Source organism: Schistocerca nitens, chromosome 6 (genome assembly GCF_023898315.1).
Source record: "Schistocerca nitens isolate TAMUIC-IGC-003100 chromosome 6, iqSchNite1.1, whole genome shotgun sequence".
Lineage (NCBI taxonomy): Eukaryota > Metazoa > Arthropoda > Insecta > Orthoptera > Acrididae > Schistocerca > Schistocerca nitens.
Genome location: NC_064619.1, coordinates 630095113 through 630214091, shown reverse-complemented (window position 1 = coordinate 630214091; position 118979 = coordinate 630095113). Strand labels below are relative to the sequence as shown.

The 118979-nt window shown below is 43.5% G+C and overlaps 1 protein-coding gene across 2 annotated transcripts; it reads right to left on the bottom strand.

Annotated features, from left to right (window-relative positions):
• Nucleotides 1–1355: 1355 nt before the first annotated feature.
• LOC126262783 (probable cytochrome P450 6a14) lies at nt 1356–72671 on the bottom strand. Of its 2 annotated transcripts, XM_049959603.1 has the most exons (8): nt 72641–72671; nt 55614–55843; nt 49430–49668; nt 39150–39412; nt 31169–31359; nt 20859–21080; nt 9740–9991; nt 1356–1597 (listed from the first exon to the last, which is right to left on the bottom strand). In XM_049959603.1, exons 2-8 carry the CDS (start codon nt 55831–55833, stop codon nt 1425–1427), a joined length of 1560 nt encoding a protein of 519 aa, XP_049815560.1. In that variant the 5' UTR covers nt 55834–55843; nt 72641–72671; the 3' UTR covers nt 1356–1424. The 2 variants fall into 2 exon arrangements, with proteins under 2 accessions (XP_049815560.1, XP_049815561.1); XM_049959604.1 differs by lacking the exon at nt 20859–21080.
• Nucleotides 72672–118979: the final 46308 nt, after the last annotated feature.

Genomic DNA, 118979 nt, shown 5'->3' with positions numbered 1-118979 from the left:
TTCACAAATCACTTACCTCACAAAAATCTTCGTTACTCGAACTACTGCAATACAGCGAGCGACAATACTGCTAGCTAAATAAAAGATTCAAACTACTGAAGGCACTAACTACTGATTGGCATAGTTAGCAAATGAAAGATTTTGATAGAGAACAAACAATGTATTTACCTTAGAAGTGTTCAAAAGTCATAATATATATAGCAGTTCATGACATCCATTCTTACAAATGTACTGTTTCTGATAGACACACGTCCAGACCATCCGCTCTCAAAATTCCGCCATTTCTCTCCCCACATCCACCACCGCTGGCAGCTCACCTCCAACTGCGCAACGCTACGAGCTGTTAAAAGCCAACTGCCCAACACTACAATGGCAGACAACAATGCAAACTAGCCACAGACTGCACACAGCACAGCCAGTGATTTTCATACAAAGCGCTACGTGGCGTTGCCAATATAAGAACCTAAACAGCCTACTTACAATGTACATGTTCTGAGGATATCAACGTCCCATCTCTGGTCGTTCAAAGTGTTCTGTTTTTTTTTCTGAACATGAGTGTACATACATCCACTTCTATAGCATGTATGGATTTGTAAAAAGAGTCGCACTACATCGAACACAATAAAGCCATAAAAAGACTCAGAAGAAGATGCCTTATGTAAAAGAAAGTAATGAGCAAAAAGGAAAAACAGTTATGTATTGATAATATAAACAGACATGTCTATCACAGATTGACAACTGAATGGATTACAATACTTGTTGTAAATAAATAAATGTCGTGTGACTAGGGCCTCCTGTCGGCTATACAGTTCGCCGGAGCAGGTCTTTTCGATTTGAAGCCACTTCGGTGACTTGCGCGTCGATGAGGATGAAAATGATGATGATTAGGACTACAAAACAGCCAGTCCCTGAGGCGAAAAAATCTTCGACCCAGCCGGCAATCGAACCCAGGTCCTTAGGATTGACATTCTATTGCGCTGACCACTTTTTTTTTTTTAGTTGATCTCGTTTTGTTCGTAACTGATCGTTGTATTTGTTCGGGGCGGATGTCCCATGACACTTGTTCCAGCGTTGATCCTCTCACTCAGTTTCTTTATTACAGAGGTCAGCTAACTCTCTGACCGAACACGCTGAACTACCGTGTCGGTTGTCCACTCAGCTGCCGGAGGCGGAAATTGTGAAGCTAATATCTTTCGAATATCATTCTCAGGTTTAGTATTACAAGCTTGACACGAGGGGTACGTCAGGTGTGAATGTCATTGTGATTACTCGAGAGGCTAGAGGTTTCACGACAATCTCTTTATTAAAAACAATTAGTCAGCATTCAGTAACGAAATAATACAGTATTATATACACGATGTACAGTTTTGGGAATCTCTGGGTGGCAGACTTTTACAGAGGAAGTGGTGTCTTGTGACTTAACGCTACGCTGTAGACCTCTTGCTGAGCCTCAGATGTATCCCGCCCTTGGGTGTCATCAGAAAAGTCCTCGGTTCCAGGGACAAGTGGCGAACGCTCTTCTCGCTGGGTTCAACCCTGTACCTCGACAGTATGTTTATAAGGCCCACCTTTGTTTGCACCAGACCAAACCGCATGCCTGAAACAAGAAACATTTACTGGAGTACAAAAATACCCTCTCACATTTTGTAACAAGAGGCAGGTGTTGTCTCGCGAAATGAGAAGTCTGTAATATCTGAACTTGATGAATCATGAAAAAAATGTGATCAGAAACAGTCCAAGTCGGTTTTTATTTAAATGTGGTCAACTTTGTTCTGGCCGATGAAAATCTTTTAAATGTTCCAAAAACCCGTGTACGTTCGAGAGCTATAATTTTACGTACAGTTTAGATAAAAAGAGACTATAACTGTTTGAAGATCAGCTGTTAACATACAGTGACCAACATCGAGCGTTACCAAATCTTCCGATATGCGAAAGTCACGTTCGTGTTATTTTTCTACACACGCTCATATACTCATCGTAACAACCCCCTGGTGTATTATACAACCCAACAAGTGAAGCACTCGCGAGAGAGGAAAATCGAAATACTTTTATGCATCTATAACATGCCATTCCGGCCTTTACCTTAATGTGACTGACAGACTGGTGAAAGAAGCGATCACCATGTACAGTCAGGAGCACAACAACATCGAGAACTCAGGTTTAATAATTCAGTTCAAGAATGCGTTAAGAAACGCAAGGAGCCGTGAAAGGAAAATACCTAGCATTACTACACTGACGGAAACGAAAATCGCAGCATCAAGAACGAGATGTGCGACATAAACGAAAGTTGGCAGGCGTGTTTTTTCATCTGAAAGATGAAGTCTATTCAGTTTTCGTGCCAATCGCATACGAGTGGCGGTAGTACCGCCAGTATGAGGATGCAAATCAGGTTTGCTTTAATACACGCTGGAACGGTCGTGAGAGTTAGTAAGCTTTGAGATTGGACGTGGTGTACATATAGTAGTCAAGAATTCCTTAAAGACGAGAAAGACGCTATTTTCAGCACCACACTGAGGTTGAACGACGTCATGTAATGGGGCTACGAGAAGCTACATGTTCGTCCTGCGATATTAGACTTGACGGGAATGTAGCCACTATACATGGCTGTTGACAGAGATGATCACGAGAATGTACGGGTTCCGCACGGCCACATGTCATTACCGAGAGGGAAGACCGTCGTGTTCGACGTATGGCTCTGGCCCATCGTACTGCATCTGCAGCAACAATTTGGGCAGCAGTTGGCACCACAGTGAAACAACGAGCTGTTACAAATTGGATACTTTAAGGACAACTCCGAGACATTCCACTGACCCCAAACCACCGCCGTTTGCGGTTTCAGTGTTGTCAAGCGAGAGCTCATTGGAGGGCAGGGTGGATCTGTTGTGTTTTCTGATGAAAGCTTATTCTGTCTCGAAGCCCATGGTGGCCGTGTATTGGTTAGAGGGAAGCCAGTTCTTTGTCTGAAACCAACCTGTCTGCGTGCTAGCCACACTGGTCCTACTCCCAGAGTAATGATCTGGAGTGCGATTTTGCATGACAAAAGAAGCACCCTCGTGTTTATCCCACGCACCCTGACTCTTATTTGTACATCAATCTGGTGACTCCACCCGTTGGGACGCATTCTGGGGGTGTTTTCCAATAGGATAACACTCGCCCACGTACCGCTGTTATAACTCAACATGCCCTACAGAGTGTCGACTTGTTGCCTTAGCGTGCTCGGTGACCTGATCTGTCTCCAGTCGACCACGTATGGGACATCATCGGAATAAGTCCAGCGTCATCCACGAACAGCGTTAACAATCCATGTATTGATCGACCAAGTGCAACAGGCAGGGAACTCCGTCCCACAAACTGACATCCGGCTCCTGTGGAACACAATCGATGCACGTTTGCAGGCTTACATGAAACATTCTGTTGGCTACATCGGTTATTAATGTACCAGCATCTCAGATTTGGAATGGCTTATCTCGTGCTTACATTGACCTGTGATCTTGGAATATTTGTCGTTTACGAATGTCAGCCAGACAATCGCATTCCGAAATTTCATTACTTTACATTAATTATTTTGTGCTGCGTTTTCTTTTCTCGTCAGTGTACAGGATATCGTTGTAGTTAAGTATATCCATGTACATTAGCATTCCATTGCTATACTAAACGACGTGTACGATCAGGATTTTACCTAACTGTGACTCGCCTCTAGCTTAAATATGGATACGATAAAAAACCACACCGAACTGGGAGAGCGGGCTCGCCACATTGAGGGCGCCAAGAAACGAGAATGTGTCGAGGTAAGAAAATCGAGTTTTAAATAATATTTATAAAAACATACATAAAGAAAGACGATTAACACTTATAATGTGTGTGTGTGTGTGCGTGTGTATGAGCATGTATGTAGCAAAGAGTGTGTTCAAATGGTTCTGAGCACTATGGGACTTAACATCTGAGGTCATCAGTCCCCTAGACTTACAACTACTTAAACCTAACTAACCTGAGGACATCACACACATCCATGCCCGAGGCAGGATTGGAACCTGCGACCGTAGCAGTAGCACGGTTCCGAACTGAAGCGCCAAGAACCACATCAGTCAGTCACGTGATTCCTCAAGAGGGGCAGCAGCTTTGGGGGCAACAGTCTGTGTGAGCGATTGACCGTGTAACACTGCCCAACTGCTTTGTCGATACTACAAACTATTGAAAGCAAGGGAAACTACAGACATTATTTATCCTAAGGGCAGGAAGCACTACTGCATAGCTTAATGATGATGGCATCCGCTTGGGTAAAATATTCCGGTGATAAAATAGTCCCCCTTTCAGATTTCGGATCTCGTGATGTCCCATGAGCCACCATCAGTTAAGTGAGGAAGTTGGAAACGTGTCGCAGCTCTCTGGATGTCGCTCCCACTGAAACTAGTAAGAAAATCAGAATAACTGTAGTGATCAGAGGAGCGTGGAGCAGCCACTCTTCCGGCATTCCACCCACGACTGGAACGGAAGAAAACACTATTGTGTGGAAGAACCCATCGCCGTGTACTTTACGGTGACTTCCAAAATATGAATGTTCGTGTAAATGTAATAATGATACATAAGTAATGAGAAATCAACACATTAAGATGGAATCGCACAAATTAACAATACGATCCTATGGCCAACTAATGGCCTGTTGTAATTGGGGATGTTGAAGACAATGACTGGAGGTAGAATGAAAGAAATAAAAGATTATAAATGCTCTGTAATGTATTGACAAATTAAACATAGGTTTCAAAACTAACATTCCCATGTGTCTAGTAAGAACTTTCTACGATCAGTCACTGTGTACTGATAAAAGGCAGAAACAGTTGAATTTTTCACGAGAAAATCATTTTAAAAACTGAGGACTACTTGACGAACAATGTAGACAAGCACGTGTGGAATCTCTAGGGAGGAGAGGGCGGAAAGGAGACAAATGGATCACGGGATGGTCTCGAGCAGCAAACCAAATTACAATCATACTGACGATGAATCAGAGATAGGCGTGACATGTAACCAGCTGGCTGTATGAAAGGTGAACCAGCGAAGTTACCTGTGTGTTTCGAAGAGGTAAGAACATAATGGAGCACCGAACTGACGGAATATGGGCTAATGACACAAGAAAACATTTTAGAGATTCGTAATGCAGAAATAAGTCTCGTGTGGACCTCTGTCCGAAAAAGGACGTCACAATGTTTAAAATATAACAATTCACAGGATAAGTACATTTTAGATATTTTTCCCTGCTTGTGACTGAATTCAATCCGTGCGTCCTTTTAATTTCCTATATAAGTCCTTCCTTAACTTGAAGTAATAACAACGTTAAACGGAAGAAATTGTGGGGGATGTGAAGTCAGTTGATAGATACTTGAAAATACGTGAAGAAACCCATTTACAAACACATGTAGATGTAACTTTTGTGTGAAACGAAACAAGAACACAGTTGAAAATTGTAATGCTGTAGAACTAGCAAGAGAGAGGTGAATGAGCTTGACTGCCAGAAGAGTGGGACCCTGTGGATCAGCAGCAATGAACTGTCTTGCTCGTTCTGATAGTTCGTATGAAGCAATAAGAAGTGCAAGTTTCGTTCGACTCGATGGAGGCAGGATGACCAGCTTCACGGGAAACTTTCTTTACAGACAAACTAAAATATATTCAAGTCTTCAGCATAGAATATAAAAAACGAAGAATGACTAATTGTACCAGGGTCATTCAATACTTAAAGAGACAAATTGGTCTGGGGAAAAACCTGTTAGTTGCGCAAGTTTGGCACTTTTATGGCTTTATTAAGTCGACATCACCGGGATGAGCCCTAATCAGCTGATGTACCAACAATGTTTTGTTTATAACCTTCAAAATACATTTCTAGATTGCGAGTCCGCCTGGAACGTCCACTTTAGCTACACAACGTTCTGTTATTCGATTTTTACTTGCTCAAGGCGAGAAATCAGTGAATATATACTGTAGAATATCTAAAGTTTATGGTGAAGGTTGTATGAATCGTGCATATTTTTACAAGTGAGCAGACCAGTTCAAAAATGGTCGCGACTCAGTGACTGACGGACACCTTCTGGCCGACCATTTGCAATTTTAACTCCCTCACTTGAAAGTCGATGCGATGACATTATTCGTGCCGACCACCGTGTGACTTTGGAAATGATAGCTGATAACGTTCAAGTTAGTACTGGTACAGTTCATAACATTATCTGTAACAAGCTGAAGTACCGCCAAACATGTGCAAGATGGGTCCCAAAGGAGTCGATGCGCCTACACAGGGAAATAAGGTTGAGAGTGTGCAGAGAGCTAAAAGAACATTATGAAAGAGAAGGTGAGCACTTCCTCAACAAAATTTTAACTTGTGATGAAACTTGGGTTCAATACTATGAGCCAGGATCAAAAAGACAAATCATGGAGTGAAAGCACACCAACTCACCTGTCAATACTTCTAGTATTTGCTTTTAAACAAGGTGAAGCCAGCCATGAGAGAGAGACGTCATGGATCTCAGAGGAGAGGTGTGATTCTCCATCAAGGCAACGCACGTCCTCATGTTGCTCAACTAACACGTGAAAACATCGACAAAATGGGCAGGGAAGTACTGCCACATCAACCTTACTGTCCTGATTTAGCACCAAGTGATTTGCATTTTTTTAATGCACTGAAGGAGGGAACACCTGGGAAGCGACCGCACTCCGTAGCTGAGTGGCGCCGGCACGGTAGCTCAGCGTGTTTGGTCAGAGGGTTAGCAGCCCTCTGTAATAAAAAAACTGAGCTAATCGATCAACAACGAACTTAAATGGATGTCTTACGACGTCCGCCCCGAGCAGATGCAACAAACCAAAGCGAACAAAAATGAGATTAAAAAAACAAAAAGTGGTCAGCGCGACAGAATGTCAATCTTAAGGGCCCGTGTTCGATTCCCAGCTGGGTCGGAGATTTTCTCCGCTCAGGGACTGGGTGTTGTGTTGTCCTCATCATCATCATTTCATCCCCATCGACGCGCAAGTCGCCAAAGTGGCGTCAAATCGAAAGACTTGTACCAGGCGAACGGTCTACCCGACGGGAGGCCCTAGTCACACGACATTGACATTTACCTGGGAAGAGGTTCCAGGACAATGAGAACGTGAAAACATTTGTGAGAAATTGGTTCAAACATCAAGATAAAGAGTTCTTTGCAGCCGGAATAGAAATATTGTAGCCCGTTGGAACAAGTGCATATACGTACATGGTGATTATATTGAAAATTTGAAGAAGTATTGTTTCGCAAAAATAAACTCTTTTTTCTCCAGACCAATTTGTCTCTTTAATTATTGAATGGCGCTGATAGCTTTAAGGGAGAAAAATTACAGTTTTAGAGAAGGAATAACAAGAATTTTAATTACGAGAAAGTATACGTTTTAGGATCGAAAAACGAGAATTTGCGTTGTAAAGAACGAAGACTTCGTAGTTGTGAAGATGGCAGGAATTTAGTGTTTAATGCTATAAACTTTAATCTTAAGAATAAGATGTAACTGGCACATGATAAAAAAAAGACCGTCTACAGGCCACAAGTGGCCCATCGAGACCGCCGGGTCATCCTCAGAGGAGGATGCGGATAGGAGGGGCGTGGGGTCAGTACACCGTTCTCCCCGTCGTTATGATGGTATTCTTGACTGAAGCCGCTACTATTTGGTCGAGTAGCTCCTCAGTTGGCATCACGAGTCTGAGAGCACCCCGAAAAATGGCAACAGCGAATGGCGGCCTGGATGGTCACTCATCCAAGTGCAGACCACGCCCAACAGCGCTTAACTTCGGTGATCTCACGGGAACCGGTGTATCAACTGTGGCAAGGCCGTTGCCTGGTACTTACACATGCAAGAAGAAAAATATTGCCATTTCTGAAATAAAAGAGTCATATTGTGTTCTGAAGTACTGACTGCCAGAAAGGTAAATGTGGATGTAGAGAGAGCTTTTCCGTTTGATTTGTGATCTGAAGATGCGTTTTTCGCACTGTACATATAGTAGCAAGTAATGCTATAATGATAATGTGTAGTTCATTGTTCAATGTTACGAAATTCTGTGTGTACTGTAGAAAAGATGGTGATATTTAATAAAGCGACTACGTTCACATATCAGAATCATCGTAAAAGTCCTTGAATGTGTGGGTAAAAATGTTTGACCCTAAAACCTTGGAACGTGAAACCGTTAAATTTCAACAAAAATGGCGCGAATTAGAAAAAATTTTATTGAAATGTCATTATTTACAAACAGAAAGGTAGAACATAATACAGTACGGAAAAGGTGTAAAATAAATGTAAGTTTTCAAGCTGATTCCAACGATCTTTGTAATGGTGAAAGTTATTCGTATGAAAGTGTAAATGACGTAAGGCAGGATCCGTGAGAGACCATTTCTGTGGGCACTGGTTGACAACCGACTACATGTTCCGTCCTGCGGTTTTATAAAATAAATGGAAGTTAAAAGCACAAAGTTATTTATGTGGGGAAGAACTTGGACCAGTTTATCTTGTACGAAAATTGAGTAATTTGTAATTTTATAGCTTAACATTTCCGCCCCCATCGCCGGTTTGTACTGTTGTGATATACGTGTAGTAACTCATAGCAACAGGCCAGGAGGGTTTTGGGAACAAAGAATACATTTCAATGAGAGTTCCGACCTGCGCAGTTCAGAAAATCTGGTGTTGGTGGGAAGGATCCAGATGGTACAGGCTGCGAAGCAGTCATTGAAATGAAGAATGTCGTGTTGGGCCCTTGGGCAAGACCAGATATCAGATCTAATTCTCTGACAGAACGGTCACAGTTCGTAGTAATTGACAGAAAGTCATCGAGTAAAATATTGTATTGATGTTTTAATTATTATTTTCGTTCATCAGGCTGGGTGAGAATGTTAGGGGAACATTTTAACTTCTCGAAGTCAAGAGTTGTCTCTTTAGCTCTGATTCCGAGAGAAAACCAAATTTAGTATGAAGAACGGATAAAGAATTATTCGCGAGAGGATGACGCTGGGGCCACTAATGGCAGGTGCAGATCACCTAAGAGACTCTGCTTTTGGAGGTGGAGCAAATGAAGACGTAAGGCAGGACCCGTGAGAGACCGTTTCTGTGGGCAATGGTTGACAGACCGACTACATGTTCCGACCTGTGCTTCTATAAAATAATGGTAAGTTAAACTTAAAAGCACAAGGAAGGGAAGGTGGAACACAATTTCGGAATCCAAACATTGTGGAAAGAGACTCGGACGAAAGGGGCGGTCAGGCGCCAAAGGAAAAAGGAGTGACCGAGTGCCAGTCTGATAACACATTAGTGCGGGTCGTGGATTGGTCCCAGGACATTTTTTGGTCGTTTACCGCTTCTTTATACTCTGATAATGACCCGATAAATGTTGCACAGTAGATGGGAGTCCACCTTAGACTACAAGTCCCTGTATAACTGGCTGTTTAAGTCGATTCTAGGGTCGAACGAAGGCGAAAGCATAGCACCTGCAATAGGACCGTGCCCCTTAAAGCACTGTGATTTTGAAACCAACCTTCACGCCGAGGAAAGGTTTACCCTTTTTGTAATCTGGAATTTCAAGAAAATCTTAAGCACTGCTCATGGGGGGAGTGTGTACTCTGGATGTTTGTTCTAGCCTGAACATGTTATTTGCGTGTGAGGTGATTATGACGGAAACTGACATTTGCGAAGTTTGGGCGGTGTTGTCGTGAGGCTGAAGGGCAGCTGGTACCGCTGCAGGACTCACCTATGCAGATGCGAGGCCCCTCTCCGAACGGCAGGTAGACGTAGGGGTGCCTCTGGGCCTTCTGCTCCTCAGAGAACCTCTCGGGGTCGAAGCGCTCAGGGTCCGGGAAGATGTCGGGGTCGTGGTGCAGGCCGTACACCGGAATTATGATGGGGGTGCCCTTGTCGAGCACGACGTCGCTGTCGGGAATCCGGTACTCGGCGTTGCTCTCTCTGTTGAGTACCATCACCGGCGGGTACTTCCGCAGCGTCTCTGCAACAGGCGTCGTACTCGGTAAGCCTAGTCCCTGTCATCTGACAGTCACGACAGCATTCCCAAGCTGGACACTAGTAGCTGATTACCATTTAGATATGAATAACTACACTACTGGCCATTAAAATTGCTACACCACGAAGATGACGTGCTACAGACGCGAAATTTAACCGACAGGAGATAGATGCTGTGATATGCAAATAACTAGCTTTTCAGAGCATTCACGCAAGGGTGGCTCCGGTGGCGACACCTACAGCTTGCTGACATGAGGAAAGTTTCCAAGCGATTTCTCATACACAAACAGCAGTTGACCGGCGTTTCCTGGTGAAACATTGTTGTGATGCCTCGTGTAAGGAGGAGAAATGCGTACCATCACATTTCCGACTTTGATAAAGGTCGGATTGTAGCCTATCGCGATTGCGCTTTATCGTATCGCGACATTCCTGCTCGTGTTGGTCGAGTTCGAACGACTATTAGCAGAATATGGAATCGGTGAGTTCAGGAGAGTAATACGGAACGCCGTGCTGGATCCCAACGGGCTCGTATCACTAACAGTCGAGATGACAGGCATCTTATCCGCGTGGCTGTAACGGATCGTGCAGCCACGTCTCGATCCCTGAGTCAACAGATGGGGACGTTTGCAAGACAACAACCATCTGCACGAACAGTTCGACGACGTTTACAGCAGCATGGACTATCAGCTCGGATACCATGGCTGCTGTTACCCTTGACACTGCTTCACAGACAGTAGCGCCTGCGATGGTGTACTCAACGACGATCCTGGTTGCACGAATGGCAAAACGTCATTTTTTCGGATGAATCCAGGTTCTGTTTACAGTATCCTGATGCTCGCATCCGTGTTTGGCGACATCGCGGTGAACGCACATTGGAAGCGTGTATTCGTCATCGCCATACTGGCGTGTCACCCGGCGTCTTGGTATGGTGTGCCATTGGTTACACGTCTCGGTCACCTCTTGTTCTCATTGACTACACTTTGAACAGTGGACGTTACATTTCGGATGTGTTACGACCCGTGGCGCTACCCTTCATGCGATCCTTGCGAAACTTTACATTTCAGCAGGACAGTGGACGACCGCGTGTTACAGGTCCTGCACGGGCCTTTCTGGATACAGAAAATGTTCGACTGTTGCCCTGACCATCACATTCTTCAGACCTCTCACCAGCTGAAAACGTCTGGTCAATGGTGGCCGAGCAACTGGCTCGTCACAATACGCCAGTCACTACTCTTGATGAACTGTGGTATCGTGTTGAAGCTGCATGGGCAGCTGTACCTGTACACGCCATCCAAGCTCTGTTTGACTCAATGCCCAGGCGTATCAAGGCCGTTATTAGGGCCAGAGGTGGTTGTTCTGGGTACTGATTTCTCAGGATCTATGCACCCAAATTGCGTGAAAATGTAATCACATGTCAGTTCTAGTGTAATATATTTGTCCAATGAATACCCGTTTGTCATCTGCATTTCTTCTCGGTGTAGCAATTTTAATGGCCAGGAGTGTATTCTACTACTCGTATTTCGCCACATAACTTTACACTGGTATCCACAACTAAAGTAACAAACCGCTATTTCCCCGTGTTCTGTCCAAACCACGGTATAACCATACAAAATGTCAACAAATTTCCTCAATCGTGTTTTTCGTGGAGTATGGCACTCCGGTCCATGGACGACCACGTTATCGATGACGTCAGGGCACCTATCAAACGGGGTACTGTTTGCCGTTTAGTCCCATATCCTCAATCGGTGTGTACACAGTCACAGACTCTGCAGTATTGCACAGAGAAGACGCCTACAGAACCTTGCTGTGGAGGACCATGAGAAGAATGGAAGCAGAACAGACGCAAACTGATGTTGCCGGAAGGCCTATTGTGAACCGTTTTGTTGTTTCTCGGATGTGGTGACAATTCATAGACACCAAAACAGTATCCCGAAAACCAGGGCAGGGCCGACCACGTGTGATATGAAAAGGAGAGGACCGTTATTTGGCCGTAAGGTCCTACGGTATCGCCTTAGTACCGCGCGGCAACTCGCATCTGACTTTGTAGCATCCACTGGAGGCGTTGTATCGAGACAAACAGTGCACAGAAGGCTTCGGAAGAGCAGCTTTTATTTTCGGAGACCTTCTGTATGTGTATCTCTGGTGCGTGTTCACAGAAGGGAAAATCTAGAGAGAAGTCTTCAACATGCCACCTGGACGTAGAACAGTGGGCCAATGTGCTTTTCGCAGATGAGTCCCTATTTGATTCTCGACGCATTTGCATCTGGACGGAACGTGGGACACAACTTCGGAATTCAAACATTGTGGAAAGAGACCGATATCGAGGAGGATGCTTAATGGTGTGTTGATCACTCGAACACCTCTTCATGAAACTGTACGGGTGAATCAGCAGGGTTTAACTGCTGTCAGATATCGTGAGGGGATCTTGGGACCTCAACTGCGGTTGTTGCGAGGTGCTGTTGGTCCAGACTTGAACTGATGCACGATAATGCTCGACATCATAGAACACGGGTGGTTGATGTTTTCTTGGAAACGGAAGATATTGCATGCATGGCGTGGCCAGCTCGCTCTCCTGATTTGACTCCCATAGAGCATGTCTGGGATGCACTAGGGAGACAGGCTGCATCACGTCAGCATCCACCAATCAGTGTCCAAGACTTACGAGCAGCTCTGCGGGAAGACTGGGTGCTATGGCCTCAACGTGAGAATGGATGACATCACTCAAAGCATGTCCCGTCGTTTTCAGGCTTGTATTGCAGCCAGACGTGGTAACATCCCACGCTCAGCACATTAACCAGTTCCACAGGTTACCTTCCATTCGGAAAGTGGGTGCTATCAGTGACTGTCATGTGACTTATAAATTATAGAGTGCAGCAATCAGTCGACCTTTTTTAGATTTTACTACACAATTCCACATTTCGGCTAGTAGTTACTCATTCTCAATGCACTATTTTCTATTCTCAATGCATGTAAGTCCCTGTTGTTCGGATGTCAGTCACAGTTCTTTGAATACTCAAAGAATATTCAAAGAACTGTGACTGACGCCCGAACAACAGAGACGTACATGCATTGAGAATAGAAAATAGTGTATTGAGAATGGGTAGCTACTAGCCGAAATCTGGATTTGCATAATAAAGTCTAAAAAAGGACGACTGATTGCTGCACTCTATAAAACACGTTAACTAGTTGTTGGAATGTGGGTGCAAATCAGTTAAGTTGGATAAAATGAAGAACATTTTTGTCTACCGTTATGCGTATTGCCGTTGTTGAGGTTCTGTATTCTTTACATTGTTTCTACTTTACTATCACCTGTTTATACTGTTTTGTGGCAAAATAAACCCAACCTTGAAAATTTTCTATTTGTTCCTTTAATTTTGGAGACCAGTGTATTTCATTTTTTAGTCAAACTTCCTTCTTCTTCCTATCAACAAACGTAAACATGGTCCGCAGTAGGCTGTAATGTGAGGTTTATTTAATCGTGCGATTATCTTATTTCGACTTTACGTCATTGTCAGTCAAATTTCTAACATCTGTATTTCATATCATTTTCAAATCACTCTTAATTACAAGTAAAAAGTAGCCATATTCCGCCATTTTGCGGAAGGATCCACACTACAGTGACAACTTTTATCACCGTATTCTAACCTCTGTTCTATGTACAATATTCTTCTAATTGCATTACTCATTTTCAGTGGTCTGTAAAAGAAGTCGCAGTTATTCTGTGGTGTCACCGCCAGACACAACACTTGCTAGGTGGTAGCCTTTAAATCGGCCGCGGGCCGTTAGTATATGTCGGACCCGCGTGTCGCCACTATCAGTGATTGCAGACCGAGCGCCGCCACACGGCAGGTCTAGTCTAGAGAGACTCCCTAGCACTCGCCCCAGTTGTACAACCGACTTTACTAGCGATGGTTCACTGTCTACATACGCTCTCATTTGCAGAGACGACAGTTTAGCATAGCTTTCAGCTACGTCATTTGCTACGACCTAGCAAGGCCCCATATTCAGTTACTATGAATGTATTCTGAACAGATAATATTGTGAATCATGTACCGTCAAGAGCGACGTTCATCATTAATGGATTAAAGTTAAGTATCAAACTAATTACGCCCGCTTTCTGAATTCTCATTCCTTGTCATGTTCCAGACCTCACGTCAGTATAGTTGTTCCCTCCTCACGCCAGGCTGCGTGAGCTACAACGCGTGCATTTCGGCCTCCACTAGTAACACGGTGTTGGCTCTTCTGCCAACACAACATATTCTAACCATATGCTTTATTTTAAATACTAGCGGAGAAACCAGGTGTTGCCCAGGTATTTACTTGTAGCAGTGCGTCCACGCCCACACCACGCAGCGTTCAGTCTTGTGCTTAATGTTCACGACGTCGACACTCCTGAACTGCTGATCGTCCAGTGATATAATTTGTAGGTACATTCAATGGCTTTTGTGGATACTGTCTGCAGAATGTGTTGCAAATGGAGTTAGTAGTAAAGAAGTAATAAAATTAAACTCCACGCACGATGCGGCAGTTTTTCACGCATCTCACTGTTCATGACGTCATATCTCCCGAACTAAGTGTAAATAACGTATAAAAATAACTCCTGAAGTTGTATATGAGACCTTACAAATAGTCTACATAGTGAGTGAACCTAAATGTGTTGCCGTGACACTCCACACGTATAAGGAAAACGTCTCAAAGTAAAATATTGACAGTTCAAAATGGTTCAAATGGCTCTGAGCACTATGGGACTCAACTGCTGAGGTCATTAGTCCCCTAGAACTTAGAACTAGTTAAACCTAACTAACCTAAGGACATCACAAACAACCATGCCCGAGGCAGGATTCGAACCTGCGACCGTAGCGGTCTTGCGGTTTCCGACTGCAGCGCCTTTAACCGCACGGCCACTTCGGCCGGCTATTCACAGTTAATAAAATAGTTACTAAAAGAAGCATTTTACTTAGAGATTACAGAAAATACCTGAGACGCTTAGAAGATACTTGTTGCCTCAACGAGCTCAACTAAAATTCAGTCGCAAAACACCCAGTAACCGTATTTATGTCTACAGGACGAGCAACATTAACTAGTAACTGAGAGTGAATATTGCTGATATTAACAACATACAAAATACCAAAACTGATTAAATGCGTGTACTGACTGCTTAAAGGTTGCAACCTACCAGATATTTTTTCTCCTATCATCAAAGAATGCTGCAATTAAAGAGGGTAGTAAGTCTTCGAAATACTCAGCAAGACATTCAGTTAACAGATATTGATGAATATCCGATAAGATTACTATCTACAAAAGAATACAGCGTAGTAACTAAGGACGGGACACTGAACCAGACTGAAGAGAAAAGAAATTTATGGCACAACATTACTAGAAGAAGGGATCAGTTCGCAGAACACATCCTCTGCCAGCAAGGAATCGTCAGTTTGGTAGTGGACAATATTGTGGAGCTAAGAACTGTAGAGGGATACCGAAGCTTGAACACCGTAAGCAGATGAAAATGGATGTAGGCTGCGGTACTTATCTCGAACTGAGAACGCTTCCAAAGGACGAGTAGTATGGGGAGCTGCATCTGACCTGACTTCGGACTGAAGTCACAACAACACAAGGCATGAAACTTCCCGCCAGACTAAAACCTTGTGACGGACCAAGACTAAAAATCGGGACGTTTGCCTTTCGCTGGCAAGTGCTCTACCGACTGAGCTACTCAAGCACGACTCACGAAGCTTTCATTCCGCCAGTACCTCATATCCTACCTTCCAAACTTCAGTCGGTAGAGCACTTGACAATGAAAGGCAAAGGTCCAGAGTTCCTGTCTCGATCTCCCACACAGTTTTAATCCGCCAGGATGTTTCATATCAGCGCACAAATCGCCGCAGAGCGAAAATTTCATTCTACAAACTCCCCTCCCCCCCCCCCCCCCCGCCACCCCCACACCAGTCTGTGGCTAAGTTATGTATCCGCAATAGTCCTTCTTCCGGGAATGCTAGTCGAAGCTTCGCAGGAGAGAACTCCTTTTGTGAAGTTTGGAAAGTGGGAGATTAGGTATAGGCGGAAGTAAAGCTGTGAGGACGGGTTGTCAGTCGTCCTTGGATACCTGAGTCGGTAGATTACTTGCCCGCGAAAGGCAGAGGTCCTGAGTTCGAGTTACGGTCTGGCACTCACTTTTAACCTGCCAGGAAGTTTCGTATCGGCGCACACTCAGCCGAAGAGTGAAAAATTCACTCTGGAAAACAAGACATGTTTGAAAAGGTGACTTTTTAAAATTTATGTTCTCTGTTAAGGGTAGTTCTTGTCACAGCAGTATGAAGTATCGGTATAAATTTCGTAAATTTCTCTCAGAAATTTCTTAAGTTGTCGCCAGCTCTCCCCAAGTTTTGATCGTTTGATCGTTGTTTGACATATCTCTCACGCCCCTCCTGCCTGATCCCTCCCATATGTCACGACCTGCATGCACTTCTTATTCCTGTCCAAACGCCAAAGGGGTGGGAGCAGAATGGATTGGTAACTGTATCTCGAAAACAAACGGTGCGTTTCCAAATGTTTAGAGGAGCAGCGGTATGTACCCAGTGGTAAGGCTCATTTCGGACTGTTCTCTGTGTCAAATTTATTGACTCCTGTGCCATACGGCTTGGCATAGAAACATCCGAGGCATTCCAGAAAACTTACAGAGACGTAAATAAAGTTGCCAAGTTTATGAACTGCCGCTCCGGTTTGAAAATAACGAGGGAGTGTTTATCAAATACGGTTTCCTTTCCGCGTCTTCATCAGAGTAAGGAAATGGTCCAGAGGTATATCTACATCTGCATCTACATGAGTACTCTGCAACTGTTACTGAAGTTCCTTGCAGACGGTTCTTCGAGCCACCTTCAGACTATTTCTCTATCTTTCCACTCTGCAGCAGAGCGTGGGAAAAATTGACACATCTCTCTGTACGAGCTATGATTTCACTTTTTTTTTACGATGATCCTTTCGTCCTATGTAGCTTGGAGTAAATAACATATTTTCACATTTTGAGGAGAAAATTAATGCTAAAAATTTCATCTCATCGCAACGAAAAAACCTTTGTTTTAATGATTTCCACCCCAACTCATTTGTCATATCCGTGACACACTAAGGCCTATTAGAGATAATACAAAACGAGCTGCCCTTCTTTGGACTTTTTCGATGTCCTTAGTCAATCGGATGTGGTAAGGATCCCATTCTGCACAGCAATACGTAGGATATGACGGACAGGCGTAGTGTAGGCAATCTCTTTAGTAGACGTGTTCCATCTTCAATACAACGCAACCTTTCGTTTGCCACCTCCACAACACTATCGATGTCATCGTTACAGTTGACATTGTCCGTAATTGTAATTCCTAGGTATTTAGTTTAATCGGCAGTCTTTAAATTTGTGTGTGTGTGTGATCTAACGTGTCGCCTATATTTAATGGATTTCTTTTCGTACGCATGTACATGCCCTGACATTTTTCCCGATTCAGAGAGATGGTTCAGATGGCTCTGAGCACTATGGGACTTAATATTCGGACGTCATCAGTCCCCTAGAACGTAGCACTACTTAAACCTAACTAACCTAAGGACATCACACACATCCATGACCGAGGCAGGATTCGAACCTGCGACCGTAGCGGGCGAGCGGTTTCAAACTGTAGCGCCTAGAACCGCTCGGCTACACCGGCCGGCCCGATTCAGAGAGAATTGCTACTTTTCGCACCATACAAATATCGTGTTTAAGTCATTTTGCAATTGGTTTCGGTCTTCTGATGACTTTATTAGACGGTAAATGACAGTATTATCTGCAAAAATCTTCCAAAACGTTTACATGGATTATAAACAGCAGACGACCTATAATACTTCCTTGGGGAACGCAACATATAACTTCCGTTTTACGCGATGATTTTCCCTCGATTAGTACGTACTATACCTTTCTGAGAGGAACCCACTAATCCAGTCGTACAATTGAAACGATATTCCAGGGGTACGCAATTTAATTACATGTCTCTCAGGAGGAATGGTGTCGAAAGTTGTCTGGAAATCTAGAAACATGGAATCAATTTGAGATCTCCTATCAGTAACTCCTTTCTGAATCCATGTTGACTGTGTGTCAACAATCCATTATCTTCGAAATAATTCACAATGTTCAAAAACAGTATATGTACCAAAATCCCACTGCAAATCCACGTCAGTGATACGGGTCTGTAATTCATCGAATTACCTCTATTTCCTTTCTTGAGTATTGGAGTGACCTGTGAAACTTTTCAGTCTTTAGGTACGGGCGAGTGGTTGTATATGTTTGCAAAGGAACCTAACTGCTATACTATCTAGATCAGAAGACCTTCCTTTACTAGTTGATTTAAAGTGCTTAATTATACTAAGCCTTTGTTAATTGATTTAAGCTGCTTCGCTACACCTAGTATATCTATTTCTAATTGTAAGTTACTTATGTTAACAGCTGTTCTTCATTCGAATTCTGGAATATGTACTTCTTTGGAGATGGAATTTCGGAAAACTGTGTTTAGTAACTCCGCTTTGGTGGCGCTGACATCGGTCGTATTCCCATCGTTAATCGCGCAGCGAAGGTATTGATTATGTGTTGCTGCTAGTGTACTTTATATGATATCGAGACAGAGTTTCGTTGTGGAAGCTGTTAAAAGCATCTCACATTGAAGTCTGCCTTAAGTTAAGAGCTTCAGTAAAATATCAATAATGCTGGAGATTTTGCGTTCTTTTAAATCTGGCTGCTTTTTTCGTTCCTTTGCAAGTGTTCTGACCTCTTTTGTGTACCATGGGGAATCAGTAGCATCTTTTATTAATTTATTCGGTATAAGGCTCTGAGCACTGTGGGACTTAACTTCTGAGGTCATCAGTCCCCTAGAACGTAGAACTACTTAAACCTAACTAACCTAAGGACATCACACACATCCATGTTCGAGGCAGGATTCGAAACCTGCTAACGTAGCGGTCGGGCGGTTCCAGACTGTAGCGCCTAGAACCGCTCGGCCATACCGGCCGGCTCGGTATAAGGCATCAACTGTTGCAGGTACGGTTTCTTTGAACGTAAGCGACATCTGGTCTACAGTTACATAGTCAGTTGGAAAGAATTTTTTAAATAGATATATTTCGGATTGACTCTTGGTGGATTTGGATGTTGCAGTGGACCTTGTGGTCATTAATCCCTGTATCTGTCATGATGCTCCCTATTTGCTGAGGATTTTTTATTGCTAAGAGGTCAAGTAGTTTTCCGCAACCATTTACACTTCGAGTGGGCTACGGACGTGATGAACCCATGTTTTCACTGCCTGTGACGAAATTCGACAAAAAATTGTCACGGTCAGCCTTGTAATTCCGCATAGATGGTCCTTCGTCGGTTTTTATGGTCTTTAGCTGGGCAGCTAGGATCTCAATGGGCACGTACCTTTGAGCACCCCAACTGGTGGATGAGAGTGTCGGCACTACCAACAGGGACGTTCAGTTGTGCAGCGACGCGTTTGATTGTGATCCATCGATCATCTAGAATGAGAGTGTGCACACGTTCCGACATTTCAAGAGTAACTGCTGCGTGATGCTATTCGGCACACGATAGATCGGACAGGTTTGCACGTACTATATTCCAGTGATGACAGACGCCTCGCCCAACGAATGTTTTTGTTCACTGCCAGGTCTCCGTAGACATTGTGCAAGCGCCTACGAATATCAGCGATACTCTTGTTTTCCGCCAAAAGAAACTCAGTGACAGCTCTCTGCTTGGAACGCAACTACGTTACAAACGCCATTTTGAAGACGACGTATAGAGCCGCTACCTACACGAACTTCGTGAAACTATAGGGGCTGAAGCGGGTACACTCCACCATGTCCCACAACAAATTCCGCATTTTTTGAACCGAAATTAGTAGAGAGAAAAATTTGTTGCATTGCTTATTGACCGCCCCTCGTATAAATATGCACGAATTGAGCAAAAAAACTTTTAACTGTTCTCTTAGGTGACAGCTTTACCACCACTTCGTAAATCGCAAAAGATTACGAAAAGTAAAACCGTATGCCCTAAACCATATAGCGTGTTGCTTTTAATCGAAAATATTGCATTTTCTTATGAACTAATACGCTAACAAATTGCATTTAGTTCGTTTATTTTTCTCAAGAGGGACTAGATCTGCAACCATTCGACACTAGCTCCTAGATTATCTAGAAGAGTCGCAACACAGTCCTGGTTCACCGTATACTTACGTACCGCCTAGACTAGTACAGTTGTTCAGATGCAGGTAATATTCAGAAATTGTGCTGGCGTAAGCTGTCGCCGGTAGGCAAAGATACAGCTCGACGATCGATAGTAGGCGCAGGATGAAGCGCGCCTATCACGAGAGAGGCCAGAGACACACCGAGAAACAATACGCCGCCAACGCCCTCTCGACAGCAGGTATTTAGACCGCCCCCGCTGATTGGAGCGCCTCACTGACTCTCTCAGGCTACGACAGTGCACAGCGACAAGAAGTGTGACTATACCACTGAGGCTAAAGTTTTTAGTACCAAGATTACCGATATGTCTGCAATAGTGCTACTGCTGAGGAACTTGTAACACGAATATGAAAATTAAATACGAATATTAAAATTAAGTAGCAGCTTCAGGTAAGTAAAGAACCATATTAACCCACGTGTGCATTTGTGTTGTAGAAAGAGGATGCAGACCACCCATAACAACGTCCTCTCCCTTGATTCCTTACGGTACAAGACTCTACAGCAGAAATGTTTTCCTGTGTAAAGTACCAGAACCAGTGCTACACTTATCTCCTACAAGGCAGACCAGCGTGATGTGAGTCAAAAATGTTGCGGCAGAAATTCCTACGTACCTGCAACGACTTTTTCGAGGTAGGGCATGCTATTAACTGCCTCATAGGTGATTTGCCCACCGTGCTGCTTCAGAACTGCGTCGATTTCCGTCTGCAGACGCGCTTGGTCCTTCGGATGGTAGGCGAGTTCGTGGAGGGCGAAGCTCATGGTAGTCGAGGACGTTTCGAAGCCCGCGATGAAGAAGACGAACGCCTGGGCAGCGACTTCATCAATGGACAGTCCTGGAACAGTCCGCCGGGATTCTTTCACTCTCCCATCTCGCGGTGTTCAAATGGTTCAAACGGCTCTAAGCATTATGGAACTTAACATCTGACCGAGCGGTTCTAGGCTCTAAAGTCTGGAACCGCGTTGCTGCTACGGTCGCAGGTTCGAATCCTGCCTCGGGCATGGATTCGAACCTACGACTGTAGCAGCAGCGCAGTTCCCGACTGGAGCGCCTAGAGCCGCTCGGTCACACAGGCCGGCATATCACGGTGTCCATAAAATTTTCTGCACTGACATTTCAGCGTTGCAAGAATTTCTAATGTCATTTTGTTTTCAATGTAAGAACTGGTAAATGAAGAGCTAAAAAATTAAGCAAATTCCAGTGTTACATTGTTGATTTTCTTTATTTAAACTTACGACTTATCGCCTGAACATGTTTTTTATATTTCATTTTATCTGTTTCTACTATCGTGTTATGATTCCATGTATTGACTCGTTCCATGACCATGGAGACTTCTCCTTAATTTGGTCCCACGGAACAATAAATAAATAAATAAATAAGATTTGTAAGAGTAAGCATTAACACTATACACCTCTTAGTTTTAAGGTTCAAAGCACGTAAATTTTGGTATTACCTTTCTTACAATACGCACGAGTCGAAACAAATGAATACCAAACAAATGTACATTCATTCAACCATTACTCTCTTGTTTTGTAAGTTCTTTCTATAACAGCCGTGAATGACGGTTCTCGTTTCTGTCAAATCTCTAATTACCCCGAATAAAAGTCGCGAAAAATTACACAGTGTCTTCTCTGCATGATTATTTTTTGAATATCCCTAGTGTTTGGAAATAAATTCCTGTAATTAAGGTAACGATATAACTGTCTCCTCTTTTTGAAGTTTCGTTTAGGCAATGTTTGTTATAGTGATCACAGTTCCGTTATCTTACACGGTCATGGAGGCACAATTTTCTCCGAGTAACTTAATGCGCACCAGTAAGTGGTAACTTTGAAAGAAAATCATCTACAAACTTGGAAGTTTAGCGCATTTATGAAATTAGTTTGAAAGTCGCAATTATCAGTTTAGTGAAGTGTACGCCTAAGTGTGGTTTGGATAAACCAAATACGATGGAGAATAAACTGCAAGCTGTCGTTTCATCACGGAAATTCTACAGAGGACCGAAACCTGGGAAATGTGCTGAATTTGAAACTGTGATTCCTTTCTTTGTACAAGGTATCTGAAAAACATGTGATACCTTTCTCTCGACAAACAGACGTTCGAAATGGCAATTTCGTTTATAAGTGAACACGATAATCGTCCTTAAAAATGTTCAGCTAACTGAAGATACCAGAAGACCCTGAGAAGAACCATCCCAACAGAAAGATCGAAACGTCGATTGTGGAGAAAGAGTTTAAAGAGGAACTTGAAGCTGTCTGACAACTTACATTATTTTCCATTCAATGAGGGCTGCTACGAAAACCTGCAGACGAACAAAGAACGCTCATATGGGCAAGATGTTTAGACCGTTCTTGGAGGGCAGGAGAACCTCCGAAGAACAAGACGTAAATTAAAGATCAGGTTCTTTTCTCCGGTTGTCGTGAAACGACGTTATCGCCAATTTCTTCAGAACTAATCGTCAAGTTCAGACAAACCATGCCTTGACGATCTATAAAAGGACTAGGGAAGAACTTCGGGAAAGAAGCTTACACAGTTCTGCTCTATTTTAATTGCTTTACATTTTCCACTGGCGAGAATTCTTTCTCCTCAAGACTTGGATAAAGGGGACAGTATAACGTTCAACCATTCTACAAGGCTATGGGGTTAACAAGATACAAACCAAAACGGGATGTTCAAGAAACCGACGTACAAAGTGTACAGAAAGACTGTATTCTGGATCAAAATCGAGTAGTCATTGTTGGGTGAGCTCGATGAAGGAGACATCTCTGTTGTGGGCAAAAGTGTGAATTCCGCAGCCAAATCTAAGAGATCCCCCGCTGAAGAAATTGTCAGTGGTATCGATGCATCCCTGTTTTCACTTCCGAAAGTAGAAGTAAGACAGGACCTATTGAGAATCCTACGGAAAACGAAACCGCTCAAAAGCAACACATCGGTGCGGGAAGGAGAGGGTCTTCATTTCATAAAGAGCGACAAACGTATTGTGGTCACCAAACCGGACAACGGAGGTGCCCCGCAACTATTAGCTGATCCTGCATACAGAAAAATAAAAAAAGACCTCATGAAATAATAAACAGAAAACGTGTAATTTGATGAGAAATCGACCCAGCTTTCCCGAGTCAATAAACAGGGTTATAACCAGACATCGAATCCGCAAACCGGATTAACGACGAAGGCCGGTGGGCCAGCCAGCCTGGATGTTGTTTTAGGCGGTTTTCCACATCCAGCTATGTGAATACTAGGCTGGTTCCCACGTTCCGCCTCAGTTACACGACTCACGGACATCTGAACACATTTGCACTATTCCATGGATTACACTAGACACAGGCAGATGGGATACACTAATTCCTTCCTGGGGGGGTGTCGTGTCAGGAAGGCATCCGGCCAGCCCTTCAAATTAACATGCTACATCCAATTAACCAGCAGACCCCGTATGTCGGGATTAATGCTTGGAAAGAGAGAGATAACCAAACAATACGAAAGACTGAAATGTTTCTTACCTCCATTGAATAGAAAGAGAATTATTTCTGCCTTTCTCTGCAGTTTAAAACCCGCAGTAGTATTGGTACCACTGAAGTCATTCCATGATATCTTAATAGATGTCCTACCATTGTGTATCTTCCTCCTTACGTTTTTTTTCCATAGATTCCTTTCCTTGCTGATTCTGCTGAGAACTTTTATCATTGCTCTTATTGACAGTTAACCTAATTTTTAGCATTCTTCTGTGGCACTACATATCAAATGGTTTGATTCTGTTCTGTTCTGATTTTCCCACAGTCCATGTTTCACTACCATACAATTCTATGCCCAAAACATACATGCTCACAAATTAACGTCCATGTTTGATACTAGCAGACTTCTCTTGGCCATGAATGTTCTTTTTGACGGCGCTAGCCTGCTTTTTATGTCTTCCTTGCTCCGTCGATTGTGGGATATTTTGCTGCCAAGGTAGTAGAATTTCTTAACTTCATCTACTTCGTGATCCTCAATCCTGATGTTAAGTTTCTCGTTGTTCTCGTTTCTGCTACTTCTCATTAGTTTCGTCTTTCTCGACTTACTCAATCCATATTCTCTACTCGTTGGACTGTTCATTCCATTCAGAAGGGCCTGTAATTCTTCTTCACTTTCACTGCGAATAACAATGTCATCAGCGAATCTTACCACTGATATCCCCTCACCTTGAATTTTAACTCCACCCTCGAATTATTGTTTAATTTCCGTTATTGCTTCTTCGATGTATATATTGAACAACAGAGAAGAAAAACTGCATCCCTCGTTTACATCATTTTCAAAAAACTGGCTCTGAGCACTATGGGACTTAACACCTGAGGTCATCAGTCCCCTAGAACTTAGAACTACTAACCTAATGACATTACACACATCCACGCCCGAGGCAGGATTCGAACCTGTGACCGTAGCGGTCGCGCGGTTCCAGACTGGAGCGCCTAGAACCGCTCGGCCACACCGACCGGCTCATCATTTTCAATCCGAGCAGTTCTTTCTTGGTCGACCACTCTTACTGTTCCCTCTTGACTCACGTACATACTGTGCATTACCCGTTTTTTCCTAAAGCGTACCCCTCTTTTTCTCAGAATTTCAAACATCATGCACCATTTTACATTGTCGAAAGCTTTTTCCAAGTCGACAGATCCTATGAACGTGTCTTGGTTTTTCTTTAATTTTACTTCCATTATCAGCTGCAGCGTCAGAATTGTTCCTCTGGTGCCTTTCACCTTTTCTAAAGCTAAAGTGATCGTCATCGAGCACACCCTCAGTTTTCTTTTCCATTCTGCTGTATATTACTCTTGTCAGCGACTTCGATGCATGAGCTGTTAAGCTAAATGTACGATAATTCTCGCACTTGTCAGCTCTTGCAATCTTCGGAATTGAGTAGATGATCTTTTCCCGAAAGTCTGATGGTATAATGCCAGACTCATGCAGTCCACACACCAACGTGAGTAGTCGTTTTATTTTCACTTCCTCAAATGATTTTAGAAATTCTGATTTAATGTTATGTATCCCTTCTTTGATCTTAAGTCTTCCAAAGCTCTTTTAAATTCTGTCTCTGATACTGGGTGACCTATCCCTTCCACTGCCGTTTCTTCTCCCAGACAAATCTCCCCCTTATAGAGGCCTCCAATTTACTCCTTCCACCTATTTGTTCTCTGCTCTGCATTTAACAGAGGAATTTCCATTGCGCTCTTAATGTCACCACCCTTGGTTTAAATTGACTTTTCTATATGCTGCGTCAGTCCTCTCAACAAGCATTTCTTTTTCGATTTCTTCACATTTTTCATGCAGCCACATTACCTTAGCTTCCCTGAGCTTTCGATCTATTTTATTCCTAGGTGACTTGTGTTTCTGTATTCCTGAATTTCCCTGAACATTTTTGTACTTCCTTCTTTCATCGATCAACTGAAGTATTTCTTCTGTTACCCACGGTTTCCTCACAGTCACCTTCTTTGATCTATGAGTTACTTTCCAACAGCTGTGATTACCCTTTTTAGAGACGTCCATTCCTCTTCAGCAGAAGAACCTGCTGAGTTAGCAGTGATCGTAGTATCTATAGCCCAAAAGAGCTTCAAGCGTACCTCTAATTCCTTAGTTCTTACGTATTCAATTTCTTTGTGCATTGATTATTCCTGACTAGTCTCTCAAACGTCAGCCTGCTCTTCATCACTACTAAATTGGGATCTGAGTCTATATCTGCTCGTGGGTATGCCTTACAATCGAGTATCTGATTTCCGAGTATCTGTCTGACCATGATGTAATCTAAGTGAAATATTCCCGTATCTCCCGTCCTTTTCCAAGTACAGTTCCTCCTCTTATTATTCTTGAATAGGGTATTCGCTAGTATTAGCTGAAATTTATTGCAGATCTCAGTTAGTCTTTATCCTCTCTCACTCCTTGTCCCAAGCTCATATCCTCCTGTAACCCATTCCTCTACTCATTCCCCTACAATTGCAATCTAATCCCCCGTGACTACTAGATTTTCAGCTTCCTTTACGTACTTAATTACCCGTTCAGTATCCTCGTATACTTCTCTGATTCTTCTTCTTCAGCTTGGGACGTCGGCATGTATATGTGAATCATCGTCGTTGGTGTTGGTTTGCTGTCGATCTTAATGAGAACGACCCTGTCACTGAACTGCTCACAGTAACTCGGTCTCTGCCTTACTTTTCCATTCACAGCGTATCCTATCCTCATTATACCATTTTCTGTTGCTGTTGTTGTTACTCTATACTCATCTGGTTATACATCCTTATGTTCTTTCCGTTTCACTTGATTTGCCCCCAGTATATGTAGATTGAGTCTAAGGATTTTCCTTTTCACATTTTATAACGCGGCAGTTGGGCAGAAGTTTTACCATACCTCTCAGGAGGACATCCGCCAGCCCTGTCAATCAACGCCAAACCGAATAACTGTTTGCATAATTTGTAAAGCTATTTCTCTTAAATAAATCACAAAATTTTTCTGAAATTATAACCATTTGTTTGTCTGTAATTGTACGTCATACCTACCTATTTCCGTCTGATTCGGATAATTCCTTTGCAGTGTGTCGTTTTCTATTTTGCTCAGGATATACACTAGCTGAGAATATGCACTAAGATTCTACAACAAATGCACCTCAAAGACATTGGACAGCAGTTTTATGGGTATGGCACTCTTGGATCTGAGTAACACTGTCAATGCCAGAAACTGCGTCTTTCTCGAGTTGTGTCAGACTTCTTGTTAATTAAATCATCAATGTTGCAGATTGTGTGGTAAGGCCAGAAAGAGGAAGCCGTAATGAGAATCTCGGTGTTTTTGTAGTCTGCAGACAGTGTTCGGCAGAAGCTCATTTTAGCAGTTCCGTGTCCCTAATGATGGCTTTCTAGGATGCTTATCTATCTTTATCTGGGCGGCTACGGGGTTATTCGCGTTTTTCCGCGCAATACATCACAGAAGGCATTTAGAATTCAACAGTTACTGATCACTTTAATCCGTTGTGAAAACGTTTGTTAACACCTATACAACAACAGGGTAAGACACATCGTGCAGCAGCCAGTACATTAATTTGGCTGAGCCATCTTTCAACAAATATAATCTCTCAGGGATAATTCTCCGCCAAGGTCGCACGGAATACGTTTGAGGGGACATGAAAACAGAGGGTATGTGGGGGGGGGGGGGGGAAGCAGCGTCACAACAAAGGTGTGGAGGACAATGGCATGTAGCAGGGGAGCTGAAGGGATAGAACAGTGCCAGCTAGAGTGAGGTACAGTGATTAGTCGGTTGCTTAGACACGTATCTACTCCGCTATGCACTGCCCTGAAAAGCGAGTAGTGACAAGTGAATACCTTTAATTTTCAGCCTAGGTGCTATACGTGGTCAATGGCCTTACCGCAGTGGTAACACCGGTTCCTGTCAGATCACCGAAGTTAAGCGCTGTCGGGCTGGGCAAGCACTTGGATGGGTGACCATCCTTTCTGCCACGCGCTATTGGAAAGTGGGATGCACTCAGCCCTTGTGAGGCAAACTGAGGAGCTACTTGATTGAGAAGTAGCGGCTCCGGTCTCGGAAACTGACATACCGCTGGGACCACATGCCCCTCCATATCCGCATCCAGTGACGCCTATGGGCTGATGATGACACGGCGGCCGGTAGGGAACCGTTGGGCCTTCATGGCCTGTTCGGGAGGAGTTTTAGTTTTTAGGTGCTATATATGAATCCGTGTGCCGGATCTTCTTCGAATGGGATTTTGGTGCTGGAGAGTAATATTCAGTAGGATACTGCAGGAGTGCAGGTGTAGACCTCACAGTTAACAAAGGCGGCATGTTTTATTCAGCAGTCTAGGATCGGACAGATACCCGTTCCCGTATAGTATTACTGTCTTGTCCGTCTTTCAATCTTTCCGACTGTTAAGAGTCCTTTCTCTCAGAAAATTTATGTCACGTACTAAGGTCTACAGTCCACTGGCGGTGTTAAAAATCTATGTCAGCACAGTCAAAAGCTAGGCCATTTCTGTCACATATTTTGATACTCGCAAACTCACATGTCTAAACCTATAAAGTAATTCCCATTGTCCTAGAATCATGAATTTTCGCAGGACGCAACGTTTCACGGTACAAGTAAAGGAAAAAAATTTCTAAAATTGTTAGTTTGTAGTTATAACACAGTCTCCAAAGCCTTAGAATTCTTGGGACAGGCAAAATCGGCGAGGTTCTTGATTGCTGGGATGGATGAACTACTCATATACGTAATTAAGTTTCCATGGAACCCTCATTTCGCGAGACCTGCTTGCAGTTACCATTCTTTTTTCTCCTTGGCTGTTGCCAATTACAAGGTGGAAACAGTATTGTTAAAAGCTATGTATTCTGGGATTAACAACAGTATGGAAAGCCAGGCAGTTGAGCAGCTTACCGCCGGCCGCTGTGGCCGAACGGTTCTAGGCGCTTCAGTCAGGAACCGCGCTGCTGCAATGGTCGCAGGTTCAAATCCTGCCTCGGGTATGGATGTCTGTGATGTTCTTAGGTTAGTTAGCTTTAAGTAGTTCTAAGTCTAGGGGACTGACGACCTCAGATGTTAAGTCCCGTAGTGCTCAGAGCCATTTGAACCATTTGAATTGAGCAGCTTACCTCGTAACCGGCAATATTACGCAGTGAAACAGACACTGTAATTCAGTATCTCAGGAACTATAAATCCCTCCTTGTAGACAGTATATATGGTGAAGTTATCAAAGAAATTGGACAGGAAAGTGTTTATGTGCTGCATTCGATGTGTACAAGAATATGGGAAACTGGGGAATGGTCAGAAGACTAGTTGAAGTCTCTCCATCCTCCTATACAAGAAAGAGTCAACCAGGAACTGCTCCAACTAACGAGCTATTGCTTTCATATCCCACCCAAGCAAAACTTTGCTCTACATCTTGAACCAGGGTTTGAGGCCACACATTCAGCCTGACACATCCAGGGAACAAGCAGGTTTCGTTGAAGGTAAAAGAACTTTTGAACGGATTCTCAACATCAGAAGAAAAATGAAAAAATCGCGGGAGATTTGTGTTCTTGTCTAAAAATTTGTCGGAAGTGCTTGCAGAGTTCGGTGTCCAAACACACTTGACAGCGCTGATCAGAAGTCCGTAGAATAATCATCTCACAACTGTGGAGACAAGAGCTGGCACGTCTGATTTCTTTAGTGTATCAAAAGGTGTTAGGGTTATGTTCAATCTTCCCCACCCCCATCTGTACGACAACTACAAAGAACTTGTCATTGGGACTAGCTGGCTGGACTGTAAGGTCTAAGTTGGTGGTAAAACTATTAAAAACCTCCAATTTGCTGATGAAGCCGTGCTTTTAGCTGCCAAGGAAGATGAACTAGCTGAGCTACTAATAAAAGTTAAAGAAGGTTAGTTATCATGTGGACTGGACCTTGATCTCAAAAAGCCCAAAATACTGATAATTGACTGAGGAGCCCAGGTTCAACTCACAGGCCGATTAAAGAAACTGAAAGTTGTGCATTCTTGCGTCTATCTTGGGCCAACCATTTGCTACACATGGAAGCTGAGAAGATGAGGTAAGAAGACGGATCACGCCAGAGCGAGTGGCAAGAAAGAAGCTCACCAAGATCTGACAACAAAGCAATAACGAAAAACACAAGGGTCCGGCTTCGTGAAACACTCGTGTTTTCCGCCTTCTTTTATGATTGGGAAACGTGGACCCTTAGGGCATTGGTGCTGGCGCAGAAAGCTGCGCATGTAGTGGCCCGAAAGAAGAACATATACGTCCATTATTGAGCAATTCAGTATCTCCAGGCGTCTTTCATCTTGTGTCAACCAAAAAATTCTCCAGTTCTTAAACTACATTGTGAGAAAAGATGAAAAAAACCATAAATAGTCGTGGGAGAGAAGATCGAGGGCAAGAGAGCGGCCAGCAGATGGGTGGATCAGATCGGGAACATCTCTTACCTACCTCTTCAGCAGGCTCTAAGAGGAGATGGTAACCGTCCAGGATAGAGAAGCATGGTTAATGAGGTCACAACGCTCAGCAGTGAGCACAACTACTTGTAATGACGACGACTCGTTTGTAACGTCGAGTTAATGTGTTTAACTGCCTTAATTTGACGATTACTTTCATGTTTTATCTGCCTTTAAGGTTCTTTAACCTTCATGTCTAAGATGTTTCCAGAAATTACTGCTAGGGTTGCGGCCTGCACACGCAGCTTCCCTCTCTAATGACTTGACAGTCAGTTAGGTCTGCAAGGCTGTCGAAAAATGTACGTAGTAAGCGCGCCCCTTTCCTCTGTTTGTTGCTCCCTCGTTTCTACTCTAGTTTGTAAGCTTTTTAGTGTTTTAGTCCACTATCATCAGTTCTTTTGAAAACTGGAAGCTTTTTTAACAAAGATAGGTAGCTTTGACTGTTTAAGTCCTATATATTAAGTAAACTAAGTGGTCCGGTACTTGATTGATCTTTATCTACTCATTTACATAGCACGGAAGATGGATTGTTTGCCGACCTACCCTTGAAATACTCCAAGAGACTTCACAATCGGAGGGGTCTGAAAAGTACTAGTGTCTAACATATTAATCAAAAATGGTTCAAATGGCTCTGAGCACTATGGGACTCAACTTCTGAGGTCATTAGTCCCCTAGAACTTAGAACTAGTTAAACCTATCTAACCTAAGGACATCACACACATCCATGCCCGAGGCAGGATTCGAACCTGCGACCGTAGCGCCTAGAACCGCACGGCCACTTCGGCCGGCTAATATATTAATCAAGTATAACTTTTGTAATACGAGAGTGACGTACTTAAGCTACAACCATTTTTTATCCAGAATCTCTTCTGTGGCAAGTCCCATACTCTGAAACTCATTCGTGTTTTGTACTACTGGAGCGCTAGCAGTCACAGTTGAGGACAAAAAAAAAAAAAAAAGAAGAGGAGAAAAGCACTCACTCCACTTGTCGTCCTCGTCCTTCTGCTTGTTTGCTCCCGGCCGGTCGCTGTCGACGCAGCCCTCATTCTTCAGCTGGATCAGCAGGTGCATGAAGTCGTTTCTCGTCACGCCGTTGTCCTCCCTGTACTTGACCGTGTCGCTCACCATCTTGCGGAAGTAGTGCGACACCTCGGTCAAGTTGCTCTTGGGACTGTAGGAAGCACAAGGAAATTTTTCTTTAGTGATCTACAACTGTTCTTACCGCGGTGCTGCAAATTAGAGAATTTAATAAAAAGGTCTATGGAACTCCATACCGTTTTCCGTAATTTGCAACATCGACATACAGGGTGACAATTATTCAACTATGCGAAATCAAATCGTCATAACTTTTGAACGGTTTGCGTTAGGACGTTCAAGCTCCACGGTTGGCCGTGGGGCGTGATGTTAATTAGTATGGTTTGTTTAGCGACGAAGCCCATTTTCATTTGGATGGGTTCGTCAATAAGCAAAATTGGCGCATTTGGAAGACTGAGAATCCGCATTTCGCGTTCGAGAAGTCTCTTCACCTTTAATGGGTGGCTGTGTGGTGTGGAATGTCCAGTCACGGAATCATCGGTACGCCAAGGTTCTGGAAGACCGATTTCATCCCCTTTATCTAAAGTGACTCTGATTTAGACAAAATGTGGTTCATGCATCACGGAGCTCGACCAAATCGAAGCAGGAGAGTGTTTGATGTCCTGGAGGAGCACTATGGTGACAGCATTCTGGCTCTGGGATATCCAGAGGCCACTGGCTTGGACCTCGATTGGCCATCATATTCTCCGGATAGTAACACTCGTGACTCCTTTTTGTGGGGCTATATTAAAGACAAGGTGTACAGCAATAACCCCAAAACGAATTCCGAGCTGAGAACAGCCATACAGGAGGTCATCGACAGCGTCGATGTTCTGACACTTGAGCGGGTCATGCAGAATTTCGCTATTCGTCTGCCCCACATCATCGCCAATGATGTCAACCATATAGAACTTGTCATGACCTAAATCCGAATATATAGTGTCGTTTAAATGTCGAATAAAGTGTAAAATTTGGAATTTTGTGGTAAGGTCTTATGGGACGAAACTGCTGAGGTAATCAATCCGTAAGGTTACACAGTATTTATTCTAACTCAAACTACCTTACGCTAAGGACGACTTAAATACTTATGGCCGAGGGAGGACTCGAACCTCCGCCGGGAGGAGCACGAATAAAGTGTATGCACGCCGTAGTTTGTAACTAATTTACGTTTTTTTTTATATAGTTCAGTAATTGTCAGCCTGTAGTTTTAGTGTTTCATTTACAGTAACATCGTTGCATTTCAGCTGCTAAATTGAATGTAAGCTGTCAGTAAATTAAACAGGATGGCCTGAGAAGGACGCTATCAGAAGAACATTTGTGCAGACAGTGAAAGTGCCCTGTTGGCAGGGCTCGTCAGATACAACACGGCACTGGCGAAGAAACGCACCCTCTTCGTGAGTGCCGGTCCAGTCCATCCCTCTGTTCCGAAAGGGTGGCCGCCCCAGTTCGGTGTCAATGGTTCAAATGGCTCTGAGCACTATGGGACTCAACTGCTGAGGTCATTAGTCCCCTAGAACTTAGAACTAGTTAAACCTAACTAACCTAAGGACATCACAAACAGCCATGCCCGAGGCAAGATTCGAACCTGCGACCGTAGCGGTCTTGCGGTTCCAGACTGCAGCGCCTTTAACCGCACGGCCACTTCGGCCGGCTGTTCAGTGTCGACTGCCAACTTGCTGTGCAGCTGGAACGTTCTCGTTGCTATCTCTTTTCAACATAGCGCGGCACCACAGGTGCAGGGAAAGTTGTCCTTAATCTGGAGCGTGTCACTGTATGCAGCGCCGTTGCAGTAGAGCCAAAAGGGGCAAAAGAGGAAACAATAAATCGCATATAAGACTATGAATGACAGGGTTCCAGGAAATATTAGCTATTCCAATCGGTCAGTAAAGAGAATAAAGCACAGCTACAAGTGCTTCCCCACGTTGCATTATTTTGAAAAACTGCGGAAGAAGGCGAATTCTTTAATTGAAGGTAATACTTCCAAGCAGGTTGTCACTGGGCAGACCGATAACTACTACTTATTCTACATTGTCAGTAATGCAGTAAGACATGTTGTACACTACACGCCCATCTGTTTCTACACTACACTCTTATCCGTCGATCGTGGCAAGCTGAGACTGTGTCGATGCTTCTGCATCTCACAGGAGGCAATGAAAGGATAGGTACTTTATTTCGGCTTCTGTAGTAATGTGTGACATCACCAACAACTTTAATCTTGGTAGAATTAAGAGCTGCTTTAAGCCCTAATGACACAGACTCTGACTCGCTTATATTACTATGATTCCTCGTCCTGAGAACCAGCTGCATTGTGGACATATAATAAGATGTACCTCTATGTCAGTTATAGACGTAACATATCTGAAATGTCCGATAGGCAATAATTTATCGACAAAAGTCTCCAGCCCTGCTACAGTGTCTATTTTAGGATCACAGACTACGGCCATAGTAAACCAACCATTACCATGTCCATTAGCGTCTGCGTTCGTAAGCCTGAAATTCAATACGCATCCGCAAAAGACTGGAGTGCCATGCAAAATTACTTGGGTCCCTACTCCATTCTTCGCACTAATAGCAATATTATCAGTAGCTTTACTGATTGGGTGGAGAACTGTAGGGCCCCCCTAGACAGGTCAGGCGTGCACTACACACCGGAAGCAGCTACTAGGGTAGCAGAGTACGTGTGGCGTGCACACGGGGGTTTTTTAGGTTAGAGGGACCCCCCCTTGGGCGAAACGATAAAATACCTGACGGCTTACCAGAGAGAACATTATCATCGTTGATAAAGAACGTCCGTCCTCAGAGACCAAAAACAGGAAAAGTTAACGTAATATTGGTAAACTGCAGGAGTATCCAGGGCAAGGTTCCTGAATTAGTATCTCTTATTGAAGGAAATAGTGCGCATATAGTATTAGGAACGGAAAGTTGGTTAAAACCGGAAGTGAACAGTAACGAAATCCTAGACACAGAATGGAATATATACCGCAAGGATAGGATAAACGCCAATGGTGGAGGAGTATTTATAGCAGTAAAGAATTCAATAATATCCAGTGAAGTTATTAGCGAATGCGAATGTGAAATAATCTGGGTTAAGTTAAGTATCAAAGGTGGGTCAGATATGATAGTCGGATGCTTCTATAGGCCACCTGCATCAGCAACCGTAGTAGTTGAGCGCCTCAGAGAGAACCTGCAGAACGTCGTGAAGAAGTTTCGTGATCATACTATTGTAATAGGGGGAGACTTCAATCTACCAGGTATAGAATGGGATAGTCACACAATCAGAACTGGAGCCAGGGACAGAGACTCTTGTGACATTATCCTGACTGCCTTGTCCGAGAATTACTTCGAGCAGATAGTTAGAGAACCAACTCGTGAAGCTAACGTTTTAGACCTCATAGCAACAAATAGACCGGAACTTTTCGACTCCGTGAATGTAGAAGAGGGTATCAGTGATCATAAGTCAGTGGTTGCATCAATGACTACAAGTGTAATAAGAAATGCCAAGAAAGGAAGGAAAATCTATTTGCTTAACAAGAGTGATAGGGCACAAATCGCAGAATATCTGAGTGACCACCATCAAACGTTCATTTCTGAGGAAGAGGATGTGGAACAAAAATGGAAAAAATTCAGAAACATCGTCCAGTACGCCTTAGATAAGTTCGTACCGACTAAGGTCCAAAGCGAGGGGAAAGATCCACCGTGGTATAACAATCATGTACGAAAGGTACTACGGAAACAAAGAAAGCTTCACCATAGGTTTAAGAGTAGTCGAATCATAGCTGATAAGGAAAAGCTGAACGAAGCGAAAAAGAGCGTAAAGAGAGCAATGAGAGAAGCATTCAACGAATTCGAACATAAAACATTGGCAAACAATCTAAACAAGAACCCTAAAAAGTTTTGGTCATATGTAAAATCGGTAAGCGGATCTAAATCCCCTATTCAGTCACTCGTTGACCACGATGGCACCGAAACAGAGGACGACCGAAGAAAGGCAGAAATACTGAATTCAGTGTTCCGAAACTGTTTCACTGCGGAAAATCGTAACACGGTCCCTGACTTCAGCCGTCGCACGGACGCCAAAATGGAAAATATTGAAATAAACGATATCGGAATTGAAAAACAACTGCTATCACTTAGTAGCGGAAAAGCATCCGGACCAGACGAGATACCCTTAAGATTCTACAGTGATTATGCTAAAGAACTTGCCCCCTTTCTATCAGCAATTTATCGTAGATCTCTGGAAGAACGTAAAGTACCTAGCGACTGGAAGAAAGCACAGGTCGTTCCCATTTTCAAGAAGGGTCATAAATCAGATGCGAATAATTATAGGCCTATTTCACTTACGTCAATCTGTTGTAGAATAATGGAACATGTTTTGTGTTCTCGTATTATGACGTTCTTAGATAATACAAATCTCCTTCATCATAACCAACATGGATTCCGCAAACAGAGATCATGTGAAACCCAGCTCGCCCTATTTGCCCAAGAAATTCACAGTGCCGTAGACACTGGCGAGCAGATTGATGCCGTATTCCTGGACTTCAGGAAGGCATTTGATACGGTTCCGCACTTACGTTTAGTGAAAAAAATACGTGCTTACGGAATATCGGACCAGGTTTGTGATTGGATTCAGGATTTCCTAGAAGAAAGAACACAACATGTCATTCTTAACGGTTCAAAATCTGCAGATGTAGAGGTAATTTCGGGAGTACCGCAAGGAAGCGTGATAGGACCTTTATTGTTTACAATATACATAAATGACTTAGTTGACAACATCGGTAGCTCCGTGAGGCTATTTGCAGATGACATGGTTGTCTACAAGAAAGTAGCAACATCAGAAGACTCGTACGTACTCCAGGAAGACCTGCAGAGGATTAATGAATGGTGCGACAGCTGGCAGCTTTCCCTAAACGTAGATAAATGTAATATAATGCGCATACATAGGGGCAGAAATCCATTCCAGTACGATTATGCCATAGGTGGTAAATCATTGGAAGCGGTAACGACCGTAAAATACTTAGGAGTTACTATCCGGAGCGATCTGAAGTCGAATGATCACATAAAACAAATAGTGGGAAAAGCAGGCGCCAGGTTGAGATTCATAGGAAGAATTCTAAGAAAATGTGACTCATCGACGAAAGAAGTAGCTTACAAAACGCTTGTTCGTCCGATTCTTGAGTATTGCTCATCAGTATGGGACCCTTACCAGGTTGGATTAATAGAAGAGATAGACATGATCCAGCGAAAAGCAGCGCGATTCGTCATGGGGACATTTAGTCAGCGCGAGAGCGTTACGGAGATGCTGAACAAGCTCCAGTGGCGGACACTTCAAGAAAGGCGTTACGCAATGCGGAGAGGTTTATTATCGAAATTACGAGAGAGCACATTCCGGGAAGAGATGGGCAACATATTACTACCGCCCACATATATCTCGCGTAATGATCACAACGAAAAGATCCGAGAAATTAGAGCAAATACGGAGACTTACAAGCAGTCGTTCTTCCCACGCACAATTCGTGAATGGAACAGGGAAGGGGGGATCAGATAGTGGTACAATAAGTACCCTCCGCCACACACCGTAAGGTGGCTCGCGGAGTATAGATGTAGATGTAGATGTAGATGTAGCTTTATATACAGTAAGCCGCGAACGCCTTCTCCTCCTATAACAGCGCGGCATCACTAGTCTGTGTCGATACTGCTGCCAGTGCGGCTGCTCCACGACTGACGCCGTCTTACGAGAAACGTCACTTGCATAGCATTTCCTTATCTAACCGCAGCGCGGCTTACGCAACCGCCGGAAGCGAATTTTAACCCGACAGAGCTATTCTTCTTAAGTATCGCAGATAAGCGTAGTATACTATTATATCGAAGATATATATCAAATGTATTGCAGCAGCAGGACATGTAACTATACTTACTATAGAAAGTGAAGCCTTTTGCGGATGTGTGTTGAATTCACGCTTATGAACGCAGGGGCTAATGGACATGGTAATGGTTGGTTTACTGTGGCTGTAGTTCGTGGTCCTAAAGTCGAGACTGTAGCAGGCCTGGAGACTCTTAACACTCGAGAAGTTATTGCTTATCAGGCACTTCAGGTATGTGAAGTCTATAACAGAGATAGAGGTACACCTTATTATTGTCTACTATGCCGCTGGTTCTCAGGACGAGGAATCATCGTAAAATGAATGAGTCAGAGTCTGTGTCTGTACGGATTCAAATGGTTCAAATGGCTCTGAGCACTATGGGACTCAACTGCTGAGGTCATTAGTCCCCTAGAACTTAGAACTAGTTAAACCTAACTAACCTAAGGACATCACAAACATCCATGCCCGAGGCAGGAGTCGAACCTGCGACCGTAGCGGTCTTGCAGTTCCAGACTGCAGCGCCTTTAACCGCACGGCCACTCCGGCCGGCTGTCTGTACGGATTAAAGGAGCTCTCAATTGTGCAAAGATTAAAGTTATTGGTGATGGCACACATTACTACAGAAACTGAAATACAGTACCTGTCGTTTCGTCTCGCGGTTTTAGGCGTGCAGTCCGGAACCGCGCGACTGCTACGGTCGCAGGTTCGAATCCTGCCTCGGGCATGGATGTGTGTGATGTCCTTAGGTTAGTTAGGTTTAAGTAGTTCTAAGTTCTAGGGGTCTGATGACCACAGCTGTTAAGTCCCATAGTGCTCAGAGCCATTTGAACCATTTGAACCTGTCGTTTCCTATTCCTATAGAATCTTCTTTGTATGCATGGTCATCTTGTTTTGCTTTGACAGATCATTTGTTGATGCAACTATTTCTCATCTACATTCTAGTGAGAAATTATTGACCACACTGACATAAGCTATTAATAAGATCGTTTCCTGAATTTCTGGCTGTAGCTTACAAGTACCACGAAATAAATTTTAACATTAAAATAAAATAAAATAGCTTCACAAATTGAGCAAATCAATAACGGTTTGGTACACCTCTGGCACTTTTGCAAGCCGTTATTCCGCTTGTCATTGATTGATAGAGATGCTTAATGTCTACCTTAGGAATACTGTGCCAAATCATTTCCAATTGGCGCTTTAGATCGTCAGAATTGCGAGCTCGTTGGAGTGCCCTGTCCACAATGCACTCTTGGAAACATTTATTTTATGTTAACGGGGACAGAGACTGAGAGAGAAAGAGAGAGAGAGAGAGAGAGAGTTAGGGGAGGAGAGAGAGACAGAGGGAGGGAAAAGAAAGAATGGGGAGGAAGGGTGGAGAAAGAGAGAGAGAGAGAGAGAGAGAAGAAAGGAAGGAAGGGAGACTGGGAGAGAGGTAGTGAGAGGGAGAGAGTGAGAGAGAAAGAGAGAGAAGAAAGAAAGGAGAAGAAAGTGGAGAAAGAGAAGGACACAGAGACACAGAAGAAAGAAAGGAGAGGAACGCACAGGGAGAGAGGGAAGAGAGAAGAAACAAAGGGGAGGAAGAATGGGGAGAGAGAGAGAGAGAAGAATGAAAAGTGAGGAAGGGGGAGTGGGAGAGAGAGAAAAAAAATAAAGGGAAAGAAGGAGGAGAGTGAAGGAGAGAGAAGAATGAAAGGGGAGAGAGAGAGAGAGAGAGAGAAAGTAGAAATAAAAGGGATGAAGGGTGGAGAAAAAAAGAAGAAAGGGGAGGAAGGGTGGGCGGAGAGAGAGAGAGAGAGAGAGAGAGAATGGCCTTGAATATGTGCAACACTGTGCGACGAGGCGAGGCGTGACGTCAGCAAAGAGCGGTCGTGCTCGGTAATTCGCATATCCGGAGTCCCGACAACAGACATGAAGCGAGTGTGTGACAGAGCAAGCAGTCATGTGGGACTGCTAGGTCTCCCCTTCAGCAGGCGCAGCCGCGTCGTACCTCGTGAAACACAGAGCGTTGCAGCACTCCAGTGCATACCTTAAGAGGGTGAGCAGCTTGGGGTTGATGGCCGTGAGGGCGGAGTTAAGCGTATTGCGGAAGTTTTGCTTGAAGATGCGGCGGCCCCACTGCCTGAACGCCGCCTCCGGGTTGCGCTGGCAGTTCACCTCGACGCCGAACGCGACGGACGCGATGACGTCAGTGGCGAAGCGCGCACTCAGCTCGCGCATCTCGACTACCTGCCCTCTGGACGCGGGCTCCTCCAGCACCTCCCCCATCTCGCGGCCGCAGTCCGCTAGCGTCTGCAAGGCCGAGGGCGCACCACCATAGTAACTATGTCAAGCTTTTCATCACCAATAGCTGGGCGGACCGCAACTGGAATACTGTGCAAAACAGCATTTTACAACTCTACCGAAATGAATGCGACATTTCAGGCACAGACAGGAGAGCATTTGAATTTTTCACTGACATCAGACTTTTCGTGGCCTGTATGGCACCCAACTGTACAAAATCAAAAGACACACGAACTATAGTTGCACCTGTGGCAGGGTGTGAACTACCTGCTGTCATGGATCCACGATTCGGTTGTGAGGGTCAACAGTTCGTTACTGTCTCTCCACTTTCCCCCTACCGAAAACATAACTTGCTGTCACCCTCCTCGTTAAACGAGCCATAGACACCTGCGACTTCGTTAACAGAACAGCCAAGTATGTACACGGACTGAGCCAAATCCATATGACTACTTTCCAGAACGACAGTCCCATGGTGGCGTCGTGGGCACATGTCGTAATAAGAAAAGTATATAAACTGGGCAGAGACAAATGAGGAATCACACTAGTGATGATAAGAGCCGCGAATGGGGATATCGATTGACATAAGAGACTTTAACAAAGGGAAGACTGCTATGCATCCGCCGAATGGGAACGAACTTCGAGCAAACAGCTAGTCGGCACTTAGAGCTACTCTGTCGTGACCGTCAAGGAAAATGGTTGAAGGTAACAAGGCGTTGGACGCCCATGCCTCATCGCAGAACTTTGATGATGTTTGCTTTCTCTATAAAACAGGACTCCGACGTCCTTCCATGTAGACCCAACCACATCGTCAGTTATGTTTGTAGGGGACACATTATCATTGACATGGAAACGTATCGCACAGTCAGATGAATCACGTTTCGTGTTACACCAGATTGATGGTCGTGACTGGAAACACCATCATCCCAGTGAACAGCTGCACCAAACATGAAGTGCACCATAGATCGCAGCCTGATAACGTCAACTTTATGCTACGCAGGACATTCACCTGGGCTTCCGTAGGACATTCGGCAGTAACCGAAAACAGCGAGACAGCTGTAGACTACGTCAACAATGGCGAGGACCACCTGCATCCCTTCATAGGTGGTGTATTTTCCGATGGCATCTTTCAGCAGGACAACTGTCTGTGTAAGAAGGGCAGAATCGTACTGCAATGGTTAGAGGAGCACGATGGTGAATTCACGTTGTTGTCTTTGCCTCCAAAGTAGCCTGACGTGAAGCTGGTGACATACATTTAGGAAGCTGTCGTAAACTATCCGCGTCCTCAGACCACTGACTTGTAATGTACGGGAACTGAGTGACCTGTGTGTAGGTGTCTGTTGGCACGTCCCTCTGGAAACCTAACGAGGGCTTGTCACAACCACGCCACACAAAATCACTGATGTATGGCGTTTTATAAGTCGACCAACCCATTATTACAACGGTTTGGCCCATCAGTGCAGATGTTTTCGTTTCATCATTCTAGGGGCGTCCGAAATTGTTTTATACTTTATTTTTTCTCGTCGTTCGTGGTGGGGTGATGCATCATTACAGTTGCAAGTCTGCAACACTTGTGTCTAACTGTCGGTGGCAGGACAGTCACTAGAAGGGTTATTCCTGCACAGTACAGCCCCTTTTTTCCACCTGCTGTCCATACGTGCGTAAACCCCCATGGTTCTTTTGTAACATACAGTGCGTATATGTGGCTTGCTAATGTTGTCTCTGCAGCTGAATCCTCACCCCTGTAAATGATTAAATCGACCCTGCCATAGAGATCCTACACCTAGGAACTTACATAAAACGAATAACGAAATACTGTGTAATGGTTTTACTTCATTTTAGTCTACCGAATGAAACCATTTATTCGTATCGGGGAGCTACCAAAATGAATCACAACTTGACTACTGTAACTGATCAATTTAAAAAAAAATTGGGTGCCAAAAGTAGCAGAAACATGAAAAAATGACAGATTCTACCCTAAATGTAGTTTCGAGATTGGATGAACATTAGAGCGGGCTCCCCTTCATTAGACGGACACAAAGAGAGTTGATGCTGATGTTTCTTTTTTTGAGTCATCAGTCTTCTGAATGGTTTGATGCGGCCCGCCACGAATTCCTCTGCTGCGCCAACCTCTTCAACTCAGAGTAGCACTTGCAACCTTACATCCTCAATTGTTTGCTCGATGTATTCCAATCTCTGTCTTCCCCTACAGTTTTTGCCCGCTACAGCCTCCTCTAGTACCATGGGAGTCATTCCTTGAAGTCTTAACATATGTCCTATCATCCTCTCCCTTCTCCTTACCAGTGTTTCCCATATATTCCTTTCCTCTCCGATTCTGTGCAGGACCTCTTCATTTGCTGCCTTATCAGCCAACCTAATTTTCGACATTCTTTTGTAAAACCACATCTCAAATTCCTCGATTCTCTTCTGTTCCAGAGTCCATGTCTCACTACCATACAATGCTGTGCTCCAAACGTACATTCTCAGAAGTTTCTTACTCAATTTAATGCCTATGGTTGATACTAGTAGACTTCTGTTGGCCAGGAATGCCGTTTTTGCCAGTGCTAGTCGGCTTTTGGTGTTCTCCTTGCTCCGTCTGTCATTAGTTATTGTGGTGCCCAGGTAGCAGAATTACTTAACTTCATCTACTTCGTGACCATGTATCCTGGTTTTAACTTTCTCGCTCTTCTCATTTCTGCAACCTCTCATTACTTTCGTCTTTCTTCGATTTACTCTCAGTCTGTATTCTGTACTCATTAGACGGTTCATTCCGTTCAGCACTAAGGACAGCAGTGTGATCCATTAGCGAAAAAGTGTCATTGATATCCTATCACTTTGAATTTTAATTCTAGTCCTGAACATTTCTTTTATTTCCATCATTACTTCTTCCATGTACAGATTGAACAGTAGGGGCAAAAGACTACATCCCTGTCTTATACCATTGTTAATCCGACACTTCGATCTCAGTCGTCCACTCTTATTCCCTCTTGTCTCTTGTACAGTCGTGGACAAAACGAGCGAGACCCCTCGCCTTTTCGTTATGCTGATCCGCACGGCTTTAAAGTCTGCTACACAGCATAACAGGCAAGGCGACGAAGTGCTACCAACATACTATGCACAGGCGTGAAATTGACAAACTGTCTGAACTTTCTAGACTGTTTTCCATAATTTGTAAGACTATATTAATGCTGATTAATGTGTTAAACACAACACATAAATATAAGACAGAAATGAAAGAAGAAACGCTAATTGGTATGAAATGTACCAATAAAAATGAATTTCAGCTTATCGAGAAAACATAACTGTTTTAGTAAGACAAAGAACCCTAGATCGTTACGAATTAGCAAAATATTATCCGCATTCGGCCGTGAAACGGTCTGTGTCAACGTTCAGACCAGTCATACTGGATTACTGTTGCTGACCTACCACGAAAGTGTGCAAATTTAGCAATGCGTGAAGATCCATAACGAAATTCAGTTATAAATCATTCAGTGCCACACTTAATTCCATTATTGACAGAAGCGGAAAAAGTAGGCAGTAACATGTATTAAATTCTACGAAAGTGTCATATTGACATCCACAGTATAGAATAAAGGTAGCGATAAAACGTATTGGGGGCGCGAGAATTTCTTAAAATTGCTTTACTGATATTCCACCTGCCTCCTTCGAGATTAGAACCGAAAACAAACCAGACCTTCCTTTCACTACACTAGCAGACAACCCAGGCAAACAGCCCTCTATTATTACCCCTGACATGAATAAGCCGGCAATTTCGCAATGAAAATGGCAAAATGAACTGCAGTTTCTGTTGCATGGAGTTTTCTGGACTCAAAAACATGAATTTTCTACCTTTATGTCACCGCTTATGTGACAGTCATTTGGAATGTTTATCGAAATAACAAAATACTGTTATTAGTGAGTAAATTTAGTAGGATAATTCTGCACCACCCCAGGAAATAAACGGCTACATAGCTGCCAAACGTATTCTACACTGTTTAGAATTCTCCACTAGGCTCGCCACAGCCAGAAAATGTTCATTAGCCGAAGTGTTTCTTAAGCTAGCTAGCAATGGGAATGTTCGCACTTCTAAAACGCGGTGGCATTAATACTGGGATGTGAATTACCACGTGTATATGCTAATGGATTCTATTTGCATTCTTGTAAACGTGATTTGGATCGAAAGCGTAGCTACGATAAATATGCTGATGTATCGACTGCAACTAGAACATTTCGAATAAAGAGCAAGGGGTGTTATTTATGCGGCTCTCATCTTCAGTAGCTGTGGTAGCTATTTTCGTTGTTAGGATTTCGTCACCTAAACCGGTAAAAACGGAACCCTACTAGTCTCACTTTCTTGACCGTCTATCGGTCTACCCAACCCTTAAAACCCGTTTACCTCGAGAACGGGTAGACATAATAAGCGGAGATGTATCGCACTTCTTGCAGTAACCGGTCACTTGGTGGTGTAAGAAAAGTGAGCTTCTATGTCAACGCAATCTAAAGATACGGCCGTTTATGTAAAGAAAGTTTACGTGAAAGGTCAAAAAATGGCTCCAGGAAATGTGCGACCAAACTGCTTAGGTCATCAGCCCCTAGACCTAGAACTACTTAAACCAACCTAACCTAACACACATCCATGCTCGGGGAAGGATTCGAACTGACAGCGCAAGCAGCCGCGCGTTCCGCGATATGACGTCGTTGAAAGCACGGCTAACCCGCGCCGGCAAGCTGTTAATATCTTCTGATGTTGCTAAGAAGTAATTTACTTCTGGTGAATGATTTTATGCGCAGTTCATTTAAGATAGAATAACTAAAATATATTTGATGTTACGGAAGACGAAGGACGCCTAATTCATTTCCCTCACTTTATTTATGATGTTAGATTCGCAATCTGAGCATACGTATTATCCATAACCACACTTTAGCGCCACATAGATATGTGATTGCAACACATTGGCGTACACTTGAGATATTTCGTTTCCCATGAAGTGGTGGCAGACGATGCTGTGGCGTCTTCGAAGCGCGAGCTTCGTCAGTGCAAGGTATCTCAGCACAGCTGAGCGAACGTTTTCTTCCTGCTGCTAGTCTAATGGACAATGGAAATACTGTAGAATACTTTTGAAAACTATGTGACCATCGATTTACGTTCGTGAGTCGTTCATAATTATGTTAGTAAATTCACTCGATATTTTTATGTTCTTTAAATTACATTTGCTACATGATTCGCATTGAAGACGTAGGAAATGTATGTTATTTGGTCCAGGAAGCACGTTCCAATAGAAATTGATGCTTACGTTGACATTTATGTTGCGAATTAGTCGTCTTATCCATCACATGGATAACGAGGATGCTCCGTTTTGCTACACTTTCGTGGTAGGTCAGCAACAGTAATCCAGTATGACTGGTCTGAACGTTGACACAGACCGTTTCGCGGCCGAATGCGGATAATATTTTGCTAATTCGTAACGATCTAGGATTCTTTGTCTTACTAAAACAGTTATGTTTTCTCGATAAGCTGAAATTCATTTTTATTGGTACAGTTCATACCAATTAGCGTTTCTTCTTTCATTTCTATCTTATATTTACGTGTTGTGTTTAACACATTAATCAGCATTAATATAGTCTTACAAATTATGGAAAACAGTCTAAAAAAGTTCAGATAGTTTGTCAATTTCACGCCTGTACATAGTATGTTGGTAGCACTTCGTCGCCTTGCCTGTTATGCTGTGTAGCAGACTTTAAAGCCGTGCGGATCAGCATAACGAAAAGGCGAGGGGTCTCGCTCGTTTTGTCCACGACTGTACATACTGTATATTATCCTTCTCTCCCTATGACGTACCCCTATTTTTCTCTGAATTTCGGACATCTTGCACCATTTTACATTTTCGAACGCTTTTTCCAGGTCGACAAATCCTATGAACGTGTCTTAATTTTTCTTTAGTCATGCTTCTATTATCAACTACTGATTAGCTGTGAGAAAGATAAGACGTAAACCCTGACTGGCACATCCAGAAGTAGCTCATTGGAAAATTGGGTGTAATTCAACACATTTACTGTGAGTGTTTTCCTATCTGCCGAACCGAAGCGCACATATCTCCTTTTGCAGTATGGCTAGCATTTATACAGCACCGATGATCTGCTCGTTGGTGCGTTGGTCACACTGCAGACAATGCGGAGTACTTGTAATTGTCTGCCTACACAGTGGACGCAATATTCAGTCGGCAACCTCGTAGGGCTGAAATTACCAGAATGCACTCTCCCACCTGCACTGCCCATGCTACAAGAGTTCTGTGGCCTCCAGCATTGTAAAGTACCGCCACCTCGCTCAGCTCTCTCTCAGGGCAGTGAATGTCCACCCCTGCAGGACATGACAACTGCCTTCCCAGCCCCTCTTGAGCCGAATGTGGCTTCTGAGGAATGTCTTGCCCGCATTGCCCTTTCTTTCAGCACTCAGCTCTATATAACTCCCAGGCGTGCAGTACTTCATGGCTTATTGGTAGGCCTACGTGATTATAGCCAATACCGACCACTGAATTCACTAACAATCCGATTGTACATAGTGAAAAGTGACCTAATACAAATATAAATCGAAAAGAAGTTGTTATTGTTGATGTGCTCTTCAGTTTGAACACTCGTTTGATGCAGCTATCCATGCTACTCTACCTTGTGCGAGCCTCTTCATCTCCGAGTAACTACTGCAACCTGCTTACTGTTTTCATCTCTTGGTCTCCCGTTACGATTTTTATCACCCACACTTCTCACCAATACTAAATTGGTGATCCCTTGCATGTCTCAGGACGTGTCCCGTCAACCGATCCCTTCTTTTCAACAAAGTTGGGCCACAAATTCCTTGTCTCCCTAATTCCATTCATACCTCCTCATTACTTACTTGATCTACCCACCTAAATTACAACATTCTTCTGTAGCACCACATTTCGAAACCTTCTATTGTCTTTCAGTCCATGCTGTTTATTGTCCATGTTTCACTTCCATTCACGGCCACACTCCCGACAAATACCTTCAGAAAAGATTTTCTGACACTTGAATCTGTATTCGATGCTAACAAATTTCTCTTCTTCAGAAATGCTTTTCTTGCCGTTGACAGTCTACATTTTATATCCTCTCCACTTCAGCCATCATCAGTTATTTTGTTGCCCAAATAGCAAAACTAATCTACTATTTTAAATATCTCGTTTCCTAATCTAATTCTCTTAGCATCATAGGACTTTATTCGAGTACATTACGTTATCATTGTTTTACATTTCTTGATGTTCCTCTTATATCTTCCTTTTAAGACACTGTCCATTACATTTAGCTGTTCTTCCAAGTTATCTGCAGTGTCTGACAGAAACCTGAAAGTTTGTATGTCTTCTCCCTCAACTTTAATTCCTGTTCCAAATTTTTCTTTGGTTTCTTGTACTAGTTGTTCAATGTACATACTGAATAGCACCAGGGACAGGCTACAACCGTATCTCACTCCCTTCTGAACTACTGCTTCCCTTTCATGCCCCTCGCCTCTTATAACTGCCGTCTGGTTCCGGTATTTTACTCCTGCTATCTTCAGCATTTCAAACATGGTATTCCAGTCAACGTTGCCAAATGGCTTCTCCAAATACACAAATGCTATAAATGTATGTTTGTCTTTCCTTAACCAATCCTCTAAGGTAAGTCAGAGGGTTGGTATTGTTCCTGTATCTTCTGTGAAGAATTCGTATTAGTATTATGCAACAATGAATTAATAAACTGATTGTCCAGTAATTTTCACATCTGTCAGCAACTGCTTTCTTTGGAATTGAATTACTACATTTTTCTTGAATTCTGAGGGTGCTTCGCCTGTCTCATATATCTTTCACACCAGATAGAAGAATTTTGTCATGGCTCTGTCATCGAAGGCTCTTCCAGAAGTTCTGATGGAATACCGTGCACACCTGAGCCCTAGTTTATACTGACGTCTTTCACAGCTTTGTAAAATTCTTCTCGCATTGTAATAAGTCTCAACTCATCTTCTAGTACGTCCACTTTCCCTGCAATAACATTGCCCTGTATAAACTGCTTCCATCTTTCAGCTTTCCCTTCTTTGCTTAGGACCTGCTTATCATCTGAGCCTCTCATTTTTATACAAGTGCTTCTCTACGAGCCCAAAGGTCTCATTAATTTTCCTGTAGACGTTATGTGTCTTTGCCCTAGTGAAGTATGCTTCTAAATCCTTGCATTGGTCATGTAGCCATTCCTGCTTAGCAAATTTGCACTTCCTGTCAGTGTCTTAGACGTTTGTATTCGCTTTCGCCTACTTAGTTTGCTGCATTTTTAAATTTTATCCTTTCATCAATTAAAATGATCAAAGAAAAAACAAGCCACACTTGACGTCTTAGTCCACATCGCCAACCATAAGTGAAGAGACTCAATCTCAGTGACGGCACCTCACCACTTGACTTACAAATAGAGGGCGTTCGACAATATGTACTAGTAGCTCTCAAGTCTCTGTCGCGTAAAACACGGAATCCCAGCACGGGTGGCCGAGTTAATTACAACTGCATTCCACGAAAGGCCTAAAATAGTGGCTCCTAACAAGTGGTTAACAAGTATGTTTTACCACAAGTAGGAGTTTTCAAGGAATTCATAATAAGGCAGGGCAAAATAACTGGGAATGACGAGGCACGTTATTCCATCACATGCCTCATACGCAGAACTAGTAATCCGCAGAGTGGAGAACAGACTCGGCTTGATAAGGTTGATCACCGTTGTAGAACAAACGAAGTACCCAAGGAAACACTAATCAATAACCGTCCATAAAACCTACAATACAGCATGCAAAGCCCGTACACATGAACAGCCACACATATGGCACCTGTATAGAGAGGCGCATATTGCCGCTATGCAACAGATACAAGAAGGCCAATACAAAAAAAAAGGCTGGACATTAATTTCCTATATTATGCGCCACAAACGCCTCGGTAGCACATTGATTACGGGAGTGAAGAGATCATCATAGATGACACCAACATGCTAGGGACTAAGAATCTGTGCATTCCTCTACAGAAAAAAAAGACAACGAATCAGACTCGATAGAGTAAGAGCTGAATAAAAGAGTAAACCACACATTAAACATGAAAGCACCAGGTATGGAGCTTAGAGTTGGTTTGAGTGTGTGCTGTGAACAACCATAGCTCTCCAGAGTGAAATCCAGAATCCGTAGATCTGTGTTCCACACTCTTGAGAAAGCTAATTAGAGAGACTGTCGGAAGCTCACACTAGTTTGCCTACAACCTTCCAGACCTTGAGATTAAAACAGCATATTTATAATAATGTTATGTTATTGCTGGTTTAGTTTCAGGGTCAACAAAAGCATTATTCGAATACTTCCGTGAATTGTGCAGCTGAAATTGCGCAACGATTCTCCGTGTAAAACGACCTGCTTGTCGTTAAACAGTCAATCCATTAACCATCGCAATTGGTGGAAGTTCCGTTACATGATTAGATTACACACGCTTCAGGAGTAGGGACTAGCACATTACGGACCTTTTCAGCAATAGTAAAAAATAGCAAACAGCATTTCAGAGAACAGACATTTTCCTTGATTTTATGTGGAACTTGAAGGTCTCGTTCAATATAACACCTTTTGTGATGGCCGGGACCGTAAAGACGGCAAGGTCTGATGACGAGCTCCTTCGCAGCGGAACACAAGCTCCAGATGCGAATAAATCAGACTGTGGGTTTGAAAAGAAAAAAGTTTTAGCGAAACCACTGGAAATCGGAATCTGGGTGGTCTGAATAGGAATTTGAAGCGCTGTCTCCGGAAAGCACTCCAGAAACCGCTGCTCAACCTCATTCACTCTTTGAGATGTTTCTGAGATACTTGAGCGTAGCTGCCCACACACTAAAGCCAGAAGCAGGCCCTTAGGACATCAGAGCATAAGCCACATGCCGAAAGTTCACAATGTGCTCCGCAGGTCTAGGGCCAGTTCTGCATACTACAAAATTAGGCGAAGAGGTCGCCGCATGTTGAAAGTACTGAGAGAGCCACCTCACCTGGAACATCATCTTCATCTTGCCAGAAGTGAACGTGGGTGTCAGCTTCACACGCAGCCTCCTCCATTTGTTCCCGCCAAGTAGAAAAAGGTGGCCGTTCAGAGGTTCATTTTCGTTCGTCTTTATTCCTCTGTCCTGGAAGGTCCAGAAGTCCTTGACGAGAATTGTACGGATCAAATCTGGGTCCACTATCATGAGACTCGGTCGGTTAAAGAAATATACTCCGCCGAAGTGTTGGCCTGGAACAAACAAGATGGCTTACATTTGCTTCACATTTCAAATAAACAGGTTTCACGCAAACTCTTGCGATTCCTAACCAGACTCGTTATATGAACAGAGATAAATGCTCCTAAAGTGCATGTACTGCCGCAGATTTTGCTATCTTAAGGGTATAAGGAACGCCCTATGCTTACAATGTTAAATTGAGCTAAAAGTTAGGAACATTTTCTCATTTGTTATTTGGACGATACTCTTGATTTTTTCACAGAATGCAGAGATATGTTCTGCTTTTATGCTGAATTATTAATTTTGAAAAAATCATGAATAGTTTTTCAGATATTTTATTTTTTGTAAATGTTAAAAAAAGTTATACATTTTAACAAGTATTTTAAAATTTACATCCATTAATACAAAATAATTCCACATATCTTTTAATTCAGATATATTAGAAGGTCTTAAGGAACAAGTACAGAAAATTTCATCTTTCTTCCATAAATAGGCCCAGAGAAAATGTACCTTGTACACAAAAAAACTAAAGTTACGGGAAATTAGGTTCAAAGTTTTTACTTCAGTACAAGCCTGCTCCATAGCTTGTATCATCAGAATCGTCCAACAGCTTCCTCTTGATGGCTCTGCTACGCTGTCTAGCCATCTTTGAATATACTTCTATGGCATTATCTGAAGACCTGAGCCGTTCCTTGTCCAAACAAAGCATAGCTGCGGCAGTTCGTAGTGCTACACAGAGCCCCAACTTCTGCAGAACTTTGCACTTTGTTATATTGCCCTGATTGAATGATGAAACAGCATCATCAACGCCAAAATGAAGTGTGTTTATACCCACAAACACGGTTTTAGGTAGTCGATTCCATATCACAAGGTTCACACGCTCATTTGGATTTTGAGTCCGGCCATGAAGACATTTCTTTAGTAGACTAATATCTGCGAGGTCTCGGAATATTGGTTTTATTTCATCCATTATGGCAGGTGGCAGGTGATGAGGGTGATTGTATTGTTTCTTAGTTATCTTGCCTCTGTTGTACTTGCACCAACTATTGTCTCCTTTTGAACATAGCCCATGTTGGGGATTCTCATTCTTTGAAGCTGTATGAAAAAACAGAGCCCAGACTGCTCTTCTCATTAATACTGCATCTGCTGTATTCTGTCTTATTGATAGACCACAGCACTTCTGAATATGATCTATTGTAGCATCTGTCAGTCTATTTTTCCCATCTAAAGTTTTTCCATCGCTCAATTTCTTGCCTTTCATGCTAGCCTTGAGCCGTCGAAGTCTTGATCCCATCCTTTTCTGAACATGGCCAACACACTCCAGTTTGGAAATTTTCACATCGTTACCATAGGGTCTCAGTTCCTCAATTTCTTTGAATGCCTTTGAATCACCATCTCCAAGATAATTTATGTACCTAACGTTGTACCATTTTACTGAGCGTTGATAAATACTTCTTACACCAGCAACTTCCATACCACCACTTGACCCATAGTAATTTGCCATGCACTCCTCTTCATGTTTATTTTTCGTTTTCTCCTTGCATCTGCAATGCTTGGAAAGTATTGCCACATCAACTACCTTACCAGTGTCCACACTTGTAGCTGTTACTACACCATTCAGAGATGTGTGGCCTCTCTTCTGCCAGCTTCCATCAAAAGCTATGGACAAGTCTCTGCTATTATTATTTTCAACAACTGCTTCCTCAACAGCATCTTTCATGTTTTCCTGTGCCACATCTTCTACAGCAGAGCCTATTGCAATTATGTGTTTGTTAAATTTTGAAGGTGGAGGAGGGAGGTTCATCACACCACACAACATGGCACCTGCAGCCCTACCCTTTCCTATACACTGTAATCCATAAATCAGTCTAATGTTTACATCGTATAGTTTATCTGTATCTGCAGTAACATGTGAGGAATTGAAGAAAGCAACACTGTGTTTGCAATAACTGCACATCAACTCTAATTCACAAGCAAGTCCTACATGTAAGTTTGTTTTCAATGAAACACCACATTTTCAACATTGTTTGCACTACACATTGTTCTCCAAAACGTCTGATAATAAAGAGACGTTAATTACCTCATATTTTGTTGTCCCAGCATTTAGTTTCTTGTATTCTTCTTCAATTCCAGCTAGTTTTCTTCTTGAAGAACTTTCCGGTGTAGTGGCAGCAGCATCACTCAATGTATCACTACCAGTGCTGAGGTTAGTCGCTACTGGGACATCAGATACTGATGAAGATGAATCAGACGAATTTTTAGTACACTTTACGTTCTTGCGCCAATGTACACGCTTTCTAAATACCTTCAGACTAGGTCTTGGCATGTTGAAGGAAAGAAAACTCAATGACTTCTCCACATACGACTTCCACAACAATGACATGGATGTACTCAAAAAGGAAACAAAAAAAATGGTGGAGAATCTATTGTCAACTATCTAGCAGTGTAGCCAACAGAAAAACTAGCTCTCTTGTGCTCAATTATATCTCTGGCAAAGCTGTCTATATCAGGTATATTTCGCGTCTCATATACAAGGTGCGGAACATCGTGTGTCGAAATTATTTTAAAAAATTATTTTAAATAGTTCTATTCACGTCATCCAAATATTTTATACGTGGTATTAAACGGGATAGTCTAATTTTTTCGAAAATGCATTTTCCCAAAAATCGATTTTTTCATCGAAAAACTCATTCCGTATACCCTTAAAAGGCCAATTTATGCAGTTGACACTTCATGAAATTTGCATTTGAAGTTGGAACTCTACACGTATCAATTTTGATATAATTTTAACGAGAAACTGCAGGGTTTATTTCACAGATATACTTTTTCAGTTACGTATTTCCTGTATGCAAACTACTCGAAAATGTTTTGACTCATATCTGCGAACGCGTGTGAACGTAGAGTATAGGCGATCAGAGAAATAGCTTTACTAAACTAAAAAAAAAAAAAGTTTACTGTAATTTGAGAACAAAAGAATAATCAAAGTAAATGCAGTCACTTCGATATCGCATATCCTTTCATATGCCGGCCGGAGTGGCCGTGCGGTTCTAGGCGCTACAGTCTGGAACCGAGCGACCGCTACGGTCGCAGGTTCGAATCCTGCTTCGGGCATGGATGTGTATGATGTCCCTAGGTTAGTTAGGTTTAATTAGTTCTAAGTTCTAGGCGACTGATGACCTCAGAAGTTAAGTCGCATAGTGCTCAGAGCCATTTGAACCATCCTTTCATATTGGTGAAATTTTAATCTACTACTGGGTAACATCGAACATTCCGTAGCAGTATCCCACGAACTATAACGTGCTTGAATCCCAAATTCAGTTATTGTATGTTTCCAGCCTGGAATCACACAAAAGTGTCACCAGACAACAGTGAAAGAGTGTTATATGACTCATGCTTACAAACTCAATCTTCTGTAGACCAGCGTGATCTAATGTTGTTGTAGAATCATGGAATGACGACTTTCTGATAAAAATACAACAAAATATCTTTGTTCGCTAGACAGCCAGTGTGATCCCCTAGGGCTTAATGCTTGGTTTACGTGCGGTTGTATCCTCCTTGGCCTGCTGTTCAGAAAGTGGTGGGGGTGTTGGGGCACAAGACTCCAGTTCTTTTCGATGGTGGCCCATTCTGACCACAGGTCATATTGTCCTCACACTACACAGTCCTCAAATGACCCTCGATAGCGAAGAGAAGCGTCCAGCATCCAGTCATGACATTGGCCTCAAACATGGGTGACCCATCACACTGATGAACCTGTGATACTGCATGCCTGTAACGTGCATTGCTACCTGGGCGTCTTCGCATTTATTTAAGTCGATAATCAGAGTTGAAATAAATCCTGCACTCGTCAGTGAAGAGAACCCAAAGCCACTGATCCTGATTCTATTCCAGGACTTCCCTTGCCCAGTGTCATCATGCACCAGAAAGCTGGGGAAACAATGACTTTTTCAGTTGTTTATAATGGACGTTTAGAGATCATAGTGTGTGGATGGTTATGTGCTATATGTTGTTAGCAAACTGGGACTGTTACACAGTATCTCAGTTGTACCTAGTCGTTTAGTATTGATGATAATGTGGGGATGGTTTCATATTATCTGGGTTGTTACCAAGTTATTTAGTGAGGACAGTGATAACTGTATTCGAATTCGCCCCTGTTTGGGGAGTCCTCTGATTAAAGCTCCAAGTGGTGCTAGCTTCGGTCGCACAGCTTGAGGTTGTTGCCACTAGAGATCTGTGTGAGAAATTAGATGTGGGGAGCCAATGGATGTACAGCACGTCCCACGTTTTCCCTGAATGGTCAGCTGCTGTGGTGGGCTCGGTTTCTGCCAGGACTGAGCGCCCTTAACTCGTGGTTGCGTGGGAGTTCGTTTCGAGGCGTGACGGACAGTGAATGATTCTCTGGCATGTCGACAAAGAGTCTTCGAGTGCTATCTGTGACTGATAAAATAACGTTAGGCGTATGGTGGTGTTCTTTTGGGGGATAGGGCTCACATGGAGTGAAAGAAATCCATAGGACACTCTTTGCGCGTAACAAGGGGAAACACTTCAGATGTGGAACCGTTCATTCCAGATTCTTTCAGCAATGAGTTAACCCGACGGCGAGTAGATCTTGTGGAGCACAAAATTCAGAACGCCACACTTCGTTAGAAATTTTTTTCTGGTTAGTGGATAGCCAATACAGAAAGCTTCCCATCATCCCTTAGCAGATTATCAGTGTAAAGTAAACCGATATTTGAAAAAAATACAAAAAGAATCTTCAAGTATTTTGTTACAATTAGATTGAGTGTTTTCCTGTAGAAGATACTGTTACGCAAGTGACTCAGGCCCCAGTCCAACCCTGAAAAATGTTTCACATGTCATTCATTTCATCTTCAGATAACTACGGGAAATCTGTCCTAATAACACGTCCACAGCTGTTCTCCTGGCTAAACGTCTGCCTCATCTTTTCCCCAGAAGGAAGATGTCCATAAATATCAATTAATTGGTTCCAGTCAGTGACGCGTACGTAATGTAGTTTGATGTTCAATTTGGGCCTAATATATTTTAGATTTATTCGTGATTTCTGATTATTTGTGGCGTCTCAGGTTCTCGTTAAGCTGGATAAGCGAAAGCTCGCCGCAGTTCCTTTTGCGATCTCACTGTAGAGTTTTGTTGTTGATGACGGGATGTGTTAAGCAGCCTCTATTTATTTATTTACTCGACTTTTCCTCTGCTAACAAAGGATAATGAGAGATAACTAGCATGTTCTTACATCGTACCAGTAAATGAATCACATTCCGTTGCTCTCAACATGATTCGTATATATACTATGTTCTGTTTCCTTTGTTTTGAGTTGTGTTGATTAATTAAGTTTGATGTTCTTCATTACTTCATATGGTTGAGTTTTCGATTCATTGTTGGATGACAATGACAACGTCCATCAGCCCAACTAACAACAACACCGAATTCAGTTAGTTCACCTGTGTGGACGAAATATCTTCGGAACATGCAACACGTGTCGAAATTTAGGTTTAGAATGACTTCCCTACAGAGACTCAGGTGATGGAATAATATGCCTTGTTACTTGCATTACTGCGTCGCTATCCTCCGAACCTTGCATTGCTTAAACTTTTGCCGTTGTCACCATTCAATAATTAAATAAAAAATAACAGTGACACACTAAGAAAGTCATGTAGTTGAACTACCAAACTGACATCGTATTCATTTCAAAGTGCGAAACGTCAACCAAACAATAATTAAGAAAGCCGTTTAAATATCGAAGAAAAAGATTCTCCATCTAGTTCGTATATGGAAGCTATGAGACCTCAAATAGTTCTTTGCAGTGATCGTGAGTTTCTTAATAACGGATCAGAAATGAGTCTACATCTCCGAAGCTAATTATAAGATTCGTATCCGACTCAGCTAACAGTACAAAAAGAAGAAGGAAGAATGAGTAAAGCTTTTTGGTGTCTCCTCTTACCTTTAAACTGCAGGTAAGCTTCATTCAGTTCGATCGGCCCGGACGTCTTTCCCACGAAGCTGTTGTAGACATTGCCGAAGGGGAACCGCGGCTCGAGGTAGGGCACGCCCTTTCTCTGCCAATACTTATAAGAGTACGAGAACCACGCGTACACTGCCACCACTACCAGCGACAGGGCTACCAACACCTCGGTTAGCCACGACTCTGCGTAGAAAGCCATGATGGCGATTCTGCAAAATAACATACAGGCATTGCATTGGTTCTCATGTGCTTAGGGAAAAATTACTATCAAGAATTTCACAGAAAATTGTTGATACCACTCCAAGCCTTCCTGTCTCTCTCTCTCTCTCTCTCTCTCTCTCTCTCTCTCTCTTTGTGTGTTTGTGTGTGTGTGTGTGTGTGTGTGTGTGTGTGTGTGTCTGTGTGAGTCCGTACGCGCCTTCCCCAACCACCACTTCGCGCCCTCCGCCTTTTTCTTAACACCTACCCACCCATTCACACACACACACATACACACACATACAATACACACACACACACATACACACTCACTCACGTGTGCGCGTGCGTGCGCGAGCGCGCTAGCACACACACACATATATGACAAATTACGAAAGAAACCCCGCTAGAGAGAAGACGAGTGTACCCTATACACTTTACTTTAAATATCTGTATTGGCGACATTGGTAGACAATGGAAAAACATGATCAACCGAGGCACTAAAACAGGTCCTCATAACTAGATGAACACCATGATGTTCGCTGAGGACAATCCGAAAAGCTCAATAAATAATCTAGACTTCTCATAGAAAGAGTAAGACAACGAATTTTAAAGTAAAAGACCATGCGCTGCTGGTCATATTTTAGAGCGTATTTCTTTGGTTGTGCTGTAAGATACGAGCTTGAATATTATATCCACACTAAATTAAATCAACATCATAGGATACAAAGAACACTAGGCAACAGAGAGCGGAAGTAAATGACAGTAAAACTGTATAAGTAAGAGTTGCAGTTGTTAGCACTCCTCGTTCAGTTTCGTTTACAATAAGAAAGAAAGGCCTAACACATACACAGGCCACAGAGATCACATTCACAAGACGCAAGAGACGTTGCCAATCTCGGGGGATCTGATAAGAAATGAAAACATCAGAATTACTTTCAAACAAGTAAATCTTTTTTTCACAAAACTAGACCTCAAGCTCGCTACTTTGATACCTCATTTGTCCATTTCCCACTCTTCGTTTAGCTATGAAAAGTCGGACGAATATCCATTTTGTAATTTCTGAGAAGTTTTGTTTATCATATATCATTTCTGACTCACTACAGCACGAAGATGCTAGATAAGACAAATACTTAAGATTATACCGGAATCATGAGATAAGAAGCTGATGATGATAATATCCAACTCTTAGAAAAATGGCCAAGTGTAGGCCATTATGAAGAAACCCTTTGTGGTACGTTATGGAAACAATTTTCACAAGACTTACGGCGAGAAATAATAAAAATGTCGAGCATAAATAAAACTACACAAAGATAGGCCATGGGAGCCATAGCAACAGAGAATACTTATGAAATCAGTATACAGTGTATCTCTGTGCATTGCAGGTTGTCGTGACGTTCTCTGTGGTATAGCCTCACGTATATCTCGCATCTGTGACAACTAACACACCTTCATTGCTTCAAGCTGACACTTTTCCTGTCACACAGCTGGCTTTCATAGCTCTTCAGTGCCTCGACGTCGACGGGATGTTAAACCCACCTTCCTTAGATCCATAGACTTTCACAGGCGCTTCAGGACATTAATTTCTCTGCCAGAACCTCAGTGAAACCATGATTTTAATTATATGAAAGGAAAGACACACTGATAACAATTTTTCAACCAAGACTTTATAATGTAAACAAAAAAGGTAACGTCAGTATAGATCGTTCCGCTGACGCTAATGGAAGACAAATGGTTATTCACAAGTTGGGAATTAAATCTCCCCCATGCTCAAGCAAACAACGAACTGTGCTCATGTTATTTTAATACACGAAAGAGAAATTGAGTGAACAAAAGAATATGGATAACGATCCGATGATATAATATACAGATAAAAATTTCGGTTATCACACCTGTGTAGCGTGCATTTGTAAGAATTCGTCCCTAATTACGTGTCGACTGGGAGTGAAAGTCAACATTTGTGCGTAACATGAAGCTTTTCCACCGTTCATCAAAAGTGCACAGAGATCGTCAAATGAATCGCTAAGACGAAATGCTGAAAGTCTCTGTTAAAACGATTTCTGGTTATGACATTCAAAAAAACCTGTTAATTCCAAGAAGTGACATTCTACCAGTAATTGCGATATTTATATGTACTGCAACAAAATTAAAGGATCAGTTTATAAATGTACATGTCAGAAACGTAGACACCAATTTACTCTTGTGGCTGATCTAGCACCTGAAGGTAGGCAAAACCCACTTATGGGGAGTCGAACGTGTTGCCTAATCCTCAGGAGTTAGAGAAGCCTGGAGACGAAATTAGTGTCGAAATTTCCCACAGGTACATTTTTGATGTGTTCAACAAAAATGTGAGGGTGCCACTGAGGAAGTTGCGGAACTGACGCGTCTCACAGGGACCGTTTGCGTTTTATTCACGTACATGATAATGCAGCATCCCCCTGTGATCATGCCACAGAAGAGAACAAAACAGAAGCCCTGAAAAAACATAAAACCCGTTTGCTGCTTCGGATCGCGGTTTGGTTTTCATCGAATGATTCTGAACGGTTCCTAATGATTCCAATGGGTGTAACGGAGCAAAAACTGTGGTCACACTACATCACATAGGGGCAGATCGCGTTCAGTGTGGTTGCGGCCCTACGATGTCCTTACAGTAGGGCTGCAGCGTCCAGGGCAGCAGCGTCAAACGTTGTGAAGAACGTCATCTTGTTGCTCAATGCACTGCGAAATTGTCATATTCGACGGTGAAATGCGTGGGCATCTACGTTCCAAGGGAAGGGGTGGTTTCATTGACTCTCCCTGTGCTACCCAATGGAACTTTTAAGTATGGATTCTGAGTGGCTTGATGTCTGTAAAGTTTCCCTCGGCCACCCACAAGAAAACTGTATGATTTCAACGCTGGATATCGTTTTTCAATTGCAGAGGCGTCACAGTAAGCGTTGAAACATGGCTAACGGGGATGTCATGACCTTCCCATCTTGTGACACGTCCACAAGGGCTTAGGACAGAATATTTGTGGTGACATACGGTGGAAATGTGGCATTATTAACCCACCTTATAGCTCACACGAACTTCTGAACTCTGATCTTTCTTACGTATGTGTTTACACTTCGAATTATTGCTGAACCCGAGGGTAACGTCACAGCTTGCCACACTGTAGCACCATTACAGATGAAGATTGTGGGCACCTCCGTGCGAAATTTCAAAATTATGCGTCGCAATGTGAGACAGTTATAGGGGTTTCGAAAAAGTTATCCTTTAATTTTGTTGCGCAGTGTATAAAGGGTGAATCACCTAAACCTTGTACGGTCGCAGGTTCGAATGCTGCCTCGGGCATGGATGTGTGTGATGTCCTTAGGTTAGTTAGGTTTCAGTAGTTCTAAGTTATAGAGGGACTGATGACCTTAGATGTTACGTCCCATAGCGCTCAGAGCCATTTGAACCATTTTTGAACCTAAAACGTGCACCGTAAATATTAAATGAAAAATGCTAGTGCTGTGCGGTTTTCAGAGAATGGATCGGTAGTCAGGGGCTCGTACTATTAGGCAATAAACAGACTCTAATCATACTTCTAATGTGTATTCTTTGTGCACACAAACACTTTTTGATATGGAACACGGCCTATTGACATTACCAAACTGGAAGTAAGGTAAACTGGAATGTCAGTGGTGTTTGTTACGGGACGCTAGTGCGAGTCGTTTACGATACAGCGTGTTGTGAAAAGTTTCCACACGGACACTTGCTTCTGCCATTCAACTAGCGTAGATGCTGGGAACGATGGTGTTTTATGTTTGCTTGTGTGTTACTTGAGTGCACTGCGACTTGCTAATCAGTCAGTGTGTGACGTTTCAAGCAGTAGGTCGTGAGTGGGCGATGGGATGTACCAATGCAGAAAAAGGCGACATGCTCATCGTATATGGAGAGAGTAGAAACAGTGCAGTTCTTTCTTGTGCTGTGTGTTGTTGTTGTATAGTCTTCAGTCCAAAGACTGGTTCGACGCAGCTCTCCATGCTACTCTATCCTGTGAAAGCCTCTTCTTCTCCGAGTACCTATTGCAACCTACATCCTTCTGAATCTGCTAAGTGTATTCATCTGTTGGTCTCCCACTACTACTTTTACCCTCCACACTTCCCTCCAGTATTATTTCGTGATGATTTGATGCCTCAGAACGTGTCCTGCCAACCGATCCCTCCGCCATAAGTTCCCCTTCTACTCAATTCTATTCAATACCTCCTCATCAGTTACGTGATCTACCGTACTAATCTTCAGCATTCTTCTGTAGCACCACATTTCAAATTCTTCTAATCTCATCTTGTCAAAAATGTATGCGGCGAGTTATCCCAACTGACGTCAACCATCTCGGAAATTATTTATCAACATTTTCAAGCAGTTACGTGAAAATCGTAGTGTAACACCTTGACAACGTAACACGGAAAAAAGTGACGACAGAATAGGGGGAAATTAATGTTCTTGTTGCTGTTGCAGTTGATCCGCACTTTAGTTCCAGCGCAATCGCACGAGGAAGTGGCATGAGTCGGAGAAATGTCCTACGCAATCTCCGTCGATAAAGGTTCCATTCCTATCACATCCCTCTCCACCAAGAGCAGCATGGAAACGATTATGAGAATCGTGTTAACTTCTGTACACGGGCATTAAGACAGGATACTCCAGATGTATCATGTATCTTGTTTAGTGGTGAAAGGACGTCAACCAATTATGGCCGGTTAAACCTCCTAAAACTGCACTATTTGTTTCTTGACAATCACGGTTGGATTTTTCAGATGGGGACGACAGCCAGCCACATCCGCTGGTATGCAACGAAGTGTTTCTGCAGCCTGCTCACACATCTCTGCCGAAATGCTAGCACGCGTGCAGCAGTCGTTCCACCATAAACGTGTGGTGTGGGATAGTGAGCCATCAGTTCGCACACCCGTGTTTCATAGACATAACAGGAATTTGTGATACCAACATGATGGCTATCCATTCCAAAGTGCACCAAGTATTACAGCACGTCTCCACAAATTGTTTTCAAGTCGTTGTAAAGACGCGGAGGGACTGCCGGCCTCTTCCCAGATTTGATGCCTGTAGTTTTTTTTTTTCTGTGGGGAAAGATGAAAACCGCCGTCTACAAGTACATATCAACAATATCCGCTGATATGCAACAACGTATTACTGCAGCCTGCTCAGACATCTCTGCCGAAATGTTACCGAGTGTGCAGCATTTCATTCGTACAAGACAGGAAGCGTGTACTGCCGCTGCAGGTTGTAATTTTGAACACAACCTGTGATGGTCACTTGTTGTTGTTGTGGTCTTCAGTCCTGACACTGGTTTGACGCAGCTCTCCATACTACTCTATCCTGTGCAAGCTTCTTCATCTCCCAGTACCTACTGCAACCTACATCCTTCTCAATCTGTTTAGTGTATTCATCTCTTGGTCTCCCTCTACGATTTTTACCCTCCACGCTGCCCTCCAATACTAAATTGCTGATTCCTTGATGCCTCAGAATATGCCCCACCAACCGATCGCTTCTCCTAGTCAACTTATGCCACAAATTTCTCTTCTCTCCAAATCAATTCAATACTTCCTCATTAGTTATGTGATCTACCCATCTAATCTTCATCATCCTTCTGTACCACCACATTTCGAAAGCTTCTATTCTCTTCTTGTCTAAACTATTTATCGTCCACGTTTCACTTCCATACATAGCTACACTCCATATAAATACTTTCAAAAAAGACTTCCTGACACTTAAATCTATACACGATGTTAACAAATTTCTCTTCTTCAGAAACGCTTTCTTTGCCATTGCCAGTCTACATTTTATATCCTCTCTACTTCGACCATCATCAGTTATTTTGCTCCACAAACAGCAAAACTCATTTACTACTTTAAGCCTCTCATTTCCTAATCACCCTATTTAATTCGACTACATTCCATTATCCTCGTTTTGCTTCTGTTGATGTTCATCTTATATCCTCCTTTCAAGACACTGTCCATTCCGTTCAGCTGCTCTTCCAGGTCCTTTCCTGTATCTGACAGAATTACAATGTCGTCGGCGAACCTCAACGTTTTTATTTCTTCTCCATGGATTTTAATTCCTACTCCAAATTTTTCTTTTGTTTCCTTTACTGCTTGCTCAATATACAGGTGGAATAACATCAGGGATAGGCAACAATCAGTATCCAGATACCTAATGTATACACTTGTGTTGTTCCTGGGTGTGCGCTACCACAGATGCTGTACAAGAGTCAGTGTGGGAACTTTCCAAAATTCGATACCTCGTAAACGACTCGCTCTAGAATCCTGCACCAAACACTGTGGGCTTCCTAATTTAACCTACTTTCAGTTTGTTAATGCCAATAGGTATCGCTCCATTTAAAAAGTTGCGCGTGTGCACCAAAGTCACACTTTCTGAGTATTATTAAGCTCTGTTTATTGGCTAAAACTACGAGCACCTGACTACCGATACATTCCGTGAAAACCGCACATCAATAGCATTTGCCATTTCCGCAATATTTGCGGTGCAAGGTTTTGTGTGATTCACACTGTATATATACAGTAGAACCTCGCTAATCCGTCCCCTACAGGATCGAGAGCATGGTCGCAAGGCAAGAAAAGTCGGATTATCGGAGAAAAATTTTTTTTTTCCTGTAACATTACAATGCGGTACAGTAAAACTTTAATTTTCAACTGGAAATACTGTTAAAAGAGTAACAAAACGAGAAGAAACGTTGGCGAATTAAAAAATCTTACACGAAAGTTTAAATTGAAGTAGTATCTGTTCTGGAAGACACGCCTGTAGCGTACGGTGAGACACTGTTAATGTGAGTGAAAGATTAATAGCTCTACCTACCTTATTACAGTACTGACGTGACACACAATTTACTTGCAATTAACTTTTTAAAACATGAAATCGCATCGTAAGAAAATGTTCTATTCTTAGCAGGACAAAAAGAAGTGTAATGAGCATTTGCTTAGCAACCAGCGACCTTGATTTTGCCGCAATGTTCCGCCTTTACCTATGCACAAATGTCTTTTAGGGGAGACATAGAGCTTCGTTCGATGTATTGAAAAACTATATCAAATCCATTTTTGCGATCTGTATGCGGTACTTGCCTTGTTGCCGTCATCGTCTTTCTCGTTCTCATCTGTGTTGTTCGATGTACGGCATAAATGATATGACCGTCAGTTAATTCTTTACCCGTTGTGCAATCAATGTCAGCACTCAGTTACATCATTTTGCTCAACAACCGGTTGTAAAATCTCCAATTCCTTCAAAATCGCTGGAGTGTCTACACCTTAATTTCATCACTTTTTGCGTAGTTTGTTTCATCTTCATTCTCTTTACCCGCTTCTTTTGGTCTTTCATCTTTAGCGTCATTCATTTTTGGTCACAGTTTACGTCAAGATTTTTCAAGCGTTGATGCCGAAATTTCTTCCCAAACTGCGGCAGTTGCGTTGATTACATCTTTTACTTTTATTAATTTCATTGAAACGAGCTGCTTCCTTCTTGTGTCCTGAAACTGATCAAATGTATTTTTGGCTATATCGCCTCTTCAGCCACCCACTGACCCCCTGGTCCACGGGTAATGTTACACATGCTAAATTGGCTGGAAGAAATGAAGGTTTTATTTCACGTTTTAAAGTTCATCTTTGTATGAATGAGATGTCGAATTGTCGAGTATCAGTATAGAACGTTTAGCAAGTTTCTTTCCCTTCAGGTATTTCGTAACGGCAGGGACTAAGTGGTCATGTACTGATGTCGCTTTGCTTGGGCAGCTTCATCAGCCATGGCACATGACTTCCACTAATCATTACAATCTTTTCTCCCTATGTAAACTGTACTTCATCTGGCAGACGAAGTAACGCTGTTTGTAACCAACGAAAGACAGTCATCAGATGCTTTGTTTCCAAAATTCGAAGTAAATATATTTAGATTTCAGTCTAGATGATGCGCTGGCAGTCAGAGATAGCTTACAAAAATAACAGGAGAAAACCGTACAGACTTTGATACTCCGAATTATTGGTTTCAGCTATGTTACCCTGCAAGGCCTTTCTCAGAAATTCTCTCGGCACCTGGAACGGGTTATGAATGCCATTGTTCTTTATACGTGTGATGTTCGACTCCGTGGTCATATTTCGCCAACTTATGAACAGTTGCCTTGGCTGCGTGCACACAGGCGCAGGCATTTCCATACCATCGGTCTTCTCTACTGTCTTATCAGCGCAGACAGTCTCTCATAATCTTCCCTCGTCCTTGACGCTCTTGCCTGAACAAAATGACAGGAACGTCCCATCCCGTCAGACCAAAATCCTCTCCGTCCCCCTCCATTGTTCAGCTACTTCCTCTAAGTCCTTGTCAGTAACAGCAACTCGACTCTGCAGTAATCACCCACATTATGTTACATAACTAAATAACACATACAGACTCAGACGGCAGTTACTGACGTATCTTCTAAAGCAACAATAAGGATTACCACTGCTTCTGTTACCCCTATACGTCCTTCCTTAGAATCTATTATACTTTTTCTTTCAGTGTACTTGCCTTGTGCAGTTTCCTTAAATTTTCTTTACCCAGGACTTGCTAAATCATAAAACATCTGTTTTGTACGCCTTTAAATTCGTTATTGTTATTATTATCATTATTCTCAGTATTATTGTTCAAAAATGTGTGTGAAATCTTATGGGACTTAACTGCTAAGGTCATCAGTCCCTAATCTTACACACTACTTCACCTAAATTATCCTAAGGACGAACACACACACACACCCATGCCCGAGGAAGGACCCGAACCTGCGCCGGGATCAGCCGCACAGTCCATCACTGTAGCCGGTTAGACCGCTCGGCTAATCCCGTGCGGCCCAGTATTATTGCTGTTATCATGATTAGAGGTAGCAGTAAGCAGTAACAGAAGTACAGCCAGAATAAGCTTTAGTAGTTCACAGTCAGTATTATTTACTCTCATTCTCACTATACCACTCAAATCGTTTTAATATCATTTGCATATTAAAATCATTATTTTCTAGGTAACTATAATGTAAAAAGTGTATTGTACGCGTGAAACCCTGGTCCGAAATAAGAAAGAACCTGATGGCGCTAATGAGAGCAGGTTAATTAAATAAATGAATAAAAATAAAATATTTCCATCCAAGAAGGGTGCTGAATGCACAGAGCATGACACGACGGTTAAACGTCAACTAGCTCCGTAGTTTCGTAATAGAACTGTACACTGCATCTACATCAGAACTCCGCAAGCTGCCGTAGGGTGCATGGCGGAGGGTACCCTGTACCACCATAACTCATTTGCTTTCCTCTTCAGCTCGCAAATAGAGCGAGAGAAAAACGACTATCTATATGCGTCCGTATGAGCCCTAATTTCTCGTATCTTCGTCGTCTTTACCCGCATGTATGTTGGCAGCAGCAGAATTGTTCTGCAGTCAGCTTCAAATACCGTATCTCTAAATTGTCTCAATGGTGTTTCCTGTAAAGAACGTCGCCTTCCCTCCAGGGATTCCCATTTCAGTCCCCCAAGTAACACCGTAGCACTTACGTCTTATTGTAACCTATCGGTAACCAATCTCGCAGCCCGCCTCTGAACTGCTTCGATGTCTTCCTTCAATCCGACCTGCAACGGATTCCAAACACTGCGGCAGTACTGAAGAATAGGTCGCACCAGCGTCCTATATGCATTCTCCTTTACAGGTGAAGCACTCTTTCCCAAGATTCTGCACATACACCGAAGTTGACCATTCGCGTTCCCTACCACAGTCGTCACACGCTCGTTCCATCTCGTATCGCTTTTCGACGTTACGCCCAGGCATTTAAACGACGTGACTGTGTCAAGAAGGACACCAGTAATACTGTATCCGAACACTAAAGGTTTGGTCTTGCTACTCATCTGCGTCAACTTAGATTTTTTCCCACATTTAGGGCTAGCTGCCATTCATCACACCAACTGCAAATTTTGTCTATGTCGTATCTTGCTACAGTCACTCACTTTCGAGACCTTACCGTACAGCACGGCATCATCAGCGAAAAACCGCAGATTGCTGCTCACTCTGTCAACCATATCATTTATGTGTATAGAGGACAATAGCGGTCTTATCACACTCCTGGGGCACTCCTGACGATACCCTTGTCTCTGATGAACACTCGCTGTCGAAGACGACATACTGGGTTCCATTACTTATGAAGTCTTCGAGCGTCTCACATATCTGTGAGCTTTTTCCATATGCTCCTATCTTCGTTAACAGCCGGCAATGGGGCATCCTGTTAAATGCTTTCCGGAAATCTACAAATGTGGAATCTACCTGTCGCCCTTCGTCCATAGCCTGCACTGTAAGTAGGCTGTTTGGGTTTTTATGTTGGTAACGCCACGTAGTGCTCTGTATGAAACTCACTGACTGTGCCGTGTGCAGTCTGTGGCTGGTTGGCATGGTTGGAATATTCGTTATTGTAGTGTTGGGCAGTTGGATGTGAACAGCGAAAGGCGTTGGGCAGTTGGAGATGAGCCGCCAGCAGTGGTGGATGTGGGGAGAGAGATGGCAGAGTTTTGAGAGAGGACGATCTGGAGGTGTGTCCGCCAGATGGATGTCATGAATTGATAGATATATATATGATGACTTTTGAACACTATTAAGGTAAATAGATTGTTTGTTCTCTATCAAAATATTTCATTTGCTAACAATGTCTATCAGTAGTTAGTGCCTTCAGTGGTTAGAATTATTTAGCTGGCAGTATTGGCGCTCGCTGTATTGCAGTAGTTTGAATAACGAAGATTTTTCTGAGGAAAGTGATTCATGAGAGGTATAGGTTACTGTTAGTCAGGACCATTCTCTTGTAGGGACTTTTGAAAGTCAGATTGCGTTGCGCTAAAAATATTGTGCGCCAGATTAGTAATGTTCAGAATAAGTAAAGAGAAAACTGTTTGAGTACGTTGAGTTTTGCTCAGCTGTTTCAAAATCAAATGACGTAGAAGTTTGCCAGCACAGTCATTTGTAGTTTTTCAAAGGGGACGTTCCAGCAGTACATGATGTGACAAAAGGGCAAGTTAAGTTTCGCATCAGCGACGCTTTCTAAAGCCTTGCTGATTCGATTCATGGACATAAGCTTCTTTGTCTCAAGAAAGTTTATTATACACGCACTGAGAATAGATGAGTGCCAAACGGTTGTTATCTGTTGACAGTCATCGCAGCTTCAGTTATTTTTCATTATCACTTTTTTTTATCTGTCTGTTATCTGTGCTGTGACTGGCAGCTAAAAGCGAAACCGAATTTCGCCGCACACGACATATTTATCGGGACAAAACTCCATGCGTGACACATCTGGTGATTTAAACCTGTGTGCCGCGAAAACGTTCTGTCTCGATTCAACGTAGCATTAAGAACCTCCCCAAAAATGCTTCATTAGTGATACGATCTGTCTGACTGACTGTCTAGGCGGCAAACCCAAGTTTCTGAGTTCGAAAACACGCATTTTCGTTACTGTAAGCAAAACTCGAAACTTAATATCTGCTGATGTTGCCTTCCTGCGCAGCGGAAAATGACCTGGCTAAGTAAAGTACTGCCGGCACTGGGTCACCACGTAGTAGTGACAGTTTCTGTTTTTAAAAACTGTTCACTATTTTGTCCTTTCATCTATTGTTACGAGTCCCTGTACACTGCCGCAGTTATACGATCAACCCGCCGCCCCTTTCCTTTCAAGTTACACCTGCTCACTCACTCTCCCCACACAGCTCCTCATGCTCCATCTCTCTCCATCTTTCACTGCCCGACCATGAAACCTGCCCAGAGAGATGCTCGCCCTTTCATATTTAACTTCGCTTTTCCTCACAATGTCATCCGCTATCCCCCACACCTGTCTATCCCTTCGCAACAGCTGCAGAATCCTCAACGCTCTCATTTACGTTGAGCATCTTTTCCACATTATCCTGCAAAAATTGTCATCAACTACAGCTCACGTCTTTCTGAAGATCAATATATCCCATTTCACTTCTAGCCCCACTTCCTTGGAGTCTCAAATTTTGCGGAACTATCCTGGAAATTGATATGGGAAATATTGGAGAAGCAGAGTTTAATATCTTATTGGAAGAGTTGACATCAAATAAGGCTGAAGGTACAAATAAAACTGTTTTGGAACTTCTAAACTCATTAGCGGCAGTGGCAAAGAAGTGGCTGTTCCAGCAGGTTTGTGGAATTCATGAGTCTGGAGATGCAGTATCAGACTTTCAGAAAATTATCATCCACACACTCTGCATGGGAATGGCAGATAAGTGCGAAAACTATCGTACTATGAACTTAACATCCCATGCATGATAAGAACAATACACAGAAAAATGGACAAGAAAATTCAGAACCTGTTAGATGGCGATCTGTTTGGCTCAAGGAAAGTAAAGGCCTCACAGAAGCTCAAAAATGGTTCAAATGGCTCAAAGCACTATGGGACTTAACATCTGAGGTCATCAGTCCCCTAGACTTAGAACTACTTAAACCCAACTAACCTAAGGACATCACACACATCCATGCCCGAAGCAGGATTCGAACCTGCGACCGTAGCAGCAGCGCAGTTCTGGACTTAAGGGCCTAGAACCGCTCGGCCACACGGGCCGGCGTCATAGAAGCAGTTCTGACGTTGCTCGTGGTAGTGGAAGCAAGACTTAAGAAAAATCACTACACATTCTTAGGGATTTGTCGAACCTGGAATAATATTGGAGTATGCAGAGTAGTGCGCGATACTCGAAATTCAGAAAAAAAGGAGTGAGCTACAGGGAAACAGCGGTATCATACAGTGTGTGCAAAAAAAAAAAATGGTTCAAATGGCTCTGAGCACTATGGGACTCAACATCTTAGGTCATAAGTCCCCTAGAACTTAGAACTACTTAAACCTAACTAACCTAAGGACACCACACACACCCAAGCCCGAGGCAGGATTCGAACCTGCGACCGTAGCAGTCCCGCGGTTCCGGACTGCAGCGCCAGAACCGCTAGACCACCGCGGCCGGCAGTGTGTGCAAATAATAAGAGGGATAGTTAGTTAGTTTCACGTTCCATGGATTTTTTGCACGATAAATAGTAATGATGTAGAACAAGTCATTTTACATTCACATCACAAATTAATTTGTAAATATGGCTGCATGGTAAATATTTACAAGTTCCTGTTTTAATGTAAAGATTAGAGTTAATAATGCTGCCACCACCTCTTACACATTACGATAATAGAGTAATAAGAATGAAATCACGAGAGGGTGTAATATACAGGGATGCAGTCTATTACCGTTCAATCGAAAAACCAATATGATGAAGATAAAAGAAATGTTCAAGAGTGAGATTAAAATTCAGGCTGAAGGAATATCAGTGCTAAGATTCCTTGATGGTATTAGAATCCCCGATGAAACTGAAGAGGAAATGCATGACCTGTTGATTGGAATGAACAGTCTAATGAGTAAAGAATGTACTGAAGGTAAACCGAAGAAAGACGAAGGTAATGAGAAGTATCATAAATGAGATTAGCGATCAACTTAACAGCAGAATGGGAGATCATGAGGCGAAGGACTGTCCTTCCTTGGAAGAAAAATTACACGCAACGAACAAAGTAAGGAGGACATAAAAAGCTCGTTTAACAGGACATTACGGGTCAAGAACAGTCTGCTAGTATCAAAAGTCGGTCTTAATCAGAGGAAGATATATCTGAGAATGTACGTTTGTAGTACAGCATTTTATGAAAGTAAACCTTGGGCTGCAAGAATCGAAGCGTTCGAAATTTGGAAATTTGCGGAAAGATGTTATGAGCCCAAACTGCGTAGGTCATCAGTCCCTAAGCTTACACACTACTTATTCTAACTTAAACTAACTTACGCTAAGGATAATACACACGACTATGCCCGACGGAGGACTCAGACCTCCGACGGGGGGAGCCGCGTGGACCGTAGCAAGGCGCCCGAGACCGCGCGGCTAAACCGCGTGGCGAAGCGTTTCAGATGTGGTTCCTGAGAAGGATGTTGAAAAGTAAGTGGTCTGACAGCGTTCCGAATAATGAGGTTCTCTTCAGACTCAACGAAAAAACGAAAGTGTGGGAAATACTCATAAGGAGAACGGACAAGACTATAGGACATCAAGAAATAACTCCCGTGGTACTAGCGGGGGCAGTAGAAGTTAAAAACTGTAGACAAAGGCAACTGAGGACGTTGCGTGCAAGCGCAGTTTTTAGGTGAAGAGGTCGGGACAGGAGAGAAATTCGTGGCAGACCGCTTCGAAACACACAGAAGACTGACACGAAAAATAGAGAAAAATTCTCAACAATGTCAGCCAGAGGAAGACTTCAGGTTTAAATGTGTAGTTACCCTTAATCATAAATTAAATTGGCTTTTACCTCTGTTCAAGGGAAATCATAACTTAAAAACTCACACGAATCATTAAAATAGATGTACCTACATATGCATATGTATGTATGTTCTACATCTGCTCCTAAACCACAGGACCGATTTCATGCAGATTTGGTACACATATCATTTAGTTTCTGGAAAGAATCACCGTGTGCTTAAGAATCACAAACCTACCAAGGGGTGGATATCGGGGTGAAAAATCAGTACCGTATAGTCCATACTTTAGTTACCCAGTATTTGAGAAACAGACCGCTTAGTGACTTGCAACTCACTTAACCTATAATTTCACAGTATATGAAACTTTTTCTCGTTGACGACCCCCACAAAATGATTAAAGGGAAAAATGTCGTTGCCTGCAGATTTCCACTAATCATGCAGTAAAACTGCCATATGAAACATAACGTTTTACTTTATTACTCCTTTACTGCTGACTGCATTCTTGAGAAATTTTTCAGACAGTATACATATATACTATTGTATGTATCAGAAAAATCACGTCATTGTACGACATTTAGTTCGGGAGATAATGACGTCATAAAAGCCGAATGCGTGAAAAACTACCTCATCGTGCAAGGTGTTTAAATTTATTACTTCGTTGCCACTAACTCTATTCCCAGCACTTTCGTAGAGTGTATCCACATTTGCCGCAGCAGCCACATTTTCGGCTGAATATACCAAAAAAATATGCGCTGTACTACACATGGTTGAGGAGATATGATGTCAAATACTGAGATGCGAGAAAAAACTGCTGCATTATGCAGGACGTTTCAATTTATTATTTCTTTGCTACTAACTCTATTTGCAATACATTTTTCCGACTGTATCCACATTTGTGCAGAAGGCACCTGCAACAATTACATCATTGTGCGCCACATAATTTAGAAGATACGATATCATAAACATTAAGTGAAAATTAAACTGCACAGCGAAATTCGCTAGACATATAGGTAACACATGTATACAACTACGTGTGAAATATGTTATATATTTGTGAAATATGTTTGACATATGCATATGCGAGCAAAGCCACAGGTAAAAAGCTCATCCTAAACCCTCGGAACAATATCAATCGAATTTGGTACACATATTAATTACAGTCTGGGAAGAAACAGCTGCCAGCTATTGGTGTGAGTGTGTGGTGGTGGTGGTGGTTGTTGGGATGTTTAAGGGGGACTAAACAGCGAAGGTCATCAGTCCCCCATTTGGTGTGTGATGACATGGAGACAGAAGAGAGGACGAAGAGAAGCACAAACTGTGAGGGGGAAGAGGGAGATAGGGACAGAAGGACAAGCAGGTGGAAGGAGATAGGGGAGAGGGAAATTGACAGGCAGAGGGCAGAGAAGGAGAGAGAGAGAGAGAGAAAGAGATTGACAGAGGCAGGGGGAGGAACAGACAGACAGAGAGATGGAGGAGGTGGATACGAACAGACAGAGGGGGAGAATGAAGAGGAAAGGAAGAGCAGGAGACGGACAGACAGGGGCAGAAGGAAATGGACAGAGAGAGGATGAAGGAAGTGAGGGACGAATAGAAAATTAAAGTAAATAAGTACCGGACAACGTCGAGTTTGTTAGCTAGTAGAATATAATGTAACACCTTTTTAATGTTTTTATATCATTTTTAAGTTTTTTTAAGCATCTCTGGCTTTAGTGCTGATGTAAGTGTCGCCTATATAATTCTAATAGTCTCTGTAACCGTTCGTTCAACAATCACATGCCACCCCATAACATATATCATGACTATGGCACACGGATCACGAAAATAACTCTATGCAAAAATTAAAAAATGCCTATTTTTATAGGCATTCTCTCTGTAAACAACGTGTATATTTCATCGGCAATCTCTCTTACCTACTTTTGTCGTTCAAATATTTAATGACACCAGCTGTACACCATCCCACCTATCAGTGAGCACTTTTTCCATTGCCGCCTGCTATAGTAAAGCTACAAAACAACAGGAGCTACTCTAAATTCCGACACGGCTGTACCTAGTCAGTCGCGGAACTTTACTTAGTCCGTGGAACGGTAATTTCGCAACCTGTGTTCACGGAATAACTTTCGTTGAAGTAACGCCTTAGCTGTCGCCAAATAAAACGAGGCTGTTTGCAAAACAGACGATCTAACAACGAAATGCACATGCGCAGGGAAGTTCAAGGACGCTCAATGGCGGAGCAGTGCACGCCTGCTGGTTCGGTTGGCATAGCTGGCAGTTCCGACAGCTGTCTGTTACAAGCGAGCGAACCGACTAATGAGCACTTGAGCTCTCACTATGCAGTTAGTCTTCATAGTACAAAAATAGAACATAAAGACAATGATGACACACACAGACACACACACACACACACACACACACACACACGTCAAGCCACAGCACGCAGCAGTGAGCAGCTAGGAGAGAGATGGCACTAGACGCGGCTGCTTCCGCACACTCACCACTGGGCGGCGAGCTGTCTCCTGTCTGAAGCCCGCTCTCTGCTCCCTCATATGACAGCTGGCCTTCGCTCCGCCAGTCACAGTGACTATGGGAAATTTCATGTGACATCATCTACTGTGAGGCAGAAAAACCGGTAATCAGCTGGAATCCCAGAGAAAACTGCCTGTAAGAGTGACTCAGACAAAATCAGATAATTTCTGATTGCTCGGAATATGCGCCCTTGTCGTTCTTAGTCTCCGAACGATAAAAGACATTATATGGAGCTGTCAACTGAACAAATGATTATGGTGATAATAAGCATACAGGATGAGTCATGTAAGACTTGGTACAGCTTTCATTTCATAAATGGTTCCAAATATCGAAAAGGGGGTTTCTGCAGTTCATAGTACTGTATATCGAGAGGAACCTGATGTTTTGTATCGATAACGCCCTGAATTTTGGTATCAATCAAGATATTGAAATAAGTATGGTCATTTTTTTGTAATGGTGCCGTATAAATGGAGCCGCATAAATGCATTCAGTAGCTCTTGGAATGACAATTACAATGAGTAGCGGTTGTTAATTTGACACTGAAACCTTCGGTAAAACAATGCGAGAAATGTGCTAAAATTGGAAAGCAATGCGGCCAGATTCGAGCAATGCGGCGTAAACAATTCCGAGCAGAGCTGCCATACCAGGCTCCGTTGCTATAAGCAGCAAAGCAGGCCTGCGCTACAAAGATAAAACCTGATTTCCTATACGACATAGACACAAGGTCAGCTGTGATATTTGTGCCCCACTGCCGGCTGTTAACGAGGATACGAGCATATGGAATAAGTTCACAGGTATGTGAGTGTCTCGAACACTTCTTAAATAATAGAACCCAGTATGTTGTCCTCGACGGCGAGTGTTCATCAGAGACAAGGGTACCGTCATTAGTGCCTTCAGGGAAGTGTGATAGGACACCTGTTGTTCTCTCTATAAATAAATGATTTGGCTGACAGGGTGGGCAACTATCTGCGGTTGTTTGTTGTGTACGGTAAGGTGTCCAAGTTCGGTGACTGGAAGGAGATACAAGACGACTTAGACAAATTTCCAGTTAGTGTGATGAATGCCAGCTACCTCTAAATGTGGAAAAATGTAAGTTGATGCCGATGAGTAGGAAGATAAAGCATGAAATGTTCGGATACAGTATTGCTAGTATACTTATTGACATAGTCAAGTCGTTTAAATATCTGGGCATACGGTTGCAAAGCGATATGAGGTGTTACGATATAATATAATAAAAAATTATAATAAAAATAACATGTTTTTTTAGATATATGGAATTAACGAGATTAATTTTTCGGCACTTGGACAAGCACAATAAGCTGGGCTGTGCCTGTAAACGGGTAAAGAATCTTTTCATATTAGTTCCACATCAATGAAACAGCCCTTCTTTTGTTGTTTGTTTATGCTTACCAATTTATAATATTATGTCTGATCGCCGTATCCACTTACAAAATGTTGACCGTGTCCATGTTGCGTTAATCGGATCTTCGTAATTTTCCGAAGTACGCAGGTGGGCTTCAGTTCTTCTTATTACGGTGCTACTTCAAATAATAGCCCATAGAACCTTTTGGTTAATAAAATAATACTATATTCTTCTGTTCGATGCACATAGAAAATACATACTCCTCACTTATTCACTTCGCCGAAAATGGCGGTCTACAACTACGCGCTAAGATAACCAGCAGAGCGCGAATCCTTCCTCTCACTGAGGGACAGGAAAAACATCTTATGTTTTTTAACATCTGAAAATCAAAAATACATGACGGTAGGCGCAGGCTCTCCGCTGGACTACCGCTTCACCTTTTCACTTCGCCTTTAAAGAAAACTAAAACATAAAAGTAAGAAATGCAAAAGGTACATCACAAATGCCCCCCTACTGTATACTGACTTTATTTAAGGAGACGGTATACAGAAGCCTTATTGCTCATAGTTTGGTCACTTGGTGCGAGTCAATGGAGTTTTAATACCCTTATGCTACTAGCAGCATATCTACAAAGCTTCATTTCGTTGCCCATAGAAAATTCATACACATAAAAACATTCACGTGTACTTCTAATACATAATTACACGTCCATGTTGTGCTAACGTCTTTGTTATTTCTCCTTACATTTGTTAAGCTCTATGGCGCGAACAGGGGAAAAATTTAAAATTTTTAAAATTGTACTTTCACTCTGCTTTAAAAACTGATTTTTTTTCACTTGCTTTTGGTTCATTGACAATTCTGCTAAGGTGTCCTCTGGGCACACGCTGTTTCATTGTTCGCTGTACTTAAGGCCAGCAGCAGCTCATTGTTTAGCGCGCCAGTCGCAGTGACGCAAGCGCCACGTGAGCAGCAGCACTGCCCGCGAATCCATTGTAATGTCGCTCCAGGCTTATTAAGTCGGTTTTGTGTATGCCCTCCAGTCGGAGACTGGATGCGACGGATTCAGCCCCAGCGCTCAACCCGAAGAACACCAATACCTCAAGTCACACCTGGACGAAGTTTTCGGCCAGTGAAATAGAAGGTAAGGGTCGCACTGCAGGACTCGACATTATCTTCCGTTGTGCATTGTAGTTCGGCGGTCCTCCCACGTCAATTCGTGGTTATACGGATTTCCTCTGATTCCTCCGTCGCACACGCATCGCACTCACTGTGTTCACTTCTCTAGACTGAAGCGTTTACTCTTATCACGGCTCAGCCGTTATTTTCACTATTTTTAGGCCTTACTATTTTTGTATCACTCTACACATGCGTGTGTTTTACTCGTCCATCGCATTGGACTTTACATACATACATAAATGGTACGGCACTTATGTAGTTTAGTTGGTACATGCGCTGGTCACGAGAAAAGTACCTATTTTTGAAGGAAACGCATATTTCTGAAGATGTAATTCTACTGTACGTGTGTATGTCACTGAACTCCTCCTAAACGGCTGGACCGATTTGAATGAATTTTTTGTATGCGTTTGGGTGGCGCCCTGGATGGTTCCGATTCACAAAACAGCCTGGCCGATGGCGCTGCAGTCGGTATCTAGGTTTTTAACTCTACTGCAACTAAACGGCTGGATCGATTTGAATGAATTTTTGTGAATGCATTCAATTGGGAGCCTGGAAAATTTACCTTCTTAAATCAGCACGGTAGCATTTTTGTGTGCAATATTTAGCGTATTATATTCAGATGTATATTACGTTCATAGGATTTCGTTTCTTTTTCGACATTTTAATTTGAGTGTATTATATTAAGTGTGTTTCGTTATTTTGACATTTTACTTTTTTTTGTACAGTGTCTTTTGATATTTCAGGTGTCGCATTTCAGTAAATATTAAGTGTATTATATTTACATATAAGTTACGTACATAAAGCAATGGCACGTCTTCGTGGATGAGGAGGAAATATTGGTCGACGGACTCGGAATTCACTGTTAGTCCAGAACCGTCGGTGGTTAAATAGATCGGCAGAAGATCAATTGACGAACAATGAACGTTTAAGAAACCAGACTGCAATCAGACGTGGTAATGAAAAGAAAAAGCAACACAACGAACGCCTTCGAGCTAATGCATTGAGACAAAGACTGGCCCGTCAACGAGTCACCGACACATTCAAAACACGTGAACAACAGCGTTTACAAGTATATCGCGCATTGACACGTGCATCACTTCTTCTCCTTGCGTTTGAATATGAGTCGGACATCGACCATTCGTCACATTCACAAATTGTAATCTGTGCTATGAACAAACAATGCCGACACTGTCGTGCACTCAAATACAAAGGTGAATCGGCCGGTTTCTGCTGCGCGTCTCGAAAACTTGTATTGCCACCATTGAATTCGCCGCCAGAAGCATTGAAAACACTATTGGCTGGAGCTACATCTCAATCTAAATTGTTTTTGCGTAAAATTCGCAAATTCAATTCGTGCTTTCAAATGACATCATTTGGAGCAACAAAAATTGCTCAGAATGAGGATGGTCGCTATTTTCAATCAACGTTTAAAATTCAGGGCCAAGTGCATCATCAAATTGCTTCTTTAATGCCGATGCCTGATACCGATTCAAAATTTCTGCAAATCTACTTCATGGGTGATGAGGAGCAGCAAACAAACGCACGCTGCCGGTACAACCATATCGAGCAGATGGAGGAGCGAGAAATTGTGGGTATTTTCGAACCGTTTTTACAGAATAACAACCAGTTGGTCCAGTTGTTCAATACCGTTTCAAACAGACTGCGAAACGACAACTATACGATCGTCATCAAAGCAGACAAAGTACCACCTGGGCAGCACGTGGGCCGATATAATGCACCGACCATTAATGAAGTTGCAGTTGCTATGGTTGGCGACGCATTTGGAGATATACGAATCCAACGCAGAGATAACACAGTGCATAAGATTGAAGACAGTCATCGCTCTTACGACGCTTTAGGAAGGAGAAGATGGACATCATTTAAATATCAAACAAAGAAATACAGCAACAGGTACAATCTACACATGTCATTACCTAATATTTCATTTTTACGCTAGATTAATTTATTTTTGGCTTAACTATATTTTTACTTTTCAGGTGCAGAAACCAGCAAGAAAGTGAGCGCGATGAACTTCTACGCATATCGGTTGATGATTCGTGCCAATGAAGACAATAATATTCTCCGATGCCGCCAGCTGTTTCATCAATATATCGTTGATATGTATGCGAAAATTGAAAGCGAGCGATTACGATACATCAGGTATAATCAAACGAAGCTTCGAGCTGAGGAATACATTCATTTGCGTGATGCTATTGTTGGTAATGTAGTCGGAATAACTAATATCAACGACATCGGTACTTCATAGATTCTTCCATCATTGATTGGTAGCCCACGTCACATGCAACAATATATTCAAGACGCCATGACTTCTGTGCGCGCGTACGGACGACCAGATTTGTTCATTTCATTTACGTGTAATCCAAAATGGGATGAAATTAAAATTGCGTTATTGCCAAGTCAAACTGCAATAGATCGGCACGATATCAGTACACGTGTCTTCAGACAAAAGTTAAAAACGTTGATGAACTTGATTATTCATTCCTCTGTATTTGGCAAAACACATTGCTGGCTGTATTCTGTTGAATGGCAAAAACGAGGTTTGCCACACACGCATATTTTGATTTGGTTGGTCGACAAAATACAGTCTGAAGAAATTGATAAAATTATCTCAGCAGAAATTCCGGATCGGGATATCGGTCAAGAATTGTATGAGATTGTTACCGCTAACATGATCCATGGTCCATGCGGTGCTATAAACATGACGGCGCCATGCATGGACAAAGGAAAATTTACGAAAAGTTTTCCAAAAAATTGTATAAATGATACAGTCACTAATATCGATTGTTATCCATTGTATTGCCGTAGAGACACTGACCATGGTGGTCAATCACATCAATTACGCATGTCAAACGGTACAACAGTTGACACTGACAATCACTGGGTGGTTCCGTATTCACCATTGCTGTGTAAAATCTACAAAGCACACATAAACATTGAGCTCTGCAGTTCGGTGAAGTCCATAAAGTACTGTATATATGCAAATATGTCCTTAAGGGCTGTGATATGGCTGTATTTGCTGTTCACAATGTTATCGAAAACGATGAAACAACATGGTATCAAATGGGCCGATACATCAGCAGCAATGAAGCAGATATGAATCTTCCTGGCAGATTAAAACTGTGTGCCCGACCGAGAATCGAACTGGGGACCTTTGCCTTTCGCGGGCAAGTGCTCTACCATCTGAGCTGCCGAAGCACGACTCACGCCCGGTACTCACAGCATATCAGCGCACACTCCGCTGCAGAGTGAAAATCTCATTCTGGAAACATCCTCCAGGCTGTGGCTAAGCCATGTCTCCGCAATATCCTTTCTTTCAGGAGTGCTAGTTCTGCAAGGTTCGCAGGAGAGCTTCTGTAAAGTTTGGAAGGTAGGAGACGAGGTACTGGCAGAAGTAAAGCTGTGAGTACCGGGCGTGAGTCGTGCTTCGGTAGCTCAGATGGTAGATCACTTGCCCGCGAAAGGCAAAGCTCCCGAGTTAGAGTCTCGGTCGGGCACACAGTTTTAATCTGCCAGGAAGTTTCATATCAGCGCACACTCCGCTGCAGAGTGAAAATCTCATTCTGGAAACATCCCCCAGGCTGTGGCTAAGCCATGTCTCCGCAATATCCTTTCTATCAGGTGTGCTAGTTCTGCAAGGTTCGCAGGAGAGCTTCTGTAAAGTTTGGAAGGTATGAGACGAGGTACTGGCAGAAATAAAGCTGTGAGTACCGGGCGTGAGTCGTGCTTCGGTAGCTCAGATGGTAGAGCACTTGCCCGCGAAAGGCAAAGGTCCCGACTTCGAGTCTCGGTCGGGCACACAGTTTTAATCTGCCAGGAAGTTTCATATCAGCGCACACTCCACTGCAGAGTGAAAATCTCATTCAGCAATGAAGCAGTTTGGCGTATTTTTGGTTTTTCGATACACGAAAGAGACCCTGCTGTTATATAGTTGACCGGTCACCTTGAAAATGGACAGCGTGTTTATTTCACGGAAGAGACTGCTCTACAACGTGCATCAGTTGTCCCAAAAACCACATTAACTGAGTTTTTCGAACTGTGTAACCGACCAGGTATTCCCGGTCAATTCGCAAAGACATTAATGTATACTGATGTGCCACGATATTTCACATGGAGCAAATAGTCAAAAAAGTGGGAACCACAAAAGAGAGGTTTCCGGTTGAAGGATACAACGGCATATTTATGGGAAATACATTAGGCCGATTATACACAGTCCATCCAAAGTAACGCGAATGTTTCTTCTTGCGTTTATTGTTGGCTAATGTTCCTTGACCGACGTCTTTCCAATACTTGCGAACAGTCAATGGCATTTTGTACGACACATAGCATGATGCGTGTCGCGAATTACATTTGCTGGAAGATGACAACCATTGGGATATTACACTTGCAGATGCAGCATTGAGTTCTTCTCCTCATCAAATTGCCCAATTATTCGCCATATTATTGACGACATGTTTTCCATCTCAACCTTCTGTCCTCTGGGACAAATATAAAGATTCCATGAGCGACGACATACTGCATCGCATTCGGATCGCTGACCAAGATCCCAATATCGATTTTTCGCAGGAAATATATAACGAGGCGCTAATAAAGACTGAAGATATTTGCATTGTGATTTCGAATATGCCACTCATTCATTCTGGTATGTCCTCACCTAACCGCCAAGAAACAGACATCATTAACAGTGAGATTCAGCCCGAACAACAGTTCAATACGGTCTCTTTAACTACTTTCGTTGATAATAATGAGCAACTACTCACTGATGAACAAAAGAATGTATACGGTCGAATTAATTTCTCAATTGCAGCAGAAAAAGGTGGATTCTTTTTTGGGGGGCACCAGGTGGCACTGGAAAAACGTTTCTCATCTCACTAATGCTTGCGCGCATTCGATCACAAAATCATATTGCGTTAGCAATTGCTTCATCAGGTTTCAAGGTAAAGATTCCTCGCATAGGAATGATCGGTTTGCAGAAGCCTTTGACTAGTTCAAACACAGGTGAGCAGTTTATTTTTCTAAACAATTTTCTGACTTGGCTAAATAAATAGAAGAAGTTGGCAAAAGGTGCAGCAATATTTACGAGATGAACATTATCTGCTCTGAAGTTGTCTATACATTCCGTTCTCGAGATTAGAAATTACTGTGTATGTGAAGATTCTTTAAAATATAGTATTTCAGAAAAATTTCAATACGACCTTCTTGAGGATAGTTCTGAAAGTACAGGGAACTGGCAGGGGAACACTACCGTATGTCAATCAGACAAATTTTCTGTGTGGAGATAAAAACTGTGATTTTTTACAATTTTAAGAATTTCTTTAAAATATGGAATACATGGACCAATCAAAATGAATTATTTTGATTTTTTAGAAACATGTAAAGATTACACATATTTGATTCTCTCTCTCCAGTAGACTGTGATATGACTGTGTTAGTGGTTACTTGCCTGTAGTAACATACCACAGTGGTTACTCTGCGTAAATGGTCATGTGAAAATTGAAATGTGATGTATGCAAAGATAGTTTAGATTTTCATAAAGTCATGAATAATGAAGAGTACTTCATGCTTCCAAAAAACTTCCATCAAGAAGGCTTACTTTACTCACGTCCATTTGCTGTTAATGTTGCATATATGGATATATACAGTAAAATCGCTGTTTCTAAGATTTTAGTACTGCGTTTGGAAAAAAAATTGCAGCAGGAGAAAAACCAAAGACAATAGGCTACATCTACATATATACTCAGCTAGCCATCAAGCGGTGTGTGGCGGAGGTCATAATTCGCTCCAAAATCATATTCCCCCCTCTGTTCTAATCGCGGATCGCGCGAGGGAAAAACGACTGTCAGAACGCTTCAGTACGAACTCTTATTCCCTTATCTTTGAATCTCGATGATTGCGCGATTTGAATGTTGGTGGTAATAATATATGGTCTACATCCTTGGTGAAGATCGGATTTTGGAATTTAGTGAGCTACCCTTTCTGTTTAGCGCGCCGTCTATCTGCAAGTGTGTCCCACTTCAAACTTTCTATGAGACGTTACCGCTTCCAAAGACTGGGCATTTATTTTGTGCTCGTACATTAATGGCGATTTTGCCTTGTTATACGCAGTATCTTGGCTGGTTCAAATGGCTCTGAGCACTATGCGACTTAACTTCTGAGGTCATCAGTCGCTTAGAACTTAGAACTAATTAAACCTAACTAACCTAAGGACATCACACACATCCATGCCCGAGGTAGGATTCGAACCTGCGACCGGAGTGGTCGCTCGGCTCCAGACTGTAGCGCCTAGAACCGCACGGCCACTCCGGCTGGCCTATAAGCAGTAGGTTACGCTTACTAATATTGAGAGATAACTGCCAGTCATTACACCACGCATTTATTTTCTGCAAATCCTCATTGATTTGTTCACAACTTTCTTGTGATACTACTTTCCCGTAGACTACAGCATCATCGGCAAACAGTCTTATGCCGCTGTCAATACCATCAACCAGATGGTTTATGTAAATCGTAAAAAGCAGAGGACCTATTACGCTGCCCTGGGGCACACCTGAAATTACGCTTGTTTCTGTTGAAGTCTCTTCATTCAGGACGACATACTGCTCTCTGTATGTTATAAAACTTTCTATCCAACCGCATATGTCATCGGATAGACCGTAAGCGCGCACTTTTTGGAGCAAGCGACAGTGCGGAACTGAGTCGAACGCCTTTCGAAAGTCGAGAAATATGGCATCATCCTGGGAGCCGGTATCTAGAGCCTATTGTATATCATGCACAAAGAGGGCCAGCTGTGTCTCGCATGACCGCTGTTTCCTAAAACCGTGCTGGTTTCTGCAGCTGAGCTTCTCAGTGTCTAGAAAGGTCATTATGTCTGCACACAAAATATGTTCCATGATTCTACATCAAATCGATGTCAGTGAAATTGGCCGGTAATTATGTGCATCCGCTTTTCTACCCTTTTTATAGATTGTTACGACCTGTGCCTTCTTCCAGTCCCCTGGAACTTGCCGCCTTTCCAATGATCTCTGATAGATGACGGATAAGAATGGTGCTATATTTGTAGGATAGTCTACATAAAATCTTTCGGGGATACCGTCTGGGCCAGATGCCTTCCTGGAGTCTAAAGATCTTAATTGTTTTACAATTCCGGATACACTAAACACTATGTCAGCCATCCTTTCGCTTGTTCGATAATTGAAAGGGGGAATGGTGCTGCAGTCCTCTATCGTAATCGAGTATTTGAAGCCCGCATCTCGTGGTCGTGCGGTCGCGTTCTCGCTTCCCACGCCCGGGTTCCCGGGTTCGATTCCCGGCGGGGTCAGGGATTTTCTCTGCCTCGTGATGGCTGGGTGTTGTGTGCTGTCCTTAGGTTAGTTAGGTTTAAGTAGTTCTAAGTTCTAGGGGACTTATGACCACAGCAGTTGAGTCCCATAGTGCTCAGAGCCATTTTTTGAGTATTTGAAAGCTAGGTTTAAAACTTCGGCCTTCTGTTTATCATTATCAGTTACATTACTCATACTGTCAGCAAGAGAAGGTATTGAATTATTTGTAGCCTTCATAGATTTTACGTACGACCAAAATTTTTTGGGGTTATTTTTAGAATCTGCAGGTAAAATATTGCTTTCAAATTCGTTAAAAGAATCTCTCATTGTCCTTCTGACAGCTGCTTTCATTTCGCGTAATTTATGTTTGTCAGCGGGGCAGTGAGTATGCAGAAAGTTTAATTACAACCATACTGTATGTGTTAATCATGTACTTTGGCACATACAAATATCGCGATGGCTCCTGCGATAACCACAATATATTAGTAGTATTTTTCTTTCTGTGTCGATTTGTGCACTAACTGTTTATTAAATAATTCTGATACACTATGTTGTCAGTAGATTAAGTGTTGTTCTTCACAGAAACTATTTAAGTTGTGTTAGATAGATGCATAAGAGGTAGATTGACTTCTGTGAAAGTAGTCTCATCACGGTATAAGAAAAACGACGGTTACCTGAATTTTGAATGAAGTTACCACACAAAATTGTGTTAAGGTAAACGATTTGCCTTCTGTAAACAGCGAATTTGTGTTGAGACTTTTCTCGCTTAGTGAGGTACTACCGTTGTCAAGCCAAACTAAGCTTGGTACAGGTACTACTGTGGTGCGATGGCATAGGTAGTGATGTATTGCTACACTCTGCTATGTTTATACCTCTTGGCAAACAACAGCGCTTGGGTGGACACCAGGCATGTGTGTGTTACTGGAAGATATCCCAGAAGCAGAGGTCTTCAGATGGGCATTTAAGAACATACATAATATTACTAAATGAGAGATAATTACCGTTGAAATCCACACACAAGAGCTGGATATCTGTGTACTTCGGAGGCAAACTGAACTGTTTTAATAAGTGTAAAGGGATATTGTTACTATGAACTGAGTCATCATGCGGGTCTAGTGACTATATTCATCTTCATACCGGAAAAGTGGATGACTGGTGCATAGGTTGTGAAAAATATTAAACTGATCTGGAAGAGTACGCGCGCTCCAGCCCAGAACCATGGGCGTTCTCTTACCTTGGGTGGCTGATGTGCTCATGTGAACCAATGACTTCTGAGTGTGTGTGAACTATCGGCGATGTGACGCTGTGTTCGCCTGCGCTGCTCACCGACGATCACTTCGTCACTTCGTGTGATACAGCACTGCTGAGCCACCAGCTCTGCGAGGGCGTTGCTGGTATGAAATTTTGCTATGCAAGCTGTGTTTCGTGTTCGACTAAAGACTCCCAGCGACGACACTGTCTATGCATTGACAGATTTTTCAATTGGTAATTGAATCATGGCTTGTACTGTTCCAACGACGTGTTACTTGCTTTCAAACAGCACCATGAGACTTTTGTAAAGTTTACGATGATTACACACTGATTAACCAGAAAATTACGACCTCCTACCTAACAGTCGGTATGTGCATCTCTGGCGCGGACAACAGCGGCGGCGGATCGTGGCATGGAAGCAATGAGGCCTTGGTAGGTCGCTGGAGAGAGCTGACACCACATGTGCACACACAATTCACCTGATTCCCGTAAGTTGCGGAGAGGGGTGGTGGTGGGGGTGAGGGAGAGGGGTGCTGAATTCTGACGTCACGTCCAATCACATCTCAGATGTGTCCAATAAGGTTCAGATTGGGGACCAGCACACCTATAAGAACTCGCCACTATGTTCCTCGTACCATTCCATCACACTCCTGGCCTTATGACATGGCGCGTTATCTTCGTGAAAAATGCCACTGCTGTAGGGATACATGATCGTCATGAAGGAGTGTACGTTGTCTGCAAACAGTCTACGATACCGCTTTGCTGTTATGGTGCCTTGCACCAGCTTCTCTTGATCCATAGATCATCCATGCGAATGTTCTCTAGACCATAATGGAGCCGCCGCTAGCTCATCCCCGTCCTGCAGTACAGGTGTCAAGGAGTTGTTCCACTGGAAGGTGACGGATTCACGCCCTCGTACCAGCATGACGAAGGGGGTATCGGGATTCATCAGCCCATGTAATGCTCTGTCACTGCGCCAATGTACAGTCCACATGATGACATGCCCATATCTGTCATAGTTGCTGATGTTGTGATGTTAATAATCGCACTTTCATCGGTCGGCGCCTGCAGTCCCATAGTTAGGAGTGTTTGGCACACTATTTGTTCAGTCACACTTGTACTCCTCCCAGCATTAACGTCTTATGTTATTTCTAACACAGTTCGCTGCCTGTCCTGTTTTACCAGTCTGGCCAGCCTACTGTCTGACATCTGTAATGAGGGGTCCCTTTGCAGTATCAAGGGGAAGAATAGAACCGTGGCCATTCCTAGCTTGATCACGTTTTTGCCTTGGTATTTTGACTGTTCTTTGGACTTCTGAAGGTTTTTTCCTCTGTTCGCTTTTTAACGCATTTTCCCTCACTTTTTCATGTTTTGAATTGTGGTCCTCTTTTTGGGTTTGACATCTACTTTCCAAATTTTACAGAAGTGCAGGCAGGTTGGGGAAGGACGCCTTACTGTGGTGAATGGACTCTTCACTGTGCACTGTTATCTATTGCACCCGTCAATCAAGTGTATATATCTTTGCACTCAAAGTCCAACGCAGTAGCCAGTCCATCGTGGTGGGGTTACCTTGTGCCTTCTCAGTGGTAGCCCTGTGACAATGAAGGGATCGCACTGCTGTGGTACCCACGTCAGCCAAGGAGTAGTCACCTATCCAGATTACCAGGACTCTGGCCGACAACCACTGGTTGCCTTTGCCTCGGCTGTGTGGTGCCCATGGGGAAAGTCTCCGAAGAGTGACTAGTGTCAGGGTGGATGATACCACAATGAAATGGATCAAACTAAATGGTGGCTGTGCCAACAGTGACGTCTCAACATTGAGGAACAGCGATTTTAATGCAGAGGTTTACAAATCTTATGGCATTTCCGTCTTTGACCATGCCTCAGGACGTAAGGAGGAATGGAAGTCGACAGTTTGCTGAGTTCTTGATTTGTTTCTGAACTGATGGTGTGGCTCTCGCTACAACGGAGTCACTGTTTTTCGTTGAAAATACTGAAAATCGTTTTGGGGAGGTTGCTGCAATAGATAAGATGAGAATGTCGCACGTCAATCAGCTGTGGGCACTTCAGGCCTGTGTCAAGATGGGAGATACACTTGTCACCATTTATCCTCATAACATGCTAAATAGATTTCAAGTTGTTATCTTCCATTGGGACCTAACGTTACAAACTGATGAAGAACTGTCTATTAATACGGCGTGGCGTGGAGTCCATTTTGTTGACAGCATTTTGAGGGGACCCACGGATAATAAAGTGCTTTTATTGTGGCCTTTGAAGGCAACATTTTATCAGAGATGGTTATGGCCATTGTTTATAATTGTGATGTTAGGCCTTATTTTCCTCCTCCAATGAAACGTTTTAGGTATCTAAAGTTTGGACATATGTCCTCCCATCTATAGGGCATGTGGATGGGCATCCCACGAGGGCAGCCCTTGCGACAAACCCTCTCAATGTATCAACGGCCTGGAACTGCAGACTCCTCGTTCACTTCAATGGTCAGTGTTTAAGAGGGAAAAGAAAATTCAAGAGTATAAAATGCTTGACCGCGTGTTTTATTAAGATTCAAAGAAAAAGTTTGAAAGACTCCATGCGACTGATTTGGTCTGGAATTTTGAGACTGCTGTTCAACAGCCTATACCTCATGTGATGGAAAGGTCTCACACGACGCCACCTGGCCTTTGTCTTATTCCATGGCCTGCCGTATAGCTGGAGGAAGAAATGTCACCCCGCTCGCCCCCTATACCACCGGTGCGACCAGAGATGCGTAGTCGTCTTCTGGTGTCGTCAGGGATGTGGACATCTGTCAAGATGCTCCCCTCTCAAGACAATGACCAGCAGCCACAGGCTGTGGGCCGAAGAGAAGTGCTGTCCCCTTCGCCCCAGAATAGAAGTTTTGTATCCCGCCTGGAAGGTGGCGCGTGGGTTGGATCAGAAAAGGTAAAACACGTCGGTACTGCTGTATGAATTTAAATCCCCTTTACTCTAGCAATAAGAATACATAACTTGGAATGAGGTGCGATGCTAAAGCGAAGTGTCCTGGCTGGCTGCACCTGATGAAATGGGGCCGAATCTGTAGCGGAGCTCATAGAGTTGCACAACACCAGCTAGAGGGCGCTGCCGTCGGTGTCTCGTGGTAGTGCCAACCTTTGAAACTATGTGGCATCGTTACTATCGATACCACAAGAAGATTGGGAAATCTTCACAGAAATGGCAGTCTCACAAGGATAAGAACGATAAGCAGAAATGTAACTACCCTCTGAGGCTTCCTGCAGAGGTCGAGCCTATCCACTGATGACGGATCACACCATCAGGTTGTCTACGACCTGGTAGCGAACTAATCACACCCATCTTTTGCATTTGGCTCATCCTCAGACCTCACTCCAACGATCCTTCAATGGAACTGTATTGGGTACTAGCGCCATCTGACCGACTCTGACTTACTCTGTAATTGGCAGAGACTTAAGGGAACACAGTTTGCGACAACATGTCTCCCTGCATGCAAATTCTATGGTACCATTCGCGTTAATGTCGACAGAACGCCTGGTGGTGTCTGTACCCTCATGCGATCTGATACTTCCAGAGAACAGGTGCCCCTCACCACTTCACTAGAGGCCGCGGCTGTTAGTGTCAACCTGTCAGTTCGTATGACAGCGTCGAACGTTTATCTACACCCAGACGGACGTTTCCAGTATCACGAGTTGTTAGAGTGACTGGAAAAGCCATCTCACCTCTTCCTCTTACTGGGAGACTAACGCAAGCGCGGGTTTTATTATTGCACGAGCAGTGGCGCGGCGCATTTTGTAAGCCACTTTCGCTGCTCAGTTCTGTAGTATTGACATTAATTAGTTTATTGTTTTTAAGGGTAGGTATGTATCAATCAGAATAATATTAATTATATCGAAATAAAAAATTTTACTGTGCAGTTAATACGAATACTTTATTATAAGCACAGTGGAAAAAACTAAGAAATAATGTTTAATATTTAGTCAAGAAATGTGTATACAGTGTTGCTCACTTATAGTGGGAAAGAATGTTTCGTTATTTAACATGGCTGCTAATTATATTTTATTTAGAGAAGTTGATATACATCTAAACACATAAATTACATAGTTCTAAAAAGCTATATTTCGCTGTCAGCGTTGAAAATTAAGATACTCATAGTGAACGCATACGGAAACCATATTATAACAGCTTACAGACAGGCCATGTTCACTACTTAGTAATTTAAGAGATGTCAAGATTGAAATCACTAACCATCAGAGTTTGCAGGTGTAACTTGGCACTTTTCACAGGTGTAACTAACACTTGTATGCTTCCTGCATACAAAACTATTACAAGAATCACACTTTATTGTTGTTTTAATATTCTTGGCTCTTCCACAAATAACACAGCGCCCCCGTTTCTTAGCCGAATGCTTCTCAACTTGCTCAGATGTTGTCCGGTACCTTTGAAGGAACAGCGATATGTCCTAGTGAAGGCTCTGAATTTTGGCTCTTTCTATTAGATGTAGTTTCATGAGGTCATAAGCCAGGTTATTCAGAAATATTCTTCTCCCAACCTTCCGATTTAGTCCATTTTAGGATCTGGGCGTGATACCAGCAATTTCCGTTACAGCGAAAAAGATCACCAAAGGGCACCTTCTCGTTATACGAGCCACAGAATATTTGCCACACATCTGGGCGACTGTATCAACGCCGCCCTTAGTGGGATTGTAATCTAACACAACCTCTGGCTTTCGAGAATCTTCATCGATAGTACCTGAATCATGCATAATTGACTACAACAAAACCGCCCTGTTCTTCTTCGGTACGAGGGAAACCAACGTCAAATCGTTTTTATATGCGAAGACGGATGGTCCAGGTACTCGATTTTTCTTAGGCAGTAATTCCAAGGAAATTTCCCGTTTATTCTCTCTGAGTTTCGTGATACACGTAAGCCTTTTACCTAATAGCGACATAGCCAAGGGGCAACTAGTGTACCAATTGCCCACATTTATGTCTCTGTTGGATCCCTCTATATGAGTCACGCTGAATTTGAGACTACATAAGGTCCTTCGGGCTGCTTTCCACGATATACCTCCAAATATCATAATGCCATATTTGGCAGGTTTGTTGGAGATATATTGCACAAATCCACAACGACCACAAAAAGCTTTGAAGTTTCTCATCAATGGCTACAAACTCACTGATTCTGTACGTACTTTTGGAATTGGTTACAAATTCATCCAAAAGATAACTTACTGTGGCTAACTTATCAGATCTCCTCCTCTTTTCTTGTGCGTTTATCGTCGAAACCAATACAATGCAGCAAGAATAGAAACAACTTGTAGCTCATCACAGCATCCAATTTCGATTCCTGATCCATCGGTATTCTACACTTCCATTACATTCGTGGTTAGCTTTCTTCATTCCGAAGAGATACAGGAACCCAAGGAGTGCCAGTATGTCACTTCTCGTCGTTTCTTTATTGTGTCTTTCTCTCTGATAATAAGAGAATTCTAGTTTGAGGTGAATATATTTGTTTGTATATTTCACAATAGTATCGATCATTTCCATGTTAATCATCTTGAGGAATCCAGAAATCTCGGTTGTTACATCCCTGACAATAGCCTTTGGGTCCAGGAAAAATGTTCACAATATTTTTTTCTTTCTCGCTTTGCTAGTCGCAGTCCATTTAGAAGTTTTGTCTCTTCCCACAGGCCAATCACCAATAGAACCTGATTGACAGTTATTGTCTTCATTTTCGTCTGATTCGTACTCTTGTTCCCTTTCAGTTTAATGGTCATTACGAGTAATTACCTCCACTTCCTCATCAGTATCATCGTCTGATATAGTGTCTACATCTTCCGTAGACTCTGGATCTTCATTCAAGAGCCATTCGAGTTCCTCGTTAGTTAAACGCTTTATTGCCCTAAAATAAGAATTCGTATTGAACACGGACCATAGGAACGTTGTTGGTAAAATAACACGACCAGTCGCGCGGTGCCCCGAGTGAGCCGGAAGCGACAGCGTTGCACTAAATTCTCCGTTTAACAAATTCCTTAGCACCCACAATTATTGCGCCGCACACAACAGTCGTCAGAACGATAATGAATGAATACGTCGAGTCTCAAAGGTCTCCGTTGTTACCAACACGTTGGATACGCCGAGTATGTAAATTTGGCGTACTCCGTACGCCGGCGCACTTGCTCGAGGTTCAACGCCCACAATCCTCTGTGCGACGGCGACACTGTGTCTGCTGGACGCTGAGCACTAGGACAATTTTTGGAATTGTTTGTCTGCTACTATCACTGGAGCTGCAACACATTGCAATGTGGCCCACGTAACATACTCAACTAGTAATCTCACAGTCTGCAGCCCCAGTATCTTACCCCTGATGCAATGGCGCGTCCGTGATGATGTTTGTGACAGCGACCATTTTCCTATCGTTTTTTCTCACAGACACCTGGAACATGCTCCCTTCGGAAAGCTGACTAGCAGGATTTCTCCTGTACAGCCACTTTTGAAGCCATTTGGGGAACTGATTTCGACAAAGTCCTACAGGATACTCTGTTGCTATTATTCATGGTGCAGCAGCAGAGATACCCTACTCCTCTGGCTCATCCCAACGACCACCGGTGCCATGGTGGTCTGAAGATACAGCTACAGCTGTCAGGAAACACCGCAGGGCGCTTCAACGGCACAAGCGTAATCCGTCTACTGATAATTTAATAGGGACTCACGGCGAAAGCGCGGTTTTTGATAAAGAAAAGGAAGCATGAGTGTAGCGTTAGAAGCAATATGTATCATCTATGCAATCAAATACCCCATCGACCCAAGTATGGACTAAGCTCCGCCGCATTTGCGGCCATCCACCACCAACGGCGATTCCTGGCACCCTTGTCAATGGTAACATCCGTACTGATACTGTGGTACTTGCCGAATGTTTTGTGGCCCACTTTACTGAAGTGTCCGCTTGCAATGATTACCATCCACATTTCGTGACATGGAAACACATTACTGAGTGCTGCCCGTTTTCCTTCCATGCACATTGCTCTCTATCATAATATAAACACTCCGTCTTCAGGCCACAAGTGGCCCATCGGGACCATTCGACCGCCGTGTCATCCTCAGATGAGGATGCGGATAGACGGGGCGTGTGGTCAGCACACCGCTCTCCCGATCGTTATGATGGTTTTCTGAGACCGGAGCCGCTACTATTCGGTCGAATAGCTCCTCAATTGGCATCACGAGGCTGAGGGCATCCAGAAAAATGGCGACAGCGCACGGCGGGTCGGATGGTCACCCATCCAAGTGCCGGCCACGCCCGACAACGCTTCACTTCGGTGATCTGACGGGAACCGGTGTATCCACTGCGGCAAGGCCGTTGCCCCGTTCTCTAGCATACAACGTCCGTTTTAGTGAATGGGAGCTTTACAGGGCTTTGGTAGAGTGTCGAGATATGGCCTCTGCAGCACACAAAATCCACAAACAAATACTCAAACATCTTCGTGCTGAAAGAATGAAACATATCCTTGGGCTTATAAATCGTATTTGGCGGGAAGGAGAATTTACCTCCTGAACCGTGAATTTACTTTCAAAACTTTTTCTTAAGAATTTGCTTTATTTACTAGCGATTCATGAAGAACATTAACACATTTAATCACACTATGTGAGCGTGGGTAACTGATGGAAAACAAATCCAATTTCTTTCAACAAATGGAAATTTTATTCCTAAAAGCCTTTTTTAGAAACAGATTTAAAATTATAATCAGAAAGCACCCTTTAAATATCAAGTTACAATTTATTCAGAGGAAGAAAGAACAAATTTTTGACAGTATGAGCTTTCGGGTGAGAACCTTGCCGCTCCCTTTTGACAAGGCCGTAGTCACGACGGCTCACAACAACCTCTGAAAGACTACACTTGTGCAAATCTGCAACACACCAGATTACTTTAAACTAAAAATTTTAACGACTCACACAAGCACATAAACTATGCACCCCGTAGGAAGGATAGAAATGGTACAAAACACTAACATTAAAGATTAACTTGTCAGCGAAGGTGCAACTTGATTAAAAAAAACTCTTACGGTGGAAGGCTGGCAACCTTATATACTAAAATGATCATTTAAATAAAAACTCATGAAATGTCGTCTCACATAAAATATACAAGGTTGGCCAAACATGCTCTACATTACATACACTCCTGGAAATGGAAAAAAGAACACATTGACACCGGTGTGTCAGACCCACCATACTTGCTCCGGACACTGCGAGAGGGCTGTACAAGCAATGATCACACGCACGGCACAGCGGACACACCAGGAACCGCGGTGTTGGCCGTCGAATGGCGCTAGCTGCGCAGCATTTGTGCACCGCCGCCGTCAGTGTCAGCCAGTTTGCCGTGGCATACGGAGCTCCATCGCAGTCTTTAACACTGGTAGCATGCCGCGACAGCGTGGACGTGAACCGTATGTGCAGTTGACGGACTTTGAGCGAGGGCGTATAGTGGGCATGCGGGAGGCCGGGTGGACGTACCGCCGAATTGCTCAACACGTGGGGCGTGAGGTCTCCACAGTACATCGATGTTGTCGCCAGTGGTCGGCGGAAGGTGCACGTGCCCGTCGACCTGGGACCGGACCGCAGCGACGCACGGATGCACGCCAAGACCGTAGGATCCTACGCAGTGCCGTAGGGGACCGCACCGCCACTTCCCAGCAAATTAGGGACACTGTTGCTCCTGGGGTATCGGCGAGGACCATTCGCAACCGTCTCCATGAAGCTGGGCTACGGTCCCGCACACCGTTAGGCCGTCTTCCGCTCACGCCCCAACATCGTGCAGCCCGCCTCCAGTGGTGTCGCGACAGGCGTGAATGGAGGGACGAATGGAGACGTGTCGTCTTCAGCGATGAGAGTCGCTTCTGCCTTGGTGCCAATGATGGTCGTATGCGTGTTTGGCGCCATGCAGGTGAGCGCCACAATCAGGACTGCATACGACCGAGGCACACAGGGCCAACACCCGGCATCATGGTGTGGGGAGCGATCTCCTACACTGGCCGTACACCACTGGTGATCGTCGAGGGGACACTGAATAGTGCACGGTACATCCAAACCGTCATCGAACCCATCGTTCTACCATTCCTAGACCGGCAAGAGAACTTGCTGTTCCAACAGGACAATGCACGTCCGCATGTATCCCGTGCCACCCAACGTGCTCTAGAAGGTGTAAGTCAACTACCCTGGCCAGCAAGATCTCCGGATCTGTCCCCCATTGAGCATGTTTGGGACTGGATGAAGCGTCGTCTCACGCGGTCTGCACGTCCAGCACGAACGCTGGTCCAACTGAGGCGCCAGGTGGAAATGGCATGGCAAGCCGTTCCACAGGACTACATCCAGCATCTCTACGATCGTCTCCATGGGAGAATAGCAGCCTGCATTGCTGCGAAAGGTGGATATACACTGTACTAGTGCCGACATTGTGCATGCTCTGCTGCCTGTGTCTATGTGCCTGTGGTTCTGTCAGTGTGATCATGTGATGTATCTGACCCCAGGAATGTGTCAATAAAGTTTCCCCTTCCTGGGACAATGAATTCACGGTGTTCTTATTTCAATTTCCAGGAGTGTATATACCGCCTCTGAAGATGATAGGCAAGATAAAAACATATTTCAGGAATTCGGCCGTTACACTGCAAGCAGTAAATTCGTTTAACACACCGAATCCGACAAATGTGACAGAGGAAGCTATTAACGTACGGCAGACCGACAGAATGACAGACACTAACTGCCTAACATATGCGGACGAGAGACAGACGAAGAAGCTGGGGACGACGGACTGGCCAAGAAAACAAGTAGAATTTAACAAGTAAATGAAACAACATATCACGAATCACTTCTGACAAACTGCGATGTCTGGCGAAGACCTGGCGCAGCACCCCCAAAACGCTCTCCCGAACCGTCCGCTGACAGCCGCTTCAACGGACGCAGGAAGGCGCGCCGATCTCCCGTCTCACGGCGTCGCAGCTCGCACTGGCCAGACCGATGTGGGTCGACTCCTGTTGCTCTCGTGTCGGCCGCGAAGCCACCACCCCTCGCTATACGGCGCGGCCCACTGGACTGACGTGGCGACCTCACATGCACCGACGCTCAAGACGGCCAAGTCACCTTGTCTCCAGAATGATATTTTCACTCTGCAGCGGAGTGTGCGCAGATATGAAACTTCCTGGCAGATTAAAACTGTGTGCCCGACCGAGACTCGAACTTGGGATCTTTCCCTTTCGCGGGCAAGTGCTCTACCATCTGAGCTACCGAAGCACGACTCACGCCCGGTAGAGCACTTGCCCGCGAAAAGCAAAGGTCCCGAGTTCGAGTCTCGGTCGGGCACACAGTTTTAATCTGCCAGGAAGTTTCAAGTCATCTTGTGTCTCAGTACGCGCCCGACCAACCGATCGATCCAACCACCAATGACCATTGCCTGAACAACCTGGAGCAGACTGGCGGCCTAACACATACTAGCACTACGGAGGACAGACAGACACTGACTGCCCCACACTGACCCGGCTGACCAACTGACCTGACACGCCGCCTAGCGAGCTCATAGCGCCCCTTTCCCACCAGAGGGAGACACAAAAGCTGCGATTGCCACAGCGGCGCCACCGTCAGAAACGGAGAGCGACTGCTTCACACAACGTGCTGCGGCGCGCTCTTTAAAACAGCAGTTTTTACCACGGCTCACCTCCCTATGGCGGAAAGATATTATTATTCCTGTCCTGGAACTGAGGAAGGATCCCACTTTTTAACTAACTCTCTAACGAATAGGCTGTGCAAGCTATTTAAACGAATGGTCAGCTGGCGCGCCCTGGCAGGAGGGCATGTATCGCTAATCCGAAGTGGCTTTCGGGCTTCCCAGTCCACCACATATCATCTAGTTAGTCTGCAATCTGCAGTGCGCAATGCTTCTGTGCATCGACAGCATCTGATTACTGTGTTCTTTGACCTGCAGAAGGCATACGATACCACCCGGCGACGTCATATCCTATGTACACTGCATGAGCGTGGTTTCCGGGGCAGTTTAGCCATTTTTATACAGAATTTCCTGTCTCTCTGACCATTTCGGGTGTGGATAGGTTCGACTCAGCAACCAATATCTACAGGAAACTGGAGTCCCTCAGGGATCGGTTCTGAGCATAACCCTTTTCACTGTCGTCGTCAATGGTATCGTAAATGCAGTGGGCCACACACTCTCTCCGTCACTGTGTCTGGATGATCTCTGCCTGTACCATGCCTCTGCAACTCTATGCACCGCTGAGCGCCAACTTCAGGGGGCTGTCTGGAGAGTACATGACTGGGCCCTGAAACACAGCTATTAATTTTCTCCTGCAAAATCATGATTTGTGCATTTTTGCCGATTCCAGACTGTACACCAGCACCCAGAAATTTATCTTGGTGACCAGTTACTTGAAATCAATGGAACTTTTCATTTTTAGGTACTTTATTTGACTGCAACCTAACTTGGCCGCCACATGTCCCCCAGCTGAAGGCAGTTTACATGAAGAAGCTAAATGCTCTTCATTTTCTTAGTAACTTTTCGTGGAGCGCGAATTACGTAGTTCTCAAATTTTACAAAGCGCTGATTTTATCCCACTTGGACTATGGATGTGTTGCCTATGGGTCGGCAGCACCATCCGTACCGAGCTTGCTGCACCCTGTTCACCACACTGGTGTCTGGTTGGAAATAGGGGCCATCTGTATGAGCCCTCTTGACAGTCTCCTGGCAGAAGCTGGTGTCCCAGCACTGCAAGTTAGATGACAATAGTTTCTGGTTCAAATGGTTCAAATGGCTGTGAGCACTATGGGACTTAACGTCTGAGGTCATCAGTCCTCTAGAACTTAGAACTACTTAAACCTAACTAATCTAAGGACATCACACACATCCATGCCCGAGACAGGATTCGAATCTGCGACCGTAGCGGTCGCGCGGTTCCAGACTGTAGTGCTTAGAACCGCTCGGCCACCCCGGCCAGCTCAATAGTTTCTGGCAAATTGCGCAGTTACAATCTGTAAGACGTCTACTCACCCACGTCACTCAACTCTGTTCGACAATCAACGGTTCAAACTGTTTGCGCATTGCTCAAAACTGGGTAGACCAGCTGGGATCCGACCCGTTACTCTACTGAAGGACGTCTAACAACCTCCTTCAGTCTGTGTTCCTAGACTGCCCTCTTGACATCACCCGAGGTTTGTATCCTGTCCTGTGATGCGGATGGACTTCTTCTCTGGCTCCAAGACAGATGCTGATCCTACCGCACCATGACACACGTTTCGTTATATCCTCCTCGATTATTCTAATTTCGTACGCATCCAACGGACCGATCGAAAGTCAACGACGGGGCTGGTTACGCTTTTGTACGTGCAAGGGGTCACGAGATGCAGTCTCTGCCCAGTTCCTTCAGTATATACACTGCAGAGTAGGTTTTCATGTCTCATTCTTTGTCGTAAGTCAAATAACTGGCCACGACGAACTTTCTGATCTGTAGTGATTCCGTGAGTTGCTTAAAAGGCATATCCCGGTACTATTCCAAAAATTTTTTGTCGCCAACATCCAGAACCTACTGGTTGACCTCTACAATTCTGAAAAGACAGTGACCTTCATCTGGACACCAATATAGATAGGCCTTCCAGGAAATGATCCTGTCGACTGTCTAGCTAAAGAGGCAACTACAGGAGATCAACTTGACATCGGAATACTGGGCACGATTACAACTTCGACGCAATATTTTGAGGCTGTGGCAATTAGAATGGCAGCCTACTACGACCAAAAAAAAAAACAAGTTGAGAGCAATTAAAGGGTCCACTAAAGTGCGGGAGACATCTTTCGAGGCCTCTCGGAAAGATGCCATTGTGTCGTGCCGACTACTCATCGGTCTCACGACACTCACCCATGATTTCCTTCTGCTTCAGGAAGATCCTCCTTACTGCAGTTGCGGTAGTGTACTAACGATGGTGCATGTTCCTGTTGAATGCGGCCTGCTGGCCGATCTGCGTCACGCTCTCAGTTTGCCTACTTCACTACCTCAGATGCTTGCAGATGATGAGACAGCCACAACCAAGGTGTTGCATTTCCTTAGGGAGAGCGGATTTTACACTAAATTATAATACTCCTCGATTTTAAGTGTTAGAGGTGGTTGTGGGGGGGGGGGCGGAGGAGAGCTTCCCCCTTCGGCGGGTACCCCCTCCCCCATGCAACCGCAAATTACGTACTTCCCCCCTCGCTTTGCTTCTAGACACACTTGTGCAATATACTGCCTGGATTATCTATATTTACTTTTGCCTCTCGTGTTAAAGTACCGTCACGCCCTTTGTAAAACTATTTGACTTGCTTATATAGTTAGAGCAACCAAGTTCCCACTTTTTTCGCTTTTTACCATTTTAAATATTTCTGTCATGAAATGGAGGGACTGATAACCCCTTTAAACACATAATCATCATCATCATTATCATAAAGTAATGGACGTGGTTTCACCTTGGTTTTGAAGACACCGCAACACTCCTCGAAAGCCGAGAACTCGTGCCGTCACAACCTCCCCTCGGTCAAACTCAGATCGCGCGCCTTCCCCATTCTACACACTGACAGGACGCTCACAGATATTACATGTAACGTGGGTCACTAGCAGTCATTCCTCCTCAGGTGACACTGCTGACCTGATGGGTTTATATCGGTAGCAGGTCAGTGGTCATAATGATCTGGCTATCAGGCTCCGTCCGAGAAAGTTGGACCGCAGGGTTGCGAGCAGAATTTCAGGTGGTGCAACATTGGGCGACTTGCATGTCGATGAATGGATGATGAGAACAACACAACACCCAGTCCACGAGTGAAGAAAATCTCAAACGCTCCTGGGAATCGAACCCGGGCCCGCTGCATGGTAGGAAAACATACACTCCTGGAAATTGAAATAAGAACACCGTGAATTCATTGTCCCAGGAAGGGGAAACTTTATTGACACATTCCTGGGGTCAGATACATCACATGATCACACTGACAGAACCACAGGCACATAGACACAGGCAACAGAGCATGCACAATGTCGGCACTAGTACAGTGTATATCCACCTTTCGCAGCAATGCAGGCTGCTATTCTCCCATGGAGACGATCGTAGAGATGCTGGATGTAGTCCTGTGGAACGGCTTGCCATGCCATTTCCACCTGGCGCCTCAGTTGCACCAGCGTTCGTGCTGGACGTGCAGACCGCGTGAGACGACGCTTCATCCAGTCCCAAACATGCTCAATGGGGGACAGATCCGGAGATCTTGCTGGCCAGAGTACTTGACTTACACCTTCTAGAGCACGTTGGGTGGCACGGGATACATGCGGACGTGCATTGTCCTGTTGGAACAGCAAGTTCCCTTGCCGGTCTAGGAATGGTAGAACGATGGGTTCGATGACGGTTTGGATGTACCGTGCACTATTCAGTGTCCCCTCGACGATCACCAGTGGTGTACGGCCAGTGTAGGAGATCGCTCCCCACACCATGATGCCGGGTGTTGGCCCTGTGTGCCTCGGTCGTATGCAGTCCTGATTGTGGCGCTCACCTGCACGGCGCCAAACACGCATACGACCATCATTGGCACCAAGGCAGAAGCGACTCTCATCGTGAGCGGAAGACGGCCTAACGGTGTGCGGGACCGTAGCCCAGCTTCATGGAGACGGTTGCGAATGGTCCTCGCCGATACCCCAGGAGCAACAGTGTCCCTAATTTGCTGGGAAGTGGCGGTGCGGTCCCCTACGGCACTGCGTAGGATCCTACGGTCTTGGCGTGCATCCGTGCGTCGCTGCGGTCCGGTCCCAGGTCGACGGGCACGTGCACCTTCCGCCGACCACTGGCGACAACATCGATGTACTGTGGAGACCTCACGCCCCACGTGTTGAGCAATTCGGCGGTACGTCCACTCGGCCTCCCGCATGCCCACTATACGCCCTCGCTCAAAGTCCGTCAACTGCACATACGGTTCACGTCCACGCTGTCGCGGCATGCTAGCAGTGTTAAAGACTGCGATGGAGCTCCGTATGCCACGGCAAACTGGCTGACACTGACGGCGGCGGTGCACAAATGCTGCGCAGCTAGCGCCATTCGACGGCCAACACCGCGGTTCCTGGTGTGTCCGCTGTGCCGTGCGTGTGATCATTGCTTGTACAGCCCTCTCGCAGTGTCCGGAGCAAGTATGGTGGGTCTGACACACCGGTGGCAATGTGTTCTTTTTTCCATTTCCAGGAGTGTATTACCACTCAGGTAAGCAGGTGGACAGTTCTATGCATAGTGTTTACTAACTCATTCGCCTTCAGGAAATTTACACCTGATTTACACCTGATTTTTTCATCTGACTGTTGCATGTATCTGGCCATTGGGGATGGGGCCAAGCTGCCCTTCTCCATCCCTGAGTGTGCTTGCTGTTCACCAGACTACACACCCTTGACTCATGCACAAGAATGGCTCATCTGATCGACCCATGAAAGAAGATTTTTTAACCAAAAGAATTTAATTCGCTTGCTGGCACTGTCAATAGTAAAAACTACTTCTCCACTCATCTTGAAGAAGAAAGATCGTTGAACAGATTGCATATACTTTTGTTATGCAAACATATCGTTCATGGTTATGCTGACAAACTAAATTCCATAAATACCAATTCACTTCATTCTGCATGTAAAACCAGTTGCTATTGTATTTCCACAGTCAATGATAGCCATATCGCACGATCTATGTACCAAAAATTTTAATATTCACTATTTTGAAATTACAATGTGAACGTATGATTCAGAAGCAAGTTTGTAACTGAGTCCAGAGCAAAAGATAAATCTAACTTTGAACAGCATAGATGTAGTCGAGGCCTTCCAGGAAATGATCCTGTCGACAGTCTAGCTAAAGAGGCAACTACAGGAGATCAACTTGACATCGGAATACTGGGCACGATTACAACTTCGACGCAATATTTTGAGGCTGTGGCAATTAGAATGGCAGCCTACTACGACCCAAAAAATCACTGATGCACGTAGCATGCAGTAAAAAGGAAAGAAATGAAATACTAATTCCACTCTGATTCTAATCGTAATAAAGAAAAAAAAAGAATATTTCGACCATTACTGCTAATGACATGCACTGTTTAAGATGAAGTAATTATCCAACCGTAAATGTAGCATTCAAAAAAATAAAGCATCAATCGTAAGGAAACAATATGTGGAGCAATGAAAAATAAAATCACACAAATTACGGCTTTCAGCTAAGGATTTCAGACACTGAATAGTAGCAGTAACACTTAAACACTTAACGATACCTGCTCCCATTACGTGCTGCATAACATTTTATGAACTTCTTACGATTCTGTCGGATTACGTATTGTGTCAGATGTGACGACGAAGTATGCTGGTGGCGGACAGTTGATCCGAAATTCCGATCAGAAACGGAAGGACTTTGGTATTGTTGGTAGATATCGTGATACGTGTACTTTAATGAGGCATGTGATACGCCATTTTGTCTGTACGCATTCGATGTAAGGATCATAGTAGTTCGTTGAAGAGACGGAATAAACATTAATCTCATTGTGAGACTAAAATTACGTAATTACTTGTATTCATTAGTTTCATTAGTGTGGTATCGATAGCTACGATGCCACACGGTAGGTGCGCTCTGCAAGGTTGGCACTACGACAGACACCGACGACAGCGCACTCTAGCCGGAGAGGGAGAGCTCTACCAGCTCCGCTCCAGATTCTCCCCTCTTCACGAAGAGCAGACGGCCTGGAAACACCGCTTCAACCTCAGCTTGCTACTCAGACTATGCACTACTTACGACGGGAATACGGTTTTGCACCTACGGGCTCTTCAGTTGTAAAGTTACGTATGTCATTGACTAATCATTAAATGTACTTTCACGTAAAACGCTGTACCGAGCGTCTTACCTCATCTGCTCCTGCTCACTTCCTACATTCGGCCTACCCATTCCGTTTACAGGAGCAGACCCACGCGCCGCCTTCCTGGCGGGATACAAAAATTAGAATTACAAATTTGATTGTTAATCCTTTTATCATTACGAGAATTCTTGTATGGTATTAATTCAATGCCGGTTCATGGTAAGGCGCCAGAGCTTGTGCCTTCAGAAATGACTTACTTTTGCTACTTGCTGCAAGCTACTGGAATTTCCCCGCAACACCCATTGCCTGAGCAATCGTGCACTCATTGCAGGCGTAACGAATTCTGCTTTTTAAACTGAAAAGAAAAGAGCTGAAATTCTCAGTTTCACTGCATCATTACTCTGTAATTAACACTTCAGTGCCTGGCAGAGGTTTGATTGAACCACCTTCAAACTACTTCCTGTCGTTGCACTCTCGAAGATCACGGGAAAAATCAAAACTTAGATCTTTCCGTGGGAGCTCTGATTTCTCTTATTTTATTATGATGATCATTTCACTCTACGTAGATGGGCTACAACAAAATCTTTTCACACTTTGAGGAGGAAGCTGCTGGTTGAAATTTCATGTGGAGGTCGTGCCGCAGCAAAAAACGCCTTTGTTTTAATGACTGCCAAACCAATTCGTGTATCATATTCGCGACACTCCTCCGTTATTCGCGATAATACCGGGTGATCAAAAAGTCAGTATAAATTTGGAAACTTAATAAACAACGGAATAATGTAGATAGAGATGTAAAAATTGACACACATACTTGGAGTGACATGGGATTTTATTAGAACAAAAAAAAAAGCAAAGTTCACAAAATGTCCGACAGATGGCGCTGGACAGCAAAACGTCAGTGACTCGCATGACAATCGTGTATAAAAGGAGCTGTAATGAGAGAGAGAATCAGATGCGCCAGCAGTCGCAGCATGTCGACGTTACCTGAAAAGGTGCTTTTAGTGAAGCTTTGTTATCAGAATGGGGAATGTGCTAGTTCAGCATTACGATCCTATCGCCATAGGAAGGGAATTCGAACGGGTAAAGGTCGGTTGACAAATGCAGCTGTGGCGAGAATGATTTCGAAGTTCGAAGCCAGGGGTTCTTTAGACGATAGACCCCGTAGTGGCCGACAGAGCACAAGGCGTAATGCTGCTGAGACAGTTCAGGAAGAAAACGAGACTGTAGAGGGTTCGTCTACGCACGGGGAAGTCAGCGCTTGTGCAGTCGCACGTCGCACCGGCATTCCATACACTACCGTTTGGTTGGCACTTCGGCGTTCCCTCCGATGCCATCCGTACAAAATCCATAGGCATCATGAACTGTTACCTGGCGATTTAGTGAAGCGGAGTACATTTGCGGTATGGGCGTATCAAAAGATGGCGGAAGATTACGATTGGTTGAGTAACGTGTTGTGGACCGACGAAGCTCATTTCACGCTCCGAGGGTCTGTCAACGCCCACAGCTGGAGAATTTGGGCTACCGAAAATCCTAGAACTGTCGTGGAAACTCCATTGCATGACGTGCATGACGAGAAAGTCACGGTATGGGTTGGATTTACCACATCTACCGTTATCGGACCTTTTTCCTTCGAGGAAATGCGTGATTCTGGTTTTGTAACTGCTATCGTGACGGGTGAGAGGTACGCCGATATGTACAGAATAGCATCATCCGCAACCTGGCTGATAAACACCTGCTGGAACGTATGATGTTTATGCAGGACGGCGCTTCACCCCATATTGCTAGACGTGTCAAAGATCTCTTGCGCGCGTCGTTTGGTGATGATCGTGTGCTCAGCCGCCACTTTCGTCATGCTTGGCCTCCCAGGTCCCCAGACCTCAGTCCGTGTGATTATTGGCTTTGGGGTTACCTGAAGTCGCAAGTGTATCGTGATCGACCGACATCTCTAGGGATGCTGAAAGACAACATCCGACGCCAATGCCTCACCATGACTTCGGACATGCTTTACAGTGCTGTTCACAACATTATTCCTCGACTACAGCTTTTGTTCGGAATGATGGTGGACATATTGAGCATTTCCTGTAAAGAACATCATCTTTGCTCTGTCTTACTTTGTTATGATGATTATTGCTATTCTGATCAGATGAAGCGCCATCTGTAATACATTTTTTGAACTTTTGTATATTTTTGGTTCTAACAAACCCCCATGCCATTCCAAGCATGTGTGTCAGTTTGTACCACTCTATCTACATTATTCCGGGATTTATTCAAGTTTCAAATTTATACTGACTTTTTGATCACCCGGTACTAAACAAGCTGTCGTTCTTTGAACTTTTTCTATGTCATATGTCATCCATCAGTCCTGTCCGACGCGCATCCCACACCACACAGCAATACGCCAGAAGAGGGCAGACAAGCGTAGTGTAAGCGGTCTCTTCAGTAAACTTGCTGTATATTCTAATTGTTCTGCCAATATATTGCAGTCTATGGTTCGCTTTCCCCACAACAGTAGCTATGTGATCGTTCCAATTTACAGTTATTCGTATTTTAATTCCTATGTATTTAGTTGAGTTTAGAGCTTTTAGATTTATGTGATGTATCCTGTGTGTGAAATTTAGCAGATTCCTTTTTGTGCTCATTTGAATTACTTCACACTTTTTATGATTTCGAGTAATTGCCGCTTTTTGCACCATACAGATGTCTGAATAATCAGTTTTCATCATTCGATGACATTACATTAGGGTAAGCCTTCGCCCGCATCTCGTGGTCGTGCGGTAGCGTTCTCGCTTCCCACGCCCGGGTTCCCGGGTTCGATTCCCGGCGGGGTCAGAGATTTTCTCTGCCTCGTGATGGCTGGGTGTTGTGTGCTGTCCTTAGGTTAGTTAGGTTTAAGTAGTTCTAAGTTCTAGGGGACTTATGACCATAGATGTTGAGTCCCATAGTGCTCAGAGCCATTTGAACCATTTTTGGTAAGCCTTCTGGAAATCTAAAAATATGGAATCCGTTTGACGTCCCCTGTCGATGGCACTCATTACGTCGTGAGAATAAAAGAGCTAGTTGTGTTTCAGAAGAACGATATTTTCCCAATCTGTGTTGACCATTTGTCAATAAATCGTTTTCTTAGAAGTGATTCACAATGTTCGAGCACAGTATATGTTCCAAACTCCTATTGCAAATCAACGTTAGTGATATAGGTCTGTAATTCAACGGATTACTCCTAATACTATCTTGGCTATATACAAAACTATTAGCCTCGATTGCGGAAATGAAACCAACCTTTACCTAGGGTCCAGCCCAAGTAATTGAGCCTTCTTCAGAAGATAAACCTGTTTCTATAATATGTCTACGAGGGCATGGTCTAGAAATAAAATAGCCTGAATAGGCGTAATTTTAAAAATGCCGTACATAGGTACTAAGTCAACACCAAGACTTAACCGGCGAGCGCCTCGTCTCCATGGACGCCGTGCGGTGGGCCTCGGGAGCTCATCAGCATCTACATCTACGTGATTACTCTGCTATTCACAATGAAGTGCCTGGCAGAGGGTTCAATGAACCACCTTCAAGCTGTCTCTCTACCGTTCTACACTCGAACGGCAGGCGGGGAAAAACGAGCACTTAAATTTTTCTGTGCTAGCCCTGATTTCTCTTATTTTATCGTGATGATCATTTCTCCCTATGTAGGTGGGTGCCAACACAATGTTTTCGCAATCCCCTATATCGCGATAATACAAAACGAGCTGCCCTTCTTTGTACTTTTTCGACGTCATCCGTCAGTCGCACGTAATGGGGATCCCACACCACACAGAAATACTCCAGAATAGGGCGGACAAGCGTGGTGTAATCAGTCTCTTTAGTAGACCCGTTGCACCTTCTAAGTGTTCTGCCAATGAATCGCAGTCTTAGGTTTGCTCTACCCAGAATATTATCTATGTGATCGTTCCAGTTTAGGTTATTTGTAATTGTAATCCATAAGTATTTAGTTGAATTTACAGCCCTCAGATTTGCGTGACTTATCCCGTAATCGAAACTTAGCGGATTTTTTTAGTACTCCTGTAAATAACTCCACACTTTTCCTTAATCAGGGTAAATTGCCACTTTTCCGACCAAACAGATATCTTATCTAAACCATTTTGCAAGTCGTTTTGATCATCTGATGACCTTACAAGAGCGTAAATGACAGAACCATCTGCAAACAATGTAAGACATCTGCTCAGATTGTCTCCTATGTCGTTAATATAGATCAGGAACGATAGAGGGCCTATAACACTTCCTTGGGGAACGCCGGATATTACTTCTATTTTACTCGATGACTTTCTGGCTATTACTACGAACTGTAACCTTTCTGACAGGAAATCACAAATCCAGGCGCACAACTGAGGCGATACTCCGTAGGCACGCAGTTTGGTTAGGAGACGCTTGTGAGGAACAGTGTCGAAAGCTCACGTGAGCATCCATCATATTCAAAGATGGGACCACATTTACGCTGAATGGTACCTTCAACTTTTACAACAGTCATCTGTGGGATAGCATGCAGAGCACCCATGTTGTGGTGACAGCGAATCATCAGCATCGGTGCAGCCCGTATAAATGGGCCGGGATAATTGGCGCCCTATTTTGGGACCAGTCTTCCTTCCACGTCGCCTAACAGGTCGGAACTATCGGAGTTTCTTGCGGATGACTTTTCCTCCCCTACTGGAAGAACTGCCATTGATGATTCGAACGGTTGTATGGCTGCTACATGATACGCTCCAGCCCACTTCGCCGCTAACGTCCGGACGCTTCTCTGTCGTGTCTTCCCTGGTCGATGGATCGGACGAGGGAATCCAGTTGTATGGCCTGCTTATTCACCAGGACTCAGTCGGTGATATTTCGGGTTATGGGTATCATAAGTTCGTGTATGGTGCGCCCATTCCAGATGTGAAGACACTGGACCAGTGTATCCATGCCGCCCTTGAAAGTGTTTGGATGTAGCGTGGCCGATGTGAAAGTGTGAGACAGAACATTTCTAGTAGGAGTAATCCATCTAACTACAGACCTGTATCACTGACATCGGTTTGCAGTAGGGTTTTGGAGCATATAATGTATTCAAACATTGTGAATCACCTCGAAGGGAACGATCTATTGATACGTCATCAGCATGGTTTCAGAAAACATCGTTCTTGTGCAACGCAGCTAGCTCTTTATTCGCACGAAGTAATGGCCGTTATCGACAGGGGATCTCAAGTTGATTCCGTATTTCTAGATTTCCGGAAAGCTTTTGACACCGTTCCTCACAAGCGACTTCTAATCAAGCTGCGGGCCTATGGGGTATCGTCTCAGTTGTGCGACTGGATTCGTGATTTCATGTCAGGAAGGTCTCAGTTCGTAGTAATAGACGGCAAATCATCGAGTAAAACTGAAGTGATATCAGGTGTTCCCCAGGGAAGCGTCCTGGGACCTCTGCTGTTCGTGATCTATATCAATGACCTGGGTGACAATCTGAGCAGTTCTCTTAGGTTGTTCGCAGCTGATGCTGTAATTTACCGTCTAGTAAGGTCATCCGAAGACCAGTATCAGTTGCAAAGCGATTTAAAAAACATTGGTGTATGGTGTGGCAGGTGGCAGTTGACGCTAAATAACGAAAAGTGTTAGGTGATCCACATGAGTTCCAAAAGAAATCCGTTGGAATTCGATTACTCGATAAATAGTACAATTCTCAAGGCTGTCAATTCAACTAAGTACCTGGGTGTTAAAATTACGAACAACTTCAGATGGAAAGACCGCATAGATAATATTGTGGGGAAAGAGAGCCAAAGGTTGCGTTTCATTGGCAGGACACTTAGAAGATGCAACAAGTCCACTAAAGAGACAGCTTACACTACACTCGTTCGTCCTCTGTTAGAATATTGCTGCGCGATGTGAGATCCTTACCATGTGGGATAGATGGAGGACATCGAAAGGGTGCAAAAAAGGGCAGCTCGTTTTGTATTATCACGTAGTAGGGGAGTGAGTGTGGCAGATATGATACGCGAATTGGGATGGAAGTCATTAAAGCAAAGACGTTTTTCGTCGCGGCGAGATTTACTTACGAAATTTCAGTCACCAACTTTCTCTTCCGAATGCGAAAATATTTTGTTGAGCCCAACCTACATAGGTAGGAATAATCATCAAAATAAAATAAGAGAAATCAGAGCTCGAACAGAAAGGTTTAGGTGTTCGTTTTTCCCGCGCGCTGTTCGGGAGTGGAATGGTAGAGAGATAGTATGATTGTGGTTCGACGAACCCTCTGCCAAGCACTTAAATGTGAATTGCAGAGTAGTCATGTAGATGTAGATGTAGATGTACGGCGCGTACACGCATCCGTTGAGGATCATGGAAACCATTTCTAACACTTTCTGTAACTGTGGCTGCATGATACAGCGCGTATTAGACCTCAGTCTCCCTAACAATGTATGACTGAAAACATGGAAACATGGAACTCATGCATTTCTGGACGTAGGTTCATTAGACTTTTTTGTTCCGTGTCGTCTCATCGAACAATTCATAGAGCTTGTACACGGTGGAAAAAATCACCCTGCACATAAATAGACGAAAAATTTTAGTGTGTGTGTGTGTGTGTGTGTGTCTACACAAAAGCACTTTTAGTAATATATTTATTTTTTGAGTTGAAATATGTTTACTAGTATTTAACACACCGTTTATCCACAGTAAAACTGAGTCTCTTTGTGTGATCTCTCATGTTTAAGGACATAACAATGGGTTTGTGTCAGTCACTATGTTTGGTCCTTTCTCCGTCGCTGTCCCTACTAGCATCTTCAAATTACGCTTGTTAACTCACTTTGCATTTTGGTCTGTGGATAAAACAGAAAAGAGGGAAATCCAAGCGTGTGGCGTTACAGAAGGCAAGGGTTGCGAAAGATCCGCGCAGAATGTGTGAAGCAAAAAATAAGTGAAAAACTCTGATTAGAAAAAGGACAGAACATGTGTTAAGACACGATGGAATAGAGTACCTGGTACTAGTCGGAGTCATAGAGGGTAAGGAATGTAGGTGAAAACAGAGGCTGTAGTTATCGTCATCATGAGACACTAAATGTGTGACTTGTTGATCTACACTCCTGGAAATGGAAAAAAGAACACATTGACACCGGTGTGTCAGACCCACCATACTTGCTCCGGACACTGCGAGAGGGCTGTACAAGCAATGATCACACGCACGGCACAGCGGACACACCAGGAACCGCGGTGTTGGCCGTCGAATGGCGCTAGCTGCGCAGCATTTGTGCACCGCCGCCGTCAGTGTCAGCCAGTTTGCCGTGGCATACGGAGCTCCATCGCAGTCTTTAACACTGGTAGCATGCCGCGTCAGCGTGGACGTGAACCGTATGTGCAGTTGACGGACTTTGAGCGAGGGCGTATAGTGGGCATGCGGGAGGCCGGGTGGACGTACCGCCGAATTGCTCAACACGTGGGGCGTGAGGTCTCCACAGTACATCGATGTTGTCGCCAGTGGTCGGCGGAAGGTGCACGTGCCCGTCGACCTGGGACCGGACCGCAGCGACGCACGGATGCACGCCAAGACCGCAGGATCCTACGCAGTGCCGTAGGGGACCGCACCGCCACTTCCCAGCAAATTAGGGACACTGTTGCTCCTGGGGTATCGGCGAGGACCATTCGCAACCGTCTCCATGAAGCTGGGCTACGGTCCCGCACACCGTTAGGCCGTCTTCCGCTCACGCCCCAACATCGTGCAGCCCGCCTCCAGTGGTGTCGCGACAGGCGTGAATGGAGGGACGAATGGAGACGTGTCGTCTTCAGCGATGAGAGTCGCTTCTGCCTTGGTGCCAATGATGGTCGTATGCGTGTTTGGCGCCGTGCAGGTGAGCGCCACAATCAGGACTGCATACGACCGAGGCACACAGGGCCAACACCCGGCATCATGGTGTGGGGAGCGATCTCCTACACTGGCCGTACACCACTGGTGATCGTCGAGGGGACACTGAATAGTGCACGGTACATCCAAACCGTCATCGAACCCATCTTTCTACCATTCCTAGACCGGCAAGGGAACTTGCTAACAGGACAATGCACGTCCGCATGTATCCCGTGCCACCCAACGTGCTCTAGAAGGTGTAATTCAACTACCCTGGCCAGCAAGATCTCCGGATCTGTCCCCCATTGAGCATGTTTGGGACTGGATGAAGCGTCGTCTCACGCGGTCTGCACGTCCAGCACGAACGCTGGTCCAACTGAGGCGCCAGGTGGAAATGGCATGGCAAGCCGTTCCACAGGACTATATCCAGCATCTCTACGATCGTCTCCATGGGAGAATAGCGCCTGCATTGCTGCGAAAGGTGGATATACACTGTACTAGTGCCGACATTGTGCATGCTCTGTTGCCTGTGTCTATGTGCCTGTGGTTCTGTCAGTGTGATCATGTGATGTATCTGACCCCAGGAATGTGTCAATAAAGTTTCCCCTTCCTGGGACAATGAATTCACGGTGTTCTTATTTCAATTTCCAGGAGTGTATCTATATTTTCCCGGCCTTCACCGTATTTGCTATTCGGCTGTGGTTGCTGCAGTTCATTTTATTGGTGACACTTTGTAACTTGTTTTTATGAAGATGGTACACTGAATAGATAAATATAACAGACGAGTGAGGGCAGACATTAAAATACGAAACAAAATATCAACGTGAATTACTTAATTTTGTACTTGGGAAGTACAGAAGCCAGCGACAACAGAAATATAACAGACATTACAAAAAACAATTGCGGTGACTAAGGAGACCCTCGTAAATAAGACTGAATTGTTAACAAATAAACAACTCAATCTAGAAGCAAGAAAAAAGTCATGAAGATATTTATTTGGAGTATTTTAAGATTTGGTCGTAACGGGTTGACTCTAGAGAAACCAGAAAGGGAAAAATTATATCCAACAGAAATTAGGATATGGATAAGAGCCACAAACACCCTGAACTGGGAAAAAATCTAATTGACGATTGTTAAAATACTTATTAATTGTTTTTCATGATACAGAAAAAATCCTACATTAACTGTACACCTAATTCCACATTATTTTGGGTTACCTGACATTATCGCCAGCGACTGGAATATATACAAAAAAATTTAAAGGTGTTAAGTGTAACTGCTGAGGAAATTGTCAAAAGAGATGAAATAATGGTGGACCGCTTCGAACCAGTCAAAACACTAGCGGGTTTGGAATAAAAAATTATTTCTTAGGCTTTAAGTCCAATTCTTCGGTAATTCTCTGGCTCTGTGACTCTTTATTTAGGACATTTATTTTCCCATCAGAGTGAATGTATTGGTACACGCACTTCAATATCTCTAGGCCTTTCGTTGATTTTAAGTCTCTTTTCAGCGTCTGTAATATTGTTTACAACTGTTTTGTTTGCTAAACTGCATACCTTTGAATTCCCTTCCTGCCCTGTTTCTTAGTAATACGAAACATATCGTGATTTTAAAGGTATTTTTTTCTCAGTTTTCTACGCACTACTTTTAACGTTATCATGTCCTATTTTTCATTATTTAACTTCACATTTAGCCTCATTTACCTATCTTTGCGCGCTTAAGTTCAAGAACTAACAGTATCCAAGGATATTTCATCTATTTTGCCTTTGATTGCTATTTGGTTTTCTTACTACTACTGTGCTTTCCTCAAACTGGAACCTTAGTAATCACATTTCTCCTTTCAAAACATCTTTACAGAATTACCCCTTCTTTATTTTTACTTACTACTTTCCTGTGTCGATCGGGGTGTTTATTTCATGCAATTGTCCTTTTGCATCTTCAGGATGTATACGACCCGGGACAACCGGGAGGTCCGGGAAAAACCCGGGAATTTTTTCACCCGGGAGAAAACCAGGAAAAACCTGGGAATTTTTTAGAATTCCGAGAATTTTTTGTTATTTTAGTTTTCAGTTAAGTTTTTGTAATTTTGACTGATAACTATTGTGTCCCGCTAGTGCATAATAATACTGCAGCAATAAAACATGAACGAAAAAAAAGAGAAAATAAAACATAAACTGAAAAGGACACGTGCCACCCATATACAACAACAAAACACAGTGCTCATACTAGCGTCTGCCAACAGCAAAATGTGTCAAAGGCTTTAGGAAGACTATGCAATGCTTCATAACAACAAATTGGCTCCAATTAGCGTGACGTCACAACTGTTTATTTTCGTTTTAGCAGTTACGAGAGGGCTCATGCGCATGCGCAGTTGAGTCGCGTGTGAGTAGTACCCTCTCCCGCTTCTGGCTACAGGAATATGGCTGTTGGCTGTGTAAGCAGTTGCAGCAAGCAGCTAGATGCTAGCGGGAAAAATTTACTGCCGCGCCCAAGCTGCCACTTCACGCATGCGCAGCAGGCCCGTATCTATGAGGGAGGGAGGGGGGGGAGGTGCCAAATTATTATTCTTGAGGAGAAAAAACCTTATTTCACAAAGCGCCTAGCATCCAGCGCACGTTGGTCTATCGATTGAACATATGATTTTGAAACGCATCCCTGTTGGTTTTTGAACACACTCTGTAAGTTGATTTCTGAATGAATCATAAATTGATTTTTGAATAGGAGCATAGCGTACGTGATGTCTCTATCAGAGGAATCCTCGTCGCATCTAGAAATAAACTTTCCTGCAGGCAAAAGGCGACCTGCTATACGAGCTGAGCGGAGTAAAGCCGAACGAGTGAACGCCAATCGCTGTCTGATCATGTGGTTGAATGGGTTTGCGAATAATCAGCATTGATATTATTGTTAGTGAAATCCGTAGATTCAGACTACCAGAGTGGAAATAAACGACTAACAGGAGTAACTGGTAAGAAAGATTACGTATTATCTTCTCGGTGTATCCAAGAAAATGAAATTTTGTCAGAAAATTTTTGGGCCGCCGCTATCTAGTATTGCCCCGGTTCGGAAATATCGCACATTCGGGGCTGATGCGCAGAGCAGTGTGAGTTATAGTGGGGAAGTGTGTAGTCTCCACGTGACCCCTGTTTACATTTAGTGTCTCTGAGCACTATGGGACTTAACTTATGAGGTCATCAGTCCCCTAGAACTTAGAACTACTTAAACATAACTACCCTAAGGACATCACACACATCCATGCCCGAGGCAGGATTCGAACCTGCGACCGCAGCGGTCGCGCGGTTCCAGACTGAAGCGCCTAGAACCGCTCCGCTCGGCCACTCCGGCCGGCTTACATTTAGTGAATTTGCTGTTTCCTCTTCGTTTACTGCCCTCACGTCAAATGGAAACAAAACGGATTTCAGTGACCGGGAGCTGTCAAGTGAATTAAAATATATTCACATAATTACGGAAGGCTAATATATGTTATTAGTTTCAGATTTTATTTTATTTCCATATTTCTGACAGTGATGAATTAATCGCCTTGTAGAACAATTAAATTATTTTTGTCGGCTTGCTAAAGAAATCTGGTTTTTATTAATCTTTTACGCTGAAGCAGTAAATGTTTTGAAACGAAGTGTTTAGTTTCACACTATTGGCTAATTTTAACTGCTCACAACATTCCAAGCGCACTTTGTCATTTCTAGCAAGTATGGCATAATAAAGAATCAAAAATGAGTTAATACAGTACTGGTACTCCAAGAAAATTTATATCTTAAACCCACACTGAAAAGCTTAATATCAGATCAAGGCCTACTTCATACGGAATCTGGAAATACGAATGTGTTCTTTTAGTATGCACTTTAAATGTGCCATTTTAGTATGGTTCAGGAAATTCCGATGCTCTTGGATGATGTCTTTGTCCTTTGGTGACGTAAAATCTTTTAATGCATTACACGTACGAACATACATGCTTCCTGTGTCATAGTAGCTGTTAAAGCGCGGTGGCGCCTGTTATCTGGCGCTCTCTTCCAACTACTGAAACGAACCTATTGCTAACAGGTCGCGCGAAAATATTGCGAATGGTGGTTTGAAAAGCGTTACTTTCAAAGTAAATTTTCTTTTTCGCAAATTGAACAATGGCGAGAATGTACGATGAGTTTCTTAAATCACGGAGCGTTTGATGACGAGCCATTTAGACGTATTTAGAGCCCAGAAGATTAGACATTCATGTCGTTATTATGAGCAAATTGATGTAGTGTTACGGTAAGCTCTCTCTGTTCTGCGGTAGCTAATTTATTTGTGGAGAACTTTGAGGACAGGTCACCGGACTCGGATAAAGATTTTATTGGCACATTTGTGTGACATATCTTGAAGTGTAACGCCGGCCGGGGTGGCTGAGCGGTTCTAGGCGCTACAGTCTGGAACCGCGCGAACGCTGCAGGTTCGAATCCTGCCTCGGGCACGGATGTGTGTGATGTCCTTAGGTTAGTTGGGTTTAACTAGTTCCAAGTTCTAGGGGACTGATGACCTCAGAAGTTAAGTCCCATAGTCCTCACAGCCATTTGAACCATTTTTTGAATTGTAACACGCGCAAAGAAGATCAGCATTACATGTGAAAGCTTAGCTTTCTCTTGCAGCTTATTAACCTTAGAGACCAATATTATATCTGAAAGCTTTGCTTTTCTTGTAGCAAAACTCTGTATATTAATTTAAAACATTAACTTTTCCTGTTTGTGTGTTCGCGCTACCTTACAGTGACGCTGCTATTAGCTGACTACATCACCTGTCCTGTGGTCTGAACATCCTCTGTCATCGTCTGGCGGAATCACGTGACATGACCTATGACTGGCTTACAAAAGCGCACTGCGATCTCGATTTCAATGGTTCGGAAAGTAACATGTGGTGTGTGGTGGAATTCGAATTTAAACTTTCGTAATACGAAAATATGCAGCGTACATGTTGCTGCACATCAAAAATCTTTCCAAAAGGGGTTTTCTTCCCTGAGTTTCGTTTTCTAAAATGCCGGGAAATTCTACGCCCGTGTATAAAAACATAACCATTCAAAGGATTGATAGGTTTTACAGTTCACAGGGGGAAATTAACTGTCACTTAATAATACGGAAAAAGTGTTTTCATCCGGGAGAAAGTGTATTTTTAACCGGGAAATCAGGGGAAAATCCGGGAATATTTCTTCCTTGTCCGCGTATACACCCTGACCTTGCTTACTTTCGGCATTATGATATGCCGCTTGGACTTACATTCCCACATAGGAAGTTTACGCTCTTGGAGCTGATGAAATTAATGTTATCCGCAAGCTCAAAAGCTTCTAAAGCGAACAGAAAAAAATTATTTCCTTACCTTACATATTATTTCAATGTTGGAGAAGGTAGAAAAACTTTGCAACAAATTAATCTGATGTTCAGTCTAGGTCGTGCAAAACACAAAGGTAAATCACACTAAGATATGGACGCGTGATGTATGGCACTCACACCAAGTTGAGTGCAGTTTCTATGCGTTTTTACACTACCGTCCAGGAAAATAACGGAGTTTGTCCGTTTTTGTCCCTTGTCGTGTGCACAAAACATCACAAATACCGTTTATTTATCGCAATTTCATCCCATATGGCCCTGGTCGTAAAGGCCTCATATGGTTCGTCAAAGCAAAATGAATTTTAAAAGTAGTAACAGATTTTTAAAATAAATTTTAAGTTCATAAAATCGTGTCATACAGGTATTTTACAAAATCTTAGATCTGTGTCAACCAAATGTACCGGTTTTATACCATAGCTGGATCTCACCTTTACAAATGACATCTATGTGATGGGCACTCTTCCAGGAGGCTGTTGCCTATAGTCGTCACTGGATGACAACACCTGACAATGGCCGCTGTGGTTTTCCTTTTCGAGAATCATGCGAATAGCAGTTGCATTAACAATCATCTACTTATAACTTTTTGAGAGAAAAAGGTAGTGATATTTGTTGAATTTGCTGCAGTCTTTCCCTAAAATTTATTCCCTATGCAATTACCTCCTCACATCCTATTATCCTATCCCTTTTTCTGGCCAGTGTTCTGCACATATTCCATTCGTCACCAAACGTCGTTTATCCTGGAAAACCTTCTTTGTGTGTGCTGCTATACTCTTTTTTTTGTCCTCTTCACATGGTCCTTCGTGAGTTATTTTGCCTGCAATCTAGCAAAATTCATTCACTTCGCCTACCTCGCGTTCCCAAATTTCGAATATATGTTTATCGCTAATTGCATTTCTCCTAATCCTAATTACTTTTGTCTTTCTTCGACTTTCTTTCGATTCATAGTGAGTGACTGCTCACTCCACTGAATGGATCCTGTAATTCTTCCACCCTTTCACTGAGGACAGCAGTGTCATCATCGAATATAATCATCGTTTTTCTTTCAATCTCAGTTTTAACCCCAGTCCTGAACCTTTCTTTTACTGCTGTCCTTGCTTTTCCTATGTACAGGTTCAACTCCAGGGGTCGCTAGCTGAAGACATCGTAGCGAAATTATGTACAACATGCAAATATCGAACAATGACACGGTCAGGAGTTTGTATGAAGCTTTCGTCGACAGCTTCAAGAAAATTTACGTCTTAGTGAAACGGCGGATTTTCTACTAGAGCAATTAAATTTTTTATGTGGTGCTTCGTTCAGCACATAAGCGTTATGGCTCCTATTTGGGAAACAAGATATAGAGAGTTTATTATATCTGAGTAATACAAACAGGTATGTTATATCATTCTTATGGTATGAAACCGCAACGCTCGTTCCGCATATTTCGATCATGGGTCTATTGCCTTTCTTGCATTTTATCTAATAACGACCAAAATTAATTCACTTTTGCTGATAATACAAGCATTATTGTCCAACCGATCATGGAATACCCACAGGGAAACTAGCAAATGTTCCCTGGTTTTGCATAACTGAATTAGCTTTAAAAAATAGAGAAACCAAAGTCCATCCAATTTTGTACTGTGAAAAATACATCTCCTGTGAATGCAGTTTACCAATAAATAATAATAATAATAATAATAATGTTCTAAGTTCTTGATTGTGCACACTAGCGAAACTTTAACTTGGAAAAAGCTATATAGTCGAACAGGTACAACTTTACATGTACCCACTTTTCTCGTAAGGGTAATTGTCAACTTTAGTCAAATAGAAATAAGTAAGTTTACATATCTTTAACATTTTTATTCACTAAAGTCCTACAGGAAAATATTTTGTGATAGCACCATATTCGGATAGAAGTTATTCACAAAATGAAAGTAATCACTATTAAATTTTCAGGTGACACGACGTACATATAGCAGAAATATGTTTAAGCAACTGGGAAATTTAATCACAGACTTACACATTTATGCACTCATGAAATTCGTTGCCTGCAACCCATTTAAGTTTGAGAGTAGTGAGATATTCAGAAATACAATACTACATGTAAAAACGGTCTGCACATACCTCTAGTTGATCCGTCTTTGGGACAGAAAGTGGTGCAACAATCGACTATAAAATTCTTTGATTATCTGCCAAAGAGAATAAGATGTCTCCACTTTCCCGCAAAAGGCAAAGGTCCCGATTTCGAGTCTCGGTCCGGCACACAGTTTTAATCTGTCAGGAAGTTTCATATCAGCGCACACTCCGCTACAGAGTGAAAAATCTCATTCTATTAAAGACTTGTTCCTTTTGAAAAAAATAGTGCTATACATACAGTAGTCATTGTGTTATTTCCCGAGCGAGGTGGCGCAGTGGTTAGACACTGGACTCGCATTCGGGAGGACGACGGTTCAATCCCGCGTCCGGCCATCCTGATTTAGGTTTTCCGTGATTTCCCTAAATCACTCCAGGCAAATGCCGGGATGGTTCCTCTGAAAGGGCACGGCCGACTTCCTTTCCCATCCTTCCTTAATCCGGTGAGACCGATGACCACGCTGTCTGGTCTCCTTCCCCAAAACCAACCATTGTGTTATTATATTTTGTTCACAAGTTTTAATTTTTTTTACTAAGCTCCCACCGCCTGTAGCTGACGTAATGCAGAAAATGCGCGCGCCCCTTCGTACCCTGTTTAATCCGTGGCAGAACAGCCACTAGCAGCTGGTTTACCCTTGTGGCCACAACCTCGCAGCTAGCTGGTCACCACGCCTCCAACTCCAACCAAATGGGCGAAGGCTGCACTATTGTATTTCTCATCTTCTGTGCACACTACGTAACGCTACGGCCAATTGGGACGCTACAGTATTTCTAGTCTTTGAACATGTTATATAAAGGCTGACTTTCATAATTAACAAGTACCTTCAAATCTTTAAGGTGCTCATAATCTACAGACAGCCTTTTAAATATGCCGAAACCGGTCGCCTCATTAAATGAGAGATTCTACGATCTTGACTCTTTTCTTCTAAGTGATCATCAGTGATAATTAGGTGCGGAAGAAAATCACTGAACTAGTGTGGACATTTGTTGAGTATGCCAGCTCATCGCTGGCCAAAGAAAACTGGGAAAATGGTAACAACCTGGTAGACGTAAAATTTTAATGCTGCAGACCACGCCGTTCTTGTAAAGACCACATCAACAAAATAACTCAGCATCGCAATATACACAAGGAGGCTACCCTGAATAGAGAGGCTTGGCAGAATATTGCAAAAATACGTCAAAATTTTTTCATTAATTGGTTAACCGATTTCAGTAACTGATTTCGATAATGTATGTGAAGTGATCTTGTGTAATACTAATAATAGTAATAATGTGTGTGTATGTCTATGTTTGCATGTATGTGTGTACGTAAGTGTATATAGGGTGAGTCACGTGAGACGGAACGCTCCTTTTATTTCGTGAACGGTTCCAGATATCGAAACGAGAATTTCGGCAAATGGTGGCACGCTAAAGGCCACTTCCTTTTATTGTGTTGCAAAGAGCGTCAACTCTTGTAACGATGTAGATATTGAAGCAAGTATGACTTTTTAAATAGAGTGACATATTTCAAGAACCTTGAAAAGACGAGTACAGTGCTATAACTCTTGTTACTTTTGAGGTTGAAACTCTTCGTAAAAGAATCCGAGAAATATACTAAAACTGAAATGCGAGCCAGACACAATCGGCTACTGCGTTGTAAGTACTCTCATGTTAGGCTATGCCGTCGTATCACGTACTTGTCAGCCGGTGTGGCCGTGCGGTTCTAGGCGCTTCAGTCTGGAACCGCGTGACCGCTACGGTCACAGGTTCGAATCCTGCCTCGGGCCTGGATGTGTGTGATGTCCTTAGGTTAGTTACGTTTAAGTAGTTCTAAGTTCTAGGGGACTGATGACCTCAGATGTTAAGTCCCATAGTACTCAGAGCCATTTGAACCATTTTGTATCACGTACTTGTCTGCACCGCAAAACTAGTAGACATGTACACCAATGAGGAGACGTTAGATGTGCTACTTTTTCACGGCCTTAAAAAAAAAAAATACTGTCGAAACGGATGGCTGTATAGGGATCCCTATTCTGATCGTCATTGCCCACAGTATAAGGCACTTGCGCAAATTAGATCACCACAGTGCGAACATGCAGCCTCAACGTCAAACACAGGTCGAGGACGAAGAGGGCAACAGATAGAGCACACGAAAAAGCTGTTTCATATACGACACTTACCAATATGCATGTTGGCACGAGACGTATTGCCGAAGAATGTGGGATCAGCCAGACGAGTGTCATTAGCGTCTTGCATAGGTACAAGTGCCATATTTATCATTTGTCACGACATCAGGCACTCGCAGTACGTGATTTCTAAAGTCGTACAGAATTTTGTCCGTTTGTTCTGCAGTGCCAGGGAGACGACACTATATTTTCCATAACACTCACTATTCGGCAGCTGAAAATCCGCCCTTGTTTCATCAGGAACAGCACCAACGACGGCCGAGCATAAACGTATGGTGCGGTATCGCAGGAAATTACATTAAGGGACCTTACCTCATCACAGGGGTGTTAAAAGGAAATACGTACGTACACTTCGTTACGAATATTCAGCCTATTCACCTAGAGGAAGTACCTCTGAATAAGTGACAATTTTCGTGTTTCCAAGACGACGGTTGTCCAGTTCACTCAAGCCGTGTTGCAAACCAAATACCGAACGCAAAGTCTCGTGACACATGAATAGGACAGAGTTCTGCAGTACAATGGCCATCGAGACCCCTGATTAGACTCCTCTTGACATCTGTCTATGGGGAGCACTGCAAGGTGCAGTCTGTCATGAATCCTCAACTACGTCACGCGGTACACGCTGTCTAAATTGCCGTAGCATGCAACGATATATCATCCAACGTACTTTCGTCTGTTCATCTATCTTTCGAATGGCGACTGCACATGTGTCTTGAAGTCGATGGTAGATAATCTGAGCACATGCTTAAGTAAAATGTACACTATCTTTTGTTGAGAAAAGTACTTTTATTTTGTGGGTGATGTATCTTCAGCC

What these genes read in the sequence shown, in the direction of transcription:
- LOC126262783 (XM_049959603.1), bottom strand. Translation starts at nt 55,833, where the DNA reads ATGGCTTTCTACGCAGAGTCGTGGCTAACCGAGGTGTTGGTAGCCCTG. An exon ending in AGCTTACCTGCAGTTTAAAG is followed by an intron (nt 49,669 to 55,613) that starts GTAAGAGGAGAC and finishes TGTTTGTTCCAG; the next exon opens with GCCAACACTTCGGCGGAGTA. An exon ending in GGACGAGGACGACAAGTGGA is followed by an intron (nt 21,081 to 31,168) that starts GTGAGTGCTTTT and finishes GGACTGTTCCAG; the next exon opens with GACTGTCCATTGATGAAGTC.